General features: G+C 45.8%; 3 protein-coding genes across 7 annotated transcripts in view; all 3 read left to right on the top strand.

The window, feature by feature from the left end:
* CFAP52 (cilia and flagella associated protein 52) overlaps nucleotides 1–8,826 on the top strand; it is a 22,800-nt gene extending 13,974 nt beyond the window's left edge. The window contains exons 7-14 of the mRNA XM_079966053.1: nucleotides 506–606; nucleotides 1,914–2,084; nucleotides 5,143–5,291; nucleotides 5,797–5,942; nucleotides 6,340–6,491; nucleotides 6,778–6,880; nucleotides 7,042–7,153; nucleotides 8,313–8,826. Coding sequence (XP_079822179.1) covers nucleotides 506–606; nucleotides 1,914–2,084; nucleotides 5,143–5,291; nucleotides 5,797–5,942; nucleotides 6,340–6,491; nucleotides 6,778–6,880; nucleotides 7,042–7,153; nucleotides 8,313–8,488 — 1,110 coding nt within the window. The 3' untranslated portion in view covers nucleotides 8,489–8,826. The remainder of the gene's footprint in view (nucleotides 1–505; nucleotides 607–1,913; nucleotides 2,085–5,142; nucleotides 5,292–5,796; nucleotides 5,943–6,339; nucleotides 6,492–6,777; nucleotides 6,881–7,041; nucleotides 7,154–8,312) is intronic.
* A 24,726-nt stretch (nucleotides 8,827–33,552) lies between these two features.
* USP43 (ubiquitin specific peptidase 43) lies at nucleotides 33,553–124,228 on the top strand. Of its 2 annotated transcripts, XM_079965919.1 has the most exons (15): nucleotides 33,553–34,524; nucleotides 52,481–52,621; nucleotides 76,283–76,389; nucleotides 86,534–86,626; nucleotides 88,461–88,596; nucleotides 88,987–89,131; nucleotides 98,325–98,487; nucleotides 102,422–102,533; nucleotides 111,916–112,019; nucleotides 116,114–116,191; nucleotides 116,703–116,832; nucleotides 118,313–118,640; nucleotides 120,399–120,557; nucleotides 121,634–121,792; nucleotides 122,713–124,228. In XM_079965919.1, exons 1-15 carry the CDS (start codon nucleotides 33,901–33,903, stop codon nucleotides 123,750–123,752), a joined length of 3,519 nt encoding a protein of 1,172 aa, XP_079822045.1. In that variant the 5' UTR covers nucleotides 33,553–33,900; the 3' UTR covers nucleotides 123,753–124,228. The 2 variants fall into 2 exon arrangements, with proteins under 2 accessions (XP_079822045.1, XP_079822046.1); XM_079965920.1 differs by lacking the exon at nucleotides 52,481–52,621.
* An 879-nt stretch (nucleotides 124,229–125,107) lies between these two features.
* On the top strand, nucleotides 125,108–141,019 carry LOC307210381 (testis-expressed protein 47-like). 4 transcript variants are annotated; one of them, XM_079966251.1, is made up of 8 exons: nucleotides 126,696–127,371; nucleotides 130,086–130,158; nucleotides 131,063–131,169; nucleotides 132,958–133,019; nucleotides 134,743–134,947; nucleotides 135,685–135,841; nucleotides 139,055–139,114; nucleotides 140,633–141,019. In XM_079966251.1, the coding sequence occupies exons 1-7, from the start codon at nucleotides 127,216–127,218 to the stop codon at nucleotides 139,090–139,092; spliced, it is 798 nt and encodes a 265-aa protein (XP_079822377.1). In that variant the 5' UTR covers nucleotides 126,696–127,215; the 3' UTR covers nucleotides 139,093–139,114; nucleotides 140,633–141,019. The 4 variants fall into 4 exon arrangements, with proteins under 4 accessions (XP_079822378.1, XP_079822377.1, XP_079822376.1 ...); XM_079966252.1 differs by lacking the exons at nucleotides 126,696–127,371; nucleotides 139,055–139,114 and adding an exon at nucleotides 125,108–125,830; XM_079966250.1 differs by lacking the exon at nucleotides 139,055–139,114.
* The last annotated feature ends 2,179 nt before the right edge of the window (nucleotides 141,020–143,198 follow it).

The following is a 143,198-nucleotide window of genomic DNA, read 5'->3' as shown; positions in this document are numbered from 1 at the left end:
CTTTAACTCTAAAAGGCACTTGACATTTTATGTGACTTCTCAGGAAAAGGCTGACCTAAGTGCATGCAGTGTGAAGGGGAGACACACACCACCACCACCTCCCAGAAAAAGATTCAGGAAGAGCCTGCTGAACCTGAACACTGTGAAGCTCCCACTTCCTGCAGATACACACTTTGTGTTGGGGAATACACATCATATTTTATGTGCTTACCACAAATACTAATGGACCACATAAAATGAATGTGCTTGTCTGTCCAGGGAGGTGGTGTTCAACCTGATATGAATAGAGTTGTAAAAGGTCTTTCTTTCCTTGGTTATTTTTACATTGCTGAATAACAACAACTTTCCCTCTTTTGATAAGTCAGCACTGGTAAAAGAGTAATCTTAATTGCATACACACCACCTTTGCAAGGCAAATACTCTGATCTGTCCAATCATTCTGCACAAATACAGTGATTTGGCTAGCATATAAGTGTCTTAATCCTGCTTTTTTTCCCCCCTACAGGGAGTGACATCTTTGCTATTACTGAAGACGGGAGACTTAGTCATTGGTACAGGAGCTGGAATTGTAGCTCTTTGTTCAGAATCGAACTATAAAGTAATAAAGTGAGTTTCTGAACATTCATTAGCAAGGATATTAGTGCACCCTGGTAGTTGCATTCAACATGGAAATAATGTGAAACATACATTGCACAAAATGGTACAGCAATTCACAGTTGTTTAGCATAAGCTTTAGTTAGATGGTGCTGGACTTCAGATCGGCTGAGTTCAATGGGACTTTCTTCCAATAGGACAGCAGGCTTAATGATCACAATTTAGAGGACAATGAACTAAATGTATGATTACATTATGCCAACTACTTTTTCCGTGGGGTGAAGTGAGTCAGTTTTGAATTTATTAAAACAAAATTTGAATTTTATTTTGAATGTCAAATACCGTATTTTTCGCTCTATAGGATGCACTTTTCCCCCTCCAAAAATGAAGGGGAAATGTGTGTGCGTCCTATGGAGCGAATGCAGGCTTTCACTGAAGCCTGGAGAGCCAGCCGACCCCTCTCGCTCTCCGGGCTTGAGGCAGCTATCCACAAGCCTTCGGAGCGCGGCGGGAGTTCCCGCTGCGCTCTCCAGGCTTGCAGATATCTGCCTGTTCTGGGGGCAGATATCCGGGAGCGGCGGCGAGGTTGCACGCAATCTTGCTGCTGCTCCTGGGCCAGGGGGTGTTATTTTTTTCCCTTTATTTCCCCCCCTAAAAACTAGGTGCGCCCTATGGTCCGGTGCGCCCTATGGTCCGGTGCGCCCTATGGAGCGAAAAATACAGTACATTTTGTTTCTACTTTGTAAGCAGAGAAACTAGAGAATAGAGTGTTGGTGCTCTTAGCTAGACCACTAGAAAAGAGAGCTTTTGACTGAAAAATGAAATTAGAAGTTCCATTTTGTCAAGAGAACTTCAGACCAAAATCACTAAATATGGATCTTCACACAAGAATTGCTAGCTTAATTTGATGGCTTTCAGTTCACAAAATCCAATGCGGAACTATAGATTTGTTAAAGTGTATTCTTGTCATCCAGTTGTGCTCAAAAATAAGCCAATTTTATTTTTCAGCCAATTTCAGTTAATAGATTATGGAAAATATCCACAGCTTTTTCTCGGAACATGATTTTAAAAAAATCACAAAGAAGCATTAATAACAACAACAGCAACAACAATTAATAGGAGAAACAGGAACATTAAATGCTTCCTAATCTCTCAATTTACAGACCGAGTACTGAAGCCAGGTCCTACCATGGGTTATTGGTGGAAGAAAGGATAACAATGCACAAAACAAACATTAACTTAGACAAGCAAGGCCTGGGTAGGATGAATGGTCTTTTAAAAAAGTCATTTTCAGTACTAAACTTTCTTTTGGCTTACAGAAAAGTTCAGTTGGAAGGTGCCGTCACATCCATCACGCCACGAGGGCAGGGGCACCAGTTTTTTGTGGGCACTGAGGAGGCACAGATTTATCGGTTCTCGTATTCGGACTTTAGGGATGAGCTCATAGCCACCTGCCACAATGAGGCCATTCATGATATCATTTTCCCATAGTAAGTATGATCCAAAGAATTTTGTTAATCCTGCATATATGTACAAGGTACAGTGAGTTTGGTAGGCAGCAATCTTAATCTTTTGGATGGTCCCGTATGTTCACTGGTTTGCAAAGGGGGGCACTTAGGGTTAACAAAACCAGCTAGTAAACTGTAGGCTCTAGCCTTCAGGAAATTCCAGGAAGCAGGACAGACAAGAAAGCAACGGAATGGGGTTGGAGGGTTGTAGTCTTAAACATCTGGTGTGCACCAGGTTGTGGTTTTACTATCTGATTCTTTGTAGGCTTTCTCTCTGCTTTATCTTCATGGTTACAATAGCTCTGCCTTGGAGCTTTGGATAAGGCGCCCTATGCTGACACTGCACAGAGACGTATCATAGCATTTCTGCTTATGTTATTTTCAAAGACATCGGCATGCAAACCAATGTCTTAAGATGCATGGCAAAACATAATGCACACATAAGTTTTCCCAGAAAAGATGTGAGCACACCCAGCAAAGAAATAATGTTGGAAGCAACCCTCAAGTTGGTGGTTCTTTCTAATAAGCCCAAGGTCTATTCAATCCAAGTGCTCTGGGTTTGGCATATTCTGGGGAAAAGAAGAGAATTTAGAGAATAGAATACTTTGGGCAAGGATGAATGGAAAGAAACAGCTGGATACTCACATAATAGGAGCTTGGCGGGGGGGGGGGGGGTTACACTCTCGCTAGTGCTGCTCTCCAATAAAATTTGCTTTGCTCATTGATGTTTCAGCAAATATGGCCCTCACATTCTCTTACCTTTCAGTGATGACTAGACACCTGCCAAATTCTGCACTGCAAGTAGATTTATACACAGATTTATATGCACAGTCTTCTTCATGTTCTTTCTGGGTCTCCAAGGCCTTTGGAGCATTTCTGTGAAAAGATTCCATTTCATTTCTAAGGTGTCCTTTACATGCAGCCCCAGCTTCATGGAAGCTATTTTTCCATGAAAAGTTCCCTTATAATTGGGGTTGTATGTAATTGATTCAGTCAGGTGTGCAGAATCACACTGATCCCATGAGAAAGACCCACTTCAATTGCCCCCACCATGTGGCCAATCTGTTCATGGAAATGTGGGAGCCACATTGGGAGAAATCTGATCCCAAGTAGCTGGGACATTCATCCATTCATTTTATTTGTATGCCACTTTCCCACCCAAAATTCATGCTGAAAGCAGCTTACAACAAAGAAACAGGGATGCATTGCAGCCAGTTGAATGGCATTTTATTTATTGTTGCAAGTCTCACTCCCCTCTTTTCCACCCCTAAAGTGCTGAATGTAAATTAATCCATGGCTAGCACTGCAGTAGCAATGTTGTGTTTCACAAGGTGTTTTGCTTGGTTAGATTCTGGGTGTGCCATATGCTGTGCTGTCTGTCCTAGCTCATCATCTGTTTGAATTCCCCTCATGAATAGGCAGGTGAATTCCCATTTGCTGTCAGTACTGAGACCGTGACCTTTCCTTCGAAATGATGGTTCAGTTGATGTCTCCTGCAAATGGAGCCTGGCAGTATGGGGCAGAAGGACACGGTGGGTTTTGTAGGCCACAGCTGTCTCCCTTGCCCTACCTTTCATGCAATGTCAAACATTTTGCTAAGTTACATCAAGATGAGTGCTGGGAACAATTGCAGGTCGCCCTTGTCATCGGAGTGCCAACAGACATATCTTCTGTTTAATGAGACAGCCCTGTGAGGTTTACAGTAATCTGATGCTTGTGTGTGATTCATGCCTCCTGTGTGAGAGCTGTTCAGATGAGTTTGATGGAATGGCTATTGTTTGCTTTCACTTGAATTACTCATCTCTTTTCTCTTTCTGAGCAGGATACAGTGCAACCTGTGAACTATTCTTTTCTGTCTTGACTTATTCTGAAATACTTCAAAGTGATTGTAGTATTCTACTGTTCTGTATACAGAGGATGGACTGCTTGACTCTAGTATGAGATTGACAGAATAATGTTATTTTAAGCAAAGATTATGAGGGGTTATTTATTTGTTTAAGGCATTTATATACTACTTGATCATTATTATTCTGCTGGAAGCCATCCAGAGTGGCTGGGGAAACCCAGCCAGATGGGTGGGCTATAAATATTATGATTATGATTATGATTATGATTATTTCTTCTAAGTGGAATGGAAGTAAAGAGATCATGGGAGTAACAAAACATGACTGGAAGCTAAGGTGTGATAGCCATGAAGGGCACTGAAATGCAGTGTCCTCAAAGCTGGGGCTTTAACATAATTAGCACATGCTTAGCACATTCTTAGCACATGTCTCTCTGTTGGGGAATTCGTGGGCCTACACATGTTGCTGCACTGCAACTCCCATCATCCCTGACCATTGGCCATGCTGGCTGTGGTTGATGGGAAGTGGAGCTCAACAACATTGGGAGGGCAAAAGGTTCTTCAACCCTGCTGTAAGGGCTTTCAGTCCATGTCCAGCATTAGGGAAAGGGTTTGCCCTACCCCAGATCCAGCAACTCCTTTGAGCAGTCAACCTGGAGGTTTTGAACATGTGGAGGGGAAAATATAACAAGTCCCTTACCTTTTTCTACTCACACCTGCTCCCTAGAGCTGCTGCTCTGGTTTCCATCAGAATTGCCCGGAACTAGTAATACACCAGTAGCACCAGTCAAAGTGGCAAGTAATAAGCTCACCCATTGATTCATGGTATTCTACATGCTTCATATCTATTATCTTCTCTCACTGGGCAAATCACCAGATCTGTGACATTCAAGCTCTCATCCATTTCTGAATTACCTTGAGAGCCAGTTTGAAAGTGGCTAGATCTTATTCTCCATTATGGTCATTTAATTATCACTGTGTGGATTTGCTATAATGTGATTATAACATTCACTTTTGAGCTGGACTTGGACACGTCAAGTTTCTTCTCAAAAGACTATGTTGGGTGTTCTGAATGAGAAAGGCCTACAGGTGAATATGGTCCAGTGGCTCAGCTCTGGCATTTTAATACTGCGGTTATTGAGAGTTAGCAGCAATTCTGTTTGAATCTTCCTAAGCCAGCTTCTCTGCCTCCCATAGTGGTACATCTGACTTGTTTGCCACCTGCTCCAAGAATGATATCCGTGTGTGGTATACACCTGAAAACAGGGAGCTGCTACGAATAACAGTCCCCAACATGACCTGCCATGCCATAGATTTTATGAGGGATGGCAAGAGCATCATTTCAGGTAAATACATTTTGCATGTTCCAGTTTATTGTAGAATTGTATCCACAGCCAGTTGCCCTCTGTTGTAAATTGTCCTTCTGTCATTAGCCTAATGACCCTTCTGTCTAATTAGAGTCTGCCCAGTGCTTTCTAAGGTCTCTGTAGAACAACTGCTGTTGCATTATGGGTAATTGAGCTACAATTGTCCACTGCATAATTTGGAATCATGGAACGGAGAGAGAGTAGTTTTGTTGAATCCCCACAGACCTAAATTCTGTGGCTGCGGCTTCTTACATAGAAATCACCCGCTGAAGAGTGATGCTGTAAGTGCCATATCTTTTCCTTAGCATTTTCCTTGGTGAGAGCAGGTCATCAAAGCCATGTGATCTGGACATTGGCAAGCTCTGTAGGAGAACTGTGCGTTTTCTTGCTGCTTTCAGCCATAATGACTGTGAAAGTAGCAAAACACCAGGTGAAGGAAGGAAAAGTAGAAGAGATTTAGCAAAATCTTTCTATATTATTTTAGCATGGAATGATGGGAAGATCCGTGCCTTCACCCCAGAAACTGGGCGGCTAATGTACGTGATCGAACATGCTCATAGCATGGGTGTGACGGCTGTGGCTACCACAAGTGACGGCAAAAGAATCATCAGTGGTGGAGGCGAAGGCCAGGTAATGAGCCCTCAAAAGTCTTTGGGTCTCCTTTGCAGATTTTACCAACTTTTGTACTGATTGATTCCTACCTACAACACATTTCTTTTTAATGAGACACATGGCCAGTTGTGCGCCATTGCATGCTGAATAACTGTGTGGTGTATATATCCTGTGGCAGAGCAGACCCAAGAGCCTATGAAGCTCAAGCCCCACATTGAAATTTCATTTCAACCATGAATGCTTTTTCCCAAGTAGCCTTAAGCAGACCAATTCCTCAACTATAGTCCACATTACAACAGGGGATAATGATACTGGCCCCAAAATATACGGGATATTTATAGATTGCCAAGATAAAGCACTTAGAGAAAGACACTATATAAATGCATTTTCTGAAGATTCCGCGCTTGGGTTACAGGTGAGAGTATGGGAGGTTGGCAAGGAGACGCGCAAACTGGAAGAGGTCATGAAAGAGCACATCTCTTCTATTTCATGCATCAAGATCAAGAAAAATAACCAGGAGTGTGTCACGGCCAGTATCGACGGAACATGCATTATCTGGGATCTTGTGTAAGGCCATTCTTGCTTGGAATCGTGGCTGTCTTCAGCCACAGTATTGTGCTAATTTCTTCTTTCAACTAAGAGGGTTATCTCGAAGAGACAAAAAAGAAAAAAAAGCAGGGTGGACTCCAGGGACTTCAGTGCATGCCTCTGCAGCTGAAGGGGGCTAGGCTATTTAATAAATCACAGATCAGTAGATCAGGGTCTGAAAAGTAAGAGTTATTGGTGGAGGGCTCTGCTTAAACCTAACAATACGTAACCTTAGAAACACTGGGTGTTTTTTCCCCACCCCCAGTCGCTTCATGAGGCGTCAGATGATCTTGGCCAACACCTTGTTCAAATGTGTGTGTTACCATCCTGATGAGCACCAGCTTATTACAAGTGGCACAGACCGGAAGGTGAGTAAAGGGAACACTGAGACATGAGCCCAGCAAGACGGGCTACTGCCTAAATACCCAGCTGCATGTCTCAGACATCTCTTGGAGTAAATGTATGAAATAGGTTACTTGTTGCTGCACAGAGGAAGGCTCTCTCACACAGGTTTTCTTCTGGTTTCTAGATTGGTTACTGGGAGGTGTTTGACGGGTCCCCAATCAGAGACCTGGAGGGCTCCCTGTCTGGTTCTATCAATGGGATGGATATTACATCAGATGGAATCTTCTTTGTCACTGGTAAGTTGAATTTTTAAAAATGAACCTTCTGCAGAGATACTTGCTCCTTTTCTCATTCATTCCTGACAAGATCTTGTGCTATTGAGAACTGAAACTAAAGAAATCAGATATACTCTGTAAAGGCCAGAAAGAAAATGAGATTTGACTTTGAAAAATGTGGTGGTGGGCAACTTCTGAAAGGCTGCAATCCTATACTCATTTACCTGGGAATAAGCTCAGTTGAACTCAGTGGTGCTTAATTTTGAGTAGACTTGTATAGGCTTCAATGATAATCATTATCGTGAATGACTGCGCTCTGAGGTCCCTGTTGAAATCCATTGTTGGATTAGGGAGTTGCTCCCCATAGTCTTCATTCATGTAGCATACTCATGGCTCCCTTCCTCCATTCATGTTGCACAACTTACGCTTCTGACTACCATTTTCCAGCCCATTTTAGCCCCAAAATTCATTCTATATATACTCTTTCTGTGAGTATGGATCCTTTTGTTTCCAAAATGGCACCACCCACACACAAAACAAAGGTATCAGCAGCCTTGGGGGAAGTCAAAGGTTTGCATAGCTACAATAACTCTTTGGAAAATATCCCCAGGAGAGAGGAAACCCAAAGCAACTCACTGAGGGCTGAGTAGACTTAACTGGCTCAGAGTGCTGACTGTTAGAGGGGACAAAGTGGTGCAGATGACTTAATGATGGTGCAGATGGTTCTCCAACCTTTTGGGGCCCGGGAGTAAGTTGGGAAAGCTAAGAACCTGAGCCTGCACCACAAAATAAATGATCACGCAGACGAAAGACGCAATGCTCAGAATCACCTCCTCCCCCCAAAACCCAGGCAAAACATCCATGTCCTCCCAAAACAAAAACATGAACAAGGAAAGCAATTCCTCCCAACAAAATTCCCCCAACCTTTTTAAAATAAAAATAAAAATTGGGAGAGCCTTGGTAAGCATGAAGGGTTGTGTGTTGTTGAGGACACGTTGGTGCTGATGGATTAGGGACTCCTGAAATACATTGCCATGGGCAGGCTGCCTGGAACCTTGAGCAGGAGCTCTCTAAACGGCATGCATTTTGTTGCAGCTGCCCCTTTTCTTTGCTTATTCCTTCAGTGGATTGCTGGCAGTCTTTCACAAAGTCTAACCTTCCTTCCTTCTCTCCCCTTCAGGAGGTGATGACCACCTAGTGAAAGTGTGGGATTACAACGAGGGTGAAGTGACGTTTGTTGGGGTTGGCCACAGTGGCAGCATCACCCGCCTGAAGATCTGCCCTAACAACAGATACATTGTGAGCGTGAGCGCTGATGGTGCCATCCTTCGCTGGAAGTACCCCCATGCCCACTAACGCCTAACAGCAGCTGCTGCTAGACAAAGATTCCAGTTCTGAACTGATCTTTTTTAAGTTGATGTGCTTTTCAAAGCTTAGAAGCCCTTGCTGCTCCTAAGGGAGATAATAGTTCATTTTGTTTGAAATAGTCAGACCTTCCCGTAGTATTATTGTCCATAGATCCAAGTGCCTATTGTCTGCATTGGTTTCAGTTGGTGCTTAGTCACATGGCGCTGTGAACCCCAGGCCTGGCACATTTGTATTTATGTTTGTGATGTATTCTGTTTGAAATTTCAGTTCAGAAAACTGTGTCATGTCCCCCTCCTTCACAATGTATTCTGTGTTGTGCAACTCTACCGCTCTGTGTGCATCTTTAATTCGCCTCTGCTAAAAAGACAAAAAGCTTAGAATCATAGCAGCAATTCCACATTTGGAAAGGCTCTCGAAAGCTATTGTGTTCAAGGATGCAGTGATGCATTGGGATGCTAACCCCAGCAGTCCCTGGCAAGATCAGAGTGTAGGAATCTGCCTTATGTGGAGACAGAAGATCGGTCCCTCCAGCTCAGGAGTGTCTACATGGACAAGCATCACCTCTCCAGGTTGCAGATAGGAATTCTTCCTGGCCTTGCTTGCAAGCTTCTGCATGTGCTCCAACACCACTGGCGGACCTCCATTTTTGGGGCCCTGAAGCTTGGGCAAATCACAACCCCTTTACAACATCTGTGCTACTGACTCTCAAACTTTGGGATTGTTGAAATATATACAACAACAAAAATAATCACTTTCAGTTGTGTGACTCAAACTGGGTCTACTAAACCCCAAACTTTTAAGCAGTGTGGACTAAAGTTTCTTCTGAGGCCCCTCCAGAATTAAGGGGCCCTGAAGCTTAAGCTTCATTAGTTCATAGTAGATGTGCCCCTGTCTACCACTAAGCTACAGTCCTTCCTCTTCGTTAAGATACTTGTCTCCTCTTGAGATTTTGCAGAGAGGGCTAAGTCCTTCAGAAATTTATTTCATTTACCAGTTACTACTGAGTTTGTTTATAATCCAGAACAATTATGATTAGGAAGCTTTTCCTAATACTATCTTCGTAAAACTATCCCACTTAATTTTTCATATGTTTGAATTCAGAAACCCAACTGGATAGGAAAGGGGACTGGAACAACACACCCTGCTGTTGCTCAGAGTGCTTGAGATGCATCTGGTTTGGCACGTAATAGTGCAGTCTTTTTTGTGTCTGCTCAGCAGGAAGCCCCATTGTGTTCAATGGGACTTACTCTCAAATTAGTTTGACTTACAGCCTCTGTCTCCTTGAATATGCCAAGCTGCATGTGATCCTGGAAGTCTTTACTTGCCGTTTTGAATGGGACTTATTATTGTGACATATTGTGCATGCATCACTTAAGGTATCCTAAAAGCCATTAGGTGTTCACTTTAGATCAGCAATGAGGAACCTGTGGCCTTCCAAATGTTGGAGTCAAGCTCTTGCCAGTCCTAGTAGTTGGGGGTGGTGGGGGTTCCAGGGTTCCCACCCCTGTTTTCCACCAAACAACTCTTTCTGAGCATTTTTTTCTACCTCCTATGGAGTCGTGAAATGACCAACAATCCTGGTGTGATAGGAATCGGCAGCAAGTTACAGTGGTACCTCGCAAGACGAATGCCTCGCAAGACAAAAAACGCGCAAGACGAAAGAGTTTTCCATTTTTTGAGTCGTTCCGCAAGACGTATTTCCCTATGGGCTTGCTTCGCAAGACGAAACGTCTTGCGAGTTCTTGCGAGTTTGTTTCCTTTTTCTTAAAGCCGCTAAGCCGTTAATAGCCGCTAAGCCATTAATAGGCACTAAGCCGCTAATAGTCGTGCTTCGCAAGACGAAAAAACCGCAAGACGAAGAGACTCGCGGAACGGATTAATTTCGTCTTGCGAGGCACCACTGTACTTTCCTGTGACCTGTAAGCTAAGCTCCAGCTATAGGCATGAAAAAACTGAGAAGCTGGCTTCTCAGGACCTGAGAAACTCTTTTCTCTGAGGAAGTACAGAATCAACATCTCGCCTGTTCTACCAGCGTTTTGGTTCTGTTGTCCCTGCAGTATTGGAACTGCTTTACAATGGTTGTCACTCCTGCTCACTGTACTGGGAGATTAGCTCCGTGAACAATCTAGCTTCTGGCACAGACCTGAATGAGGAATAAAATTGCAGAGTGTGCTTGTACTACTGCTAATCCACCCCTCCGGGCGGAGTGTGTGTGTGTGTGTGTGTGTGTGTGTGTGTGTGTGTGTGAATAGAAGGAGACCATGCAAGACAAATGCTGGGGCATGGCGCCAAATGACGGCATGTGATTATTTTTGAACATGAGGGGTATTGGGAATTATTCCTACTCATGTCAAGTATCCTCTCATAAGAGACAGCAGATGCCCTAATGGATGTGGATTTGCTGCATCCTATAGCAAAGGTCCGGTAGGGACGCTGGTGGCGCTGTGGGTTAAACCACAGAGCCTAGGACTTGCCGATCAGAAGGTCGGCGGTTTGAATCCCTGCGGCGGGGTGAGCTCCCGTTGCTCGGTCCCTGCTCCTGCCAACCTAGCAGTTTGAAAGCACATCAAAGTGCAAGGAGATACCACTCCTGCGGGAAGGTAAATGGCGTTTCCGTGCGCTGCTCCTAGTCATGCTGGCCACATGACCCGGAAGCTGTACGCTGGCTCCCTTGGCCAGTAAAGCGAGATGAGCGCCACAACCCCAGAGTCGGTCACGACTGGACCTAATGGTCAGGGGTCCCCTTTACCCTTTTATAGCAAAGGTGAGGAGCCTTAGGCCTGGGGTCCAAATTGGTCCTGACCCTCAGGACTCTGCCCAGGCCACATCCCCTGCCTAGCAAAACACTCTTTCATTGGGCCATACCCCTCACTAACCCTGCCTTGCGTTTCCCTTGGGCATGTTTGCCTGCCTGCAACGTTCCTGGACTCAAGGGTGGGGGAGGTGAGTGTGTGCAGAAACTAGTCTGGTGTACAAAGGCAAAGTTTGCATTAGTTGCTCTGCTTTCTTTTGCCGCTGCCCCTTGCTACCACCGCCATGTGCTCCCCAGAGGGGAGGTACCTCAGGCTAAAATTCCCCCCATCCCTGATCTACAGTATCTTTTCCCTCCTGTGGAATAAAGTCAGAGCCTATAAAAGCAGCTGAACCCATTTCACAAACTCCAGCTTTGTCAGTTCAGTGGATTTGTCTCTCAACGGTAAGATTAATCCAACAAAATTCCTGGAAAAGTCTTACTCTGTTTCAGGCCTGCTGTGAGGCTGCTCCTTTTAACATATATGGTGATCATGGAATAATCCCTGCTTGCTGCCCATTTCCCCAATTATGAATGCTCATCCATCTCATTGCAGCGTGCTTCTGAATAGTTCCGACATGGGGACTGCCTTCCTGTACACATTAACCACAGTGGGGACTGTTTTGCCATTTGGTTTTTAACAGCAGGTCAGCAACTTTGACTGAGTTGGAGACAGATAATGAAGAGATTTCCTTATGCCCCAGTAACAAATCTGGGCCGCATCACTTAAGGCTGCAATGTGGAGATTTGAATGCTTTCCCCTGCATGTAGAAAACTAATTGTTGGGGGAAAGGGGCCTTGCTTTGTCATCACCCTGGCATGCTATTTTCCACTTGTCAAAGTGTTTTCTAGCCAGCAGAATGTAGTGCAGAGTAGGCTGCAGTTGGGTGGGGCATTTCTGAAATCCAGCAAGATTTGGGGATACGGCCTTTGCATTCACCTGCAGTTAGGGTCAACACACAAAGCAGTCTACTTTGTATAACTTTCATTTCTGTGTCACATTTTAAAAAACAAGTTCCAGGCATGTGTATGTTGGTGATTTTGGTTCTTATGCTTCAGGTGCTAAACTATTTTAAGCTGGATTTCCTCACAAATAGCATCTGCACTAACTGATTCGCAGTATTGCCTGAAGGTGAGAGGGTGAGTTTACCCACCTGTGTTCATAACTTTGGGGCCATAGCATCACATGGTTTCCATGTACAAAACGGGTTCTCCATCAAGCACATGGATGCAACCTTCATGCAATCTCACATCACTTCCAACAAAATTTCAGTGGAGGCTGTTCTCACAAGCTTGCTGCTTTGGTGAATCAGCCCCAGTGTCCTTATTTTTTGTGCTATGCTGGTCCCTTATCTCAGAACCTCTGCCTTCCTTTTCCTAATCCACCTTCCTCCACATGCCTCACATCACAGCATCATCTCTGGAGCAAATGGGATTGACTTGCGCTTCTTGACTCGCAGACCTGACACACGGGAGGGGGCGTAAAATGATTTCCAGTCAATGTTCTTCCTCGCTAGCTCAAGGTTCCCTTGAGCTCCAATCTGAGGCAAAACTGTGGTTTTATTGAAGCTGGTGGCTAAAAGCTTCCATTATCCTAAAAGACCCCAAGCTTTTGCTACCAACCACTCAGCAGGAAAATGTGTGTGATTGAAGGTGGGGCAGGAAAGAAGGATTTGGGCAATTTGATCACATGACCTAACAAGAAGCATAGATTCCTCCCACTGCAGCTCAGTTCTCTTTGCTGCCTCTTCAGTCATCATAATCTTGAGTGGGAAAGCACATTTTTTGTAAATCCAGTTGTGTAACTGCACCCTGTAACAATGAAAGGTGTACAGGGGTACTGTTATTCATTGTACCTGCCAAAGTATCCGCTAGAGGGCACCCAAATACTTTTCTACACCGCCTGGGAAAAGTTCAGGTTTGGATTTTTACATATTAAATTTATTTTATAACAGCTGCTTTGTAAAATCAATTCTGCTGTGGGAGATGGCTGGGAGAAATTTTTGTGTGTGTTATAAGCCAGACTGCCACTTCGCCTCTTCAGGCCTTCTCTGGATTGGGTTTAATAAGGTTTTTATTATTAGGAATCCTTCCATTTCTGGTCTGAAAAGTTATTTACACTCTCTGCCACCATGCACACAACTGGTCGGTCATTACTATTATCAGTCCTGTTTAACAGATAAGGAACAGAGGCTGACAGTTCGTTGGGAGTTCAGAGTCTCTAGGATTTGGTATTAAACTTAGATTTGTATGTATGTCTGTATCCAGTATTTCCATGGCATATTCATATCTATAGAGACCTATGAAAACCGATTCTCTTAAGTGTGAGATGGGTTTCCCTACTGTTGTGCAAATGATTCCAAAGGGATGCATTATTTGCTATGTAACTGATTTATTATAGGCATATAATAAATATTCTCCATCTGTTAAACATTCCCAAGGCAGGTTGCAAAGTTTCAAGATCCAAATTGCCTCTTCACGTCCCTAACTCCTCCTGGATCTATTTTCCCTTTCTGAATGCCTTGACCTGAATACCTTGATCTTCCACCAGCCACCCATTCCTCTTGGTACAATGTGAGCACTTTTTGTTCCATTCACTGCTGGCCAGTGAAACGTTTTCTATTTTAGGTGCGCTTTTGTTTCCTCTGGGCAGGACTCACCTGGAGAACCTCAACTCATGTCTTTATCTATCCTTCTCCTATTGATCTAATTCACGTCATTCATAGAACTAGAGTAGACTCTGCCTGGCAAGCTTGGTTTTGACTTGTTAAAGAGTATTTTTATACCATCCTTCCAGCATATTCCCAGGACATTTTACAAAACGGACAACACCACTAGATATGAAAATTAGTAAGATAAATCCATAAAATTATTTGAAAAAACAGCATAAAGCAGTCAGTCTAGGGTGAGTGGAAGCAAAGGGGAACATTACTTTTGCACTGTTGCCATCTGGGTAGAAGAAACTTTGGCAGGTGCATTTTCCATGCAGAGGAGAGAGGAAGCCAAGTGTGTCCAAAACACTCTTTTCTACCTAATTGTTAATAGGACAGTGACCCTACCCACATTGCTTCTAGACAGCTTCATCCAGATGCAAAGTTTCCTTGATCATGGATGGTCTTTTGCAGAAAATAAGCAAAGTGGGCAATCTTGCAAAAAATGGGGATTGTGGTTTGGAGTTGTTTCTGAAACCATTTTTTATGCAGGCACATAGCATGGCCCCTGCTAGGCAGATTGCATTGCTTAGTTTGGTTGTCCCCATGGTGTAGTCTGGTGAGGACAGCAGGCAGGGGACCAGCAGGAGAGGGAGCAACCAGGATGTATAGCTGTGAGCTTTTGATGTACAATGAAGGTAAATCCATTGTCCTTTGGAGTACTAATGGGGATGGCATGTTTAGCCATCATTGGAGAGGTTGAAACAGTTGAGAGAGGAGGGCTTTAACTGGGTATCCCCTGCATTTGATTGTTTTTATCTGTGCACTGTAGCACTTTGCTTCCTGCAAAGATCCTAGATTTTTCCTTCTGAAGGGGTGAGCAGAACTAAGCTGGGAAATACAAGCTCTGTGGAGCTGAACAGCTGGCTCCCATGCATATTCATCACTGAAACCGCCGCAAACATAGTGCATAAGTTACCACAGCAGAAGGGTAACTGAGCTAGCAGCTGACCTTTCATGTTGAAAATCAATGAAGCATGTCTATGGCTGTTCCTCAGGTTGATAAGAGCTCCCAGGGAAAGCAGCCCTCACCTGTCTCACTGCCATTCATACCTGCCCCACCTCCATCTTTTAATACCAGCTAAACTTGCTTTGTTATGTATAATTTAACTCCGGCAGGAAGCTTTAAGATAAAGGAGACCTTTGCAGGCATCACTTTTAATTTCAGGAGATTCTTCCTCGCTCAAAGATGTGACTGAATTATTAGCAGGTTGCAGCAAGCTGTACTACTTGCCTTTGGGCCAACAACTCTCTTAAGAATGCACCAAATATAGAAAGTCTTAACATTCCATTTGCACATACAAGTAATTCAGAATGTAATGCTAATGTGGCTATTCCAGACATTAACTAATCCACACAGTTCCCTCCCCCCCCATTTGCTGGCCTGAACAAAGGCACAGAGGTTAATCCTTTTAGAGATGGGTGCTTTCAGAGATGACATTCTCTGCTCACCTGCATAGTGAAGTGGGAAATCCCATTCAGCTGGAGGGCAATCAAGAAGCAGCTGGAACATCTTTGACTGAAACTGAATGGCCACAGGCTGGCACACCCATTGTAAGAGTACTGTCAACGGGACACAAAGAGTAACTTTATTCACTACCAAGCAGAAATTCAGTGTGTGTGCGCTCAGGTGAGAATTAAATGGGGCCTGGGCCAATTTTCAAAGAGTTCAAGATGGTTTAACATCTGTCAGCCCTGATCTAAGTCAATTTTGTGATGTAACTTCTGCTGTCTGCTACCTAGGTCCATGTGCTTTGTTTACATTTTAATATTCCAGGATGTGATTTTAAGGTTCACAAGTAGACATGGAACCTGTTGATATCCTGGCTCTGTTCTTTGGACAGGACACTGGCCACACCTTCAGAAAGAAGACAAGGGGCCCCTGAATCTTCAGGGGAAACTGGCAACTTTGGTTGGGAACTGCATGATCAATAGAATGATCAAGATTACTAGATTCGTACATTCCAACTTTTTCCTACACAAAACTGGGACGTGAGTCATGTGACCTGTGCCTCGCTCTCACTTTTTCAGCTTTTTTCCTGGGGCAAGAGCACAGGGCAAGAGCTCGTAAGATCACAGCATCCAAAATGGCTGTCGAGATCTTGTGCCAAAAAAGGAATGTCCTGTTTGTTTCGGTGTGCTTAGAAGGTATGTATCTTTAGGACAGCACTAGTACTGTACGTTGAATGTAATTTGAGTGCAAAGTCACAAATCAGCAAATAGGATTTAGAGGGAGTGAAATTCAGGTTGCAGCTATGCAGTCAATACTTTACACATCTTCTCAGAAGTAAATGCTACTGGGATCAATGGGATTTACACAGGAAAAAGTGTGTTTAGGATTGTAGCCCGAGTCCTGAATATTGCATCTGCTGGAAATAATCCGAGAGCAGTCAAAGCTGCTCCATATTTATAACACTGAATTGGAATATTTATCTTAATCTTTCACAAAATTGGGCTCCTGCTGACCTTTGAAAATAGTTAAGCAAAATATAATGTTTAGAGTTTATGCATTTTGTGGGTGGTGGGGAGGGAATGGAATGAAAATCCTATTTTAATATCATTCTAAGCAGCACATTTTAAAATTTGAATTGGTTTTTTCCAAAGTTAAATGTTTCGCATTCTAACAAATTTAAGGGATATCAGTATTTCTAGGCTGGTTTTTATACATATTTAATGAAAATGCTTCTATTGCTTTTGATATGCCTGAATTATGGACCCATACCTTAGAAAAGAGAGACCTAGATGTTTGTGTGCATCTGTTAGAAATCTCCAGAGGAAATGGAAATAATTCAGTTTTTTATATATAAAATCCGTATATTCCACATGCTGACAAATCAAGTCTGAGTCTTAAGTAACTCACTAGCTGGCTTTGTTCCCACAAGCATAGAGACAGGCATTGTCAAGGTAGAAATCTGGGTGCTGCTTTTAGGAGCTGGTTGGCTTATCTGACTATCCTGAACATTAAAAATACACATCTTGGGACTCAGTACCCTTGGATGGGATTCATTAAATTCCATTTAATTTTGGCATTTCCACTAAGAAATGCAAACTAATGTGGAAAACCGAATGTTAGATTTAGGGTTGCCATACAGCTGCAATTTCCTGGACATATCTGGAATACTGCAGTCAGCAGCAGTGTCTGGGCAGAAAAGCTCAACTTATCTGTGCGGATTTTTCCAACCCTATTGAAAAAATGAGAAACTGAGAGCAATAGAAACCGACCGGTTCACCCTTCCCTACTTGGAATAAAGGACATTGAGAGAAAACTATCTGACCGTCCCATCTCTGTTAAATACTTTACACGTTGTTCTCTGATATTTTGTCAATATTAGCTATGCACAAGTACAGTGGTACCTCGGGTTAAGTACTTAATTTGTTCCAGAGGTCCGTTCTTAACCTGAAACTGTTCTTAACCTGAAGCACCACTTTAGCTAATGGGGCCTCCTGCTGCCGCCGCACCGCCGGAGCACAATTTCTGTTCTCATCCTGAAGCAAAGTTCTTAACCTGAAGCACTATTTCTGGTTTAACAGAGTGTGTAACCTGAAGCGTATGTAACCCGAGGTACCACTGTAGTGCATTCTGTAAGATACTAGCTGGAAAATGGTAACATAATAGTGCAATCCTAATAATGTATAAGTCCTATTGAATTCAATGGAGCAGCTTACTTCCCAGGTAAGTAGGATTAAGACTGCGGTCAGAGACTGTGTATACTCTGTGTACGCACTATACCTTTGAAGCACATTCAAAGTAATCCTGCCATATAAAAAAAAATTCTGTGAATTGTAGTTTGCCCCTTACAGAGCTACAATTCCCAGCGCCTTTAATCTTCAGTGCTGAGGATTCTTTGATGGGGGAAGTGTTCTTTAAAGATATACTGGTAGTATGTGTGTGGCCGTCAACAGCTTAAAACGCAGCAGGCCACATTTTTTCTCCATTTAGATTGAACTCACATGTGTCATGTGAACCTGAGTAACAGCTCTTCTTAGTCATTGAATCTGTGGAGGTTAAAGATATCATTAATATTGTTGCCTGAAACATGAGGGTGAGGGAGCTAAGCATTCCCCAAAGAATTAAAGTTACATCAAAAGAAGTCCTTGAAGCTCAACATTGCTGGGAACAAACTGGAAATGTTGAGCGCTGCGTACGTGTGTGTTTAGAAGTAAAAATGCTGTAAGACTTGTTCTTAAACAGAAACCCAAGTTCACATTTGCACCGCCCACCTTTGCAGCATTTACACGAAGTCATGGTTTTATTTTAACTCTCCTTTAACAAAGGGCCCTTTTAGTCATCGAATTCCAGTCATGTTTGGTTTCTCTGGCTATCCTTCCTTTCCCCATTCAACTTCCTTCTCTGGTTTCTAGGCCTTGTTGATTGCCAAGGGGGGGTGTGTGTGTGGAAGCGGGGCATCTTCTACCTGCTTTCAGCAATGTGAGACACAAATCCCAGAAAAAAAAAAACATTTCTCAGACTTCTCCTCTCCCCCCCCTGTTTAATCTGCATTTGCTTGAGTAATGGGAAATATCTATCTCAAAATCTATCCATCCCAATAATTGCTTAAAGGTAAAGGTAAATGGACCCCTGATCATTAGGTCCAGTCGTGGCCGACTCTGGGGTTGCGGCACTCATCTTGCTTTATTCGCCGAGGGAGCTGGCGTACAGCTTCCAGGTCATGTGGCCAGCATGACTAAGCCGCTTCTGGCGAACCAGAGCAGCACACAGAAATGCAGTTTACCTTCCCGCCGGAGTGGTACCTATTTATCTACTTGCACTTTGACGTGCTTTCGAACTTATAGGTTGGCAGGAGCAGGGACCGAGCAATGGGAGCTCACCCCGTCGCGGGGATTCAAACCGCTGAACTTCTGATCGGCAAGTCCTAAGCTCTGTGGTTTAACCCACAGCGCCACCCACGCCTCAGAATAATTGCTTAGTAGTTACATTACTTTCATGGACCTGGAGAATAACAGATGGCCTTGCTGTCACTTTCCCCATGTGATGTTGAAGTCGTACTTCTCGTCCAGGCAATAAAAGGCTGGTGACATCAGAAGGCTTTCTGACTGATGAAAAGGCACAGGGTGGTGGTGGTTAGCCTTCCCTCCCTTTACAATGCCATGCCTGGCCACCACACTCAGGTAAGTTAGCCCCACAAGTGATGACAGCAGCAGGAAACACAGGTCTCACACTAGTGTTTCCTGCAGGAAGAACCTAAACTATGGCTGTCCTACAGATCGTTAAAGGTCCACGGGTTCATGCACCTGGGAACCCTAACTGGCACAGGGTCGACAATGTATGATGCCCATATTTTACAAGTATGTTGCAGACAACACCACCTGTATTACCCCTAAGTTCTTTGCATACCCTCCAACATTTGTCTGATGAAAAGAGGGCTGTCCTATTTAATCATCATCATCATCATTATTATTTATACTCTGCCCATTTAACTGGGTTGTCCCACCCACTCTGGGCAGCTTCCAACATATATAAAACATAAAAAACATAAAAAAACCTTCCCCTGTACAGGGCTGCCTTCAGATGTCTTCTAAAGGTTCGGGGGGTCGCATAACTCCATTCCCATATTTCTCTGATGAAAGTAGGGACATCCTAAGGAAAAGCAGGACATTCCAGGATCAAATCAGAAACTGGGACGGCTTCTGTAAATCTGGGACTGTCCATTGAAAATAGGTACACTTGGAAGGGTGAAATACAAATGGAAAGACCCTCCCCTTCCAGCTTTTTGTCATTGCAGAAAGAGCCTTAAACGGGACAAGGGAGATCTGTGGTCAGGTCTCGAAAGATACCCCCCCCCCAGTTAAAAAGCAGTAACACCCATCCTCTCTTCAGATTTGGATTGAAGATTCAGTGCTGGGGCTGGGCAGGAATAGGAAGCAGCAGGCTTGGGAGCTAAATGTGGTCCTCCATGGGTTTCTATCTGGTCCTCATGGTTCTCCCTATAGCAGTCCTCTTCCCTAGGCCACGCCTATCACGAGTCTGGCACCATGCCCTCCTGGAGCGATGCTGTCTGGGCGGAATGTGTCTTTGATCTGTGTGTTTCCTCTTCCTTCCTTTTTTTTTTTTAATAATATTTATTAAAATTTTTCCAGAATAAAAAGGAAAGATAGCAAGAAAGAAAGAAAAAACAAATATGATTTACAATTGGTTTCAGTGGCATCTTTCCCGGACTTCCCCCCCTCCCCCTCTTGTATTCCATTTCCCTTAAATTGATTCCACAGATTCTTACCCCAAATTTTAAAACCTTATTTGTAATTTTAAATAACCCATTTATTCCAAATTAATTTATCTTATTTATCTTAATGAACCATTTCTCCTTATATTTTATATAATTCCCTAAGATCGACCCCATTTCCCTTCCACGAATTCCCCTATTTTCAAACAACAAACATGAAAAAAGAAAAGAAAGAAATAATATGTAATTTTACAGCCTTTGGATTCCAAATCTCTCCCCCCCCCCCCCATTCCCCGGTTCCAATCCCCAAAGTTCATCCATTGTCTACTGCCAGCCTGGTGTATCCACGTCTATATCTCAACTCCACTTTGCCGTCTTTTGATAGCTTTTAATTTCAGAAAGTCCAATCTCGAAAAAACTCTCAGAAAAAGTCATTGTTCTTCCATCCAGACCTCTATGTTTAAGAGTCTAACTTAAATTCTATTTCTTGGTCCTTTTAAAGTCTGGATGTTCCAAATACTCCGGCTTCAAATTTGGTCCAGCTCTTATTCCTCAGGTTGCTTTTTCCTGTTCTGCTGCAGAAACCTTCTAATTCAGAAACTTCTTGTTCTCCACAGAGGCTTTTGTTATTCAGGAACATAACTTGCGTCAAGTCCCTTCCTTTCTTCAATAGATAAATCCATTGTCTCCTTTAGTATAGAAACCTCTGTAGACAAAATAATGCTTCGTTTTTGCAGCTTTCCCAAGAGATAACAGATCCTGCTCAAATTCATAGTATTTTTCCACTTGCTGCTACTGTTGCAATGTCCCAGCCTCCCTCTAGAGGGAATATGGTAACTTAATTTCTTTCAAAATCAGACCCAAAAGTCAAATAACTTGTTGCCTTTATTTCCAATAATTTATGTCCAAATTGTAACAAATCTAACCAGCAAAGCCATCGTAACAAAGTTCTCTTTTATTTTCCTGCTTTGACAGCTACTTTGACAGCTGTCAAAGTTTCTGTGTCTCTTCACCAGTCTCTCATAGCGGATCGTTCCCGGTTCCCGGGGGGGTTGCATTTTAGTTCCCACAAATCAGTCTTCTCCTCCAGCACAATTATTGTAATTTCCCTTCGTGAAGTTAAAATTTTTTTTCAGGTAAACAAGTTCATCTCTCGATCTTAGTTGTCAAATCCTTGCGTTGAGCCATCTACAACGGGGGGGGGGGCGGACTTCCTTTTTGCACTCCCCCCGCTCGCTCCAAATTCAAAGATCAAATTTCCCTTTTAAGTCCAATCAATTTACTCACGGGTTGTTCCTTTTAGTCCAAATCCGAAATTTTCAAAGAAGAAGTTGTTGCTCTCCGCCGAATGGCATGCGGCTTCGCTGGGCAGGGGAAGCATTGGACTCACAGCACCACACCCCCCCCGTCACCCGCTCCGCAGCCTTTAAAAAGGCTCCTTCGTGGGTCGGGGGGGTGCAAACGGTGCCCGCCGAGTCACCAAGTCCATGGGCATCTCCGCCCATGGTTTTTGAGGGTCCCCGCGTCGCCGGCACGGCAGGACCCGACCCCTACCCAGCCGACTCCCTCCAGAGCTCGGAGGGAGTCCACCATTCGGCGATGGCGCCGACCTGTTTCCTCTTCCTTCCTTGAACAGAGCTTTAAGAGTGGGCAGAAACCTCTGATGGTAGGAGTCACAACACTTACTCTGCTCACTTTTGCCTCTGGCCCCACCCACAATTAGCACGCACCAAAGGTTGTTCACTAGGGACCGGTGGCTTTCAGGCTAAAAGAGGTTCACTGCTTCTGGGGTTAACCCCTTTTTCTTTGTGCCATTACTTTAGTGGTCCTGAGACTGCTATTAGCTGCAGAGGGGAGCAAATAACAGGTACCGGGCAGGTTAGCGGTTCTCAGACCTGAATTCCTTGTTTGTTTCTGTAAAGCCATCCCATGCTGCGTCTCTTAAAAATTCATGTGAAGCAGTTTCTAACGTTTGCACGATTCCACAAAAGCAAATCCAAACACAGCAAACTTAATTCAATGTCGGTCTCAAATCCTGCTTTGAAGCCAGCTTTACTCGGAATAATTCACAAAGTTTGGAGCGCAGGGGGTGTACAAAGGCTCTTTGAAAAGGGAAATATTTAATTGCTGTCAACCCTAGTCTGTCTTGACCAGAATCCCTAAGGCAGGTATAAAAATCCACCACAATATTCATGGTGGGGTTTCTCTCCCATAGACAAAAAGGGGAGAGGCTGTCACTGTTCATTTGCATACTTTTTTTGTTTTAATTTATGCATTCTTTTTCCTTTTTCTTTATTTTTTCCTGAATTTTCCAATACATATATTGGCCAATAAATGTAAGCCAAATGTCAACTGCTGGGGGGGGATGGAACAGAGATGGAAAGTGAGATAAATGTTTGTGTTTCATATAATCTTAATTCACCAAGTTTCCTATGCTTGAGAATTTGTATTGTTTTCTCCAGTGCTTAAGTAACTGACCTGGCGTGTATTTGTATTTGATTGACTGATCTCTCCATGCTTAATTTCTGCACTGTGCCCCTGCAGACCCTCCAAGTGTCCCTATTTCCCAGGAATGTCCCTGATTTTGAGAAGCCATCCTGGTTTCTGATTTGATCCCAGAATGTCCTGCTTTTCCTAGGACATCCCTATTTTCATTGGAGAAATGTTGGAGGGTTTGGAGTTATCCAACCCCCAAGCTGTCCGAAGGCAATCCTGTATAGGGAAGTTTTTTTAAAAAAAATGTTTAATGTTTTATTACTTTTTTAATATGTTGTAAGGTGCCCAGAGTGGTTGGGGCAACCCAGTAAGAAGTGTGGGGTATAAACAGTAAAATTATCATTATGGAATGGGACGTCCCTATTTTCACCGGAGAAATGTTGGAGGCTATGCCAGTGTGGTGTAGTGGTTAAGAGCAGTAGTCTCGTAATCTGGTGAAGCGGGTTCGCGTCTCCGCTCCTCCACATGCAGCTGCTGGGTGACCTTCGGCTAGTCACACTTCTTTCAAGTCTCTCAGCCCCACTCACCTCACAGAGTGTTTGTTGTGGGGGAGGAAGGGAAAGGAGATTGTTAGCCACTTTGAGACTCCTTAGGGTAGGGATAAAGCGGGATATCAAATCCAAGCTCCTCATCCTCCTCTTCTTCTCCTTCTCCTTCTCCTTCTTCTGAGCATTTTGCTTTGCTCACTTTCTTGAACAATCTGCGCTCTTCTTTCTTCATATTCTACCATGGATTCACTGTCCCCCCATTGGGTAAAATGATTTTTAGAAACTTCAAACCCTTGACTATATCATTATTATAACTCAGAAAGGTTACCTAGGCCATGTACTGCAGATCAAAATGCACATATGCATTATAGCATAATATGTGTGTGACTTGACCTGTGTGTGACCTGGCTCATTCTCTTAAGCTACCTGCTCTGCATATTCTTTTATTTTCTGTGCTGTTTGTGACACAATTGTAGAGGCCACAGCTAGTTGGTAGAGCAGATACACGTTCCGGGCATCTCAAGGTACAGCTGGGAAATACCCCTTTCTCAAATCCTGGAGAGCTGCTACCAGTAAGTACAGACAACACTGGGTGAGATGTGGGGGCCTGGTATCGTTTGCGGATGGTACCACTTGGTAGCAGGGGACTTGTGTTGTTGTTGTTTAGTCGTTTAGTCATGTCTGACTCTTCATGACCTCATGGACCAGAGCATGCCAGGCACTCCTGTCTTCCACTGCCTCCCGCAGTTTGGTCAAACTCATGTTCATAGCTTTGAGAACACTATACAACCATCTCATCCTCGGTTGTCCCCTTCTCCTTGTGCCCTCCATCTTTCCCAACATCAGGGTCTTTTCCAGGGAGTCTTCTCTTATCATGAGGTGGCCAAAGTATTGGAGCCTCAGCTTCACAATCTGTCCTTCCAGTGAGCACTCAGGGCTGATTTCCTTCAGAATGGATAGGTTTGATCTTCTTGCAGTCCATGGGACTCTCAAGAGTCTCCTCCAGCACCATAATTCAAAAGCATCAGTTCTTCAGTGATCAGCTTTCTTTATGGTCCAGCTCTCACTTCCATACAACACTATTGGGAAAACCATGGCTTTAACTATACGGACCTTTGTTGGCAAGGTGATGTCTCTGCTTTTTAAGATGCTATCTAGGTTTGTCATTGCTTTTCTCCCAAGAAGCAGGCATCTTTAATTTCGTGACTGCTGTCACCATCTGCAGTGATCATGGAGCCCAAGAAAGTAAAATCTCATAGGCAAAAGCTCCACACCATGGCTGTAGCCAGGATTTTTGTTAGGGGGGCAGAACCTCAGTTAGCTACATATTTTTATTGATTTTGGGGGGGCAGCTTCCCCTCCTTGCACCCCCTGGCTATGCCCATGCTCTACACAGAACATCAACAGTACCCTGTGGCTCCACCTGTATGAGTTCCCAGCTTCATCCTGTGCTGTTCCTTGATCCTTTGTATTTCAAGAGCTGGCAAGGCTAGAATAGGATTGTTTAATGACCTGCAGACATATAGGTATGTAGGGCAAAGACACTGTCCTTCTCTGTGTATGTGCAACTCCCCCCTCCCATTCCTTGCAATCAAAGACATTCAGGTGTAGCAAATAAGGTGTAGCATAGAGTTATATGTGCCTTGCTTTAAACTGTATCTGCCTGGCAAGGCGACTTGGTTTTGTTGGGGTATTTTTAATCCCTCCTCCTTCACCCCCACTTGCTTATCTTCAAAGTATCAGCCTTATTCTCCCCAAACCAGAATGCAGTTGACGTTCTATGGTGGTTCTGCCTGGTCCCCGTGGATTTCCTCTGCGGGTGGTTGATTTGACACAGGCAGCTTCTTTCCTACGTCATGATGGAAGATAGCTTCTTTTCAACTAAAATGCTTTTTGTAACAATTCCTAATTGAATGGCATTTTTCTTCTGAATCTCGGCAAAGATCAAGATGCAGAAAGTTAATTATCTAAGAAGAAATACATTTTCAAAGGTAATAGAATTTGGATTTCTTTTTTCTTTTTTTCCCCTTGCAGAAAAAAATCCCCACACAGATAAGATGCGGGAGGACTGTTTCAGTGCATTGACTTTTATGACATAATCCTGTAATCATTTCCATGGAATCCATTGTTAATCTCTGCCACTGGATACTTAATTTATTTACATCTTTAGCTTGCCTAGTACCAGAGGCATGAATCAGTAAGCAATATATTTTAAAACATATGAAATTGTCACATTAAAATGAAACAGATCAAGATTAAACATTGTCAAGCTCCCCCCCCCCCCCCCCCCCGCAGGATCTGGTGCCTTTATCAGCTATGTGTGTGACAAGCGAAGATTCTGCATGCAGATTTCTCCTTATTCAACTGGTTTAATACCACAGAAATCCCATCAGAAAAAAGAGTCAGCAGTAACTCTTCTTAATTTCCTTCCTAAACCGGCATTAAGCACTGACACCAAACACCAGTGTGTGTAAAAGGTCTTACAGCAAAAGGTGTGGATTGGGTTGCCTGACAGGTGCCCAAACTGCACCTTTGACACGCTCCTTTCCCTGACAGGAGGTTGCCATATCTGATGAGGGATGTGTTTGAAAGTGCAGCTGAGAGTGGCTATTGCTGGCCCAATCATGCTTAAAAGCTCTGCTCAGGTGGGAGAAGTGAGGGTTTCTGTTATGTGTGTATTGTCCCCAACCCTGTCTTAAAGTTTCTGGAAGATGCTTAGGCTCTGGCCTCTCTCTCTATGGCATAGGTGTCAACTTTTCCCTTTTTTAAAAGGGAAATTCCATTATTCCAAATAGGATTCCTTGCAAGAAAAGGGAAAAGTTGACATCTATGCTCTATGGGCCAGATTTTTTGGGGGGGGGAGGAGGGGCAGACACCAGGAATGCCTTTGTGTGTCTGCAATGTTGGTAGTCACAAGGATTCTTTCAGGATGGAGCATGACCTGTCAGACTGTATAGAGGGATCAGATTATGCCTTTCAGCACCATGGATGATACTGCAGTATCATTTTAGCAACCAGAAAAACGACGACGAAAATGCCCCATTCTTCACTGCAAGAAGCACAGACAATGAAAATAGCCAGAAATGGCAGCTGGCTGATTTTCTTGCTGGTTTTAAATCACACTATGTACATCAGGGATGGGGAACCTCAGGCCTGGTAGCTGAATTTGACCCTCAAGGCCTCTCTATATGCCCTTTCAAATGCTTCCCAGGCCAGTATTTCTGCCTGGCTGGAATGTGGCCTTGAATTCTGGCAATGCCTCTTGCTTGTCTGGCTGGTAGTCAGAGAGAAGTGTGTGTGTGTGTGTATGTGTGTGTGCGCGCGTGTAGAAACTAGTCTACTGTACAAAAGCTAAAAATTACATTTATTGCTCTACCCACCTTTGGCTCTGGCACGTGGGCCCTGGAAGACTGCCCAGAATGAGAGAATGAAGCCCTCAGGCTGAAAAAGGTTTCTTCACCCCTGACACACTTGAACTTATTTTTCCAGCTCCGTGTGCTAGTAGATGACGACAAAAGCCAGGAATTCCATTTGGACAATGGAAGCCTGCTGCCCAGTCCAAAAAAGTCCGGTGTCTGGTAAGAGTTTTGGGTTTGGATGTGGAGGACCTTGGCACAAAGGGAGAGAAAACCAAGTGTTCCAGGCAGGCATGAGTCACAGCACCTCCCTGATTCTAGAAGCAATTGCTGCTTGGGGCATCTCCTGTTTTGACCGGAAACTACAATGGCCCCACTTTTCACCCCCCAGGGATGTTATGGGAACGAACATAGTAAGGAATGTGCATTATTAATTGACAAACAAGCACAACAACAACAATTATACAGCAGTGGATAATAACAGTAGGAAAAATAATACTACAGCACCACAACGATAATAATCACAGGCAGTGGCATGTTTGTTACTCAAGGAAGTTTGAACCCCTTTGGTGGCATTTTAGGATTAACTCTGTGACTAATTGCCACTTTAGATCCTGGAGAGTCTTCTGCAGGGGGCTTGCCTGAGCAGCCTACCAGGTGTCTTTTAACTCAGCTTCTGGGAAATCTTAGTTTGAATTATGATGTGGACACCATATATTATGTAGCCATCAGCATGCATCACGAGACCTTGAGTTTTGTAAGTTGTGCAAACAGCCCCAAGCCAGCACATTGTATAATGATGTTCCCAAGGCCTTTTTTATGACACCCAGGATCACTGAATGTTTTTTCCTAGACCAGAGTTGACCTAACTTCTATCAATCAGCCGGAAACATTCCTAAAACATCAATCGTGCAGCAGGGTAGTGTCTTAAGAGAGCGAGTACAGGGTGTCTGCAGGACACCCTCATTATAGTAAACAGTAAGGTAGTCTCATTAAAGGGTGAGTTAAACAGCAGCAAACAATACATTTCTCTGCTTGGGAATTAAGCCAGATCCTAAGCAGTCCTCCATTAATCTCTTGTGCTGACCACCTCTTGTTAAGCTAGGCCCTGAAAAACACCAGGTGAGCCTAATAGCATTTTAAAAGTCTAAGTAAGCCTCATCCTTGGATCTTTCCCTGACGTTTCCTTAACGATGAAAGTAGCTGGCTCTCTCCATCTTTCTTTCACAGCTATTACTTTCTGCATTATATTTGAACATCCACATGATGTAAAAGTCACTACTTGAAAACTAGTGGAACACAGAACATGTTTAGTGTTCAACTCTGTGCTATTTGATTTCAGAGAAAAAACATACCAATTTGCCTAGAAAATTAACCCAGAAAATTGTGGGAATAAAGTGATGAAATTTGGATATACCAGCATACAGTTCTTTCCTGCTGGTTTTTTTTTTTTTTTTGTGGGGGAATCATCGAGAAACAGAAACGCATGTGCAGAGAGGGTGGGGGAGTAGCATCATTGTCCGATGATGTTCACTGTGTCACACCATGCCCACTGGTGTGGATGAAATTTATTGTGGCATGCCAATATCATCACTCAAAAAGGCACAGTTCCATAATGCAACAGGTTACTGCAGTGTGACTGGAACATTAGAAAACAGGGCAGGATGATAGAATTGTAGAGTTGCAAGGAATATGAAAACAATTATAATCAGGAAAACAAACACACTATTCCACATGTCTGAATGCACCTTTAATCTGGCTGCAATGAGTCTTTGCAAGATTAGGCCCTAGAACAGCTATATTTGACAGGTACGCTGACTGACCCATTTGTTAGGGGAAGGATTGATTGAAGAGAGGCGCTGGCTCCATGCCCAGAGAGAATCTCTTCTCCTCACAGCATTGCTACAATAAGGATGACATGCCTATTATGGAAGGTGGCCTCTTCCGCCTTTCTAAGCTGTACATCCTGACTCAAATCGGTGTGCTACATTATGGTCTGTAGCTTCTAACTATAAAGTTAGAAGAGGGACTCTCTGTCCATCTGAGAGACATCAGCATTTCCCTGACAACCAGATCCAGGTTGCCGTGCTTCTCTCACACTCACACACCTGTCAGTCACTCTGCACCTGACTTGACAGCAAAGAAACCCAGTGCCTCTGAGCAGCCTGGAGCTGACACCAGGTAACAAGCTCTTCTCTGAGGCCTGACCTTGTGCCCAAGCAAGTGATGAGGCTGCCTGGGTCTTATGCAGAACAGGCACCGAGTCATATAGGCCACACTTGATACCTGCTATGAACATTTTATCTCTCTAGCTCACTGGGAGCTTAGAAGACCAAAGCGGGAAGAAAGCTTGCTTTTACTGGTAAACGAAATAAAGCCTAATGTGTGCCACTGTGACATTGCTAGAATGCTTAAGATTACATGCTATTCCCCCCCCCCCCAATTCTGCTGTTGAAAGACAATGGGTAGCTTAGCAATGCAGAGATGTGTTTAGTTTCTGTGCAAGTTTTGCTCTCGCACCAGAATTCCAGTTGGCTATCATTTGAGACTTTCTTATGCCCCTGTTTTTCAGTTCGGCAACTAGGCTAAAAATATTCTGGGTCACTAGTTGAGAGGTTCCCCCCACCCCATGCTTTTAAAAACTGCCATTGCTATTGCTTGTGCTGTGAAAATCACAAAAGCCAATGTTTTTCTTCTAAAGCGACAAAGCCACAGAAGACTGCACGTGTCACACCTCATCTTGTTCCTCAGCTTGTTTCTCCCCCCATCTTCCTCCCCACCTGCTCCATATGGAAGGTGGCTGGCTGGAGGGAGCTGTGGAGAAGCTGACCTGGATGGGGTCGTGCTCTTCTTGCTGGTTCCCTGGGTCAGGTACTGGCAAGTAAACAAAGATCAAGACTCATGAGCAAGAAATGGCAATAGGGGCAGGAACTGGTAATGGTAGGAAGAAGGTGGAAGCTGAGTAAAGGCCACCTAGTCTCCTTCTGGTTTCTTCAGCTCCTTTTATGGGAGATCGCCTATTCTCTGCAACCATAAAGGCTAGAAATACCAGATTTTCTTTGGAAGAGGGTTGTGGAACTGAGGGCCAAATGTGCTCCTCCAGGACTCTCTCTGGCTCTTCAAACTCTCCCCTGGCCACACCTTTCACCACATCTGCTTAGCACCCCCTTGGGTGTTTTTGCCTGGCTAAAACATGATCATGCTTCTTGTTTGCCTAGATGAACAAGAGAGGAGTGTGAAAGCTCACATTTGTTGCTCTGACCACTTTTGCTTTTGGCCACACCCACCAAAAGGTTGCCTGGGAGGAAAAGTGGTCCCCGGGCTAAAAAATGTTCCCCAGCCCTGCCTTAGAATAAAACAGAAACTTTCTCAGAGCTCTTCAGAAATGACCTGCTTCGAAGTCCCCCCCCCCCCCCCCGCATTTTGCAATGTAATGGGACAAAGCATTTTGGGGGGACATTGTGACTTGCCCAAAGCAGAGCTGGGATTTGACTTCTGCCTCACCTCCAATATTTATATCAAACACGCTTATTTGATGGTCGCTCTAATTGTCAGAGCAATATCTTGCTAATGGAACACATCTGTGCTGGTGAGAAGGATGCTGCCTTTGAGGAAATCTTCCTTTTGTTTGGTGCACTTTTTTCATCCACACACATTGACCAAACCACTTCCGGCAAGGGAAAGAGAGAGAGGCTGTCAAAGGCAAGCAGGGGCTTCGTCCATCTACAGCACGGATGTTCTTGATATGCTGCTGCCAAGTGATGCTCTACTCTGAAATGAGGTAAGGCTTCTTTCCTTTGGCCCTGAAAAGCCATACTAAGGGGTTCTGCCCTTGAGTTGAGGACTTGGCTTTTTGCAAATGCGAAGGGATAGCAGCTGGAGCTGGAAGTGCAAAGGCTGAATGCTTTCCTTCTACTGCCACCAGATTTTATGTCTGTTGTAAAAGTTCCAGAGGATGGTCAGCGTGCAAGTTTCCAATGAAAGTGAATGGGGGTGGGGGAATCTGGACTGGGGCCAGTCTTTGCTATATCCATTAAACAAAGTGCCATTAGGTTCTGGTAAAGCAGCAGATTAAAATAATAATAATGGGGTGATGATGGCTCTTCATAGAACGTGGCCACTTGTATACCACGCAGAAAGAGGGCAATTTGCATAAGCTAATAGGTGTGTGTGTGAATACAAAAATTTAGAAATGCTTTTTACAATAGACTGTGACCAAGTGACCTGGATCCGTCTCTGCTCAGTCTGCTGCCCAGGTGCTCACTGTTGACCAGCAACTTCAAGGCCCTCCTTGCTCCCCCTTTTTAGGGTTCCTTTTCCAGCTTGCGGCCAGGCAGCCCTTTCAAACAGAGGGCTTCTCCTCTGTAATTTACCTACATAGGTTTGCTTTTACCTTTGCTGAAAGTGTTGGGGCTGTCCACTCCTTTTGGGGCCGTTTTTCTTTTCATTTAATACAAGCAGTGCAAGAAGAAATGGAAGGTGAAAGCCAACACAAGCTGTTCCTAATACAGGAAGGTATCAATAGGAGCAGGAAACCGTCAGCTGTATCTGTGTGTCAGGAGTAGGAGTCAGGTGTAGGTCAGCGGTAAAAAACATGGTGTCAGCGAAGTTAACTTTTTATTCAAAGAAACCGAAACAGTGCAGGCCTAGTAGTAGTAGTAGTAGAAGAAGACGTTTGGATTATCAGTACCCTAAGGAGTCTCCTTTCCTTCCCTCCCCCACAACAAACACTCTGTGAAGTGAGTGAGGCTGAGAGACTTCAGAGAAGTGTGACTAGCCCAAGGTCACCCAGGAGCTGCATGTGGAGAAGCGGGAAAGCGAACCCGGTTCACCAGATTACGAGTCAATTGCTCTTAACCCAACAACTTTTCCCAGTAGGTCTTGCCCTGATGAGGCAGTTGTGAGGACTGTGGGTCCCTGCCTTCCCACAGCTGCCTAAGTTGCCTCCTTTCCTTTCTGCTCATTTCAGAAGACCTTGCAGAAGAGGAACTCTTGATTGATTTTGCACTAGATTGTGAAAGGGATCCATGGCACTGCAGCCATGGATATTGTGCGGAGCCACTGTCTAGTTTATTTCTTATAACTATTGGTTTCTTCAGGTCACACAGTTTGGGAATGAATGACCACACTATAGTATTCCCATTGCCTAACTGCTTAGGAATTAACCTTCCTTCAGTTTTCAGCCCTAGATCATCCCCTCCCCCAACAAATTCACATAATGTTCAAGGTCCTCTTGAATTCTTAAAGAACTCAAGGGGAACTGAGAGATCCTGGTTTTCAAAGTGAGATTGTCTCTCTAAGGAGGATCCATAAGGGCAGTTTCCCAACTTAAAAAGTGATCTTGTTTATAGTGCAGGACTCAAGAGGCAAGTCCACTTGAGTTCAGTAAGACTTCTAGCCACCTTAAAACACTCTCGTGCATCCCCATCTTATGAACAATATAACTTGTGTTCATATGGAAGGGTTTCAGGCCCTCAGCAGCCAAAGCTTTCAAACACAATTGGATTAAGAGCTGAAGCCAGCTCAGCCCTCACTGATCATAGGCATGGAGCCAATGTGGACAGTGATGGCAAGCAACTGCTGCACTCTAATCTGTGCAGGCAAATTGCAGATGGTTTATGTTTTATGCAGGTGATGACTAGCAAAGTAGTTGTTTGACTACTGCGTGCCCATCTTGCAACTTAACCAACCAACATTTAATGGGTTACTAATGTGGATGAACCACTAACATACATATTATGCCTGACCTGTGTGGCAATTAGACACACATCCTTGCCGTATGCTGAACTAATCCATGTAACCTATATCTCCAAATGAAGTTCTTACTGAGCTGAGCAGTTCTCCTATCAGGAATCTGCACAACAAGCCTGTGTTGTAGGCCAATGTCCCCATCAGGCAAATAATGGCCAAGGCTGGTAGTGGCTTGCCTAAGGCATCCTATGACTTCATGGCAGAGGTGCGGCTTGAACTGAAAACTGCATGGATTCACTGACATTGCTGTCCCCATATGTCTACTACTTGTGTGCATTTTATAATCTACAGGGTGAGTCATATATGTAAAGGATTCATGGGGGTTGCCTGAAATCCTTGTGTGCACTAACCCTTTGCCTGTATGCAGCTGCTACCACCCACAGGCTTATTTCTGGCATACTCTTGTAAACCACCAGCTCTTCCACCCGCGGAGCAGTGTAATATTTGAAGCAGGGGAACTCACAGGGGTGGAGCTAGCATGCTTACTTTTTAAAGAATGCCCACATCAATATCACCCCAACTCTTCTGTGGTGGGGCAACATTGGCATGGGAACTGATCCCCACTAACTCCTCTCACAAGGTCTGCCAACCTGGTCCAAATGGAGCAGTGCGGGATACATGGATCTGGTAGGAAATGGCCCTTCACATGCCCTTCTCCTTTATGAATGGACTCGTACCACCATAACCCTGTGCACAGTCATTGGGACCAGTAGGATCACTCTGCACCTGTGAGTTTGTGGTGGTGTGCAAAAACACAGACCTGCTCTGTCTCCAGTTGGCAATGATGGCCTAGGGTAGGAACCACAAACCCGAGGCTACGGTAGGGTACCGGTATGTTGTCCTTGGAATGTTGACATCTTTCCTGAGCTGGAAAGAGATGCCCACCTCCGCCTGGCACAGGCGAAGGTGGCGAGGCTGGCTTCTCCAGGATTCCCGGTGGCCCGCAGCCGCACGCAGCCGCAAGCTAGCTCGCTCTCCCCGCCTCCCTAGCCGCTCCAGTCATCTGCCACTGACTGTGGAGCACCTGAGCAAAGGAGGAAGAGGGACGAGCAGGTAGTGCCGCCGCCGCCACTACCCTCGCTGGCAACACCTGCCTGCCTGCCGCCCTCCCTTCCCCACCCAGCCTGCCTGGTCCAGGCGATCCTGCTCCGTGCGCCTGGCGGGCTCCAGCGGACGCCACTTCTTAGCGGCAGCAGAAGCAGCAGCAGTAACGCCTCGCTTGCGAGAACCGCCGCCTCCCCGCGGTTGAACCAGGCGGGCGAGCTCCCAGCAGAGGGAGGCGCTTGGCGCCGCACCTCCAAACTCAGCGCGCGCGATCCACCCCCTCCGCCGAGTTTACTTCCCCTGTTCCCCAGGCTCTGCCGATCCGCGGGCGGCGACCCGAGGAGGCGGGGAAAGCGCCGTGCCTTGGGCGGAGGGGCGCAGCAAGATGCCCGCCTGCCCCCGGCCATGAGCCCGGCCCGCTCGCCTTCCCCGCCTCTCTGCCCTGCCCAGCCGGCAAGCGCGGAGGGAGGGCGGAGAGGCTCGGAGCGCGCAGGTAGCCGACGACAACAACGGGGAGAAGAAGGCAGCAAGCGCCGGCAGGCGGCGGCGGCGGAGCGGGTGGCCGTACCCTCCTGGCGCCGATGGGCGCGCAAGAGGCGGGCGAGAAGCCCGGGCCGGGCGCGCCCGGCCCCCCAAACGGGGTGGCCGGCGGAGAGCGCCCCCACGCTGGGGCCGGGCGGCGACGCCGAGGAGCCGTGCGCGCCCTGAGCAGGCTGGCGCGGCGCCTCTTGCAAACTTTGCGCGGCGCCCGGCAGCAGCAGCAGCAGCAGCAGCAGGCGCGGCGGCGAGAAGGCGCCGAGCCCGAGGACGACGAGGGCGGCTTCAAGCGCCCGCCCGGGCCCGAGCGCGAGAGAGGCCAAGCCAGCGGCGGCGGGAGCGGCGGCAGCGCCCGGCTGTCGTGGGGCGCGCAGAGTCCCCTGCCGGCGGCCGTTCCCGGGGACCCCCGGCCGCTCACGCCGGGCGCGCAGGGGCTGAAGAACCACGGCAACACGTGCTTCCTGAACGCCGTGGTGCAGTGCCTGAGTCACACGGAGCTGCTGGCCGCCTTCCTCCTGCTGGCGCTGCCCGACCAGCAAGGGCCACCCGGACCTGGAGCCGGAGCCGGAGCCGGAGCCGCCTCCGGGGAAGTCACCCAGCACTTGGCGGCGCTCGTACGCGCGCTCTGGACCCTCGAGTATACGCCGCAGCTCTCCGCGGACTTCAAGGTAGGGGGCGCACTTTTGCGCGGGATCTGCCCCTCTCTCCGGGGGCCACCACGGGAAAGAGGCTCCGCGTCTAACGCCGGAGTCCATCTCAGCCACCTGTAGGCAGTCTTCGACGCTGCCTATTTCCACCCCCCCATCCCCAGTGTGACCTGCTGCTCCGGATCTGGCTCCGGCGAGCGCCCTTGAGCGGTCTGACCTCAACTCTGCCAGGCGCTGCGGGGACGCTGGACGGCTCACAGGTGGATTGCTAACCGTCACGCAGCTTCTGCACTTCGAGATGTGCTCCTTGGTGGCAAACGGCTCCACTGGGCAGAGTTAGAAGGATTCCTTCACTCTCTCTCTCTCACACACTCTTCTCTCTTCCTCTTTTCTCCAGCCACCTGTTTAGTCACACCGCACGCTTTAAAGCAAGCTACTGTGCTGCAGGCGGATTTGGCAATGGGGCCAGGTTGACTGCCTAGGCAGGTGGAGGAGTTGGAGGGCATTGCTAACAGATGGGCACGTGGTGCCACATCAGGGAGGCTAACCAGGATTTTTAAAAAGTAAAGTGGGAGAATAAAATGCTCTTATGTGTTTTTTGTGAGGAACTTCCAGATTGTTTGTGATCTCACCCTGCTCCAAGTTCATACTTCCAGCAGCCGAGCTCTTCCTGTTCTATGTAAACATAGTGTTTGCAGGTGTTGTGACAACTTGGTCAGGTCCTTGCCCATTGCCAGAGGTGGGGAAAATGCTACTTTTTATCTTGAGGATTTTTAATTTAATAAATAAATAAATTTCTGGGAGGGTAGTAAGAGAAACATTTGTGTGTCTGATAGAGCCTTTCATAAAGAATCTCACTGCTGCTTGGCTCCACCAGACACACAAATGCTTCCATTATCACCCTCCCAGAACCTCCCCCCCCCTTTAAAAAAAAACCTCATTCCCTTTCTCTTTTTTCTGGGCAAAGGCACTGGAGGTAGGGATGTGCTGGAGACGGTTTTGCTTGCAAACGTTGCACACCTGGGAAGCTCTCCTGAAGTCTGTGGTGCTGCTGAACAATTGTACGGTGCTCAGCATTTGTGAGCTTTGAAGTTGGAAATGAAATATCATTACTGAGCAATTGCTGTGGGACTGCCTCCCTCCCTCCTCCTCTTCCGGAAACCCCATTTTTCTATTGTGAAGGTCATGAAGCTGAATGGGTCACCCTAACTGGATGTCTCTGCTGCTGGAAGTTCAGAACTGTTCTGGTGACCATTCTGGGTTTCCCACCCCAACCAGTTCTTGTGATCCCCCAGCTAGGTTCACAGCACTTTGGGAACAGTCAGGCATGATACTCTGCACTCTGTGTCAGCACTGCCTGCTTGCCTTTAGGTGGGTTCACACTCTGAGGGTTGAGGAGCAATTAATCTGGGGAAGCAGACTTGATTCTAGAACTGCTTAGAAACACCAGCTGGAAGGGAAGAGATTGTCAAGTCCACAATTTCCTTGCCTGGCACAGGGCATGGTTGCCCGTCTATCAGCCGCAAACTGACTGGCAAGAAATAATAACGACGATAACAGCAATACTATATTGTTATTTATATGCCACCCATCTGTCTGAGTTGCCCCAGCCACTCTGGGTGGCTTCCAACAAATTAAAACATCAAACACAGTAAAACATCAAACATGAAAAACTTCCCTATTCCAGGCTGCCCTCAGATGTCTTCTAAACGTCAGATAGTTATTTATTTCCTTGACATCTGATGGAAAGGCATTCCACAGAGTGGGCATGGCAATGAGGGAACCGCCAGAAGGTCCTTGGAGCTGGATCTCGGTGTCTGGAATGGGGGTGGAGATGCTCCTTCAGGTATATAGGGGTGAAGCATTTATTTTTGGGTGGGTGGGAGTCCCAGGTGTTGCTTGCAAGTGGACTTCCACCCATCTCCTAATCAAGCGATGCATAGACTATTCAGCCACTTCATTAGTGGGCTGAGCATGGTCCTGTGTGCAGAGCCAGTGATTTGCCCTGGTGGCTTGCTTAAGTGCCCGTAGTTTACTGAAGAAAAGACAGATGAGTGTGCACTGTGGAGGGTTTGAGTAGCAATGGTGAAAGATAGGCCTCTCTTCCATGGGTGGAAGGGAGAGGAATTGCCATTGGAATTTTTTGTTTTGTTTTGAGAATTCCTTCCCTAGAATAGTGGACCTAGGTAGCTAGGATCAGGAGGTTCTGTGCGGTTGAGGGATTCTGATTTATTTTTGTTGCTTTGAAGCTACTATCTGGTCACTTTTGTTGACAGATTGTATTTCTTCAGAGGTGAGCCTTTTCTCCTTCTCTGATGCTCACATTTGGCTGCTGGCTGTCAGAGGCTTCTTTGAAGCAAATGCCTGAGCTGTAGCTTTGGCAAATCTTGTGTTACTAATTCAGCTCCTTGACAGTCCTGCTGACACTAGAGTGGAGTGTGTGTGTTTCTTTCCCTGTTGATGCAGCAAGCCACTGTCAAAGGTGAAATCATTTCAGCGTCATCTGGTTGTTATTATTTTTATACCATGCACAGGGTCTGTATGCTAAGAAGGAACCCCAGGTGGATACTGAATTATAGGCAAGGCGTCTGAATCTTTCAGCACTTTGCATTTTGTGGCGGTTTCTGGAAACATAGATTTCAAATTCTATTTGGAGAAAATTCTCAGAGTGGAATGTGAGACAAAAATGTCTCAACACCGAACCTTAAAATGGGGCATGCGGTGGTATAAGGAAGGGGCTAGATTCAGCCCCTGATTCAGCCCCTGAAGATGATGACACACTCTCACCAGACTTACGGTAATTCCAAATTAATCATACTCAGGTTCATTTAAAATTCCTGTTTCATGTTGGATGCAAAACAGCTTTGGGTAAGGAGAATGGTGGTGGAAAGATGATGTGCTGGGCAATGTTGGGTAGTGGGTTTGAGCCCCACATCGGGCAAAATATTCCTGGATTGCAGGGCTTTAGACTAGCTGACCCTCACGGTCCTTTCCAATTCTACAATTCTGTCGTTCCGTGGTAAGAAGCTGGGGCAGCCACGTCCTCACTCAATGATGACAGCATCAAGACAGTTGCTTACTTACATCTTGAACTGCCACCATATATCTAACACCACAAAAAAAACCAAAAAACAAAAAACAGAAAGGCACACTTTTGTGGTGCCTCAAATGCAACTTGGTGGCGCCTCGAATGCATCACTTTGGTGTCTCTTCACACACATGTATCAATGGGCCTTCTCAGTGTTGACTCCACACTAACAGAATGCTCTCCCCAGGGAGGCACCCCAGTTCCATCATCACATATCTTTGTGTGCCAGGCCAAAACATTAATATTCTACCAGGCCTTTGGCTTTTAATTATCTGTGGCCTCCTTCAAGTGTGTGTGTGTGTGTGTGTTTAACTCTTCCTTTTAAAAATATAAATGAGTTTTGGATTTTACTCTGTCTCAGTTTTATGCTATTTACTTTTCTAGTTGTAAGTTGCTTTGAGTTACTTTTTGCAAAAAAGTTTCTAGTAAGTTTAAATAATAAAGATACTAAATGTTTAGTAATCAAACAGTGTTACTAGACAGAGTGTGCAGGTCTACAGTTGGCAGATGCTCTGCATACTTTCAAAAGGAGAACTTCTCAAGTTCCTCCTTATGTCATCAACATCTGTACAAAGCATAGTAGTGGAAATGCAAATTTCTAAAACTAGTTGATTCTCCATATTGTTTTCACTGCACTCTTGTTACAAGTTGGTAGCATCATGCCACTCAGGCTGCAGAAGGAAATTTGAATTCTCTGTGGAAAGCCGTGAGCTTCCTGTTTGTAACTACAGTCAATCATCATGATACCATTGAAATATCAGGTATTTCTTGTGCACACATACCTGACACTCTAATAGCCTCTGGTGAGGCAGGTATCATGTTGCCTCAGATTCTCAGTATGGCACTTTAGGGCAGGTATGTTCAATTTTTGACCTTGCAAAAGCTGTTGGACTATATTTAGTTCACATCCTCCCTGACCATTAGCCATTCTGCCCAGGGCAAAAGTTTGAGTCCAACATCACCTGGATGGCCACAAGTTCTCCACCTTTGCTTTTAACATAAACTTTACAAATGGGCCATAGGTTGTGGAATTGGCGATGCTTTCGAATGGTTGTAGAGAGTGGCTTGGGATGTGGAACTTGAAACATGGCATGATCGTTCATATCTCACCTCTGCCATGACTTTCCCAGGGGCTCTGAGTGCAGCATCTGTGATATGGTGATGACTTACCTGAGATTATCAAGGACAAAGGTGTCAGTATCTCCTGTTGATGACAACAGGTGGTGGGAATGATGATTGGTTTGCACTGTTTAACAGACATGGGTTTTTTGTGATGAAGGCTCCCATGCTCTGCAATATTATTATGGTTGTACACTACCCTACTCTCCATCTGTACATGATTCCAGGTGCTTACCTAGGGTTGGTGTTTCCTTTTGAAATGAGGCAGTGGAGACTGTGGTGTCTTTCTGATATATGGCTTTTTTTACACACATATATACAACCTGAGCCTGTGACGGAGGGGTTCCCAGCATTAGCACCTTCAGAGGGCCTTGCTCCCCCTGAAGCTGTGGCCTTGGATCCAAACAGATATCAAACATTGCTCTGTCTCTCTCAGTTCCTAGTTTGATTGCTTCTAACCCTCATCATGCCAGCTCTCTGCTCTCAACTCTGGCTTTGTCCTTCTAACTATCTGCAGGCTGAGGGAGGGGCCCCACCTATTTGCCATCTCACACAGAGCCCTTTTCCTTTTTTCCCCTTAATGGCCCATCACCCAGGCTATCGCCTTTTCAGGAAGCTAGCCTGGCTGATCTTTTAACACTTGCTGGATCCAGGGGTTAGGAGGGTCTTGGGCATACAGCCCATTCCCCCCTCCAAATCATAACATTATTATCCTTTTACTTGGGGAGGGAGTGACTTCCATTGAACACAGTAGGGCTTTCTTTTGTGTAAGCCTCCATAGGCTCCTTTTACAATTGCTGATACACACACACACATATTTGTGACTGGATCGTCACAGATCTAGCTAACATTGCAGAAATAAATAAGAACTTCCACATTGCCCAGTGTCACCTCACATGCAGGTTTTCCTTGGCATCAGCCCACGCATTCATCTGCCAGCTCTTGAGAATTGGGTAATCAAAATGATGTATATATGTTCGTGAGCCAATTCTACTCCCTGCTGGCTGTCAGTCTGGGAACCCACCAGCTTCTCATATATGCCAGGCGGATGTGGTCTCTCTTACTTGAATGGGAGCTGGGAACCAAGCCGTGCAGAGGGAGGATTTCCCCTGAGGGGCCTGGTATAAAATGGGAACATAAAACTTAGGACCTCCAGACAACACTTCACATTTCTGAAATGTACCAGCCAGACATACTTTATGTGGTATTTTTTAGCTGAGGGTTTGAGTTTGGGGGATTAAAATCGGATCTCCATCTCCAAAAGCTGAAAGAAGAATGCCCTTGTTCAACCTCAGTCCATGTACGACAGTTGTAGCTGATGGTGGGTGGGAAGGCACTTTAGCGCGTACACACCCTCTGTTTATTTATTGTGAGGCTGAGTAGTGATGTGTTTGTGACGGGCTCTGTTTCTAGGAAACAGCAAGGCAAAGGACTCCGGGAAGGAGACTGTGCAGGGAAAAGACGGCGAGCGTAGAGAGGCCTGTTGAGAAAATTCCTCTTGTGCCTGTGCCATCACAGACAATTTTCGCATTCCCGCAGAACAGAATCTGCCCTTTTCCAGTTCCACTTGAGTCTGCCTAGCACACTTCTGGTTTACAAAAGGACTTGGGAGTGTAGGGGCCTCATTGAGTCTCTCTCACAAATCCCCCTGTTGTCTGGTCACTTGGGAACCGATTGCTACAAGGAGCCTCTTTAGTAATCTTACCCTGGGAACACCCGAGAATATCTTTTTTCATTCAGCTCTGTTCCTGATGATCAGGTGGAGAGGAGGGAGGCTTCGGGCTGCTGGCAGACAGGCAGGGGACCTCTGGCTGCTTGGATTGAACTGTGTTGCTCCTGTAACAGCCTTTTTAAACACCCAAGCGCAGATGCTGAGTTTGAAGCCCTCTTCAGTATCCAGGGCTCTCATTCTGTAGCAGCATTTTTAACCTCAGGGCATTTCAAGAGTGAGAGCAGAATCTTTATCCATCACCTCTGCTGCTCTTGAGCTGCCCTAGATCATCCCTGGGCCACTTTGCACTTTCCACATAAGTTTGCCTCAGCTATGCTTAGTCCCCATGATACAGTGGAAGTGGGTGGGGTGCAGCTGTAACCAAGTGGTTACAGACTTCAGGTTACAGACTCTGCTAACCCATAAATAGTACCTCGGGTTAAGAACTTTGCTTCAGGATGAGAACAGAAATTGCACAGCGGCAGCAGGAGGCCCCATTAGCTAAAGTGGTACCTCAGGTTAAGAACAGTTTCAGGTTAAGAACGGACCTCCAGAACAAATTAAGTTCTTAACCCGAGGTACCACTGTACTTTCTTTTCTATGAAATCATCAGCCAGAGATCCTCCGGGCTACCTGGGTGCAGAACATCCCAATTTATCCTCATAATAGCAACAGCCCTATGAGGTAGGCTAGGGTCCGACAGTGACTGAGGTCCAACTACGGTCACACACTGAATTTCATGGCCGATCAGAGTTATGAAGCCAGATGGACTCCTCAGCCCAAATGCTAACCTGGTGGGAGGGGACCTTTTTTGGCCCAGAAGGCCACATCTTTCTCTGTCTTCACCCCTGTGGGTGAACATTGACAGATGGGCAGTGCCTTCAACCTTGCTTTCTGCAGGGATCACCTGAGTGATCGGGTTCTCCATGAGGAACTCAGCTGCACAGCTGACCCAGCTGCGTCTCTTCCTGGCCCATACCTGAGGTGACATATGATATCAGGTGGTGGGACAGGTGGGCCTGGTTTGTGGTTCACCCTTTGCGAACTGATCATTCTATGACTATCAGCTGATCCTAACAAGACTGAGTAATACGGTGTGTACTATCACTCTTTGGGTGTATACAGTAAACTAGCACAGCTATCTTCATTCTTGGACTCTCCTGGAGAACAAGGCTATAGACTCTCCTTAGGGGTGCAGCTGTGGAGGCCATCACAACAAACTCCTGCCATTCAAAATTTACAACTACACCACTGCTTAGACTGAGAAGCCCACATTCCAGTTGTGCATTCCACTGTGCTGTATGAGTAAAAAAGGTAAAAGACCCCTGACAGTTAAGTCCAGTTGTGAATGACTGTGGGGTTGTGATACTTCTCGCTTTACTGGCCGAGGGAACTGGCGTTTGTCTGCAGACAGTTTTTCCGGGTCATATGGCCAGCATGACTAAGCTGCTTCTGGCGCAACGGAACACCAAAACCAGAGCAGTGCATGGAAACGCCGTTTACCTTCCCACCGGAGCAGTACCTATTTATCTACTTGCACTTTGATATGCCTTCGAACTGCTAGGTTGGCAGGAGCAGGGACCAAGCGATGGGAGCTCAGCCCATTGCAGGGATTTGAACCGCCAACCTTCTGATCGGCAAGCCCTAGCTAGGTTCAGTGGTTTAGACCTCAGCGCCACCCACATCCCCTGTATGAGTACCAGAAGGTTAATCCAGTACTGTTTCTTTTTTAAAAAAAGGTTTGAAGAGCAACAAGGGTAAACACATCCTATGTATACGCTGCAGTTTCAGGAGTGTTTTGAAAAAAATAGCACAGCTTCCTGGCTGTGCAGCCTCCTGTTGAGAACACAATACCCCTGAAGGGCAAAAAAATCCCTCCATCATTGCCAGAGTGCAGGTTCTGGAATAACCCTTGAAAGGGCTAAGTATCACTTTCTGCCCCACTGCTTCTTTGTGGAAATATGTCCTTTCGAAGATCTGCTTTTCTTTAGAAAACCCAGCTACCAGGGCAATATATTTATATCCCACCTTTCTAGTTTATTTAATAAATGCATGTCCAGCTTTTCCAAGTTATCCATGGCAGCATTCATGGGTAATGAAACCCATAGAACCCATAGGCAGTTCTAGACCACCTCCCGTAACAAGGTCGCCATGATGCAAGAATGGCAAGCTAGCAATAAAATTCCATCAGGGAAGACATGGGGTTTACCTGGCTCCTTAAAGAAAACAGGGCAGGTGCCAGGCACACTGTTTTGGAGCAGGTATCCTACTAACAAGGTGTCACAACTTAAAAGTCCCTGTCTCCAGCATCTTCCCACCTAAGCTCCATTGGTGGAGATACCTGGAGTAGTATTTCTGATGATGATTACAATGGATGGGCCAGTTTCAGTGGGATAAGGTAGTCGGGTAACATGTGGTTTGCACCTCAGACAGTAGAGTTATTGGGGCCAGAAGGATCCAAGACCTGATTCTCACAGACCTCCATTGGAAAATAGAGACAAAGGAGCAATACTTTTCTTGGGTTTCTGAAATGCTGTTTCCACATTTGACTAATAATTTGCCTATGGGTGTTAGGAACCTCTGTTCTCATTCTTGGGTGTTGTGAGGTGAGGGACATGCAAATAAGGGTTGTGTAGATGATCTTCTCTCCTCCAGCTCCAAACTGTGTGGAGCCATTCCCCTTCTTTCAGTGGCTTCTGTGAATAGTTGGTGAATCCTGTTTGGCATACTCTGTCCTGTGCTGAAAATGGTACACGTTGTCCTAGCAATTCAGCTGGGACAATCAGACAGGGCTAGAGGACTGGCTGGCTCTTCCTTGCTCAGCCCAGATGCCTGTCAGTTTGGTCTGCTCTGAGATGGTTTGGCTCATGTTTATTTATTGCCCATGTTTCTGCTGAGCCCATACCAGTAATATCATACTTTTCATCGCAATGCTGCCACTACCACACCACTGACCTTCCTTTTCATTCTTCGGCACATACTTGATCAGCAATAAATGAGGTGTGTGGGGGAATTAAACAAAGCCCACAGCAGGCATTCAGATCCCAGACTTCAAGAGATGAAAGCAACTCATTTCGGAAATCGGTTAACCAGGAGTACCTGAATTTGAGGCTGTTTACTCCCACGCACGAACATGACTAAAATCCACATTCCCTCACTTAAGTCACTGGGATATAAGAGCAGCTGAAAGGAATGGTTCATATACAGCGACAAAGAGAAGCTTATGCCTTAATAAAATGGTTAGCCTTTAAGGGGCCACAAAACTCTTCTAGTGTTTATGCTGCAGTAGACTAACACAATTATCTTTCTGGGAATCACTAATGTGAGTTGCCACTCACCATTTGTTCTGCAGTTATATATTCATGAGTTGGAGATGCAATGTATAGTGTTCTGCATAATTTTGGTATTGTTGTGACACAAGAGTGGGCAGTTTGGGTGTGTTATTGTCTCCAGAATGCTGGCCTCCAGCTGCAGGCCCAGGACTCACTTCTGCAGGGATAAGGAATCAAGCCTTCTAGGTAGGCCTCTCTTATCTGGCCCTTGGGACTCTTCCCAGGTCACATCCCACCACCGGGAGTGCCCCACACCACTCCAATGTTGTTATTTCCTAGAGTGCTTTTGCCTGGCTTGAATGTGTTCTTGAATTGTAGACATGCTTCTTGTTTGCTGGTAAGGAGGTGTGTGTGAGAGAGAAAGAGAGAAAGAGAGAAAGAGAGAAAGAGAGAGAGAGAGAGAGAGAGAAAGAAAGAAAGAAAGAAAGAAAGAAAAAGAAAGAAAGAAAGAAAGAAAGAAAGAAAGAAAGAAAGAAAGAAAGAGGGTGTCTGTGTGTCACCAGTTGAGTGGGGATTGGAACCCTGGTCTCCCAGGTCCAACCAGTACACCATTGCATCTGCCAACATCCCTTCTTCCGGGTGTCCAGAAAATAATTGATAGAAAGTCTTTAGGTTGGAAGCTTTTGAGTGCATGTGTGTGTGTAAGTAGTGCCTACTTTAGAGCAGTACTTTTGCCAGAATTCAACAATTAAGGTTGCATAAATTTTCTCTGGAGAAACAGTTTTACTCTTCCCCCCTTTCCAGCTCAGACTGAAATACTTCAGCAGCTCACCGTTTGGCCATGCCCACATTGAATTAGCAGTCAGTTTTCATCAGCCACATCTCCATACTGCCCCTTCAGAGATCGGGAAAACCGGTGACCAATCTTGATGCAGGGGAATTTAACCCCCATCATTCTATCTGAAAGTGGGAGGGAGACAAAATGGTGATGGAATAACCAGACGTGCTTAATTTGACTTCTACATTTCTTGCCTTTCTTAATGTGGGGGTGGGGGGAACTGCCCTAGGTTAATATCTGCATCTCAGGCAGGGGCAGTGCTTTTTTCCCTGGGGGTACGCATACTGCTAAACATTTTGTGAATCTAAGTTTGGCCTCATTGAGGGGCAATATTTCAATATGAGTAGGAAAATGAAAGTACCCCTTAACATTTTTTTAAAAAAAGCACTGGGTAGGGGCACAGGTATAGGAAGAGTTCAAAAAGTTGGCAAGCCTAAGTTTTTTAAAAAGCCCAGACACTTCATCACCAGAAATTTCTCATAAATTTCCCCTGCCTCCTGTTTTCCCAAATTAAATGTTAATTTGCACAGACACAGTAGCCTCTGCGTGTAGCATGAAGCAGAGTAACTGACCTGCCTTTTTGTGGGTTGTGCAGCGCAGCAATTTCTGATGATTGCTGCCCACTCCTTCATGATGTATAGGCTCGCCAAGGGAGGCTGCTGAGAACAATGTTTTGTTATAGTAATATTTCCCTTGCAAGTCTGGGTTTAATTTCTGTTTAATAGGATGGTTATTATGCAGCCACAAGGCTTCAGCGATGAGCTACCTGCTGAGGTTTCACTACATGTTACAGATAAGTATCTGGAGGGCAGATCTGTTAACACTCAATTGGTTATATAGTTCCGTTAATAATCAAGGGCTTGTTAGCGTTTAATTGCTCTTCACTACCCAAAGAGCACAGGAAAGAGCCTTGCTTGAGGAGGAAGCAGGTATGAACTGCTTCCACAGCCTGCCCTCTAGGCTTTTGGACTGTGTGTGGCAAGATGGCTGCTGATGGATCTGGTCTCCTAGAGCAGAGACCAGTCGCCTGTGGTCCTCCAGCATTTCTTGGACTCCCAACTTCCACCAGCCACAGCCAGCATGGCCAGTGGTCTAGAATGGTTGGAGATGGAGTCCAGCAACACCTGGAGAAACGAAAGGTAGAGGATGCTGGCGATGTCTCACATCTGACCTCACCTGTTAGAGGGACCCTCAGGCATTCTAGTCTCACTGGGTAACGTGTTACATCAGCAGAAGCTCTGGGCTTCTTCTGGCACAACTGGGCTCCCCTCTTCTCCTCCCCCTGCACACCCAAAAACTGGCTCAGAGGGGTGTTTTTGGAGAACACCCAGAACACTTGGGGGCAGTCTAGGAAGCTGCAATGCTTGACAAGGACGTTCAGCAGAGTACAACAAGGACTCCTTGAAGGGAACTTTCCAATTTTACCTCAGGCACGACTTTTGTTCCAGCAAGTGAGTCCTGTCACATAATATCACTGCAGGGGTACAGGGTGCAAGACATTATACTGCCTGAGGTGGGAAAATCAAATGGTGTTCTTTCCCCCTTCTCCCGTCCCCAAATCTCACTGTCCATAATAAACATACACACAATAAACATAGACACCTTTGCCACAGGAGCTGTGCACACAATAAACATAGACACCTTCACCACAGGAGCTGTGCAGAGGTCAAGCCAGGATCTGGATATGAAAGGGGTAAGCTGTTGGTAATGCACCCAGACCAGTCCTAGCTGAAATATGAAGCCGTCTATAGCTCTGCCAATGACCAGCCTGGGAGAGTGGTGCCAGTCCACAGCCTGAGATTACAAAGATGCTCCAAACTGCAGTTTTGATGGCTGTCCTCATGGGCAGCCATGCACATCACTGGTGGCTCCTGATAATGTCAAGTTTAGGCTGAACATCAAATGCTGATTGAATCCCTTTCCTTTGGAGTTGGCGTGTGCCATGATAATTTTACACTTCTTAGCCCTTCAGCTGAGAAGGGCTGCACCTTCTCCCCACCCTCACAATGCTCTTCAGAAGCTTTCACCTCCCTGCTGTTCCTGGCTAGTACCAAAATCCTATGGGGAGTGAGAGAGTCTCACCTGCCTGATTTTAGCCCAGCCCATTTCACTGAAGCTCAGGTGTGGTGTGGGCAGCCCTGTAACTAGTGCTGCTTTGTACACCTGCATTCCAGCACAGCCTGGCACAATGCCCCGTGCTTGGCACACATTCTTTCTGTGCACGCTTTTTGCTGCATATTTCCAGGCTCTTAGTATTCCCGTCTCGGCATACTGAATGTCACACTTAAACAAGCATAGCAGTATTTAGGGAGCAGCTTGCTCTTGAAATAGAGCGTGTGGGAGACGTTAGTGTGGAGAGATGGGGGAGTAAGGGGGAAAAGACCTTTTGGAGCACAGGAGATAGGCATGGAAGTGCCCTGGATTGCACAGGAAAGGGTGGTGGTGGGGAGGCAGCCTAATTCTGATCACCAGATGTTGAGAAGAAACAAGGAGTGGCCATCACATTCATACCTTGCTTGCATGTGGTGGCCAGAGGCATTTGGCTGCCTGCCAGAGAAGTGATAATGTGGGACTAGATGCACCTCTTCCTCCTCCTTCTGATTTAGAAACAGAGTGTTTATTTACATTCTTAAAAAGGTCATCCCTTCCGCAATTATGGCATCGGGGTAGGCTTGGAGACTTAGGCTGTCACATTAGAGTATCATAATCTCTAGCAGGCTAGTGCTTTAGGTTTCCTCTGGCATTGCAGTTCTGGTTTTTCAGTACCTAGCTTGGGGACAGAACTGAAGGGGGGAAACCCATGCAACTCTTGGCCATCGTGCACAAAGAGAGCTCTGCCTTGTGTAGCGGTTGCATCTGATGGTTGCAAGTAGGGTTGATACTGCCGCCCTCCCAGTAGGGCACCTGTGGCTTTAAGGGAGGGGTGGGAACTGTGGGTCCTCTATTTATTTATTTTTGCTGGACTACAGCCAGAGCCATCTTTCCCATAGGGCTTAGTGGTGCATCGCGCCAGGGCGCCGGCCTCTCAGGGGCGCCCCAGCAAGTGGGGGAGTGCTGGGGCTTTGCCGGCGGCTTCCACTTTCCCTGCATGCCCGCCAGCAGTGCCCCACCAACCATAAGGCTGGTGGGCATGCAGCTTCCCTCCCAAGCCTCCTCGGGAGGAGAGTGATCCCCGCAGAGGCTTAGGATGGAAGCTGTGCCCTGCCAACCATACAGCTGGCTTCCCTCCCAACCCTCCCAAGCCTCTGCGGGGATCGCTCTCCTGCAGCGGCATAGGGGAGAGTTGTGCGCCCCCCCAATGGCTGGTAGTGTGCAGCTACGGCCACCCCAACACTATCTGTGGTAATTTGAGGGTGCTGGGTGGATATTCGCACCCCAGCGCTGCATCTGCTAAAGACGGCCCTGACTACAGCACCCATCACTCCTGACTAGTGCTGTAGCGTGGGTTGCCAGTGCCTGGGGCCGTGAGGAGGGGTGGGTGGGAGAGAGGGAAATGGATGGAGTACACATGCCTAACAGTGTGTTGTCACCCAGGAGATCGTGGCTGCAGAGATAAGAAAAGAAGAGTCCTTCCATTGTCTGGAGAAGCCATTTCCTGGTTTGCATGGAGAAGCCGTTTCAGTGGAGCACAAAAATTGAAGTACACAGCTGTACTGAGGCAGCACTGGGTATTGATAATTAGTGCCTCCTGGGCTACCACCCCTGCCCCCCACGCTACACCACTGCTGGGGTAGATGGGAGTCATAGTGCTGAAGCATCTGTTAGGCCACCACTGCTTACCAGCTTCATGAAAGACAGACCACTGCTTTTCCCAGCATAGATGGGGGGGGGGGCAGTTCTCCTTGCGAGTTTGTGCCCATCCCACAGCTCTTAAAGGCACAGGCACCTTGCCAGAACAAAGTGTGTGGGGTGGCTTCATGGGTACCTGGGACAAGCTCCTAGTGAGTGGCTTTGGGCACAGGAATGGTGTGTCAGAGGAAGGTTTTCCAGTTTTTGTTAAGCTGGGCAAGGTGATGTTCAGAGCTGCAACTGACTAGACACCTCTTCATAGCAGAGAGAATTGGCTCGTTCGAAATGTCCCCTTGTCAGCAAAGCACAGCAGGAAGTGGCTGGTTTTGCTTTGTGATCTAGGAGGACTTCTTTGCCCAGGAGCTGTAGGTAGGGCATCAAGGTGTAGCCTCCCAGAGGAAAGAGCAAAGTGGCCCTGACAGGCAAAAGGGAGAAAGATCCTGAACTCTTCTTGTCTTCGCCCTCCTGGGTTCCCAACAGTGTAGCTTTGGTTGTCATGGTAACTGTTGGGCAACTCAGAGGCAAGCAGAGAGCCTGTGTTTGTCTCCTGTAGATCCGACATTGGGGATCAATTTAGCATCCTCTTCTATTGCTGCAGGGATAAACCGTGTCGTCCCAACTCTTTCCTTGTGAAATATAAGCAGGGGTCAAACTGCAGAGGGGCATGATTTAGGAACTGGGTAGGTCTGGGGATTATTATTATGATATTTGAAATGTGGAGTGAGCAATTCTGGTTTTGGTAAGTCAGGTGAAGATCACTTGCACAAAATTGACATGGTAATGATGTTGAGGATGATGCCACACATTGTGGGATAAGCTTTTCTAGGGCACGAGCATGGTGTAGCTGTTAAAAAGCCAGTGTGTTTTAGTGGTTGTCCTAGACTAGGAAGACCTAGGCTCAAATCCCTGCTCAGCCATGCAACTCAGCCTAACCTACCTTACAAGGTAGTTGTAAGGATAAAATGGGCAGGGGGGAAGCTGTGGATGCCACCTTGTGCTTCCTGTGGAAAAGGTGGGTGAGAAACCTAATAAATAAATTGAAAACTTTAGCTAGATTATCTGCAAGAATTGGACCTTTTTTTCAGCAGGGGAGAAATACAGTGGTACCTCAGGTTACATACGCTTCAGGTTACAGACGCTTCAGGTTACAGACTCCGCTAACCCAGAAATAATGCTTCAGGTTAAGAACTTTGTTTCAGGATGAGAACAGAAATCGTGCTCCGGCGGCGCAGCGGCAGCAGGAGGCCCCATTAGTTAAAGTGGTGCTTCAGGTTAAGAACAGTTTCAGGTTAATAATGGACCTCCGGAACGAATTAAGTTCTTAACACGAGGTACCACTATAGTCTTCTTTGTAGCTTCAAGAGCAAAAAAAGAAAGAATACGGACTTGTGTCATTATGTAAAGAAACCTACTGCATTAGGTGTAGAAATAGGTTTGATGTGTATTGCATGGCTCAACACGATTCTGCCTTGGAGAAGTTCCTGCTTTGTTAAGTTAAAAAGTGAAGAGGAAATGTCAAACTGAAGAGTAGTTCAGCTGCAGAGTTTCTTTTTTGCAACTCCATTGTATTGACCAGATTTACAACTATTCAAACTTATTACACCCAGACGCTACAGTGAGTGAAATAAATATTTGGTCCCCTATCAACCAGCCAGATGTCAGGCTACCTGGTTTCTTTACTGTATGTAACAAGCTGAGATTAGAAGCACCTGCTGTAAGGGAGAGGTCTTACCTGTAATCCCAGATCGTTACAATACCTGTACAAAAGACACCTGTCGACAGAAGCAATCAATCCAGCAGATTCCAAACTAGCCACCATGACAAAGACCAAAGAGCTGTCCAAGGATGTCAGGGAGAAGATTGTAGATCTGCACAAGGCTGGACTGGGCTACAAGACTATTGTCAAGCAGCTTGGTGAGAATGTGACAACAGTTGGTGCAATAATTTGCAAATGGAAGAAACACAAAATAACTGTCAACCTCCCTCGGTCTGGGGCTCCATGCAAGATCTCATCTCGTGGAGTTGCAATGATCAGGAGAGTGGTGATGAAGCAGCCCAGAACTACATGGGCAGCTGGGACCATAGTCACTGTGAAAACAGTTGGTACCACACTACGCCGTGAAGGACTGAGATCTTGCAGAGCCCGCAAGGTCCCTTGCTCAAGACAGCACATGTACAGGCCCGCCTGCAGTTTGCCAATGCACATCTGAATGACCCAGAGGAGAACTGGGTGAAAGTGTTGTGGTCAGATGAGACCAAAATCGAGCTCTTTGGCATCAACTCAACTCGCCGTGTTTAGAGGAGGAGAATGCTGCCTACGACCCCAAGAAAACCATCCCCACTGACAAACATGGAGGGGGACATATTATGCTTTGGGGGTGTTTTTCAGCTAAGGGGACAGGACACCTTCACTGCATCAAAGGGACGATGGATGGGACCATGTAGTGTCCATCCTTGGGTGTGCACCTCCTTCCCTCAGCCAGGGCATTGAAAATGGGTCGAGGATGGGTATTCCAGCATGACAATGACCCAAAACACCCAGCCAAGGTAACAAAGGATTGGCTCAAGAAGAAGCACATTAAGGTCCTGGAGTGGCCTAGCCAGTCTCCAGACCTTAATCCCATCAAAAATCTGTGGAGGAAGCTGAAGGTTTGAGTAGCTCACATCAGCCTCGAAATCTTACTGACTTGGAGAAGATCTACAAAGAGGAGTGGGACAAAATACCTCCTGAGATGTGTGCAAACCTGGTGGCCACCTACAAGAAACGTATGATCCCTGTAATTGCCAGCAAGGGTTTTGCCACCAAGTACTAAGTCATCTTTTGCAAAGGGATCAAATGTAGTGGTACCTCAGGTTAAGTACTTAATTTATTCCGAAGGTCCGTACTTAACCTGAAACTGTTCTTAACCTGAAGCACCACTTAGGTAATGGGGCCTCCTGCTGTTGCTGCGCCACTGGAGCACGATTTCTGTTCTCATCCTGAAGCAAAGTTCTTAACCTGAAGCACTATTTCTGAGTTAGCGGAGTCTGTAACTTGAAGCGTATGCAACCTGAAGCGTATGTAACCCGAGGTACCACTGTACTAATTTCACTCATTATAATGCACATCAATCTCTGACTTTTGTCTTCTGGGTTTCTGGGGTTTTTCCTGTTGTTGTTCTGTCTCTCATAGCTACAATAAACCTACTATTAAAATTATGGACTGGTCATTTCTTTGTCAGAGGGCAAACGGGCAAATTTAGCAGGAGATCAAATACTCTCCCCCCCCTCACTGTACCTGTAGATCTGGTCCAACAAATGTTCTACATTTTTTTCCTCTTTTATGTCAGGAGTAGGCCTTGTGCGAGTTTTGTGGCTGCCTTTGCCTAGCTGAGGCTACCTAGATACATATAGGGCAGTAGAATGGGAAAAGTTTTGAATCCATGGGGTACCATCCCACATATTTCTCTGCCCCGCTTCTATGGCTACTTCTTCCTGTGTCCCTTCCCTTTAAAATTTCCTCCATGTCCTTGCCTACCGCTGTTGCTGACCTTGCTACAAATAACACCATGTTCTTTGAATCCTGCCATCTTGGAGCCGGTCCAGATTATACAGCAGAAGTCATGCAAATGTGCTCTGCATAATTCAGGCTGAGCTCTCGCTTAGATGACAAGCCTACATCTGGGCTGTGCCCTTTCTCTTATTTCAGTCAAGTGAATGAGTGACTTTTCCAGGGTTACTCAGTGTGACTCTTAGGGCTTGTTCTCACTCAGGTGGTAAACCTTTGTTTGGACTGTACCACTTTGACTGCAGTTGGGGACCTCCCTTGATGGACTGCTTCACCATATCAAACAGTTCCATCCCCACAGAAAGTGGGTGTGTCTGGGAGGACACTTCTGGCTTACCTTCACTCTGATGTGCCAGGCCCCACTTGCACTCTGAAATGGTACAGTCCAGACATCTTGTTTTGATGAGGCCTTATTATTATTATTATTATTATTATTAATGTGATTCTTCTGCTCTTGGCTCTTTTTGATTACCCGCAACTTAGCCCAAGCAGAGGGAAAATGTCAGGGAGGATCATGGCATATGAATATCTTTTACCCTTCCATGGCTAGGGGCCCTTTCCTACACCATACAAAATATTAACTCTGAACTCTTGTGTTTTTTTTAAACTGCAGAATGTCGTATCTAAGTATGGCGCACAGTTCCGTGGAAACTCACAGCACGATGCCCTGGAGTTCTTACTGTGGCTGTTGGATCGTATGCATGAAGACTTGTGTTCGGTGTCTCTTAATCAAAAACTCAAGGTATCTGGAAAGGTCAGTGCCTGGCAGGGGATACCCTGAAAGCTCTCTGACTTTACACATCAGAGTGTAGGAATGTGCATAGAGTAGCTTTCACAACTTATTTCTCCTTCATTTGAGGGGCGTTCCCTCAATGTGCAAATAGTTCCCAGGTGACAATGTGACCAGCTGCTAATGTCACAAAAGCACTGGTGTATTGACTGTTTTTTAAGCTTTGATTTTATTTACGTTCTACTGATTTTCACTTTTGTGAACTACCAGGAGGTTGTGTTTAATTGGGTGGAATTTAAATGCCAAACAGTTAATGATGGCTTCACTAAAACAGGGGGAAGTAGTTACATTTCCCCAGTTCCTTAGAGACATAGCGGGTGCTCATTCCCAGGTGAAAGGCTGCAAGTTTCCCAAATGCAGTCTGTTATCTTCCCCTCCTGCTCAGCTTTCAGACTTTTCCTCTCCCTTCCACACTGGGAAGTGGTTCAAGAGGCGGTGGTAGACTGACAGACTGAAATTCCATTATCCCAGGAGCTATCTGTGTGCCAATGCAATTTGGTATCTGTAGATATGTGTCTGTTGGTTTCTGCGTCACAGTGCTTTACACACTTCAAGTGCTTGGGTCAAACTTATTTCCTGCATTGTGACTTACAGCACACACATTCTCTCTTGCACACTGCTATGCTGTGTCTGAGTAAGAACATGACGGATACCCATCAACACGAGCCTCTGGCAAAACACATATTTTTTTCTTCCTCTACCTGACTCTTGCCTTAATTATGGGGCTGGTACAGGGAAAAGCTGACTGAGGTGGGACACGTCATCCTGACTTAAAACTGGGACAGGTTTCTGATGGACTTAAATGTAATAACCTTTCCTTTGGCTTGTTTACCTCCTTAGGGCCTACAGGAAGGAGGCTGTACCAGGTTTGATCTTTGGTTGTACAAGGTTTTACCAGATGTGGACATCTAAATCAGTGATTGAATAAAAAAGGACATAGAGTCAGTGTTTTCTTCCCCTGGTGTGAATGTGGGCCTGCAGGTGTTAGGTGGGGGTGGGGGCTTAAGGTGGAACTACCCTGGCTTTGATTATCAGTATATTACCAAGTGAGAGCTGTGGCAGTGCCAGGCTGTTCCAAAGTAGCCCCCTCTCCCTCTTTTTTGCTCCATTCCTCACTTTTCATCCTAAGGATCTAGGCTCTGGCTCTCCATCTTAGCTACTTGCTCTTATTAGTGGCATAGGGACACGGGTGGCACTGTGGTCTAAACCACTGAGCCTCTTGGGCTTGCCAATCAGAAGGTCAGTGGTTCAAATCCCTGTGACGGGGTGAGCTCCCATTGCTCTGTTCCAGCTTCTGCCAACCTAGCAGTTCAAAACTGGTACTTGCATACCAGTGCAAGTAGATAAATAGGTACCACAATTGCAGAAAGGTAAACAGTGTTTCTGTGCGCTCTGGTTTCCGTCATGGTGTCCCGTTGCACCAGAAGCGGTTTAGTCATGCTGGCCACATGACCCAGAAAGCTGTCTGTGGACAAACGCCGGCTCCCTCAGCCTATAGAGAGATGAGCGCCGCACCCCACAGTTGCCTTTGACTGGACTTAAACCATCCAGGGGTCCTTTACCTTTCCCTTATTAGTGGCATGTGCAGAATCTTGAACTGCCTTTCTGCACCTGGCATCCATTTCCTGGATACATTTTGGTTCCTTTCTGGCTGGAGATGGGTGTGTGGCTGAGAACAAAATCTCCTCCAAGATTACTAAATGTGCCACCCAGGAAAGTGATGCCAAAGTATTAAAATTCGGATTGCAAACTTCAGTCAATATGTTAATTGACCTGTGGCTTTCTAGATGTTCTTGGACTCCAGCTCTCAACAGCCCTGGCCAGCATGGTCCAATGGTCAGGGATGATGAGAGTCAGGGATGCTGGAGAGCCATGGCTTCCTCAGCCCTGATCTGAAGCAGCAATGGGGAGCCTGAGACCCTCCAGATGTTTCTGGACTACAGTTCCCATCATCCCTGATTACTGACCATGCTGGCAGGGCCTGATAGAAGTTAGCATCCATCAAAATCTGCAGGGCCTCAGGTTCCCCCAGATCAGGTTTTGATCTGTATGGTTGGAAGTTATGAGCTTGTTCAAATTTCTGAGTTGGTTTTGGTTCTGCTCAAAAGCTTGCTCCATGTTTTGTGGCATTTTTGTTGGTCCTAATAAGGATATTTGTCACTTTTGGATGTTTCTCCCTGCCAGCTATTTACACTTTTGGATACTACTTGGTTAAGACCAAGCTAGATATGACATATGGAATGTGTGCTCAGATCTCTGGCCACCTTTTTCTTTGGTTAAAATCATGAAATGTGTGTTTGTGTGTGTGTGTGTGTGTGTGTGTGTGTGTGTGTGTCAATATTTCTATCTCTATCCATGGTATCTATCTATTCTATGAGTCAACTACATAACTTGCACATCCAAACTCTCTCAATAGTTAGTGTGCTTCCCCTTAGGCTGTTTCCTTCTAATCGTCCCACAAGCGTACATATTATATACTAAGTACTGTAATCAGTGCATTTTCACTCCCTTAATTAATGATCTTGTTAATGTATGTTCTTATGTTTGTTGCCTGTATTTTAAACTTTATTTCAAAATAAAATCCCATAAGTGGGATTCAACTAATGAGTCCCACCAGTGGAAATGCTACACAAGGACTTCTGTTTGTCCAGCAGCACTTCTTCCCCTCTTCCCCCAGTGTTCCCCGTGATTGGTTCTGGGGTGGGATGGGATAACCCCCCTGGAACAGTGCACTGGGGGAGGTGAAGGAGGATTGTTCCGTCTGGTAAGCTGAAATCCTTGTCCTGGAGGAATGATAGCCTTAGCACAACACTGAATTCCTCCCCATGTTGTTGTTGCTTAAATCTGTGCCAGGCTGCTGGTGATACTTTGGTAAGGGATGTGGGGCTGATGGAAGGATGATTAACCATTTGGTGCTATGCCATATCCCTAACTTAAACCTTCCCCTCACCTGCTGTTAGCCATGGAGGTGAAAAAGGCAGGTCCATTATGTACCTGACCTTGAGACCCCTCCGAAGTTAGGAACAGCTTTGGTGTCAGCATTGAAACCATGGAGGAAAGAGGGGGGAAGCATGGAGGAAAGGCTTCAGTCCTTCTCTTCTAGTGTGATGGCCCTGATCCAGTGTCCTCTGGTGGCTTTTAACCTACTTATAAAAAATATTTATTTTGTTTTATTTCCAAACCCAACAAACAGTATATGTATTTTCTGACAGAATTTTTTCCTTTTTTATTATAAAAAAATATATTAATTTCAGGTAACAAAGCATAGCCACACATTTCCTCTTTAGGTATATATGCAAAATCCATTTAAGATATTTCTAAATGATCTTCGTCCAATATACTTTGCAGCAGTGTTCTATTCTTGTCCTGTGGCAGAGCCCACAGAGCAAGGCAGATCTGTCATTTCAGCACCAAGGAGAGCTCCTAGTGATCAACTTGTTCCCACAAGGTTTTGAAGTGAAGCAAGGCCTTGTGCGCCTCTGCCTGTAAGTCCACCTCTGCTAAGCTTAGCGCCTTTGGGGAGAGCTAGAGTCTTTTAAAGCAGCCTTTCTCAACCTTGGGTTCCCAGATGTTGTTGGACTCCCAACTCTCATCAGCCCCAGCCAACATGGCCGGTGGGTTCAGAAATTATTGTCCAACAACACCTGGCGGCTTTCAAGTCACTTGATGTAACGTTCAAAGGCAGTGGAAGAGATATTGTTTTAATTGGAGCTGTTCAGAATTGGGGGAAGAAGTTGAGTCCAGTGTTACTAAGCGAAATCCATAGAGGAGGCCTTCCATGAATACATATCTACCATTAGGGGGCTTCATTTTTGTACTCTATAGAGTCAGGTTGTGGGTATTGGGGCACAGGGACTCTTAAATTTTTAGTTTCAAGTAACCAATTAAAAGCCAGGTAGTCCATCAGCTGATAATTATTTGATATATGGACGGCCCTAACTGAAACAACAAGACAAATACAGCCGTACCTTGGTTTTTGAACAGCTTAGTTCTCGAACGTTTTGGCTCCCGAACGCCACAAACCCGGAAGTGAGTGTTCTGATTCGTGAACTATTTTTGGAAGCCGAACATATAATGGGGCTTCCGCGACTTCCAGTTGGCTATGGGAGCTTCCGGCAGCCAATCAGAAGCCACACTTTGGTTTCCGAATGTTTTGGAACAGTTTGGAACGGTTTGGATGTCCTTCTGTTCAACTTCTGAGGTACGACTGTAGTTTTTATCAGTGGAATCCTCAGGCTTCAGTTAATAGTTCACGTGGTGACAGATGACAGACTTGCTGACAGATGTATCTCTAAACAAGTTCTGGACTTAATAACAAGCTCTTTGAAAGCTGAGGAGAATTGCCTACGAAAAACAGTACACCAAGGACTGCACCATCTTGCCCAAGCAATGGCTCAACAAATCCATTTCATGGAAAACTCTGCAAAGGCCCGGCTAACCACTTTGACCTTCCACTTTGACTTGGCCACTTCCAGATGGATCATAGAGTTAAGCCGAGTAGATGAAGGAAGTCTTTCTCTGCCTCTCTCCTCATTGTGTGAACCCCCATCAGAATCCCACTACTAATCTGCCACTAATTACACTTTCGGCAGCTTTCTGGAATGGAGTGGCAGCTGCTTTGCTGCTGGCCAAAATAGTACTTATTTATTTATTTATTTATTTTTAAAAGCAAGCTACAGAATGTGCCTCTCTGTCTGCGGCTAGTGCACACTGAGCTGGAGTTAGGGGTATTTCTTCAGATAGTGCAGAGACTATACTTTTGAGCGAACGGCTCCTGTGTGTTGTGTTTTGCTGAGGACAACTGTTTGAATAAATGTTCAAACAGTCCACACCCTCTCTGTTGAGAGAGAGATCAGGGAGAGAGTATTAGAGCCCATCAGTCAAAAGACTTGTTTTGCTGTATACGATGGGAGCCTCCCACCTGTCCTGTGAGGCAGACCAGATTGAGATGTCCTTCTTTGTCCTATTATGCAGTAGCTGCCCTCACTCTCTGCTTTCTTAGTCTCAAGTTGGTTGAATCTTAGGACTTAAGGGATTTCTTCTGGGGCGTGAATGCTCTTATGTTTAAAACTTTCAAAGGCAACGTGCATTTGGCACGGGGGCAGGCCATCTCCCCTCACCCTGTAAGGCGCAGCATGGAATTATGTACAGCCACTTAACGGAGGGATTTTCAAAGGCATTCTTAACCTGTGTGGTGCCACACAGCACTTATCTCAAAGCGACTGTAGGACTATATAAAAAAACCAAACCTTGGGCTTTCCCATGGATGATGGAGCAAGTTTGTTTTCTGCTGCTCTGGAGCGTAGGACCTGAACCAATGGATTCAAATGACAAGAAAGGAGACTAAACATTAGGAAGAACTTTCTGTTTGACAATGGAATGGACTGCTTCCGAATGGGGTGGACTCCCCTTCACTGGAGGTGTTTTTTTTTTTAGATTTTTTTTTAGGATTTTCTTGTTTTACATAAGTGTATTGCCTCGTATTTTTTTTTCCATGTAACATTTTTACAAATCCATTTCATTTGTTGAGGCATTAGGGGGAGAAGAAAAAAAAAAGGAAAAAGAAAGGGGGTGGAGGGAGGGTAGATGGATGGGGGTGGGGTCAGGTGGCGGTGTTTCTATTATGCTTAATGTATGTAGAGTTTGGTGTCAGCGTTGTTTGTGTTGTTCACTTGTGTTCCTTTGGAGGTGAGAGAGTTTGGGGTTGGCCTAGGGTGTGATTGTTTGTTTGTGACTGGCTGTGGTGATCTTTGTTTTCGTGTGTGAGTGGGGTGGGTGGGTGTTTTGGATCAGGTTAGCCATATTGATTTGTATGCTGTTGGTGGATTATTGTCATTGTCTTGTTGGGCTGTGTATGTGATAAAGGGGAGCCATATCGGGGTAAGGTGTCTTCTTCTGTTTGTCCCCGTGTCAGTTTCAGTTTATTAGTTAATTTTTCCAGTAGGGCTGTTTCCCATACTATTTGGTACCATTGGTCCATGCTTACTCCTGACAGGTCTCTCCAGTGTCTGGTTATGGTGTTTCTGGCTGCTGAAAGTAGGTGGGTTATGAGTTCTTTGTGGTGTAAATGGGCGTTGTTGTCTTGGAAGATGTTTAGTAGGGCCAATTCTGGGGTGATATCTAATACTTGTTTAGTTATTTTACATATTTCTCGTATGGCTGTTGCCCAGAATAGTTGGATTTTGGGACACTCCCACCACATGTGGAGGTATGTGCCTGTGGAGGTGCACCCTCTCCAGCATTTTGGTGAGGTTCCTGGGCGTATTAGCGCTAGTTTCCTTGGTGTTAGGTACCACCTGTAGGTGAGTTTCAGTGTGAGATCTTTTCTTTTCGTTGATATGGATTTAAAGGGAGGTTTAGACCACATTCTGGTCCATTGCGTGGGGTTAATCTCATAGCCTATGTCATTCTCCCATTGTTTTTTGATTGCGTCTAGGGGGTTTGTGGGATTTTGGAGTAGTATTTTGTATATTGCGGATACCGTCCCTTTACTGTTTCCCTTTGTTGTTAGGAGGAGGTTTTCGAAGGTTGTCAGGGGCCTATTTGCTGCTAATTTTACTGTTGGGTTGTTTAAAAGGGCATGTAGTTGGTGTTGTGTTAACCAGGGCATTTGGGTGTCTTCTAGTTTGTCTTGTATTTCTTGTGTTGACAAAGGTTTGTTATTTTTATAAAAGTCTATTAGGCGATATAAGCCTTTGGTTCGCCAGGTTTTTATCTGGAGGTTTTGTGCTGCATGGTGGAATAATGGGTAGTACGCCAGGGGGATTAGTGGGGATGGGGTTGGGGATAGTTTGCCTATTTGTGTTTTCCATGCTTTGAGCATGGTCTGTGTGTACCTGTTGAGTGTTGTGGGAATTTTCTTTAGTTTGTTTGGGAGGAGTGGGTATGCTGTGGTGCAGGTATTTTCAATTGTGTCCCTCTCTAGGTGTACCCATTGTTTTGTCTCATCTTTGAGTATATATGGGATTATATGTCGTATTTGGTTGGCAATGTAATATGCTTCTATGTTGGGGATTCCCCATCCTCCTTCTGAGGTGGGGAGGTTCACTGGAGGTTTTTAAACAGAGGTTGGATAGCTGTCGGTCAGGGGTTCTTCATTGTAGAGGGTTGGACTAGATGACCCCAGGGGTCCCTTCCAACTCTACAATTCTATGATCCTATGACCACCAGACCCTGCAGAAATGTGAACTACTCCACATATTTGTGTGTGTGTGTGTGTGTGTGTGTGTGTGTGTGTTCAATCCAAGCACTGCTCCAGGTGGTGCAAATCAGATAAGTTTGCTCCAAAATGCAGAGTGAATCTCTTAGCAGCAGCTAGCCTAGTTAAGCCAGTCAAGAGCTGGTTCAGAGGGTTTGGTGTGAAACTTAGTATTCTGTAGTGCCTTGGAAAGCGTCCATTTAGGGGACTGTACTGGTTACTTGTCAATAAAGGGAAGAGAAGTGAGAAATGGTTTCATTTCTCATTGGCCAGAAATAGGCAGATTTTCCACTTGGAACCTTGATATTTATATTTTCAGGAAAGTGTAGGATGTGCATGCTTTGCTCACTTCCCTGTAATGTAGGAAGGAGTATTTAGGACAGAGATAGGAGTACCTAAATGTTGCACACAGAAGGGCTGGCTATTTCCCCTACATGGTATGGTTTTGCTGTACATTTATTCTGTGTACATTCCAGGATTTGCTGATAGTGGCAAAATGGGGATGTAGACTGCACTTAGACAACACTCCCCAGAGTGTTCTACATGATGGAGATAATAGCAGTGTCCTACCTTACAGGGTTATTGTAAAAATTACTGAGATAAGGGATGTAGAGTTAAATGGACATTCAAAAATCCACCATGTCAATGCCAAGTAGTTCTACCAAGCGCCACTATTACTGCAAGACTATTTGCCTGGTGGCAGTTTCTACAGCTAAGTGATACATCTGTGAGCTTGGAAGAACCAGAACTTCAGAGCTGGGTGGAGGAGCAAGAAATATGCATGAACGTAGCCAGGATTTTTTTTTGGGGGGGCAGGGCTTTTGTTAGGGGAGCAGAATCGATGTGATTGGTCAGCTAGTTAAGTATTTCTATTGTTTTACTTGATCCTGGGGAGGGGGCAGCTGCTCCCCCTGGCTAGGCCCATGGTCCTAAGGTTCTCTCCTGCTGCTGGAAGGGGATGTTGCAGATGTTTGGGAGACTAGTACCAAGCTGCCGTTGCTGATGCAGATGTCTCTAACAATCATTCTTTAAATTTTCCATGCCTGTAAATTGAATGAAAGACACACATATGCACATATAGTCTCTCTTTTGCTTTTTAAAAAAATATTACTTCAACAGCATTCCAGAGTGACACATTCCAGGCTAAAAAGAGAGTGTTCTTGACATCAGGTTATCTTCTCTTGACTTTTTCAAGTATGCAGTTGAATTTTTTAAGCACATCATATAAATTATACTGTAATGAGGAGTATATTTGGCTGGTTCTCAGTTTATAGCATGTCCTTGCAACTCTTACCCCCTTATCTGATCTCCACATAAACAGCTTGTTCTCAGTACCAGTGTTCTAATACTACCCTTTTTCCATGTGCGTCCTGGAATCTCCAAAGGATCTCCATAGAGCAGCTCTGTTGCCTGCCCCAGCACTAAACACCACAGCGCTGTGATCAGAGGTGAGCCCTTTGCCTGCTGCCTGTGAGTAAAAGGGCAGCTGTGGAATGAGGGTGAGGAAGAAGGCTGTCTTTTACTTTAAAGAGCAGATGGAGGGGCTTATCTCCAGTCTCAGCACTGTGCTGCTTGGCACTAAGAAGGGAAGTAAATGATCCCTCTGGCTGCTCTTCAGAGAACTCAGGGAGTGGCAGAGGGATTCTATCTCTTGATCTCAGCACTGAGACTGGGAGATAAAGGACTCATATCTTCTGACCAGATTGGGAGATGAAGCTGCGAGACTGGTAGGCTACTTCCCGCATGTCATTGTGGGCCAGATCTCGTCTGCGGATTAGCCACCCCTGACCTAGCACTATATCATATTTTCAGTTGGGGCTATTAGGGATACTACAGAAAGAGGGAAAGAAATAATCAGATCAACCTTTATCACATAACACCCTTCACAAATATATTTATCCATCCTTGTTTTAATGCTAATCAGATGCATTTGTCTAGACGGCTTGTCTGCATTTGTGACAGGTGTCAAAGTGTGATTGGCAGCTACCCCTAGGCAAGGATGAGAAACCACCAAAAAAGCACAAGCTTTTTCTTTCTTCTCCCCCTGGCAGGTGGCTTAGAACCTGCACCCCAGCTAGGTGAGGCTCCCCTTGGAATCTGCTAAGTGTGCCAGCAGGCCTGTTGCCGAGAGTCACTGCACACCAGGGTAGACAAATCAATAACCATAGACACTAACTGCACAAAACCTAGCTTGAAAATATGCAGCAAGAAACCAAGCATTGTAGTGGATGCTTCTCGGCTGCATTGGGCTGAGTGTGTGATGATGCCGTTCTTCTTGCATTATGTGATGCAACACAGTGAAACAGTGGAAGTTGGAGCAATGTACTATTAGCAAAGCAGATTTAATCTGTTCAGACTGCAGATCTCTATGCAGGAGTAAGCTCCGCTGAACACAGTGGGGTTTACTTCTGAGTAGACATGTACAGGAATGCACTATTGTTTGCTTTTCTGGGACCTGCTCAAATTGTGATTTCCACTGGTATTTGGATGGGAGGTGTAGGAGATGAGCACCAACTACTTGTCAAGGGGAGAATATAATAATAATAATAATAATAATAATAATAATAATAATAATAATAATAATAATAATAACAACAACAATAATAATAGGTAGTTCATACCCCGCCCCTCTGGCTGGTTTTCCCCTGCCACTCTGGGCAGCTCCCAACAGAATATTAAAAACACAATAAAACACCAATCCTTTAAAATCTCCCTATACAGGGCTGCCTTCAGATGGCTTCTAAAAGTCAGGTAGCTGTTTATTTCCTTGACATCTGATGGGAGGGTGTTCCACAGGGCGGCCGCCACTACCGAGAAGGCCCTCTGCCTAGCTCTGAATGTTTCCCATGTTTTCCATGGCAGATGCCTCTTGCACTGGAGGTAGGGGTCCCATACTGATCTGGGTTTTTTTCTTTTTAAATGGAAAGGCTTATGTGCCCTCATTTTAAGTAGAAATTGGGACTTGAAACAGACTCGGTATCCCTCATCCCCTGTGTTCAGCAAGGAGGCTTAGTTGGTGCTTACCTGTGACAGGGCCTTCTTAGTGGCAGTTCCTCATCTGTGGAGTGCCCTGAGTCTGTCTCCTTCATTATTAACATTCATGAGGTTAAAAAGCTTTCCTGTTTACTCAGGCATTTGTTAGCTGTAATATACTGTTCCTAGCAATAATTATTAGCTGTCACAGTATGTTTTTAGATGTTCTCAATGTTTTTTAAAATACCTTTTATTTATTTATATTTTATTTTCAATTCTGTTATTTTGCTACTTGGCTGTTTGCCACCCTTTGGGTGGAAGGGCAGGAAACAGATTTTTTAAACCAACCAAGGAACAAAACACACTTCTGGACTCTTCAACAGCACTTGTGCTCATGCCAACTGCTGCTACCAGACATGAGCTTTCCTCAGATATATTTCATTTAACTTTAATTTATTTCATATTTATCCTACCCATCATCAAACAAGTGATCCAGGGTGTGGGGCACATCAGATATATAAAACCAAACTAACAATAATATAGCAATTATTGTTACATTAAAAGAACAGTAAAAACAATTGTAATAAAAGTACAAGAACAATAAGAAATCAATGGGGACAGTCTGTACAACTACAGATGGGTCCAGCTCCTGGATTTTCAAGTGAAAGGGTCTCAGGTATGAAAGTCCTCTGCCCCATGACCCTGATTAGCTGTTACCAGTTAGTGTAAATAACACTGGGCAATTCCTTTGACTCCCATGAGCAATGGTATAGCCATTTTTAAATGTAAGCATTCTTAGCTGACTCTTGAAAACTGGTTTTCCTGTTAAAGGCATCTGTTGGCAAACAAAACTGTCTTTTTGCTTGCTTGCTTGCTTTATTTATTCAATCTATCTATCCTTCGGGACGCAGGTGGTGCTGTGGGTTAAAGCCTCAGCGCCTAGGGCTTGCCGATCGAAAGGTCGGCGGTTCGAATCCCTGCGGCGGGGTGCACTCCCGCTGCTCGGTCCCAGCGCCTGCCAACCTAGCAGTTCGAAAGCACCTCCGGGTGCAAGTAGATAAATAAAGTGAGATGGGCGCACAACCCCAGAGTCTGTCAAGACTGGCCCGTACGGGCAGGGGTACCTTTACCTTTACCTTTATCTATCCTTCAGTTGTGAGTCTAGAAATGATGGAGAAAGGGGGCTGACTTTTCAAACAATTCAAATTCAAACAATTTTCTGTATGGGCATTGAAAATATGAGAGAATGAGAGAGAGAGAGAGAGAGAGAGAGAGAGAGAGAGAGAGAGAGAGTGTTACAGAGGAGGTGGGAGGATAACTGCTACCACACATTGCCACAATAGCACTTCAGGGAGGGAATTGTATTATGAGCAAACTCTACATTCTCTAGGAAGCTGCTGATTTTTTCCTTAAGAAAAAGGCATCTTCTGTGAGTTGCTACAGCCTCCCAGTGATGATAGGCTTGGCTTTGATGCAGTTTCCCCACAGAGAAGCGTCTCTCTGTTAGGAAAACAATAATATCAGAAGAGGTGCTGAAGAACAAATCTGGTTTGGGCAGTGAGCCAGAAACAAGAGGAAGGGGCAGTTGCCATCCTCCCCTAACGAGCTCCCATCGTGTAATAAGCCTGGATCTTGGCAGTTGGTTTACATCTCCAACAAGATCCCATATCTCTGTGCTTTGCTTTTGCTAGCAATGTCAGGCTGGGCACATTGCACCTTCCGAGGCTGAACGCACTGTAATCCTACATGCTGAGATAAATGTTTGATTGTGCAGCCCTTATCTCTTGCTCTGCTGCTGGCTGTGATTTGCTCAGGTTGTTCCTTGGGGAAGACAGGAGCGTGTGCTTCCTGGAGCACTGCAGGCATGTGCGTGAACTCTCTCTCTCTCTCTCTCTCTCTCTCTCTCTCTCTCTCTCTCTCTCTGCTCTCCTCCCACCTTAAATAGAGTGGCTTCTCAGCTGTGACAGAGCTCAGGCTTTGGAGTGGCCTTTGAAGCACCTGTGGACACTCTTCTGCTTACTAGGTCTTTCCAGCTCAGGCTCTCACAATCCCATCACATTGTGGTCTGATGGGCGGAGGTGGAATCCAAGGAACTCCTTTAGATCCCCTGTATTGGGTTATTTTAATTTCAGGAAGAATGCTTAACCTTAGCCACTGTAGATACCTACAATCTGGCATGTTTCCACTTCCCTTTCATGGGACGAAGAGTATATAGCTGTAACTAACAGAAACTCACAGGTTTTTGTCTGTTGCCCATTGAGGTACTCGTCACACGTGAGGCATTCCCCCCCCCAAAAAAAATCATTTTATTAACTCATAGTAAAGATAGATGAGTAGATCAAATGCAGCCATCAAAAGAATGTAATTCTCTGCCAAGCCAGAGCTGTACTGACTATGTCATGTGCCTTCTTAGCCTATGCGCTCTCTCCCACATACATTTTCCCCCTGCATGTGTTCACACCTCTCTCTGTCTCCTTGCCATACATAGATGCGCTCTCTCTCTCTCTCACACACACACACACACGGTACCCTACCAAGAGGAAATCACCTGCTTTTGTGCAAGATACACGAGGCTGCCTAGCAGCTGAAGCGAAAATTAATTGGCACTTATCTCAGTTTGAAAATGTGCCTTTTGTCAGAGCATGCGGCGAGCACTGAACTCCTCCTGCACAAAGCACTGTGTTTCCCTAATTGCCACTGGAGACATCAGCCTCGGGGGAAGAAGCTCTTAGAACCTGACTTTACCACAAGTGGAGGGTTTTTGGGGGTGGGTGGGAAAGCTGGAGGGCAAATAGACATGAGGTCAATTTGAAGATTCCTGCAACAGGCAAATCTTAACAGTGGGACACCAGCCCTTAGCGTATATTCCAGAGCAATAATTGGGATGGGGAAAGGTATTGTTACCATAGCTGTCAACTTTTCCCTTTTCTTGCAAGGAATCGTATTCAGAATAAGGGAATTTCCCTTAAAAAAAGGGAAAAGTTGACAGCTATGATTGTTACACGCCACCCCAGTGACCACAGTGGTGGAAGATTCCAGGCACTTACCCAGGGTTTGTGTTTCCTTTGGAACTGAGGCACAGCAGAGACCATGATGTCTTTATGATCTGTGGTTTATTTTCGCACATTTACAGCCTAAGGCTGCGATGGAGGGGCTCACAGCATTAACACTCCAAGAGGGTCTTTGCGTCTCCCATGGCCACAGTCTTGGGTGCCAGCAGAAATCAGCCATGGCCCTCTGTCCCTCTGCTTGCTGCATTTAACAGACTGCAACTTCTTCCTCACACCCCAGCCAAATGCAATTCTAAATACAGCTCCTCTCCTTCCAACTCTAAAGCTCTACTTCAAATGCTCTTGTGTTTCTAACTAATTCTGAGTTGAGGGAGGGGCCTTGCCATATGCCCTCTGGCACAGAGCCACTCCTTTTGTCCCCCTAAGGCAGTGTTTCTCAAACTTGTGTCTCCAGCTGTTGTTGGACTACATCTCCCAACATTCCTGCTAACTAGGGCTGATGGCAGTTGTAGTCCAGCAACATCTGGAGACCCAAGTTTGAGAAACACTAAAGGAAGACACCCATCACCACATTGTCAGAACCCAGAAACATGGCAAGCCCCATGCTCTGTTCACACGTTTTGTGTCTCCTTCTCTCATGCCAACTGCATGCCTACTTCTCTGGCCACACCCTGGGTTCAGAAAGCACAGCTGCCCCAGCTGCATTCCCAGGAGAACTGCATTCAGTGCTGGCCCACCCACGAGGCAAGGAGAGGCAACTGCCTCAGGTGGCAGGATCCACAAGGGCAGCAGATTTAGATCTTTATTCCCATCTTGTTCCTGATGTAGATCTTCACTCACCTCCTCTTCTGTGGTGGCGAGGGGGGGGCACCATTTTGCTATTCATCTCAGGTGCCAAAATGCATTGGCCTGGCCCCCACCACATCATTCTTTCACATCCTTTAAATAGCCACCTCTACCCTGGGCAGATGGTAGAATTCATTAGCCATCACTGATCCTTCCCTTGGCCTGATTGCATTGGCACTCTCACAATGCACGGCTTATGCAGGGCTTCCTTCCCAAGCTGCTAATTCAGTCTCGGAGGAAGAAAGGGGGGTGGGGTAGATACTTTCGCACCCACGTGGATTCTTCAATTGTAGAGTGGGAGCTCTGATTCCATGCAGTCACTCAGCAAGAGCTCCAGGGCTGGAGGAACCTTGAGATAAGCCTTTTAGACAGAGAGAGAGAGAGAGAGAGAGAGAGAGAGAGAGAGAGAGTAAAAGCAGATGTGCTCAGCCTTTAAAAAGAAGCGGGGAGTGCTTGCGACTCTGAGGCCAACAGCTTAGGTAGTGAAACCACTGCAGGTTAATTTCTGCTCTCCTACAAAAGTGACCACCACACAGCCTTACCCCCCAAAAAGCTTCCCCATCTGTTGGTAGCTTCACTACTCCAGTTACCATCTCAGCCTTTTTATTTGGCTCCTTTTTATTGGGTCTCTTCCAATCCTACCTGGAGATGCTAGGGACTGAACCTGGCGCTGTCCCCACGGATGGACCACACCAGGCAGAAGAACTGCTTGGAGAAGGTGGTACATCTGATGGTGATGATGGGCATAAGGTACCATGAATAGGTTGTTTATTTTATTTATTTATTTTTAAAAATAAGTATAGGCCAGATCTCAGTGTTTGTGTCTAATGGAGGGGGAGTTCAGAGTATGTACCAACCTAAGCCTCTAAAAGGTACCTTTCGATAGATACATGGACTGGAGAACCAACCATGGAATCTAGAGCATCTGGGCTGCTAGGTGTGACCCACAGCTCAGGACTGACTATAATTCTGCTGTAATGAATAACATCATTTATAAAGAGTGATATTAAAGACTTGACACAGCTTAGGTTCTTTAGACTGGAGGCAGCTTAGCAATGTTGGTGGTCATTAAAGCAGCCCCCCTGAGCCATTTCCAGGACTCGGATGGTCCGCCTACCTGTTCAGCAACTCTGAACAAAAGTAGTTATATCTAATAACTCTGCATCTGTTTCTTTGTACAACAGGGAAACAAGTTTGCGAGTTGTTGTTCTTTTAGCCAGCCAAACTTAAAAGACACCAAGTCTTGAACTAAACCTCCTGCTTAAACTTTCACTTAATATTTATTCTGTGTGCTTCTGCCCCTCTCTTTGAGCGGATTCCTATCTTGTTCTCTTGAAGCATGGTTTTTACTCTCAATGGCTCTTCATTTCTCTGAGAGCGGGGATCCTGGGCTGGCCACCTAGATTCTCTTAGAGTAGGCGTGAAAAACCTCATGTTGTTGGACTCGATGACTCCCCATCCAGCAATGAGGGATGATGGGAACTGTAGTCCAGCAACACTAGGGAATGCTCCAGGCTCTTCCTAGAGCTGTTTGTTCTAGATTCTGATGGCTGAGAAGAAGCCATTGGGTCTTCCACTTAAAAGTGACCAGATTAAGACTGGGCATGTTCTCTCTGTGTGGAAAATCTCTGCTTTTCCAGACACTGTCCATTGTGCACTGTGACCTTCCTGATTCCACTGGCTCTGACAAGGCCTTTATCTTGAGGGAAGTTCCCTGAATGGTATTGTGAAACCCATGACTGCACTTGTTCCACACACCTTTCTTTCTGGCTAGCACACAGCTTTCACAGTTTAGTGGGTGCTTGGAAATGTGCGTAGCCCTTACATGCTTTTTTGTGGAGCCTTGGTGTGTTGTGTGCTAGGCTCTTGGTGTGTGAAGGGAAGCTTTTAGTGTGTGATGTCGTATTGTGCTTTTACTATTTTTTTGTTGGGAGCTGCCCAGAGTGGCTGGGGCAACCCAGTTAGATGGGTAGCATATACATTTTTATTATTACCTGGAACCTGAGAGAAAGGAGCTGTGGAAAAAGACCTGACTACTCAAGTGAGGTGGGTGGGGTTGCCCTGAACGCGCTGGGACATATGCGTACTCTTAGGTATTTGCACCCAGGAAATGAGCCCTGAGTGATGGTGCATAGTGGTAGCTATCATGTCAGATTAAAAAGTTGAGAGAATCTGGCTAAAGACCACCTTAAAGTTCATTTTCAGTAAGAGTTGTCATTCCAGGCCAGTAATCCCATGCAGACGCCAGCTATCATCAGCCCCGCAACCTCGCTCCCACTGTGTGTGTATGCACAAGCTCACATACGCATGTAAAATGCAGGCAGGTGGGGGTGTTTGTGTTCAGCTGCAATGTGCCCAAATTACCTCTTGCTGTGTAGTAATTAGCTAGTATAACTGGCGTTATCAGCCTGGTTGTTAAAACGTGGATGGGCTGTAATTTGGTAAGCTGACTAATGCATCTTGCTGGCAGCAGCTGACATGCTGTTTGCGCACATACTTTGCATTTATATTTATTTATTTGTATTCGAATGTAGAAGCCATTGTTTGGCCAAAGCAGCTCCCAAAGCAGCATGTGACAATTGCAAAGTACAATATGTGCGTATTTGTGTGATGTATTGGTAAAACAGTAAATATAATAAAATCGAGCAGCATAAAATTGAGAGGCAGAAGCAGTTGGCATCAGCAATAACCAACAATATGGGCAAGGTAGCAAATCAGCCCATGATGCAGGCCTGTTAAAACAGGATGATCTCCACCAGTTTCTTGAAAATTGACAGAGAAGAAGCTCCCAAGGGCTGGTTGCTACAACTAAGAAGGCCCTGTCCTGCGTATGCAACTCCTGAGGACCTCCATGGGCAGGCGTAATCATATGGGAACAAGCAACAGGGCCTGGGGAACCAGTAGCCCTCCAGATGTCACTGGACTCCAACTCCCATCAGCCCCAGTCAGCATGGTCGATGGCCAAAGATGATGGGAGTTGTAGTCCAACAGCATATGGAAGGCCATAGGTAAGGCACCTCTGTTTTAGAGCTTTAAAAGTGATAAGCAGCACTTTGGATGTGCTCAGAAACAAACTGGCAGCCAGTGCTGGCCCCCAGTAGTGGCCTGCTAACAGCATTCTGCACCATCTCCAGTATCCAAATGCCTTTCAAAGGCGGCAGCCACGTGTAAAAGTGTATAACGATAGACTCCAAGGAACAGAATGATAATTGAAAGGCAAGGGGATAAACAATGTGTTGTTGTGCGGAGTAGTAAGCCCCAAGGGCAGGGAGTTGCACAGGAAAGATGGTATCCTGATACCACACCTCACTTTGATGGGAACTAGCACACGGAGCTGTAGTAAAGATCCAGACCGAAGATACATACCTTCAGTTCTTTTTCCTGGAGGACTTTGACCATTTCAGGCAACAGCTTGTGGTGTACTAATGGATACTTGTCTCTCCACTCAGCCTGTGCCATCTGTTTCATCATTATAACAAATATACTGCTTATTAGGGCTGGGTGATAACTGGTTTTCAATATTGTGATATACCACCAGCTAAACATTGCAATATATTGACATATCACGATATCTGAAATAAGGAAGGCACCACTCAGAGGTCAACAGGACAATGTCCTGGCAAATGCTACTATGTAAGGGTATAAAAGTGATAACTGATGATATTATTAACCACCTCGAGGACACTATCAGCAGCACGCAAGCCCAAATGCATCCCAATAGGACTTTTGGCTTTGGGCTTGGCTACCAAATGGTGGTATTCAGGGCAAGCCAGCGTATGGTGGTGAGTCATAGTGAATACAAATAATCTGGGACTGCCAGACTGCCAACAGACCTGCTAGGCGACAGAAGCAGTAGCAGCCTGGTAACGGCAGAATCAACAATGGCAGGGAAAGGGCAGAAGCAGCGGCAGCAGCCTGGCAGCAGTGGCACAATAATCAGCAGCCTGTGAAGCCTCGCCACAGGAGTGGGCAGCAGCAGAAGTCGCAGCCGCCTGCGAAGCCTTGTCGTGGTGGTGATTCTGCCACTGCCATGAGGCCTTGCAGGTTGTTGCTGCTACTGCCGACACATACCGCGGTCATGGTAAGCTGTTTCTGCCACTGCTGCTTCTCCACCCCCATCCCAGGTTCCTGATCTGGATTGGTCCACCATGCTGGCTCTTGGTGGAAGAAAACTCTTGTGAGCCTTGCACTCAAGGGCAAACCATGTGATTGAAAGGTGTTATGTAGTTTGGCTCTTACTGTGACAGAGTAAACACAATAGGGAGTGAGCAAGCCCCAGCCAAAGGAGCCTTGGGACCAAGATTTTGTTGACATCTATTAGTTAAGAAACCCAAACAGGTAGACAGTCCTGGAGACCCATTGGGGTCTGAGAAGGCTAGGCATCCCTTGTCTCTTAGTGGGTGCATTTGTATTTTCAAACCTTTAATATTTAGGATCACCATAGCATGCAAAGCTGGTGGTTAAGTTTCTAAGATTGGGGCCATGCCCCATGAATCAGCAGGCAAGATCAGGAGTAATTTTATTAAAGCAGGGATGAAACTAGGCTCATTTTCACCCTGGTCAAAGACCCAGTTTTGCTCCCCCCCAAGTGTATTTGCATACACACAGACTGGTGCCCCTTTGGAGGCGTCACCCAGGGCAAAAAACCTGGACACCCCCCCCCCCGAAGCTACAGCTCTGATTAGAGGCTGTTTATTTGGAAGTGGAATGACAAACAGGCAAGATGAAATAAGTACCGTAATCGCAAAGTCAGAGGTGTACCTAGGGGTTGGCAAAACCAGCCCCTACCAGGGATGCCGGCCCAGGGGGTGGGGCACAAAAACCACCTGTCAGGTATTGGAGTCGTCTCATGACATCTGGAGTGCCACCACTGGCTCAGAAACCCAGTTGCTGCTTTGCCCACAGAAGGAATCTCCAGCAGGAAAAGCTGCTGCTGCTGCAGGAGGAACGGAAAGTGACCATTGGAGTGGCTTGCAGGCAGAGAGGCATTTTCCTCCTGTCCAGGCAACCTTGCCTGCTTCTTAGATTTTCCCTCCGGGGGTCTGTGTCCCACCAATATAGCTCCTTGCTGAGGGTGCAAGGGACCCTAGGTACACCTCTGCACAAAGTATTAGAGCTGACTTAAACTGCCTTAAGCTAAAGGTGTTATGCAATTTCAAGAAGGAAAGGACACTCCGTCTTGTTTCAGGAATGGAACAATTGTTATGGGCCTGTGGCCAGGCAGTAACCCAACCCCTTCTCACCTACGCACCTGTAGCTCGGTTGCGTTGGATGTGGGTTAAGCTGACGGGAAGACAGAAAGTCCCCTTTGAAAGGGAGCAAACACAAAGTGGCATTCAGCAGTGACCTCCCATAATTGTGCAATTTTGGGCTAATCTTGGCTAAACTCCCAAAAGTTGTTTTGGAGATTGTATCTCCAGGCAAAGCTTTGTTAAGCATACAAAAGTCAGTTTCATAAGTTGTCACCAGCCACTGTATTCTTGCAACCCAAAGTTGTATTTAAGCAGTAAAATGAAGCAAGACATAACTGCCCTGTGGTATAAGGGGCATCCATGAGACTTAATTCAACAGGGGCTATATTTAAGGGTCTCAGTAAGTGACAGGAGCGAGCCAGCAGGAAACTATATCGAGCAAATTTGAGTTAACTCTTAATAGAAAAAAAGAAATAAATAAAAGCATTTGCACAGGATGTCAAGCCTCTGAGCAAAGCAACTCTTCTCTGGCAGGTTTTGTCCCCATGAAGCAGTTGCAGAGACTGAAGGTCCCCAGCTCCCCACAACTGCCTAAGTCCCCTTCTCTCCAGGGTTTCCCCCAAGCAATCTGACACTGTGCCTGCATGAAGCTAACTTCTCCTCTGCCCTCGTTATGCCTCTTCTGGTTCTGGGAGACCATGGGGGAGGGGAGCTTGTTGCAGCAGGAGAGGGAGACACCTGTGTATCTTCAACAGCCAGATTCATCTCTGCCTCTTGGCCTCCCTCCTCTCCTATTTGAGCTGTTGCCTCTGATTCTGGACTTCTCTTTGCAACAGTCTCTCCACCTCCTCCCTCACTAATCCCTGTTACCTCTTCAGCTTCAGACATTTTCTCCCCATCTTCACCCTCTGACCACTCATCGCTATCCCACCACCAGTCCCCTGGCTCTGGGCCTTCTTCCCTTGAGGGTTTCCCAGCTGGTTCCTCCAGCCAGTCTATGACAGCAAGTGTCTATTCCCTGCTCATAAGGGAACATTTGAAGGTACGGAAACCCTCCGCATTCAGTTGTGTTAGCTCCTAATTTGCAGTCTGGAGTGGTACACCCTGGCTTGACATAGTCAGAACTCGGAAAAAATGTATCAAATACAGATGCAAAATTGAAGCCATGTCCAGATATTGTGAAGTTCCAGATCCGGCCAGATAAGTACTGTATTATGTATTAAACACTGACTCAGTATGAGGCAGTTTCCTATGTTCCTGTGAATGGGGAGGGAGGAGGAAAAAATAATCTCAGGCAGCAGTATTTTAAATTATAGTTCTTATAATGACCAGGTGGGGTGGAAACAATTCAGGAAGTCTGCAGGAACAGCTGCTGTTAGGAAACAGCTGACAGAGAGCTAAAGCCAACTGATCTCTCAACGGAAGTGACATAGCTCCTCTCTGTGCTTACCTACCTAGACCTTAAAAAAGTTGGACATGATTTGCTTTCTGTTCAGGTGCCAGGGTGTTCCTGTTTTTGAGTCATCCCTGGACTGGTTCAAGTGACAGCACTCTCTGGTTCTGAGGTTACCGGTGTAGAAGACGTCTCTTGGGTAGATGTCGGTGTGACTTGCCTCTCTGCAGCGTAAGGTCTTCTGCATGCTGTAGTGACTCAGGTGGTGGTGGATCTGCCATCTGTACGCTGGCATTGCTGCATCTTAGCTGGATGGGGCAGGATGGCGGTGGGGTTGGGAGTGTGGGTGGGCACGTGGGCTCCGTTGGCACCTCTGCAGAGCTCCAAATGTGCTCCACCCAAATAAGCATTAAGCAGTTGGGAGGGTGGCTGCACCCACCCTGTATAGCTAGTGGGCATTGCCTCCTGTGGCTGCCATACTCAGCCAAGTTTCATCTCTTGAATTCTCCCTTAGGAGAAAGTTCTTCTTACGCAATGTGGGCCATGCAGAAAGGCTAAACTCTTCTGTGACCCTTTAAGGAGTTCTGGTGGTCAGATGCAAGAGAGGACATGCATCTTGGTGTTCTAGTGGAGAAGTGGGAATTGTCTACTATTAGAGGTGCAGGACCCATGTCCTCTTTTGCATCTGATGAAGTGAAGGTGGCTTTAGTTCTCTGCTGTTTGTGGCAGCTGTTTGATGGCTGAGGCTGTTTCCACAACACAGGAATGCCAAAGTTTAAGGACTTGATAAAATGGAGGGATGGAATAGCCATCTTCACCCCTCCCCACCTTAAAAAATGACAGTCCAGGAAAAAATGTAATGGAGAAGCAAGGAGAATCTTAAAGGATCTTGGTGCATAACAACACCCTTAAGAGTATGGCACCTTGCACATTAATTTTCCTGATAGTCCTTTGGAATAAGTCCCCTCTACTCAGGTCTCATGAGAACCAATATTAGGTCAACAGTGTTCTACCAACCTTCTGAGAAGCCTTACCACAGTGAGATGCATCTACAGCAGCGGTTCTCAACCTGTGGGTCCCCAGATGTTGTTGGACTAAAACTCCCATCATCCCTGAGCTCTGGTCTTGCAAGCTATGGGTGATGGGAGTTGTAGTTCAACAACATCTGGGATCTCACAGGTTGAGAAAGGCTGATCTAGAGGGACCCTTTGCATTGCAGAAAGTGTGAGATGCAGTCCAGAATCATACTGTTCTCATGGGCCTCATTGTTTAATTGCATGAATTTTACTCTGCAGCACACCCAACACCCTCTTCTGCTTCTTTGCATGGTAAGCGGGACTTGATAGGAGCAAGAGATCTTTCAAATACATTGTCCAGAATTGTGAACTTTTGCTTGGAGGATCCCCTAATAATAATATTCCAAAGAACATAACCATTAGGTTTTTCTTTAATTTTAAAAAATGTTTACTTCACTTTATCAATAATAAAAAAACTCATATTGTGTGGCTAACAGCATGATTTGAAAGATGGCAAAGCATTCATTAAAATACAGAATAGATAACTGAGTTCTTGCACTTCTCTTTGAGCCAATGTGTCACCATGTTAGGAGATCAACTCCCATTTTAGGGAAATCTCCTTGCTTCCTAGAGTCTGGGCACTATTACCCTCCTATTCTGTTGTTCTTCCTTGCGTATCAAGAGAAATTCTCTCCTTTGCTTTCATGGGGGGGGGGGACACTTTTCCAGACAGGGCAAATGGTTTGATTAATAGCATCATGAATTCTTTTCCTTCCATCCTGCTACGTTTGAGAAATCCATTAAAATGTTAAATCTCCTTTGTCTTAATAGGAGGGGGCAGGTGCGGGCAGCCTTGCTTCCTGAGCCGTGAGGTCACTGAGGCCCAATTCAGATTACTATTACAGTCCAGCAGCGGCTGCTGAAAAAGCCTGCTTGCATGCTCAGAGCACCGTGTCACAGCAAGCGGCAGCCGCGCAGATCTCCCAGATTGTACAGTGACTTCCCATGCTGGTAGCACTTAGATTAGTGTGTTTGTGTAAGCCCCAGGCAGAAGTGTCACTGGCATATGCTTCCATTGCAAAATGGAGCCTTGGCTATGCAGAAACAGTTTGTGGGAAACAGTAGCCGAAGAGCAATGGTAATGTAGCAAGGGTGGGGGACCCACTCTTCCATAAGCCAGTGGCCAATGGTTGGTGGGAATGTTGGTCCATCCGCATGGAAGGCTATAATATAGGATTCCACTGACTGGTCCTGGACTCAGGTGGCAAAAGTTGCTTGCATGCTTCGGCTTAGTATACATTCTACTAAGAATAGGCCTTGACCAGGTGTCCTTTTCTAGTCCCTAGGGAGACCAACCTGCCTGCTTTATTTGCAGATTTTTTTTTTTATTCCTTTGTTGTCACACTGCGTGCAACAAAATGTGTTTGTCCTGTTCTGGGACTAGCAGGTGCTGGCTCAGCCTGCTTCTCCCTGATTTAATGAGGAGAGAGTGAAAGATTCCCAAACACCTTGAAGCTGGTAATTGAGCTTTTGCACCCTCTTCTCTCATCCAAACAACTTCACAGAGCAGGACAAAAAATATGTGTATGTTTATGAAAACCCATCAAAACAGAACCCTGCCAGAATTCTTTTTTTTTTTTAATGCCTGTTAGCAAACATGGTCACCTAAACAACTCTCTCTATTCCCCCTTTTAGACGTGATTTTGCTGCTGAAAGGGAGTGGGAGATGTGAAAAAGTGAGAGAAATGTGGTGGTGATGGAAGGGCAGGGAAAGAAGGTGGGAGGAAAGCAGGGACAACGAGCTGGAAGAACCCACATTTTAAAATGGTGTTAAGAAGGCAGAACTATGATGGCGAGTTTGGCTGAGTGTCCATTGGGAGAATGTTTGTTTTGGGAGGTGTTTTCAGTGGCAGGTGGAATGTCCAACAAGATCTGGAGGGGGAGTGCAGGCTCCCCTGTCCTGTAACTCAACCTTGCTCTCTTATTTTCTCTGCAGCTTCCATCTGGGCAGGAAGAGGGCTCCACCAATGCAAGTGCTCAGCCAACCGCCCAGCCACTAAAAGGCCAGAGCTTTGTGCAGAACCACTTCCAGGCACAATACAGGTAAAAAGGAACCAAGTGCTACTCAAAATGCATTCCGGCATTTTGTTACTTCCAAAAATGGCCAAGAATTGTGTGCAAATCCATGTTTCAGAGCACCTCCAAGGCAGAACATGTGGGAGATGCTGCAGGCAGGCCAAAGTCCTGGAGGATCTGAGTTTAAGCAAAGGAGCATAATAGCTGACTAGCAGAAAGTGCAGGGTGAGCGAGAAACAGTGATTTAGCTTGGACATACCAGATCTGACTTGCCTCCTTCTCAGCTGCTTGCAACAGCAACTGTGACAGTGTAGCACTCACAAATACTGCATCAGTGGGTTAGGTTTGTAGATAACCAGGTGACTGATTCTGAACTCCCTGCACCACTGTGGTATTACTCTCTTCCTTTCTCCGTCTGGGCTGCGCAAAAAATTGTAGGGACATGATTGGACTGCAAGTGCACCTTTGCACCCATGCAACTGCATGCACCCCTGCTGCAGGTCATGACTTCAACAGCAAGTGTCCCCCTTTCAGAAGAAGTGTCCCCCTTTCCTTGCGTCACCCCAGTGCAGACGGAGAGGCTGGTGAAGCGTGGAATGGAACAGAATGTGGCACGGCTCTGTCCCCCTTTGCGTGGCCGGGGTGACTCGCCTTAGCACAGTCTTGCAAGCCTAGCAGCTCCCAACTCTTTCAGCCACCCTGAGCTGGATGCAGGCCGAGGGAAGCATCGCAGCCGTGCTTTCCTTAGAATGCACGCACATGCATGAGGCTCCTGCTGCTGACACTGCTGTTTTGCGTCTCTGGCGGTGGGATGAAAGAGCTGGGAGCAGAGTGAAGTTTGAAGCTCTTGGTGTGAGGCTGCTCTCGAAGATAAGGCATTAATGACTAGCGCTTGCCAGAGCTTTCCATTGTAAGTCTCTCTCCCCCCACCCCACTGTGCAATGAATAGGGTGAGCCCTTGCTCTAGGCCCCAGCAGGAGCAGGGACACAGCAGCCAAGCAAGCGGACGAGGCTCCCACATTTGTCTTCCAATCATCAGAATTTAGTGGAAGCCAGTGCTGGACTTGCCTCCACCTTTCCCAACATCTCAAGGGCATTGGCATCTCTTTCCCAAAGAAGGGTTGTGCGAACGGAAAGAGAACATGTGGATGTGTTAGCTGAGCATGCTGCCATCCAGACTTATCACTTGTGTTTTGATTCTTTTGTTGAAGTAACAGGTGTCACTCAATTCCAAAACTTAGCACATCTGTAGGGGTTTCTTCCCATTTCACTTGCTCAGTCCCTTCCTCTGGGTTCTGTGCAGCAGCCGTCCTGTGGGCAACTTCCACATCAGTGCTTCCCCCTACAACTAGCCAGCCAAAAGGGCATTGTTGTAGTTGGGATGGGGAGTGGGGCACACACGCTGCTTCTTATATGGGTGGCTAAAAGGAGCCAGGATTTGCGATCAAGTATTTTTTTCTCCTGACCTGTGAATAAAATCTGAGCTTTTCCTTTGAGGAATGCAGTGCCCCATCCTTTCCCCCATGTGGTCTTTCCATCTTCTTCTTGAGAAGGGATGGCAAGGAACCTGAAGGCACAGGGCTTCTGGATCACTTCTAGAGGATTAGAGGTCTTTGGCACGTTTGCACTTGTTAATCCTTAAGGCACCACAACACCCATTGTAGTTGCTTCTGCTGTTTCTACTCTGAATGGCAGAGTAGAAAACAAAACTCCAAGCCCTGGAATCTGGAATTCTAGCCAACTCAGCCAACTGTGAACTTGACTTGCTTCAAAAACTTGGGCTCAAATTGAATTAGCTATATTATTCCCACTGCTGTGGCCCAGATGCCCAGTCAGGCCAGCAGAGGTCCTGCAAGCAAGAAACGTATCTGTGAATTTACAAAATATCCAGGAGCAGGTTCTGAATTTCTGAGTGTTTATTAAGAAATTTGGAGACACTGTTGCAACAGACATTTCAGTCACACTCATGCTTTATCGTGTGGCTGCTGAACATGCATAGGTTTGGAGATAACAAATTCTGCCCCTGATCTACATGCATTCATTCAAGGAGAGCCCTGTCTATATTGCTTCTTCTGATCTGTGCACATTCTGCAGCCATGGAGCCTTGAACAGGTATATTGTGGTGGGCTCCAAATGTGATAATTGCTAAATCTGAATTCGACTTTGCCCTGTTACAAACTACAGGCGGAAATAAGCATTGTGCTAATATGATCATTCCATCAGTGTGAGCATTTCTGCTTGTCCAATGGAATGATTTCACAAACACACACACACATACACACACCTGTGTTGCTCTTAATCCCCCAGAGTGGATTTTGGGTGGAGAGGAGGAATCCACATTGTACTAGTGGGTGTCTTTGCACTGGTTTCTGCCCCTATGTTTTTCTGGGTAGTATTCAGAAAAGCAAAAGTGCACATAAAAGTGTTGAATAAGTCAAGACAGAACAGAGATATGAAGATGTTTTGCTGCTTTTCCTCTAAGCTGCTGAGTCGGTTTTCCATAAGAGGAACTGAGCTAAATCAGACCAAAGGTTCATCTACTCTAGTAACCTACTTTTCACAATGATGAACGAGATGCCTCTGGGATGCGCACCAGTTGGACATTGTTCTCACCTGCTTCTGGTCCCTAGCAATTGCCATTCAGTGATACCCTGTCTCTGAATGCAAACGTTCCACAAAACTATTATTGCTCCTATCCACTGATAATTATTGAATTCATTCATGGATTCATTTAATTTTTAAAGGCCATCTACAAGATGAATAGAGAACCCAGTGCCCTCTAGATGTTTCATAGAATCGTGGAGTTGGAAGGGACCCTGAGGATCATCTAGTCCAACCCAAATATGCAGCTGTCCCATATGGGGATCGAACCTGCAGCCTTGACGTTATCAGCACCATGCCCTCACCAACTGAGCCATCCAGGTGTTTTTGTTGGACTCCAACTCACATCAACCCCAGCCCTCCTGTCCAGTGGTCCAGTGATGGAAGCTGTAGTCTAACAATATCTGGAGGGCTACAGGTTCCCCATCCCTGATCTAGCCTGTTGCACTCACCAGTAGCATGGCCACACATTCTTTAATTATTTTTGCATCGTGTGAAGAAGCACTTTCACTTGTGTTTCCTGGTTATCTTTTATGCTTTTCTGTGTTTGCTTGTTAAGCCTATTTGTTCTGCCGCACATAGAATTCTATGTGTTTGGATATTTTCTTGCCAACAAAATCCCATTGTTTCCTGGAGAATTGGACATACACATCCAGCCTTTATTTGGAGAGACTCCAGTCTTTACCAATAAGGTAGGAAGAGAAACAGCTATGATGCTGTTATCTAGTACCTGTGATAGGATCAACAGCTGCTATCACAGCATGACCAAAACTGGAGCAGCTGCTGTTAGCTAGCACCACAGATCTTCAGGCCAGTATTTTCCTTTGAGTATTGTGCAGTGCTGCCAGAGCTTGTGTGAAAATATGGAAACATATCCTGGCTTGGCTCCAGTTTTATGAGTTTTGAAGTGCATCAGCTGGGCTTTTTGGTCCATAGAATAAGGCTTGGTCATCCCTATTCCCGAATCACATCTGCATTGCTTTGTTATATTTGGAGAACAGGTGCCTTGAAACAACCAGCAAGCAGAAAGTGGGTTTTGGAAAGGTTAAGAGCCCTTTGAGATGAGCTGTTCTTAGAATATAAGGAAATCTCAGATGCTGGCAAAACCTTCATGGAATTAGATTGATGACACCTGGACTTGTCCTCTGTGCGGCATGCAAGCTGGTGGAGCCAGTGACACTTGTGGAGCCAGAATGAAGCTGACAGCTGTTAACCAAAAAGGCTGCTGCATTAAGGGGCCGGAGTGTGTCAAACAGGCTTTAGTAGAGTAAAGTGGCTTAGAGATTGCAAAGTTAAATTTATTCCAGTGCATGTGGACCTCTACAGCTTGTGCTTAGAGGACCTTATGTAGGGAGAGAACTAAATGAAGCAAGTTTTCTCAGTGGTGCATTCTGGAGGGTGGCCTCAGTTGAACTCCACGCCGTATGCCAAAAAAACCTTGGAAATTTGTGTCGACAGCAATGGGTGCCACTTCAGGGGCAAAAGCAATCAATGTGGGAGATCTCCCCCTGCCAATGGAACTGGAGCAAAGTCAGAAGCTCCATCTGTCTGAGTGGCCCATCCATTGTTGCTGGTTCTACCTGTCACTTAGTCGGCAAATCGCCCATCACCAGCTCTGCAGAATGCCTTGTGTTAGTTGGGGCCACAGATTGTGCTGTCTAAGGTGGTTTCCGTTAAAGAAATTGGAGTTCTTGTTGGAAGTGGAAGGTGGTTTCCGTTGCATTTTAAAATCTGGGCAAGTGTCATCTGGCAGAGGATAAAGTGTGTCACATTTGAACACGTGACTTGTGTTAAAACTCTCGTTCAGTGGTGGACGACCCAAGAGTGATCTTCCTCATAAAGATAATTCAGGGGGAAGGAAATGAAGGCTACATCTGTTGTGTGTTGCCTGCTCAAGACATCCAGTTCTGCGTACAGTGTTGGGTTGAGTGGAAGAGCTCATCTCATAACACACTAAACAGTTCTTGGGTGTGTGAGTGATTGTGTGGCCCACTGTAATGTGTGCTCTGTATTTTTGCCTAGTTGGCGAGTGACTTATATTTATGTAAATATTATAATCTGCCCCTTCGTAAAATATATCACACAAAAATATAAAATCCATAGAAGTATGCGTGAAACATAATCCAAAGCATGAATAGATATTGGTTGGTTAAAAAGAGAAATGCAGATTGTGAAGGACTGTCTAAATAATACAGTTTTCATGTTTCAGGAATGGCTCTTGCCAAACCTCTACTGCTAAGGAGCTCCACAGAGTAGACATCTGTATTCCCCCACAGATCCTGGCAATACACAAACCTTCCCTCCCTTCCCTCATAATGACAGATATTTTGCTAATAAACAGATAATAACTAGTTCACTTGTCACACCCTCAGCCCAACAGAGGTGTTCCCAGGGCCGTTGACACCCTGCTACAGTGGCGCCTTGCAGCTATTGCTTCCTATGAGGTGGGGAATTTGCATTAACCCCATTCCCCATTCTGGAGGAGCAGAGGAGGGAGATAGGAGAGGCCAGCCCCCCAATCCCCCATGTTCATTCCCAAGTCTCAGACTTGCACTGCTTTGCTCCACCGTGTGACATTGCAGCCATCTCCATGGCAACCCGTTGTAGTGTTTGAAAGGGTGGCTGGCGTGGTGGTAGCTAGGCAAACGCTGCCGCAGGGGCACACACTAGGCTCCAGGAAGCCACTTTTTCAGCACCTTACTTTCCCCAGCTGATATCCATGCAAGCAAGCATTTCCACCTGGAAACGCGCTCAGAGAAAAAGGCACCCTCACCCCACCCTGCGTTGCTTTGCATGTCACACGCCACTTCCCAGCTTGCATCCTGTGAACAAAAACAGCCTTTCCAGCAGGAAATTGAAATGGCCCCGTGTGACAGAACTGGCCCCTTCCTGAGCTCTGGAGAAGTTTAATTTGGCGGGCTTTATTTCCTAGCATGAGCCATCACAAAAACTAATAGAAGTGCAGGGCAGTTGCTCTACGTGGGGTTCTGCCTGTGCTGTGTGTATATATACACCATGGTTTTGTGTGTGCTCTGCAAGGAGCATTAAATTTAGTAGCCTGAGATTTGCAGAGGGTGGGGGGGGGGCAGGTCTGTAGCCCTTATGGCAATGAAGGTGAGTTTAATTATTTTTGTGGGCAATGGTTGGTGTAATCTCAGAAGCCAGGGAGGCAGGTTGGTGTGCGAGGGAAGGACAGGCAGCTAGGAAGCAACAGGGTGTCATTACTCTTTATATCTCCATGCCCTTCCATGTGCCTAGTGGAGCTGAACAATTATTGCGGAAGAGAAATGAACAAATGCACACATTTTATTGGTTTCCAAAATTGAAAGAAGTTTAGGTTTTCATTAAAAATAAAAAGGAGCGCCCAGGACTTCTTAAATAGTCAACACAATTGCACCCTCGGTTAGCAGAGGCTCTGTAGTTTTGCTCCAGACCACATCATAAAAAATTGCTGCAAATCTGTTCTCCGATAGCGCCTACATGTGGTGGTTGCAATTTCCATGGTATCTGAGGCAGTTTTAAGATTCCATCCACCTTCTGCAGTGAAGCAGAAGAGCTTTAGATCTCTCCTCACTGAGCCAGCCGCCCCCACCCCCAGCCTAACCCCATGTGCCCCCCAAAGGCCCCCTTTCCCATCCTGCTGGTTGGCAGAGAGGGACACGCCAGGCATGCCAAGCAGCTCTCCTCTCCCCAATTAATCCCTTTCCCATTAATGCTTATTAAAAAGGGCTGCTTTCATTTTCAGCCTGCCAACTTCAGATCTGTGCGTCAAAGCCTGTCTATATGCAAACGATCTATTAACGGTGCAGTGCTGCTCCGCTCTGAGCTGGCTGGTGAAGGAATGGAAAAAGTAGGGCTTGGAGTTTGGCTTGACTTTAATTTAGGACGCGAATGTGTGTGTGCGTTTGGGGGTGGGGGAGGACATGAGAGCGAGAGCTCGGGAGGTGAACTGGCTATTTCCATTAAATATATATAATATCCCTGTGGAGCTTGGATAGAGCACTTCTTCAAAACTTGGTACCTGAGCGGGAATGGCGGCAAGTGGGAGATTGAGTTTGCCAGTGTTTCTTGCTCATGCATGGTCTTTGGGTGGGGGTGTGGGGAGCCGCCACAGTGCCATTGATAGCCATTCTTGTATTCTGGCACTGTGATCAGGGAAGGTAAAGAGAGCCCCGCTGGATCACTCCAAAGTTCCTCCTAGCACAGAATCTTCTTTCCCACAGTGCTCAGCCAGATGCTTCTGCGCAGCCCAGATACAAAGGGAACAACCCTCTTCTGTTCTTTGACCTCCCTCCCCACCCCGCCGCCCGCCCAGCAACTGCCTCTGAGCTTGGGGTTGAGCTATTACGGTCAATAGTCACTGACAGACCGATTCCCCCTCTGCGAATTTGTCTAATCCTCTTTGGAAGACATCTAAGGTAGCGCCCGTCTCCACATCTTTCTGGTGGCAAATTCCATTAGCTGTGTGAAAACAGTACTTTCTTTTGTCCCTCCTGAATCTACCCCTTCATCAGAATCGTTGTGTGATCGCAAGTTCTACTATTACGGCAGAAGGGGGGGGGGGAGATGGATCTCTCTCTTTCCGTGCATAATTTTGTAAACCTCAGTGCCATTCCCCCCTTCAGGCATTTTCTAAACGAATCCCTCCCCCAATGCTTCAGCCTTTCTTGCGTGGGAAATGTGCTCTGGCTCCCCTATATTGAGGCCTTTCCTTAAATGTGTGTGTGAGAGAGAACTTGGAGTCCTACTGCAATCAGAGACATCCATTTTCCCCTTTGATCTTATCCGCTAGGGCTCTTCTTACAGTTAAGCTATGGAATTTGCTATCACACGGTGTAATGATGGCTGCTGCCTTTGACAGCATTAAAAGGGGATTAAGCACATTCATTGGGATAAGGCTATTTTGATGGTTATGTGTTAACTCCAGGATCAGAGACACCATGCCTCTGACATGCTGGGAATCGCAAGTGAGGAAAGTGCTATCGCACGCAGGTTCTGCTTCTAAGCTTCCCATAGGAATCTGGTAGGCCACTGTTGAGAACATTAGTGGACCAGATGGGCCTTTGGGGCTTTCCTTATAGAATCATAGAATTGCAGAGTTGGCAGGGACCACAAAGCCCATCTAGTCCAACCCTTTGCAATGCAGGAATCTCCTCCTCCAGCGTGGGCTTGAACCCATGACCCTGAGATTATGATTATCTACTGACTGAGCTGTGTTCCTCATTAATTAAATGATGATGTGGTGATGATGATGATTTGGAGGCCAAATAGTGCACCAGATTCTGGAGAGAGGGGAGCTGGTCTGCTTCTTCTGAAGGTTTCACCTTGGCAATGTCAGACTGCTAGTGCATGCAGTGTGGTTGTGTGAAAGTGAGTGGGAGCAAAAGAATGCAGATAAAAATAGGACTCGGTGTCTTTTAAAATAAGGGTTTCAAGGGTAGCTGCAAAGAAGGAGATAGGGCAAGCTTTAAGTACTGAGCAAAGCGGCTCCTGCTACACGATACCTGACTCCCCACCCCTCCATAACAAATACCAGCTTCCTAGAGGGCAAATTTAAATGTAAATGATGGCAGTAGTGGGGGGTTAGACTGTCTCCCAGTGCTGTGCCCTTGATCCAAATCTTTCCTTCTCCCCTGCAACACCTTAAAACAAAGAAAAATCCATTGGCCAATCTGATCTCCTGTCACATTTAGTTTGGCCATTAGTCTCGAGATGTTGGCTGCAGTTTCTCAATGGGGGGAGGCCAAGCATTCAAACACCTTCTCCATTTTTGTTCCTTCACAGGTACAAGAGCTGAGCCTTGTACATGTATCTGCTAGAACTCTGTTTGGTGCAATGGATTGGTCTAACTGAATGTGGCTACCATGCCAAATCCTATGTTGTGTAATGCACGTTGCTTCCATGCCTACAAATGCATGTCCAAAGGGGTTGTTTTGGGTCATTTCTAGTACACATTTAGCAAAACTGTGCTACAGAAAAGCAGATGCAGTAGTGCTTTTGGGTGGCATGATATGATGAAGGGTGTTACCTGTGTCCTTCTGAAAGCGCACCAGTATATTTAAGTGAGACTGCACCACTGATGAAAAAGGGACTTACCTGAAGTATCCAGGTAGGTGAAGATAACTTTCTATTATTAGGGAGTAGCTGATTGTTTTCCTTTCTAGAATGGATTCAGCCCTTCATGTTGAGTCTAACCCTCACTTCTTCCTTTTGGGAAATCTTTTATTTTTAAGTCACATACTGGAGCCTGAACTCCCAGGTAATCTTGTTAGGTGCAATCCCATTAACTGGCTAGGACTTGCACCACTGAGCCAATCTTATTAAAAGCTGGTCTCACTTCTGATGATCGGCTCTGTTCATTGCTGAGGAAATAAGTCCGCTTCTGGTGGAATGGGCTAGCCCTGCTAGGTGGAGGGCTACTTGTGGAAAACCCACTCCTTACTGCTGAACTGGAGCAAACAACACGAATTGCCGTTTGTTCTGATTCAGCCTTAAAGAGCAGTTTTCTTGGGGAAAGCAGTGGGGCAAAAAATAACCACTCTGACTTGGAGCTTTAAAGGGTGGACCTGTGTCTAGAAAGAGCAGGGATAAGCCCTGCTTGCAGTATTGTGGCTTTGGTCTTTCATCTGTTCTTTGAAACCAAGGGTATGTATTGATATGCATCAAGGGGATTGCTTCAGTCAGCCACAAATCATCTTGGTGAAGCACAGAATGTCTCCATCACAAAAACGGATCTGGCGCTATGAGGCTACAAACAAGTGTCAGGAAGAGACACTATGCTGGATGAACAAAATGTGATTTGGTTATTACAGTGAACTCAGTGTTGGATGTGAGCTGAGGGGTCAGCTTTGTTTTTCAGCATGTGTGTAAAACATGTTCCCACCCCAGGGCAACTATGGGAGAGAAAAGTTTCATTCAGCGATAAGAGCTTCGAAATATTTTGTAGTATCCACCCTGTAGATAAAAGAATCGCCAGTTGTGGCATGGAACTGGTCACAGTGACATAGAGGATGAGCATGAGTGTAGTAACCAAAAATGTTGTTGCCTGGGGGACAGGGAAGAGTGTATTCATTTATGGCAAGTCAATTTACAGGGATACAAATTTAGAACTATTAACTGTCTGATCTTAAGCTCCTCAAAGTGACTTCAGTATCATGCTGCTTTTGATAATACTCATAGACTGGGTGCAGATCTTCCTTGTGGTCATTCTTCTGTGGGGAGTCTACTGACTCAACCCTCTTTTTGTAGAACAAGGGGGCCCCTGAACAGCCCTTTGGCTGGAGCAATGCAACTGTACCTGTGAGATTAAAATGGTAAATCTAAACAAATTTACTGGGAAGCAAGTCTCATGGACCTCAGCAGTGTTTATTTCCAAATTGTTAATTTGACAAGGGGTGACCTCCGAGGACCTTAGTTATTCTGCATTCCACAAGTTCTCCTTTCAAGCCTTGAGGCCAGATATGAGCTTCAGACTCCTAGAATACAAAATGTGAGGTCAGCCCTACATTTTCACTGGTGTAGTTATCCCTTGACATGGGATCTGACAATGTTTCTCTCCCTCCCTTTCTAGGTCCTCCTTGACTTGCCCTCACTGCCTAAAGCAGAGCAACACCTTTGATCCCTTCCTGTGCATCTCATTGCCCATCCCTTTGCGCCAGACCAGGTATGTGAACCAAGTACTCACAATTTCTCTCCCAGATCCTAACTAGGGAAATGGTGAATCATTCTAATCAGGTCTGTGTCTCTTCTGCATGCATTGACCCATAACTCCCTTGCACCCCACTTCTGCGTGAATCTATGATTTCAAAGAAAAGCTACATGAAAATTCACATTTTAATATTCATTTTAAAATGTATTTTGAAATTTATTTTCTTTCAAAATGTGCATGCATTTTGATATGTTCTTGATCCGCAAACTCCCTTTGAGTTCAGTGGGGTTTACTCCCATGGAAGTGAGTCCAGGACTACAGCCTGAGTTCCGATTCATACATTAGTCTGGGAGGGGGAGGATTATCAGGTCAGCTCCTAGTGAAATTAGCAAAAACAGAATTGCTCAGGCATCCCTGGTCCAGCCTCTCTGAGTAGTGCCTAGTAGTAAAGATCAGTGAAGTGGCCTGCTATTCCCCCCAGGCAGATTTCTTCATCAGCCCCATTTCAGGTGCTGAAAAGCCTGCATATTCTTAGTTTTCCTCCAGGAGAAAGCAGACTGTCTTTTTGTCCAACCAAAGCAGGACCTTTCCCCTCTCAGAATCAGTGCAAACAGGCTCCTCTGCACATCTGTTGGGAGTTGGCAAGGCAACTGCAATGGTCACCTACAGAGATAGCCCTGTTCACTTGCACTTTTGAGTCATTTCTGAGGGTTCACCCCTCACTCCCGCCCAGCAAAACGGTGTCTCTCTCTGTACATGTTGGCTCAGCAAACACACACACACACACACACACACCAGCCAACAACAGACAAGCAGTAACTAGTCCATGCTGTCCATTTATCGGCATGGTTCTACTAAAGCAAGCATTAAAACCAGGAAAGTTTTTTTAAAGCCTTTAAAAATGCTCCCAAGATGTAAGCCATCACCATAACCTGTAAGTCCTGGGGGAAAAAAAAGATATTTTCCTCCATTTACTTGGTAACTTTACAAGGATGTTGTGTTGAGTGGGAATGAGGAAATGCGCCCCCCCCCCCCAAATAGGTACATGGGGCAGCCATCTTTATATCTGTATACTATCCCAGGAAGAGACTTCACTTTATGATGTTTGGGTGCTTACCAGGAGTGTTGGATTGTGTTCATAAATTCTATAGACCCACCCACCTGCTTAATCTTCACTCGCCCTCTGTAGATTAATCCACATTATTCACATTTATCTGTTTTTGATCCACAGATGGGTCTGTTGCTCCTCCACCCCAGTGGGTAGTTTCACTCCCAAATGCGGAGCTAACTAGACTCCTCTGACATCTCTTTTCTGATGGTGCAGGAGTACATGCAGAGTCTGCCCTGTGCAGACTGCAGATGAGCCAGTAATGACTTTCCCCTCCAGCTAAAAACTTGCAGTCACAGCCAGTCACCAACTTCCAGCAACGGCGCTCCCAGTTCTGCTTGCCGTGGCTGATGCTTGGTGCATCTTTTCTTTAATAGCTAGAGGGCTTACCCAGGCCTCTGCTAGGCAGCTCCCGTTTGTCAGCTGTTGCTGGAGCAAAGGAAGACAGAGGGTTGCATGCAGGAGAGAAGAGACGAGTGTATCTAAAGCAGGCATGGGCAGATCTACAGGCTTGTAGGATCTACTTTGCTGTTAGGCTTTTTTGACGTTTGTTTACTAGAACCCTGAGAAGTTTGGGAAGCCCAAACATTAAAAAACTTCACTGTTCAGGGCTGCCTTCAGAACTAACAATAATTTTATAATTTATATGGGTCCCAGGGCTCTGGATGCATCCTGTTTCTCACCAGGGTGGGGCAGGGCTGCCATTTTTGCTGCACCATTCTAAGTTCCCTCTCCCTCCAGGCCTTTGAACGTCACCCTTGTCTTCCAATCCAAGAGCCAGCGATTTGTGCGTGTGGGCCTGGCTGTGCCTCTCCTCAGCACCGTGGCAAAGCTGAGGGAAATGGTGGCAGAGGAAGGCAAGATTTCACCCGACCAGGTAAGCCAGACTTGTTCCTGCCCCCATGCTCTGGGTGCCCTTGTTCCCTGCAAACTGCATACAGTGGTACCTCTGGTTAAGAACTTAATTCGTTCTGGAGGTCCGTTCTTAACCTGAAACTGTTCTTAACCTGAAGCACCACTTTAGCTAATGGGGCCTCCCGCTGCCGATGTGCTACTGCCGCCCGATTTATTTTCTTATGCTGAAGCAAAGTTCTTAACCCGAGGTACTATTTCTGGGTTAGCAGAGTCTGTAACCTGAAGCAATTGTAACCTGAAGTGACTGTAACCCGAGGTACCACTGTATAAGCCAAGGAGGTTTTCCTTTCTCATATACTGCCTATGTCCTCAAGCCTTGCAAGGCCCTGACCATTTCACTCTGCCGCTGCAGGTGATCCTGGCTGAGCTGGGCCAGTCAGGATTCCGGTGCTCCTTCTCAGACGATGAGGACCTGAACACCATCGCAGAGGGTGACAACGTCTACGCTTTCCAGGCTCCTCTCTCCTTCAGCAGGGCCAACTCTTCCCGCCTCTCAGGTGTGTCCTGCTGTGGCTGCTGGAATGCATTCTGAATGTCCCTCCAAAAATGCCTGTCAAATAAGCTCTGGAGAGGAGGCCAAGTTCTTCTCCATCCCCAGGACCCTGGGCCCCTGCTCTTGTCCAGCTGGCTTCTCTCTTCCCCCTCTCCACATGGAGGTGTCTGGCACTCAGAGCTTTAGGTACTTTTGTATCAAATGGTGAAAAGTTGAAGAAAATAATAATTCCCTCCACTGAGTATTTATCCCCCGTGCCAATTCCATATTGTGCTCAGCCTGAGGGCCAAACCAAATATCAACATCAACAAAGCTGTGTTCTTAAATCCAGATTGCTGCAATAACATACCTGCCAATTGCCCTGTTTTATGTGGGATGGCCCCATTGGCTTTGAAGGTGCCCCGGCCTCTGCCTTCGCTCCAGGGTTCATGTGGATTCATGTGGCTGGTGGGCAGGTGGGCAAGGGTGAGCAGAGAGCAGGTGGACAAGGGCAAAGGTAAGTGGAGATTGGGTGGGCGAGGGTGGGTGGTTGTCTTGCTTTGCCCTCCCAGAATGTTGCAGGATATGCAATAATACAGGAAGCCTTTTGTGGAGGAGCCTAATTTAAGGGTCAAAAAGTGCTGTGTACAGCTAACCCCCACTTTCCTCAGCCTTTTTCCTTTCATCCCCCCAGCTTGCTGCCTTTCTCCCTGCTCGAGTCACTTCCAGTAGTGGGACCCTCCCAACTGGAAGACAAGGGGTAAGGAAGGGAGAGGGGCTGGGGGGTGTAAATTGAGAGAAGAGCTTCTCTCACCCACACATCAGTTTTATTCCTTAAACAGGGGCACCCATCTCTCTCTCTTCCCCCCCCCCGTGTTCTTGGCCATGGCAGCAGATCCAGGTTTAAACACACCAATCTGCTGATGCCCATATCTAGCATGGCCTTGAGAAAGCCAGGCAGCCGTGCGACAATCATGTGTGAGGGACAGGATGCTCCTTTATTCAGTGACCGAGCAAAGATACTGCTGCCAAAAGTAACAGCCTCAGAGCCGGGCAATTTACTCGGCACTTGTTAAGAACGTAGTACCTGTGCTGATGTTGTGAAGGTTGGGATGCTTTGCACAGTGGCACTCAGAAGCCAGCGTGAAGGAAAGGAGGAGGAGGAGGAGACGCCTGATGCAAGAGGAGAGAGTTTTCCTGGCTTGATGGGATCACAAGGAGGCCAGTAACTTTTAACTGAAGACTGGCTCTATCCATCAGCCTGTCCTTGCCTCCTCCAGCCAGCACAGATTAGCCACAGTCACAGCAAATAGCCTCAGAATGAGTGGGCTTTAGGGGCGCCGAGACTCTGTCACTTTAACGGCCTCTTATTAAGATCTATAGTCTTGTGATTGCATCATGAGGCCTCTGGGAAATACCTTTTCCCTGCAGAGTCAGAGGACCTTCTCCGCCTCCGCTGGCAGCTTTACTACCTAGCTGTGCAAAAGGCATTTTTCCTTGAGTCTGCTCTTTGTTTGGCTTTCGGCTGGCTCTGGCAGACTGTGAAGAGGTGATGCACCTGTAAGGCTGAGACGCAGTTGCCGGGACCAGGTCTGAACTGACAAAATGGGACAGCTGCTTCTGAGAAGAATTGGATGGATGCTGATGCATTGGTCAGCCCAGGAACCTCACCTGTGCCCTTGGTCCTGTTTCTCAGCCTCCTGGCCTGATTTCTTCTGAGAGGTTTCGAGTGGTTTAGTACTGAACACACAAGTGGGTGTTGTTGAAATCGATGCAGCGAAAGCTTTCCTGCTCCTGCTTTTCTGCAATAAGTGTGTTCTTCGGTTCCTTCTTTTTGAGGGTGTCTGGAGAGCCCATGTGGTATAGTCCTCGTCTGTTAGGGTCATCTCAGAGTTGTTTGAAAGCACCTCCTTTGCCAATTTGGGAAACTTTGTGCATCATGGAGGCTGCAAGGTTTCACCAGGAGGCATTAACCTTCTACATACAAGGCGAGTTTGATACATAGGTGCATTCACAAAGTAGCTCCACACATGCATTCAGAGGTGGCCCTGGGCCATTTGGGAAAGGTGATTTCTGAACAGTGAATTGCTCAAAGGATGCTTCCAGACCATTGCTGTTTTCAGGTGGGATTCGGATCATGTACCAGGAAATTCAGGTTGATTAATCAGGTTGATGAATGAATGAATGTTAATATGGTGCTCTTAAAGCAAACTGGCTTACTCCCCCAGATGGGACCTTTTTGTAATAAGTGGTAGAAAAATACACTGGGAAGTGTGGGATAAAAGTTGTATGGCATGTTGTCTAACTTCTCTGCAAACAAATAAGAAATGAATGCTCAGTAAATCAGTGACATCACGTAACCTCCTTGCAAACACTTGATAAACCTGTTAATTTTTCTGAGTGTTTCAATGCTGGGAGACACCACAGTTCACTAGAGCTTTTCTTTTCTCCCAGTGTTTGTTTGCTGCAGCTATTTCGCCCCCTCTCCACCCCCACTTCCCATCTGTTCTATTCTTTATGATTCCTTGTTGTGGCAAAAGATAAATAAAGTACAACAAGCTGATATTTTGCAATGAGTAACCGGTGCGTATTGTTCTGTATGCAGTTGGGTTTTCTTTTCTTTTCTTTTTCTTTTGCACCAAATATGCAAGGTCATATTTTATCAGAAAAAACTCTTACATTTTAGTATGCTTTGTTTCCCTAGTCCTAACTTGTTACCAATATGAATCACAGAATCATAGAATTGTAGAGTTGGAAGGGACCTTGAGGATCATCTAGTCAACCCCCCTGCAATGCAGGAATATATGGGGACCGAACCTGCAACCTTGGTGTTATCAGCTCCATGCTCTAGGAAGCACTATTTGGACTACAAAGCTATAATCCAGGTTAAAGGCAGCATTAGATTAGGAACACTTGTTAAAAAAAAAGAGAGAAAGTACTTAAAAAATTACGGTATAAAAGAAAACTTATTGGCAGAATCAGACTGAACCTTGCATTGTATGAATATAAGTTTGTAGGGAAGTTAACGGAAACCATATAAGAAATATGTAACTGTACGGTATAAGATAATCAACAGATAAAGTACAGCGAGACTAATTGGAAGTCATTTTTAATTTCTTGTTTTACAAGTTTTACAATCGTTCACATCATTGGGAGTACAAAGGATGTTAGTGATAAGAATTGTGCTGTTTCATATATTGCTTTGTTGTTGTTTAGTTGTTTAGTCGTGTCTGACTCTTCTTGACCCCATGGACCAGAGCACGCAAGGCACTCCTGTCTTCCACTGCCTCCAGCAGTTTGGTCAAACTCATGTTGGTAGCTTTGAGAACACTGTCCAACCATCTCGTCCTCTGTCGTCCCTTTCTCCTTGTGCCCTCCATCTTTCCCAACATCAGGGTCTTTTCCAGGGAGTCTTGAGGTGGCCAAAGTATTGGAGCCTCAGCTTCAGGATCTGTCCTTCCTGTGACCACTCAGGGCTGATTTCCTTAAGAATGGATAGGTTTGATATATTGCTACTGCCTGTCAATTCATAGTTTGTTTATTTGATTGTATATTTGTTTGTTGGTTTGTTTGCTTTCCTGGCAGAAATGTATCTATTTTAAAATGATTATATATATTATATATATATATATATATATATATATATATATATATATATATATATAAATAATATGTATAAAAGATTAGGAACACTTGTTACAGGATAGGTACAGACCAACTTTCTCAACCTGGGATCCTCCAGATACCTCCCCCCCCCTCCAGCATGGCCATTTGGAGAGCACCAGGTTGGGGGAAGCTGCTATCTGCCCCTAAGCCTGCTTTACTATGGTGTTCTGCCTCTGCCTTTCAGGCATTTGGGGAATGTTATGCTATGAACTAGTTCATGATGTACAGCAGGAAAAGATATGCCCATACCCTCTCCTGCACAGCATTCCAAGGTTTCTCAGTTTAAGCTTGAAACACTGAAAATGGTTTAGGTTTGTAGTGATAATGCAGCTATATCGAACCATTCAGGGGGGAAAAGCCCATGGGAAAAATGTCTCCCCTAACGTAGCTGAAATGGAAACAGACGTGATTTGGCTGTTTGCAATTGCTTTCATTCCAGTTATTAGCAGGCAGATGAAAGAGAGGTGGCAGGCCTAAGATGGGACTGAGAATGATGTTGGACTCCACCTCCCATTGGCAGGTGTCTCAAATAAGGTGAAAAGCCCTAGAGTTCCACCTCCACTTTCAGAAGTTGCCTGCTCCCATACAGTACCAGTTGTTGGGAATTGCAGGTGTTTGTGCATTCATCTCCAGCTTGCAGTCTTCCCATAAGCACCTGTCTGGTCAGCAGGCTCTTCTTACCTTCTTCTAGTTCCATGGCTACTGTGCAAGCTCAGGCAGGTGTACCTGGGAAAAACAACAACAAGGAGACAGATCCCCTCCTGGAAACACATGAATTGCAAAATTCTGTTTTATCACAGGTAGTGAGTGAGTCTGTAGAGCAGGTATAGGCAAACTCGGCCCTCCAGATGTTTAGGGACTACAACTCCCACCATCCCTGACCACTGGCCCTGTTAGCTAGGGATGATGGGAGTTGTAGTCCCAAAACATCTGGAGGGCCGAGTTTGCCTATGTCTGCTGTAGAGCAACAACATGAAGCATCTCCAAACACACACACAGACACAAAAACCCGCAGTCCCTGGAAGATACCCCTAGGCATTGGAAGGTGGTGGCAGCATGAACCCACCTGTACCAGCTCAGCCAAACTCTATGGCAAGGGTCTTGTTGGATTACAACTCCCATCATTCCTGACCGCTGGCTGGGGTTGATGGGAGGGTCACTGGATCTCTAGAGTTTGACTGAAATATCACAGGTGGACTCATGCCGCTGTGTGCTTTGGGTACCTTTTGGGGACAATGATTTTTGGGAACTCCTGATGTTGTTGCTCTAGAGCAGCGGTTCTCAACCTGTGGGTCCCCAGATGTTGTTGGACTACAACTCCCATCATCCCTGAGTTCTGGCCTTGCTAGCTAGAGGTGATGGGAGTTGTAGTCCAACAACATCTGGGGACCCACAGGTTGAGAAAGGCTGCTCTAGAGACTCACTTGGATTGTAGAATTGTAGCATTGGAAGGGACCAGAGGGTCATATGGTCCAGCCCCCTGCAATGCAAGGATCTCAACTAGATCAGCCTAGATCACAGAAGGCCACCCATCCTCTGCTTAAAAACCTCCAAGGAAAGAGACTCCACCACCTCTGTCCATTGTCGAACAGCTCTTACTGTCAGTAAGTTCTTCCTGATGTTTAGTTGTAATCTCCTTCCTTGTAACTTTGAATCCATTGGTTTGGGCCCTAGCCTCTGGAGCAGGAGAAAACAAGCTTGCTCCATCCTCCACATGGCAGACCTGTGATCAATACAGTTTTATAATTAGTGTGTTGCCAAAAGGGGGCCCATCTCTGTTTTGTGACTAATACAAGAAGTTATTTTTAGCCTCCCATGGACCTGGCAGGCAGCCAAGCCATCCGTGCTTCAAAAGGTCAGGCTCTGAATCAAGATAAATTGGTTTTACAGTCTGTAAAATGCCACTAGAGATCCAAAGAGCTCTGAAATATACTCAGAGTCACAAAGTGATTTCATGCTCTTATTCAGCTCATAGTGGTGAGGAGGAATGAATGCATGCCCCCTCGAAGTATCTGCTTTATATACATTATTTACACAATGGGCTGCACATGATTGGCTAATTCTGGAATTCTACTGTAAGCCAATCAGGTTGTGGATTCACTTATATCTGGAGCATGATTGGGTGTTTCCTGCCAACCAATCATACTGCTGCATTGTTCTAGGACCAATCAGACTGCTGCATTCTGAATCCTATTGTTCTAGGACCAATCAGACTGCTGCAATTTGGATCCTATTGTTCTAGGACCAATCAGACTGCTGCAGTTTGGATCCTATTCAACTCAGTACATAACAAGCTCCAAGTCAGGGAGCTGGGAGGTGTTGTGAATCCTGGAGTGGCAGGAGGGTGTAGTGAGGCTAAAAGCCTGCAAAGAACAAGAAAAGAAAAGAGAGGCAAAGGGGAACGATGGTGCCTCTTCTAAAGAAACCCAGAAGTTTTTTTGGGAAACAATAATAAATATTCGACATGCTTCCACCTGCTCTGTGTAGAATCATAGAGTAATAGAATTGTAGAGTTGGAAAGGGGTCATCTAGTCAATCCCCTGCAACACAGGGATCTCAACTAGATCATATATTACAGGTGTTTGAGTCTGTTTCAGTGTGTGTGGCGGGGGTGGGGGGGAGAGGAAGCATTCAAACATGTAACCCCTGCCTTCAGCCTGAAGCGGAGCCACAGGCCGGAAAGCACATTACTGCTTCATTCTGATGATTTGATAAATGAGCCAAACGTGACTTCCAAGTTCATCCCAATTTTTTTTTAATGTATTTTTATTAAAAATTCTCTTGGTTTACAAAGGTATGTGTAATATCTCTCTCTCTCTCTCTCTCTCTCTCTCTCTCTCTCTCTCTCTCTCTCCAAGTAACATTTTTTTACAGATCAGTTTTGTTTGTTGAGACTTTAGGAAGAAAAAGGGGGGGGGAGAGGTGGAGAGGGGGAGGTGAGTGGGGGTGGGGTCAGGTCCGATTTGAGAATCCCGCAGCTGTGAATTTTGAGATACTTCCCTGGATGATGATAATAATAATAATAATAATAATAATAATAATAATAATAATTATTCACCATTTATACCCCGCCAATCTGGCTGAGCCTCCCCAGCCACTCTGGGCGGCTTCCAATCAAGTGTTAAAAACAATACAGCATTAAATATTAAAGACTTCCCTAAACAGGGCTGCCTTCAGATGTCTTTTAAAGATAAGATAGCTGTTTATTTCCTTCACATCTGAAGGGAGGGCGTTCCACAGGGCGGACACCACTACTGAGAAGGCCCTCTGCCTGGTTCTCTGTAACCTCACTTTTCGCAATGAGGGAACCGCCAGAAGGCCCTTGGCGCTGGATCTCAGTGTCCGGGCTGAATGATGGGGGTGTAGACGCTCCTTCAGGTATACAGGATATGGACTTTGCAAGGCTGAGGCTTCAAGAGGGCAGTTTGGTGGGGAAGAAGCCGGGTGCTGAGAGGAGAATGGGGATGAGCTGATCCTTGGCACTTATGGCTGCATTTTGGGATGGATTAGCTTTTATATGCAAAATGAGAAGGAAAACTGGAGACAAAGTGTCGTGGCAGTGATTTATTGCCTCTCCGGGCTAAACAAGAGGCCTTAATTGAAAAACATCAGAGGAGACAGCGCACGCAGATCCGGGAGATGAAGTTCATGGCAATCCTGCCTTTTGGACAGCCCTGTTGCCAGGTGGTTTTGATGAATTGCGCAGCCCAGATCTGGGGAGGTGGACAGATCTAGCTGAAAATTGGAGGTGCAGATTGGACTGATTATGCGTGAGCGTTTATTGCTGGTGATAATAGACACCAACTTGTTGAGAGTGTTAATATTTATTCTTCCTTGCAGAATCGCAGATCTGGAAGGGATTAATCTGAATCATTTTGTTAAACCTTTGTTCTAAGGCAATATGTCCTATATCTTATGAATTTCGGATGATCTGTGTCTAGATTTTCTATGAAAGTTCTGGAAATTGAGAGCCTGCAAATCTCGAGTCATCTTATTCCCTTGCTATCTATTATAATTAGGAAGCTTCCCCCCAACCCTGCAGCTCTCATGGGTTTTATTTACAATGGTATGGGGGTGGGAGGGAGCTGGGGGCACTGTTATTCAGTGGTTCCACTCCTTCCTCCTGGGCTTGTCCAGAAGGTGGTGTGTGGGGATGAGTGTTCAGACCCCTGAGTGCTCACTTCTGGGGTGGCTTGGGGCTCCATCCTCTCCCCAATTCTTTTCAACATCTATATGAAACCATTGGGGGGGGTCATCATCATCATCATCATCAGAAGAAGAAGAAGAGTTTGGATTTGATATCCCGCCTTTCACTCCCTTTTAAGGAGTCTCAAAGCGGATAACATTCTCCTTTCCCTTCAACCCCCACAACAAACACTCTGTGAGGTGAGTGGGGCTGAGGGACTTCAAAGAAGTGTGACTGGCCCAAGGTCACCCAGCAGCTGCATGTGGAGGAGCGGAGACGCAATCCCAGTTCCCCAGATTACGAGACTACCGCTCTTAACCACTACACCACACTGGCTCTCTCTCAGGGGGTTGGGCTTGAGTGTTCACCAATATGCAGGTGATACCCAGCTCTACCTGTCTTTTAAAGCAGAACCAGTGAAGGAAGTGAATGTCCTATGTGATTGTCTGGGGGTAGTTGGAGGATGAATGGGTGTTATTGGGTTGAGATAGAATCCTGATAAGTAAAAAGTACTGTTTCTGGGGGACAGGGGGCAGGCAAGTATGGGAGACTCCCTGGTCCTGAATGGGGTAACTAAAGGACCAGTCTGGGGGTCATTTTGGACTCACAACTGTTCTTAGAGGTGCAGGTTAATTCTGTGTCCAGGGCAGCTGTCTACCAGCTCCATCTGATACGCTGGCTGAAATCCTACCTACCGGCACACTGTCTCACCAGAGTAGTACACATACTCGGGTTATCTCCTGCTTGGACTACTGCAATGCGCTCTGCGTGGGGCTACCTTTGAAAGTGACTCGGAAACTGCAGCTAATCCACAATGCAGCAGCTAGACTGGTGACTGAGAGTAGCTGCCAGGACCACATAACACCTGTCCTAAAGGTTCTTCACTGGCTCCCAGCACATTTCTGAGCACAATTCAAAGTGTTGGTGCTGACGTTTAAATGGCCTCGGCTCAGTATACCTGAATGATATTAAAAGCTCATAGTTAAACTTTGGAACTCACTCCCCCAGGAGAAGCTGATCGCCACCAACTTTGATGGCTTTAAAAGAACATTGCACAAATTCATGGAAGGTTGGGTTATCCATGGATAGCAGCCATGATGGCTATGCCCTGTGTCCATGACTGAAGGCAGCTATGCTTCTGAGTACCAGTTCCTGGGAATCGCAGGTAGGCAGAGCGCAATTGTGTGCACGTCCTTCTTGCAGGCTTCCCAGATGCTGCTCTAGGATGCTGGGCTAGATGGACCATTGGCCTGATCCATCAGCTCTCCCTATGTTCTTTTTTAAGCCATTCCCAAAGTAGTTGTCCAGTAGAGGAGAGGGATGCCTTGGGGATTTACTCATGTGTGTTATTCTTTCCTTTTCCCAGGTTGTCCCCACAGCCTCCCATCCTCTCCCAACTCTTCTGAGCCTGAAGGCCAGCGCTTGGCTCATAACGGGGCCATTTCATCGGAGTTCCTGCACCATGGCGGAGGGGGCAGGATCCTGCTCCTTGTCTGTAATGTGGCTGGGGCAGGGCAGCAGGCCGTGCGGTAAGTCCTGCCCAGCAGGAAAGCTCTTGCTAGAACGGTTAAGAGTTCTGCCACTGTGTCTCAGTGGCAGAGCTTCAGCTTTGCATGCCAAAGATCCCAGGTTCAATTCCTAGCATCACCAGGTAGGGCTAGGAGAGACTCCCTGTCTGAAACCCTGGAGGACCACTGCCAGTCAGTGTGGACAATAACGGAGCTAGATGGACCAATGGTCTGACGCAGCATAACACAGTTTCTTAGGTGCCTTTCCTGAAATGGGCACTTGGCCATCCCCTGTTACTCTCAGGCTCACAGAGGCCTTTTCAGAGGGATGGGACTTCGAACTTGAGAGTTAGTTCGTTGCTTGTTTTTTTTGTCTTCTAGATCCCAGCTTGCTGATTAGCAGCTCAGAAAAAGCCGGAAGCAATCACAGAAGCAGCAGCTGGGCTTGTTAAGAGCAGTTTCCTTTGTGTCATTTGGCACAACATCTGGGCTGTGTAACATTAATGTTGAGCTCTGATAAAGCAAGCCTAGTGGCAAGTTAATTGTCTCCACTTGGTGACGAAGGGGCTTGGAATGGGAGCGCTGTCGCTTCAGCCAAATCAAGCTGTGCAGCAGGTCTGGAGAAACAACCACCGAGTGCCCTGAGCTGCGCTTTGGACCATTTGGCCTGCAGCAGTGTTCTGCCCGGTGTGCCACTTGTTCCTTCAAAAGCCCATTTCTTTCCCATGCTGGAGACGTGGATGGAGGTGGGGGGGAAGAGCTGCACTCGGTTTACCAGCCACTGATGGCTGCGAGGAGCTTGCGGGAGGGCGATTGGATGCAAATGCACTGTAGGCGGGTAATGAATTCACATTGCACATCCCAAATGTCATTAAGTAACGCTTTGCATGCTTGCAGTGGCTAATAAACCAGTCATCGGCTGGGAAACGGCTTGTAACATGCTGAGCTTTATGGAGGGCAATTTATCTAGCAATATTTCCGTGTTACTTAGGCATGGCTCCCTCCCCCCTCCTCCCAACCCAAGTGCTTTTGCAGGGACAAGAACTATATGGCTTGATTCCTAGAACTTTTGTCTGTCCTTTTTGTACCCCATTTATTCAGCCAAACAGCACACGCAGATTGCAGGGCTCAGGAAATGGGGTACTAATAGTTGTCAGAACAAGAAAAGAGCTTATAAGATGCATTAGAGGAGAAGGTACCAGGAACTTACTTGAATCTACACTTTTGGTTCTGTCATGTTGCCGCAAATGGGTGGTGATGGTAGCCATGTCTCCTATTTTTTCAGAGGACAGTCCTCTATATGGGGGGGGCGGTTTTCTCTTTGAAGGGTCATCTATTTTACAGGAACCTTAAGATGGGTCAGCAGAGGTCTTGAAGTTGCCCATCAACAGTTAGCAGCTGGATATCAGATTAAGCAGGCAAAGAGGTCACTTGTGCAAACGCCATACATTTAAAGCACATGTCTTCTCCCCAGAGAATCCTGGGAGTTGTTGTTTTCCACTCAGAGAGCTACAATTCCCAGCACCCCTACTGTAACTACAGTTACCAGAATTCTTTGGGGGGGGAAACATGAGCTTTGAGTACATTGTCATGCCCATTATGTTGCATTTCTGTTTAAATTAATGGTAATCATTTCTGAATTTGCATTTAGAAATGTAAATTTGTGTATGCAAACCTCTTCTGGAGATGCATTCCCCACCCCTTTTGTGGCAATGTGTGACTAGCCACCCTAAACTGGAACTGGAGGGTATATGTTTCCAATAGATCAAGTGGTTTGCTTGTTTTCCCACCTTATTTGATTTTGAAGGGAGAGAGGTTTTCCTGGCTTCTCTTCCTATCATTTCCATTAATTCTCTTTGTAGCTCTTAGGAGACTGAGTCTTTTGAGTTCTGCAAGCTGGCCAAAGGAGCCTGGAGTTCCAATCTGTCAAGTCTGGCTGAGAGTTACGCTGGCACCACCAGAGTTTTGAGTGCCCAGCTGTCAACTTTCAGCCTGGGGAACCTTTAAGAGCATGGGATCAAGCAGTTCAGATCAAAAAGTGCAGTCTCTTGAATCCCTAGGTCAAATATGTTTAGATTCATAAAGAAATAAATTATATACTTTCAAAACAAGCAAAATCGTTTTAGCATGGAAAATAAAGAAAGCAGAAAAACACACACAGTTTTTTCTGCTCCTGGGATGGATATATGAGACCAAGTTTCATTTGCCTTTAGTTACAGAACTAGTAAAGGGCTATGTGGAGGTTTTTTTGGGGTTTTTTAACCCAAAAAGAAAATATTTTGCCAAAGAAAGTTAGCCTTTACAGTAGAAGACTTGCCTGCCCCAAATCTTTCATGCAGACTATCTGGCCAGCCTAGGCTTTCCCTCAAACAATTATCTTGGCTTTGAAGTGGAAATAAGATTTAGCTTTCCATTTAGTCGATTTGCATAGTTCCTAAGCCCGCCTGCCCTCAGCCTAAATTTGTTCAACTCCTTCCCGCCCATTTCATAGTAGACTGTGGAGTACAAGATCTGATCACACCTGATGAGAATGATGAATCAGTGGAAAGTCCTGAGCAAATATCTGCCATAAAATACAAAATTTCCCAGACATGACATTTTGATTGGCAATAGATGACTTGAAGCATTTCCAGGTTATCCAGCCCACCTGTTTTTATATATCACAGGTGACTAGCATGCCAAGTTTGTAATCTGCTTTGGAAATGGCCAAACAAGATTTTCTAGAACACTGGGGAACTGGTCGAGTATTATGCCAGAGACCCACGCAAGATCATTTATTTGCATAGATTCCTCATAGTAGTTTACCTCTTAGTTTACCCCTCTTGCAAAACCGATCGAGTTATTTCAGAATTCTCTTAGTTTGTGCTTTCACGTCTCATCACGACATTGGATAATGCTTGGGGAGCTTTCTTGCACCCAGTAAAGCTGACTGATGCAGAGGACTGGCGAAACATACAACAGGGTGAGAGCACAGAGAGACCGTTTCCCTCAATCCTTTGCCTGCACTGCCTCCTGCTGGTCTTGCACCCTTCGTCTTGATGAACTTCCCTTTAGTCTACATAGAGAAAGCTGAGATTGGTAATGTAACCGCCACCACCACTGTCAGCCATTCAAGAAAACATGAATGCTCAACCAGTCACCCCTTAATCATTCTTCCCTTCTCAGGTAATATCAGTTGGGGAGAACTGGCTGAACAAACATAGGGAATATAGGAAGCTGCCTTAGAGCAAGTCAGACCACTGAATCCATCCTGCTCAGTATAGTTTGCACTAATGGGCAGTGACCCTCCAGGGTTTCAGACAGGGGTCGTCTCCAGCCTTTCCTGGAGTTGCTAGGGATTGAATCTGGGACCTTATACACAGAAGGTTATATTCTATCACTGAGCTATGGTCCTTCCCCAGGTCAAGAAGCACGTTGGTGTGAATGCTTTAAAAAGTGCAGGCATTTATATTAGTGGCTTGAGTGCAGGATGCTCTTTTCCTACCCAGGAACAGCAATGGGACTTTAGTTTTCTGGCTGCCCATTGTCTAGGGTCAGCAGAAGGTCCTGAATGGTAACATTCCAGTTGGGTAGCAGCCTGGGAAGAATATCATCCCAACCTCAGAGATGCTGCTCCGTTGTCCCCTGACATCTGAAATGTAGTTGCATTTTACGGAGAGCAATGGGCCTGAGCAAAATGATGGGTGATGGAGGAGGAGAAGTTGGAAATTTAGAGGATCTTTCTTTCTGAACTCTGGCAGTCGGCTATTCTGAAATAAGTCCCTGCTGGCATGATCAAATTAATGTGATGTTGAATTCCACCCTTCATTTCATTGGGAAGTAACTTTAAAATTTAGATACCTCTGCCAGGGAGTGAGTGATGTCTTGGCTTCTTTTGTATCACTAAGTGAGCAAAAGGCACCCGAAGGCTAGTTTCTTTGCACAACCTACAGCAATTCTCTAATGTGTTTTTCAGGTTTGGCCCACCTTTACTGATGCGGGAAGACAGAGCCATGTTGTGGGATCAGCTTCAGCAGTGCATCCTGGGCAAAATGCGCTATCTGATGAGAAGGGAGGCCCAAGTACAGGTGAGTCCATCCTGCTGTCCAGGCACTGTTGCATCTGCCCTGTTTCTCCTGCTCCTGGCAGTAGGAGAGATGCAATGTTTGAAGGGTAGCAGCTTCTTACAGAACATACTGTACTCACAGCAAAAATTAAGCAGGAACAGAGTGCCAAGAGTCAGTAAGCATGCCAGGGAGCTCTTGGGTCATCCTAACCTCTGCCCCAAATCCCTTAGGAAGCAGCCATCGCTCTCCCAAGTCACAAATCATGATGGGGCAGGGGAAACTGCCTCCACTTACAGGCAATTATTGGCCTGTAGCTGTAGTTATTTGTATATTTCTTTTCCATTTCAAATTGTTTATTTGCTTAACTACCCTTCATCAGCAAGCATCGTGGGGCAGTGTGGAGAAATATCATTAAAACAATGAGTTCCGTCGTAGCACACAAAAACGTAGTAATGTAGAACAATAATCTGGCCTTCACCTTAATTAATGCAACCAAATCAATGCAGAACAGCATCAAAGTCTCCCAAAGACCCAAGTGAAGAGATGTGACTTATGACTGTCAGAAACTCAGTAAAGAGGGTGACAACCAAAACATCCTGGGTGGGGTCACTTTATGGGCAGGATGCCACCACTGAAAAGTCCCCGTCCTGCGTTTTGGGATCATGAGCAGTGCTCTGACCCCCGCCACCGGCAGCAGATCTCAGTACCTTGGCTGACAGGTACCAAGAGAGGCACTCCTTCAAAGTACTTGGGCTCAAAGTTGTTTAGGGTTTTTAGTGTTAACATCAGAACCTTAAATTGGCCCTGGCATTGGCAGCCAGTGAAGGTTGCACAGAATTGGTGTTACATGGTGCTTTACTCTATATAAGAGAGCAGGTCCCTGCCTCAAGAGGCTTACAAACTGGAATATAGATTGACAATAGCAAAGAAAGGACAGAGGAAAGGAAAGGAAGGCAGGGGAAAATGTGCTTTATTTCCATTACACATACTTGGACTTACTTACAACAAGGCACAGTGACAAAATTATAAACTTTTGATCTAGTTCTGAAGACACTAAATTCCTCATAGGGGAAAAATGATTTAGTTTAAGTGTCATATTTTTGTGTGTCTGTTACTTGCCTTTTGGAGTTGCTCTAAGTGGGTAGCGTTTTAATTAAATTACAGCTTATTAAATCATAATTGGTTGCCACAAGGGACCTAAAATTAAATTCCTGTGCAAAATGAAGATTGATTATTGCATCCAGATCCAGGGTAGTCACTTGTAGATGCTTGGCAGGTCTTTTTCCCTGGCATGATTGACACCGTGTAGTACTCTCGGAGGGGAGAGAATCCTGCTTCCGGCCTCCTAATCCCCTCTGTTTCTTCCAAACCGAACATTTGGAAATAAAAACTGCGGCAATAAACACTGCCTATTGCATGCAATGAGTGGAAAAAAGCATTCTCAGGGGTTGTATGTTTATAAATAGACATTTCCTCCCGTCTGTGTTCACGCTGAATGTTTGGCAAGGACTCATGTTTTCCCTTTTATGTTGGCTGGGACACCAGAAGCAGTGGTACCCTCCTGGCAACAGCGATGTGCTCACTGGGAACAGGGATGGGGTGAAGTGAGACGGTAGCTGCAAAGTTAGGGGAGGTATGGGGCAGCAGCAGTGACAGCCCCAGAGGAGTGTGTATAGGGCTGTTGTCCCAATGCTCCCTCAACCTCACCACTGCTGCATCGCGTCCTTTTGAGGAGCATCTCTGGGAGGATACCACTGTCTCTGCCACCCCACCCCTCCATGAGCCCCCACTGCTACACATGAGCTACCATTATGAGGGGTGGCAGGGACTCCTGCATGGTGTTTCTCTGTGCCTGTGTTGGTGGTGATAGTGGTAGTCCAGAAGTGCCGCACAGCAGTTTGTCTCTCTACTTTTTTCTCATAGGAGCGAATAGACACCATTCATTTATATGGGTGGAAGCAAAGCAATGTACTCAGGAAGGTAATTGGAAGGGATGACTAAGCTGGCCCCTTGTGAACACTGTGGCTGGGGGCACGCTCTCATCTTTTTGCTGAAGGCTTTGAGAGGGTAGCTGCAGAAGAACTGATGGCTACAGCAGGCATTTCCCAGTGTTTGATCCTGATGTGTGGCCCAGCTCTTGCCTGCCCCTCCTGTGCTTGCAGATAGCAAGTTGATGTGCTTCTTTGTGATCTGTGAAGTGTTGTGTGCCCCTGTCCGGAAGAAGATGTGCCAGGCATATAGTACTGCTATTTTTATTTTTATTTCAGCTTCTATAGCTAAATTACCTAGTCGAACACTGAAAACAGTAGGCTTTCTATCTGGAAGAGGTGCTCTCCAGATTCATCTCCAGAGCCCATCATTTCCAGTGTAATTTGTGACAAAAAGTGGAGGGTGGTGGTTTTGTGCTCATCAGCCCCAGGGGCCTCAGGGTAGCATGAACTGGGTGCCAAGACTCTCCTTGCCTCCTGCAAGCCATTTCAGCCATTGCTCCAAATGAGGGTGTTGCCGAAAATAATGTTCTATTTCATTAAGGGCCCAGAAACCAAGCCTTATGAGGAATGGTTCAAGGACCTGGGTATGTTTAGCCTAGGAAAGAGGAGACTGAGAGGATATATGATAGTCATCTTCAAGCAGCTTGTAACATGGAAGGTGGAACAAGCTTGTTTTCGTCTGCTCTGAAGGGTAGGACTTGAACCAATGGCTTTGAGTTACAAGAAAGGAGATTCTGACTAAACACCAGGAAGAACTTTGACAGTAAGAGCTGTTTGGAAGTGGAACAGATGCCCTTAGGAGGTGGTGGACCTTCATTGGAGGTTTTTAAGCAGAGGTTGGATGGCCGTCTGTCTTGGATGCTTTAATTGTGATTTCTGCTTTGAGGGGGTTGGACTTGATGACTCTATGATTCTGTGATCATTACAGCTACCTCAATGCCCAGGAAAGCACAGCATCCCAAAGTCTTTATGGGAAGTCCAGTTGTTCATTTATATACATTTGGGACCTCGGTTCTCTCTGGAAAACCACTCCCATAATGGCTTGTTGACCCACCCTAGTGGTGCTTATGGGGTGTCTGTGCTTACACAGCAGTGAGTGAAAAACACTCTGTCCACGCTCAGTGGCATTCTGTTATCACTTCATGTATTTCGGGATTAAGGGGCTCCCGGACTCAACCCATGAAGTGGCATGCTTCAAAGTAAGAAAGATGGGGCAATGAGAGAGAATTCTAAATGTAGAGAGATGATTTCCAGGACATTCTGTTTTCCCCTAAGACCCACAAAACCCCAGAAATTCCAGGTACATTTTATAAATGAAGGTGAGCAGCCTGCGGTGTATCATTCATTCTCCTCCATTGGTTATCTTTTGGAAGAGCAGAAAGAAATATATTGCTATTGCAGACTGTAGCATTTCCCATTGATCTGTGCAAGTCCATTGTCTGGTGGCCCATAGTAATGAACTGTTCAGAAGAAAATAATGCCCCTACTTAACGTGCCTGGTCAGTGAATCAGGGCATGGGGACAAATTCATCCTTCCTGAGCCCAGCAGCTGCCTTAAAACACGCCATTAGCATGTGCACAGTTTATGCTGTTTCAAGTTACCTTCATTCCACCAGTCTAACTAAAACTTGGCTACCTTCATTCCTTCCAATGATGTGTCTCCTAGGATGGACTCGAAAGTCAAGCATTGCTTGGGACGGTTTGGCAAGGAAAGAGTGGGCTGAAAAATAAATAAAAGCAAACAAATAGCTACATGGCTGTCCTTTTAAATCTGACCACATGCAGAGTCCTTTATGTCGTGAGCCTGGTATGTGCAGCAGCTTAACAGGCCCCTTCAAGCCTATGAAATTTGCAGTAGACAGGGAAGATTGGATTTTAGACATGGTCAACCTTTCCATGGGAACAGCTTCCTGCATGGAGTAGTTATCCGCACAGATCCAAAACAATCAGGGTGGTTTCCATTGTTTTCATTTGGACCCACCCTATAAGATGGAAGGGCTGTAATTCAGGGGTGGAGTGTATGCTTTGCATGACCCAAGTTCAGTGCCTGCCATCTCCAGATAAAGGCTATAAAAGGTTACTACCTGAAATCCTGTAGAGCCACTGCCAGTCTGTTTACCAAACTAAACGGACTGATGGTCAGATTCAGTACAGCAGCTTCCTATGTTTCCATTCGTGATTCTGAATTTGGCTACAAGTGAATATTCACCAGATCTTCCTCAGATTGCTTTGCTTTGAGCATCTGACATCACTGGGGTACATGTAATAGACCTGTAACTGGCATTTTATTTCAGTAGTTAAATGTAATTACAAAAGCACCAAGCAAAAGTCACCAGCTGCAGGCTGGGTGTTTATAGCGAGCTGTCCTTTAATGGCAAGTGCCTGCACAAGTGAGAGCAACTGGGCATTTCTGCTGTGTGCGCTGCCTCCCCCCCCCTTCCCCTGTCAAGGCAGCAGCAGCAGCAGCAGCAGCTCATCTTGCAAAAGAGTCACGGAGAGTGGTGAGCCAGCAGCACGGTTCATCCGCAAGGGAGCCATCCCATAGCTGCTTGACATGAAATATTAAGATGGAGCTACCTAGCAAGACTGTGCCCCTTGCAGGAGGCGTTGAGAGCCAAGACGTTTTCCCTGCTGCGGTCCAGGCAGCGAGTGGAGGTTTGCGGTCCATGAAGTCTTAATGAATTGGCTTCATAATAACCAGCTTCAAAACGAGCAGGCCAACTGCTACACCTTGGCTTAAAGACTGCACAAGGGCTCGAGCAGGAAGGCTTCCCCGTGGCCGTCACCTTGAAATATGAAGGGTGAGAAGACTAACAGAGGCAGGCAAATGTTGCAACGCAAAGGCAGGCCGTTCTGCCAGCATGGAATTCACCATGTAAAAACTCCTTCTTCTGGAAAGGGAGCAGGTTGTGTCTGGTTTTTGTAGAAGCTTCCAGAACTTCGGTGGGCCGTGGGGCTTTCCTGTACTACTGATGGTAGGATTTTACTCCCTGTTGTGGAACAGAGCCTCTTCTCCTTCAAGGAGAAATCAATGGCCATAGCCCAAAGCCCACAAGAGCCAAAATCTCCTTGTAAAGCTCGCAGAGCATTGTGCAGTCCCCATAGGATTTGAAGGGAGGCTGTTCTAATTGCAAACAGACCTCACAGGTAAATAACAAGACCATGACAAGCTCCTGAGGGGCAAACTTGTGATTTTTAACATGTCATGATGAGAGCTCCTAGTAATTGTCAGTTGCATGAATGGGCTGCACATGCTTAAAAGTGCCTCATAGAATCATGGAGTTGTAGAATTGGGAGGGACAATAAGGCTCATCCAAACCCTGCAACTGAAACCTTTTACCCAACATGGGGCTCAAACCCACAACCCTGAGATCAACAGCCTCATGCTCTACCAACTGAACTATCCACAGGTCTGGCCTTCCATATCTCATTCAAATAGCTGTCATCTTCTTTCCTGATAATGTGGTGTTAAGAACTGAGAGTGTTCAGTGTCCAGGAAAATATTGAGGAGGCAAAAGATTTAATAAGGTGAAGAATCAGTCAGGGGGTTGGGCATATCTGTGGCAAAACAAGAAAAATGGACTTAGGCAACAGGTGTTGATTGATTGATTGATTGATTTTTTTAAGAGAATAGAAAAGGCAAATGGTGGAAAGCTCACTTGGAATGACCAAGGGAGAGACCTGGTCCGAATAGAGACATTGGATTCTTATCTCATTATGATAAAGCTATTTTTAGCCATCTCACCCCTTGCTTTTTCCTGTAAGACCAATTGCAGTCATTAACAGTCATCAGCAGGTTTACCACACCTATCAGTCAATCACCCATTCCCACCACCCTTCTGAGTAATACCCCTCCCCACCCTCTCACTATATATAAGGGTCTGATGACTTCTGTTTCAGTGTATCTGAAGAAGTGTGCATGCACACAAAAGCTCATACCAATAACAAACTTAGTTGGTCTCTAAGGTGCTACTGGAAAGAATTTTTTAATTTTGTTTCGACTATGGCAGACCAACACGGCTACCTACCTGTAACTAGAACTAGAACTCGTGGACATTCCATGAAACTGAATATGGATTAAGGACGTCCTTCTTTACATAGCACATGGTTAAACTGGAATTTGCACCCACCTGATGAAATGATGGCCACAAAATCAAATAACTTTAAAAGAGGATTAAGCATGTTCATCATAGGTAAAGCTGCCAATGGGTATTGGTCACAAAGTGACACTCACACACCATCCCCTTCCTGCTGTTAGGAGATGCTCCCTAGTTATACACCCCACACCCTGCCATCTTTTGCATGCTTCTGCTGAAAAGGAGGCCATCTACATCAGGAGCTAACAAGCCCCCTTGTAACTTAACACAGCTTGTTCTGGGTTCCTGGTTCCAAAGAGCTGTTTTCATTAAATTAGGTTTAATTAAAACATGCAGGTATTTAATTAACTCTGTGGCCCTCTGCTGCTTTCATGGCTGCCCCAGGGATATTTATAGAAGTGCAGGCAATGGAGCCAGCTGGCTTTTTGGAGGCAAGTAAGTGGGGGGCGGGGTGGGTGTGGCTCTGCTGCCCTGCAACTTTGAAGACCAGACATAAGAAAAGTGATGCATGAGCAGAGCAATTTTTCTTATCCTGTATATCTTTTTTAAAAAAATAATATTTATTAGCAGTTTAAAGATTACAAAAGAAAAGAAAAAGAATAAACAATACAATACAATACAATACAATACAATACAATACAATACAATACAATACAATACAATACAAATACAAAAACCAAAACACCACACAACCCAAACCCTAAAACATTGAATCAACCAAACAAAACGAAAACAATTAAAAACACATCCATTAATTTCGATATCATAACTTTCGTTCACTTGTTTCAGCGACCTCCTCACACCTCCCTTTTTGTATTCCACTTCAATTAACTGTTTCAGCAATTCCTTTCCATCTTCCTCTGTTTTCTGTCCTGTAATTTATCTTAACATATTCTAACCTTGTTTTTTCCCTTTAATACATTTACAATCTATCTGTACCTAATTCCTTTTAACATTTCTGCTACAGCCATATAACTTCATTCCATCATTTTTCTAGCCTTCATTAATTTTACAATAATTCTGTAAATAATCTTTAAACTTTTTCCAATCTTCTTCCACCGACTCTTCTCCCTGGTCTCGGATTCTGCCAGTCATTTCCGCCAGCTCCATATAATCCATCAACTTCATCTGCCATTCTGTATATCAAGGCTGGGAGTAAAAAAAGGGGGGATCCTTAAGCATGTCAGGAAAAGCGAGATAGATAAAGGCAGGGCTAAGGGCGTTTGATTTTCTGATTAAGAATGACCCTGCAAAATTTCTTATTGGGTTCCTCCTAAAAATGCCTGTCTGGAGTTTCTAGCTTGCATGGTTGCAAGGAGAGCAACGTGTCAGCAATATATTGTGCAATGTCTTAAATTGGGGTGGAGTAGTAGAGAGAAATTGATCAGGATTTCCAGTGGGCAAGATAATGGGGGCAGAGGGCATGCACCCTGCAGAACTATTTGGCTCTCTCCCTGGTTAACAAGCAAAGTCTTGCACAACGAAACTAACCAGTTTGCATAATGTATGTTTAGAAGTGACCAGGCACAACCTGTTGCTCAGTGCTGGTGGTGAGACCCAGTTGTGAAGTCTTGAACTTCTGGACAGGAGGAACAGGGAGTGCAGATACCCGGTTCCAATGAGGAGGTTGTCCTTTCCAGTCCCCTGTGTGTCCAGGGTCCTGTGTTTGTCATGTGGAGGAATGAGCTCGTGAACCTCTAGCTCTCAGTGGGAAGTCCTGTTTGTTTTACACTAGGGAAATGAGGAATCCTTTAAATACCAGCTGGCCTGGAACACACTGCCTCCTGGAACTGTGATGTTGATCAGTTGACCTTTGTCAAATATGTCCTCCATGTTTTTCTGGTATCCTGGAGCCTGCTTGCAAATGGTGGATAATTGGAGCTCTGTCGTTCTCACTCCAGAGACTCTGCCTATTTTCTCTGAGCTTTTTAGACTTCCAGTGTGGCATTCTCTTCATGGCAATGTACAGTTTTATTGGCTGATCTATAAACATTGGGTCTGCTGTTGCCTCCTCGGCTCCATGTGGATAGGAATGTAATAAGGCTAATTTTGAAGCGGACACCAACTCCTGCTGGCAGAAGCCAGGGATGAGGTGGGGAGGAGGTGCGGGAGGTCAGAGTTGCTGGCTACTCCCTGCTCCCACCCCCAATACAAGAGGTGCTGAGGTGGGGGGCACATCACTCTTTCTGACACCTGTCCAAGGGGAGGGTGGATTATAATCTGAACAGTGTCAAGATAATGGATTCATATTTGTCCCCTCATCAGGTCTCATTACAGTCTCTGTCAAGAAGACGAGGGAGCTGGACACAAAACATAATGAAATCTGGAATGTACTGGCTAATCATACTCTGGTTTTAATGACAAAACAGCATTATGGAGCGGGAGGGAGGAGTAAATGAGTCCATTTGTATGACAACAGGGAAATTGCAACTGGCACCAGGGGGGAAAGGTTGTGGAATGCTAGACAATTTTCGGATGGAGCGGGAGCCAAGTGAGATGGTTGTCGTCGTATAGGATCCATCTGCCTGTGTGAACATGCAATTTACTTTAAGTGCGTTATCAGACCCACACTCTTTGTGTTAGATTAATTAGTCCACAATACTGATCACCTCCTATTTCTGTTTGGAAATGGAAATGGAAATCACAGCTCCGCTCATAAGCAAGTACTGGAAAACTAGAGGAAGCTTTCTTTTGCCACTCTTTCTTCAACCCTCCCCCCTTGATAGTATGAACAAAAGGATGCTCTGAGTTTTATTGTCTACTAGCCACACACCTGACTTTAGGATGGGTGAGCCTAAGAAATAGATGTGAAGAGGATCTGTAGCCCTCCAGGTGTTATTTGCTTATAGCTCACACTGGTAGTCACACTGGCTGGAGCTGAGATACTATTGCATGGCGAACCGTTTGAGTCTTTGAGAAATGAGCTCCATAGTGAACTGTTTGAGTACTAGAGAAATGTGTACCTCAACAACTACAACAGATTTATCCAATCATCTCAGCATAGTCAGATTCAACACTCGTTTCCCCTGCAATTGCTAAAGAGGGGCAGCAGCCAACTTCCCTGCAGAAGAAACAGACTGTGTTAACCATTCCGTAGTAAGATACTCATTGAAAATCTGCTGGAGACACCTAGATTTACTCCCAAAGGATATGCGACACAAAAGATTAGCCACACAGCACTCTTCACACAGTGCAGCTGCCTCATTGTTTTTGCCCTTGTTTGCCCCACCCTGAGCCCCTGATTTATCCGAAGTCTTTTCCAGGGAGAGCAGATCCTTTGACTCCTTCTCTCTCCCCTTCCTTTGTCTTTTTCAGGCTACTCCGAGCCTGTTCCAGGTGCGAGTGGTTGGCGGCTCTGCGCTTTGCAGCTACCTCTCTCCCCAGGACAGCTGGCCTCTCTATCATCCAGCGGTGGACAGGTAAGAGATCAGACATAGAGATACTGCTAGAAATAAGTGACTGGAGGGATAAAAAGAGCAGAGGACTGAGGACCTGCCTATTCTGTTCTCTCACTAGTCATGGATCCTGTTTACTGAGCTTCTTCTTCCCTAACTTTATGCAGCAACCTCTATTCGTCTTCCTTCCTCTTGGGCTCCAAGAAGAGCTTCCTGTTGTAATAAGGGATTACAGTGGTACCTCTAGTTATGAACTTAATTCATTCCAGAGGTCCGTTCTTAACCTGAAACTGTTCTTAACTAGAGGCGTGCTTTCACTAATGGGGCCTCTTGCTGCTGCTGTGCCACCGGCACACAATTTCTGTTCTCATCCTGGGGCAAAGTTCTCAACTCGAGGTAACTCTTCCAGGTTAGCAGAGTTTGTAACCTGAAGCGATTGTAACTCGAGGTACCACTCTACTGCATTTCTTTAGATTCTTAAGCTTCCCTCTTCTCCGGGTGGGTATCAGTGTGCAGGTGCTTGATGGCACGTTCAAGTAAAACTTTTAACAGTTTTACGCAGGATGTAAAAACACCACACCTGATATGAAACATGATCCAGAATAAACAAGCTCCAAGAATGCTTCTGGATGATGCTCAGACACGTTTCAAAGGGTTTCTGTGGTTGTGGGACAACAACCAAAGTCGCCTCTCTAACATAAATTTGATCTAAACATGATGCATTGATGTTGGCCCCAAGACCTGTTTAGCCTAAGCTGTGTACACACTGTACCATTAAAACACATGGCGTTTCTTCTCTCTGTGCTCCTCCCAGCAGTCATTTCTCTCCTGGTCAATATTATGGAGACTGCTATTGGCTGTGTAAATGCGAGAACCTAGGAAGCTGCCATATACTGAGTCAGACCATTGCATCCATCTAGCTTAGTAGTTTCAGACAGGGAGTGTCTCCCAATCCCACATGGAGATGTTGTTGAGGATCGAACCTTCTGCCTGCAAGGCAGGTGTTGTGTCGCACAGAGCTATGTGTGGCCATTTCGTACTGGTTACCTTCCTTGACTTGACAAACCGGGCAGGTGGCCATTTTAACTGGGGTCCTGCTGGGTGGGTGCAGCTAAATAGATGGTGGGCATCTAATTTCCTTCCGTGGCATCTTCCCTGCTTTCAAACTCCTGGCACCAAGGCTGCGCACCAGGCCTGGCAGTCCTGAAGCAGCAGCATCCAGCCGGACGTGCATTGCTGTCGTTCCATTGCGGTGGGGCTGATGAATTATTAATGCCTTGCCGCTGCTAGCTGGATTCTAGTCAAAGATAATGTTAGCTGGATTTTGGGACACTCCCACCACATGTGGAGGTATGTGCCTGTGGAGGTGCACCCTCTCCAGCATTTTGGTGAGGTTCCTGGGTGTATTAGCGCTAGTTTCCTTGGTGTTAGGTACCACCTGTAGGTGAGTTTCAGTGTGAGTTCTTTTCTTTTCGTTGATATGGATTTAAAGGGGGGTTTAGACCACATTCTGGTCCATTGAGTGGGGTTAATCTCATAGCCTATGTCATTCTCCCATTGTTTTTTGATTGCGTCTAGGGGATTTGCGGGATTTTGGAGTAGTATTTTGTATATTGCGGATACCGTCCCTTTGGCCCTACTAAACATCTTCCAAGACAACAATGCCCATTTACTCCACAAAGAACTCATAACCCACCTACTTTCAGCAGCCAGAAACACCATAACCAGACACTGGAGAGACCTGTCAGGAGTAAGCATGGACCAATGGTACCAAATAGTATGGGAAACAGCCCTACTAGAAAAATTAACTAACAAACTGAAACTGACACGGGGACAAACAGAAGAAGACACCTTCACCCCGGTATGGCTCCCCTTTATCACATACACAGCCCAACAGGACAATGACAATAATCCACCAACAGCATACAAATCAATATGGCTAACTTGATCCAAAACACCCACCCACCTCACCCACACACGAAAACAAAGATCACCACAGCCAATCACAAACAAACAATCACATCCTAGGCCAACCCCAACCTCTCTCACCACCAAAGGAACACAAGTGAACAACACAAGCACGCTGACACCAAACTACATACATTAAGCATAATAGAAACACCGCTACCCCACCCCACCCCCATCCATCTCCCCTCCTTCCACCCTCCTTTCTTCTTTTTTTTTTCCTTTTCTTTTTTCTTCTCCCCCTAATGCCTCAACAAATGAAATGGATTTGTAAAAATGTTACACGGGGAAAAAAAAAAATACGAGGCATTACACTTACACTGTAAAACAAGAAAACCCTTAATAAAATATATTAAAAAAAGAAAAGAAAAAAAAAGATAATGTTAGCTCAGATAATGTCCCCAGGAAGCAGAGAAGTGAACCGGCTGCTGTCACCGTGCATGTGTATGTGCCACACCCTTGCTAATTGCATTGCTCACTGGCCCCCAGAGGCTTCTATGGCGATCCCCATTGGGGAGTTAGGGGCATGGAGTTTAAACGGAAAGAAACAAGAACCCAACCTAAGCATCTCTTCTGTGGGTATGGGCACACCACAGCACCAGGCTGGGGGCTGGGAGTTGCCTGTTGCAGGAAAGATAAAAGGTTAAACTTTGGCTCTGAATTGGAGCAATGAGCCTAGCCTGCCCCTATCCTTGCCCTTTAGGGCTGCAGGTACTTGAACCTATTGCTAGCTATGCAAGTAGGCCTCCTGCGCCTGGACTTCTTAAAGCAAAAATGGGGACATTGTGGCTGCTGTGGGGAAGAGCAGACCCACCAACGGGTCTCAGGGCTTTGCAATGAGGAAGTAGTCAGATGGCTAGAGGTGTACACTAGTGACACAATGGCACCTGATTCCTGCATTGCAAGGGGTTGAAATAGATGATCCTCAGGGTCCCTTCCAACTCTACAATTCTGTGATCTGTGTGTGATGGCAAAGAGGCTTTACTTCCCGTTGGTTAATCTGTAGAAAGAGATGTGCCCTGGTTTTGAAGCCTGCCAAGGAGTCGAGCAGCCATGATCCCTGATCTGGGGACCCTAGTTCTTCATTTCAGATTTGCAGTTATTGCCTGTGTGTTGTTGTTTTTTTCAATGGCACTTCGCACCTGATCAGAGATGAATTCTTCATTCTTACTTTAGCTCCTCCCGGGCTGAGCCCTAGCACTAAAGACATGCACAGAATTCCAAATACTTTGGGAGGGAGTCGGACAAATGGGAAAAGGCCATAGTTTACAACAACAACAAGAAGAAGAAGAAGAAGAAGAAGAAGAAGAAGAAGAAGAAGAAGAAGAAGAAGAAGAAGAACTTATTTATATCCCGCCCATTATTTATGCCCATAGCTCCCAACAGAATATTAGTAATAATAATAAAAAAGCAATAAAACACCAAACATTAAAAACTTTCTTAAACAGGGCTGCCTTCAGATGTCTTCTAAAAGTCAGATAGTTGTTTATTTCCTTGACATCTGATGGGAGGGCATTCCACAGGGCAGGTGCCACTACCAAGAAGACCCTCTGCCAAGTTCCCTGTAGCTTCATTTCTCACAGTGAGGAAACCACCAGAAGGCCCTCGGATTTGGACCTCATGCAAACTAGGGTCTGGCTCCATAATGCCCACACTGCAGCCCTTTGCACAAGCATGAACAATACAATATGAGGCTTTCGAGGAGGCAAACCTCCATAGCAGGATTCCAGAAGCAGGAGCTGATTAATTGCCAAACACTTCCGAAGCAGTTTGGAGTTGGGGATCTTCAGAAACAAGCTCCACAGGTCAAAGTGACATGGAATGTACGGCAGTAACAGAGGCTTCGATGCTTCCTGGTGCACTGTTCCCTTTCCCTGTTACAAGTGTCTCAGTAAGCAAAGGAACACCAGATGAAGCTTCTTTGAAACCATGGGTTTTATCCAACTAAGCTCATCTCATACCCATTGAAAGTAATGGACCTACGTTAGTACTGTTTGTTAATTTCAATGGATTTATTCTTTCTGAACCAAGATTCTCCAGGACTAACTGGACTCCCCATTTTTTTTCTGGGATACACTTGTCTGAATCATTCCATTCAAGGCTACTTGCATTGGAGCCTGCAGCATAAATCTAATGGCTCTGTCTTCCTGCAGAGCGCTTCAGTTTGGTGGTCCTGGTGGTCCCGCACATGTGAAGCTGGTGATCGAGTGGGATGTGAGCACCAAAGAATGGTGAGTGTGCATTGCAAGTACGTTGTGTTAAATCTCCCTAGCCGGCCATCATGGTGGGCACAAGTGTGGCTCCTTAAAGGACTTTCACTCTGCGCCCCCCCCCCGAAATTCAAATGGTGTTTGCACTGCACTGCATCTTCTTTGCCCCACATTGACAGATCGCTGAACTGGACTGAACGGGGCATTTGCCGCATCAGCACAATTTGCCAAATGCATTACCTTCTGTCCGTAGAGCCCCTCAACTATAATATCCATTTTTCACCAAGGGCGTGCACCCCCCCCCCATGCTCTTGCATTGAGACTGTGTTTTCACAAAGGGCAGATGCATGCCATTCACACAATTCTGGCCAACTGGGCAGAGATATTATGGATTAAAGCTCTGGATGGGAGTTGAAAAGAACAGGTGGTTGGCTTGGGCATGCGGGCATTATGTAGACCCATTTGCCTAACCATAGTAGAGTCACAATCAGGTCTGAGCCATTGCTGACCCCCTTCATCTGCATTTTTGCAGCTTGTTTGGCAATATCCAGGAAGAAGTGGTTGAGGATGCAGAAAGCGTGAGGCTGAAGCAGCAGCTCCACCAGCAGCAGCATAGTTGCACCCTGGACGAATGCTTCCAGCTCTACACCAAGGAGGAACAGGTATTCTCGCATGAATGCCAAGGACATGCTGGGATTCAGCTTGTTTATCATTCGTTTATTGCATTTATCTCTGAGGTGCGCAAGGTGGTGTACATAGTTCTCCCCATCCTCATTTAATCCTCCCAACAACCCTGTGACGTAGGTTGGGCTGAGAGGCAGCGACTGGCCCAAGGCCACCCAGTGAGCTTCATGGCTGAGTGGGGATTTGAACCCTGGCCTCCCAGGGTTTATCCTAAACCACATGGACATTCAGTTGTGATGGGAACAACTGAAGCAGGTCTCTCCCTATTGACTGGCAGATGGCAAACAACGCAGACCCTGTCATCATCATCTTCTTTATGTGGCTCCTCCATGAGAAGTTCAGAGTACGGCAACATGAGACGGGGCCTTTTCTGCAGTGGCTCTTTGCTTTTGCAATGCTCTCTCCAAGGAGGCACACCTGGCACCCCGTTACATATCCTTAGGCACCAGTCAAAAAGATTCCTCTTCTCCCAAGCCTTTGGCTAATTAAACTATATACAGTGGTACCTCGAGTTACAAATGCCTCAGGTTACAAATGCTTCAGGTTACAAACTCCGCTAATCTGGAAGAGTTACCTCAAGTTGAGAACTTTGCCCCAGGATGAGAATGGAAATCGTGTGCTGGTGGCACAGTGGCAGCAAGAGGCCCCATTAGCGAAAGCACGCCTCTAGTTAAGAACAGTTTCAGGTTAAGAATGGACCTCCGGAACGAATTAAGTTCGTAACTAAGAGGTACCACTGTATAGTCTTTTAAAGTGTAGGGGATGGGGATTGTTTTTGTTTGTTACTATGTTGTGCATATTGTAAACTGCCCTGTGATCCTCGGATGAAGAGCAGTATAGAAATTTAATTAACAGCAGCAGCATGAGCAATAGAGATGGGAGTGCTCATCTTGTTCTCCCAGACTCTGTTTGGTTCAGGGGTGTCCTAAATTTAACATGACTAATAAGGGTGCATAGAAGAGGACGCGGGTGGTGCTGTGGGTTAAACCACAGAGCCTAGGACTTGCCGATTAGAAGGTTAGTGGTTCGAATCCCCACCACGGGGTGAGCTCCCGTTGCTTGGTCCCTGCTCCTGCCAACCTAGCAGTTCGAAAGCATGTCAAAGTGCAAGTAGATAAATAGGTACTGCTCCGGCGGGAAGGTAAACGGCGTTTCTGTGCGCTGCTCTGGTTCTCCAGAAGCGGCTTAGTCATGCTGGCCACATGACCCAAAAGCTGTACACCGGCTCCCTTGGCCAATAAAGCGAGATGACCGCCACAACCCCAGAGTTGGGCACGACTGGATCTAACGGTCAGGGGTCCCTTTACCTTTACCTTTAGAATATGCCCATCAAGCAGTGTTGCCACCCACCCCTCTCATTCAAGTGATTGCTGAATCTGTGCTCCAGTGTCTAAACCTGACAAAGCCCTTGGTGTCTGTTTTCTGTTCTCTCTTTCTCTCCCCCCCCCCCATCCGCAGCTGGCCCCTGACGATGCCTGGCGCTGCCCTCACTGTCAGGTGCTCCAGCAGGGCATGGTGAAGCTCAGCCTATGGACGCTTCCCGATATCCTCATCATTCACCTGAAGCGCTTCCGGCAGGTGGGCGAGCAGCGCCACAAGCTCTCTACGCTGGTGCACTTCCCCCTCCGTGGGCTTGACATGGCTCCCCACGTGGCCAAGCGCAACCGCGGCAGCAAGTGGGGCTCCTGGAAACACCCCGCCCTGGAAAGCGGACAGTGCAACTTCCTCTACGACCTGTACGCCGTCTGCAATCACCACGGCAGCATGCAGGGCGGCCATTACACAGGTGAGTGCCCCACTGGTGGTGGGTGTTGGAAGTGCAGGCGTCCGTATAACTCTGGGCAACTGCTGCTGAAGGAGATTACCGGTAGTTTGCTGGGATTTTTGGGAGAAGTGAGATCAAAAAAATCCTGCTCCGAGGAATGGTGAATTCTGCAAAATGAATACAGGTATCCCCTTGCTCACGCGTGAATGCATAAACGTGCGGCGCTGGGAAATAAGTAAATAGTTCAATTCAAACCTGGAAATGGCAGGAGGAAGTTGGAGAGCCCTTGTGGCTCTCAAAGAGGCCCTCCCAGAGCCTAAAGAGGATGTCAGTGAGGGCGCAGGAAGCCACAAAGAGATCGGAGGCACAGTGAGGCATTGTTTACTATAGTTAAATGAATCTTCATTTAGATCTTTGCTCTGCATACCGTATTGGCCCGGATATAAGCCGCACCCAAATATAACCCACACCTTTAAAATTCGGGGGGGGGGGAGAAAAAAAGACAATACCCGAATATAAGCCGCTCCCTTAAAATTCCACAGGTACTCGTACCCGTAAATGGCAAATATAGAAGAAAATTCTACGGGTACTAGAGAGGACCTGCAAGTGGGTTAAACACCTGTTCGTAGCACCGTAAATGCAAATAAAAAAATCAATACTGCACTGTAAAATACGGGGAAAGCGATTAATGACATTTGAATTAATTGCACAACAGTCTCAAGCTCCCAAATTGGCAGTAAAACTTTTTCCCCTGTTTTACCATATGTCTGTTTAAGTAGCGATAACGTAAAAGCCAATTTTTCTAAGGTTGTGAATTGAAGCCGCACTTTAACTTTTCATGGTCGGAATTTGGAAAAAAAAGTGTGGTTTATATTTGGGCCAATACGGTATATTTCATTTTGTTTCTGCTAATTGCGGGGCAGGAGAAGGTGCTCAGATCTCACTCCCTGGAAGTACTTCTTATCTCATTTCTCACAGACGTGTTCAGGTTTATCTTCAGAGTTAGACAACTAGAAATCTCTTTTGAAAAAAAGAAAACCAGGGCTGTGGGAGGAATTCAATGTCATGCTAATTTAAAGCTGCTTAGCAGTGCACTAGTTTGCACAAGCAGATGCTAGTGCAAGAAAAGGCATAGAAAACCATCCCTGGTTGTGTAACAGATAACTACTGTAGTCCTGATACTTCCTGGTGCACAACAAGCTTCCACTTGCACAACTATTGCACTGCATTTTGAATTGCACAAGCTTTATATTAATCCTTACACTAGCAGAACAGCCCTTGTGCTGGTGGTTGAATCCAGGCCTGAGATTCTTAGGATGCTGAATACTATCCATGACAACAAATGTCTCTGTGTGAGACAATCACAGGCATGTGGATACAAGTATGTTTATCAAGCAGGAAATAAATGTGAAGCTCCAGTTCTGTTTACAGACTACCTGCTTGGCCTGATCACATGCTAGAAAATTATCCCACTGTCCAGCAACTTTTCCTCCCTCTAGTGATCCCTTTGGCCCTCCAGATATTGCTGAACTACAACTCCCAACCCCAGAAAACATGGCCAATCGTCAGGGATGACAGAAGTTGTAGTTCAGCAAAATCTAAAAAGGTCAACGGTTCCCCACTCCTGCAATAGATGCATTTGAAGCCCTCCATCTGAGAATAATCATTAGGATTGGTCTGGATCTCTCTCAGCAGCTTCAATATAAAGCACATGTTTGGAGGCAGTTCAGTCCCATCGGCCAGTGTCTCTGTTAATGTGGTTGTCTACTCTGTCCCCAGCCTACTGTCGCAACACCTTGGATGGTCATTGGTACAGCTATGATGACAGCACTGTGGAACCTGTCTTGGAGGATGAAGTCAGCACTCGTGGTGCTTATATCCTCTTCTACCAGAGACGCTGTGTGGTTCCAAGCTGGTGTGGTGGAAGCTCTGTTAGAGGTGCGTAAGCAGTGCTTAACCCATACAGTGACACTGTTCCGGGCATTTTATCTGTTCCATGTCTTTTACTGGTGGAATTGACAAACACACAGAATTCCAACAGACACGGTATTGAGTTTTAGAGCATGAGTCTTGAGACTCATGCTGGTGTAAGACAAAAATGTGGGCCTTATTCAGTCCAAAAGAAGTCACTGTAAACTTGCTTTACCTTGATGTGAGACCATTGCAGGACTCGTTGGGCAAGCCTCCACTGCCCAAGGGGTTTCAGACCTCCCCACCCCCCAGGAAAAAGGAGATGAACTTGAGAAAGAGCCAATCCATTTCTCTAAAACTCAGGAAACAGCTTGGCTGATTTCAGAGCTAGTCCCAGTTCAAATCCACTTCTTTGAACCTCCCTACCCACTAGGTTATTTTTTGCTCCCCCCCCAAATAGATTTTATTAAAGTTTGAAAAAATATACACAAAAGTTAATATCAAATACCCAGTATCTTTTTAGAATATCAAAGATAAAATAATCTAAATAAAAACACACAAAAAGAAAAGAAACAGAAAGAAAGAAAGAGAAAAAAAGAAAAGAAAAAGGTTATTTTTCTAACAGAAACGTTGCCATTTTGGAGTGCCATCAACACTTTTCACAATGTATATTGGGTGTGCTTGCTTTTGGTTTGTTGTTGAAGCACGATTCTCAAAGCAACACAAAAAGTCTCTGGACCTGAAAATGGACGTGAGATTTTGGTGGGTTCTCCCCCCAAAGCAATATTTTTAAAATTTCAATATGTCAGCCAGTAATTTTCTCCTTTCCACTGTCCCTCTTCATCTCTAGCTTTTTAGTTGCTTTTACGGGTTTGTAATGTTCAACAAATTCTTGGCTTACCTCACTCCAACCAACCCAGTCCTACATTCACAACATGGCAAGTTTTAGGTGACCAAGAGAAGGCCCATCTGGACCTCTGGTTGTGCAAAGCTTGCCGCTTCCCATAATCCCTGACTGACTTTGACAGCTGCACCTATTTTGGGGGAGTCCTTGGTGGAAGGCTCTCCCCAGAACACTTTAATTCTGTGGATTTCTCTTGCAGGTTCCACCAGTTCCTCTGTCTCGGAACACTGGCTGGCACGCCTCAGCGGAAATAGCAAGCGAGAGAGCCTGGTGTCCCGGAGCTCTGCTACCTGCCCATCTCTGACAAAAATGCCGGACTCGCCTACCCTCACCAATGCTAGCAGCTGCCCAGAGAAAGGTGCCTGATTCATGCTATGCTGCTGCTCACTATACACCTAGGTCCCTAGCCTTTGTCAGTGTTGACAAGGCTTGCAGGATGCTCCCTTTGCTGAATGGCTCTCAGTGGCAACCCATGGACTGTTCTGCTAGTGTAAGGATGAATATAAAGCTTGTGCAGTTCAAATTGCAGTGCTATAGTTGTGCTAGTGGAAGCTTGTTCTGCACCAGGAAGTATCAGGACTACAGTAGTCATCTGTTGCACAACCAGGGGTGGTTTTCTATGCCTTTGCTTGCACTAGCATCTGCTAGTGCAAACTAGCGCACTGCTAAGCGGCTTTAAATTGGCAAATTTGCCACAGTCCTTTTGAGCCAATCTCCAGCTCTGTGTTTGGTCCATCCATTTGCCCAGCTCATCCTGTATCCAGATAATGGGCAAGCTTCCCACCCCTCTGAATCCCAAATCAATTGGCTTGGAATGAAACCAAGCTGTTGCTTCTAGAATTGAGAAACAGCTTATTTGCAAGCCGGTCCACATTCAGACTGAGCTCCCCACTCTTTGGAACTCATCTCCCAACACGTTATCCAAGCCTCTTCCCCATCCCTCCCTCCTTCACTTACCTGGTTGGTGCTGATGTTTGCTAAAGTCAGGAGGGATATATCTACCTCCTAGTGCCTGGTGTACAGCAACCAGGATGTGTAATTTTCCCCAAGGGCTGTTATAATATCAGCAGCCAGATAAATAGGATTTTTTGGGGGGGAGGGATATTGGAGGATTAATGGGTGAGTAAAAAGGAGATGAATTTGCGAAAGGTCAGCTTTGATTAAAATCTGATCCTGAGAAGAATTCAGAAGTTCTAATGTCACTGAGGTCCAAGAATACAAGTCTGGGCAACGTCACTATTTTTCTAAACAAGCTTACACCTTAATTTTCTTTTCTAGGTGGTTTTGAGTCACGACCCCTGGTGCGCGGTGTTCAAGGCAGGAGTATCAGCCTGAAAGCTTCTCCCAGTAAGGCCAAACTGGGAGCCCCCAAGCCAGTGCCCCTGCGATGGTCCTTCATGTCCAAAGAATGGCCAGCAGAGCCTTCTGGGGAACTCGTGGAATACCTGGAGTCTGGCCGCAGACCACGGTTCACGAATGAGTCCATTGTCCCCCTCATGACCAAGGAAGGGGAGGACAGTGGGCCTTTGGTCGCCAAAGCAAAGCCCAATCCTCTGCTCGCAGGCGTGGGCACCACAGAGAGCGCTGGCAAAGTGCCCACCAGCTTGGAGAACACAAGCAGCATGAAAAGAGCTGGGAAGCCAAAGGAGGATGTAGGCGAGCAGCCCCGGACTCCAAAGAAACTGGTGCTCTCTCTCAGCACAGTACCTCCAATGAAAGATGAGGAGCCCATGGGCAAAGTGAACATCAATGGGACCTTGCGCACTGGGACAAACCTTCCCCCATCCAACTATCAGCCCAAGAGCAGAGGAGCCCAGGACCCAAAGCTCATGCCCTGTGTTGGGGAGAGGGACACTGAGGGCGAGAAGCAGCCAGAGGGGAAGCTGGCTGTCTTCAGAGTTGGCTTCCTGCGGAGGGACCCTAAGAGACACAGTGAGTCTGAGAGACATGGTGCTGCGCCACCAGCCATGGCATCCTCCCGGTCATCTCTCTCTAATGGTACATTGAGTTCCATCACTGGCAGCAGAGCAGTTGGCTCCACCCTGGGCCGCAGCTCCACGGAGGGGCTGCCCAACGGGCGGATCTGCCGTTCTGAGTTGGACATCAAACGTGCTCAAAGCTCCTGCAGCAGCAAGGGAAAGAGTGACTGGTTGCTGAGCAGGTCAGCCTCCTTTGGCAAGGCAAACAACAGTGTCTCCTTGCAGGGTTACACACCACCGCTAACTCTAGAGGGGGTTTCTTGTGGCACTTTCCAGCGGGCAAGATACCACACAGCATCTCTGGGCAGGAGACTAGCTGTACCCGAATCCAGCTTCTGAACTAGCCCATGATTTCATGTGGAAGTACTGAAAGAGTGCCAACCCTGGGTGCTCTGGAGGTGACAGGGCCTTTGGAAAGATCTGTAGATTGCTGGAAAGTTTCGCTGGTGCTTGGTGCTTGTTTCACGGGGAGTTTCTCAAGGGGTGCTGAGTGACACCATTGCCTTGCCTGGGAAGGAAGATGCAACAGGGATATTGTGAACCTTGGGGTTAGAAGGGGGGCGGGGAGAGGGGGATAGATCAGATGGGAGAATCTTAGAGTTAAAAGTATTTATTCTGTACCGAGAGATAGCTTTAATGATGTTAGTGAGAGGATGTGCTGTTTTGTGACGGCATTTATTTTGGTACCAGGTAATGGGGAAGAGAAAAATATGGGGAGAATCTAGACATTGCCCTATGCAATAATACCAGCTTTTCTATTTTCTGCAGGCCTTTGGGTTTTACAGATCTATTTGTTATTAAAAATGTCTCAAATGTGTGATGAGCCTCAATGGTTTGGGGGATCAGTGGTGGACCTGAGTGGGTTAATCCAGAGGTTGTCTGTTCACTCGGATGTTCTGGCAACGGGGAGGGGTAATTTCGGTTTTTGTGTTCCAATATGCTAGAAATGGGTTCTGAAGCATTCTTCTCAAAGCCTTTAAATGTATAAAGTACACAGTATAAAATGGACTCTGGGGGCAACTCTGTGCATTTCCTGGAGCTCCTTCCTACACACCAGAATGATCAAACTAGAGCTGTCTTAGATGTGAAATGTTTGATGTGGCTGCTGGAATCCGAGTTCCTGCTATTAAGTTGCCTTGCTTGTGGCTCCACTTCATATGGGATTCTTACCTCAAGCAACCAGATATGCCTGCATATTCTTGCCTCTGAAAGGGCCATTAACTTCTGGCTCTACTCTTAGTGTGAGACAATGATGAAATAATCAGACAGATAGTTAGCACTGTGGGGTGGAATGATGAGAGAAGGCTTTGGATTAGAGAGGTAGAGCTGGGAAGCCATCAGTATGGGGGTAATACTCAAAGCCATGTGATCTGATGGAGACTTCCAGGAGGCAGTGTGTAGAGAAATGATAGAGGCAATAATAATAATAATAATAATAATAATAATAATAATAATAATAATAGTAGTAGTAGTAGTAGTAGTAATAATAATTCAACCCCCCCCCCGCCAGGGACCCCAATGGAGGGGTGTGTGTGGAAGCAGAAAAACAAGCCACCCCATAGAAAGGTTGGGTGAATGTAGGCAGGAAAGAGCACAAGACAAGGCCAGTCACTGAAACCTAGGGCATGGGAGGAATTGAGTAGGAGTAGGTGATCCGCTGTCCACAAAGGGGTTAAGGAGAATTAGGACAGTGTCTAAGGTGGCTGGTGATTTTGGAGAGTTCCACTTCAATGGAGTGCAGAGAGCAGAACCCAGACTGCAAGGAGACGAGAGAGAGAGAGAGAGAGAGAGAGAGAGAGAGAGAGAGAGAGCGCGCAAAAGAGGGATGCGTCAGAAGTGTGTCATTATGGTGCTTGTGCAAGCAGTGCAGCCTGCGGAATTCAATTTATACTGCTGGTGTGGGGCCCTTGCTGCACAGTCCTTTCTAGAGCTACAAAGCAAGCTGCTGTGCAGATGTTCTTTCAGAGGGTGTTGGCATTCAGTCTTAGGCTTTCATTGCTTCTGCCTAGTGTGTTTCTATCTATCTATCCCCAACATCTGTGAAGAAAAAGCTGTACACCTGAATGACAGCCCTAGTTTCCCAGACTCCCTGGAAAATGTTCTTAAGCGTGCAGGAGAGCATGACTTTGGACTCATTAACTTGCTGGCACAACCGTGTCTCTGGCCGAATGTAAGCATCCCCTTACCAGGCTGCTGCAGGCTGAGCTTTGTTGACATGGGGGATGGAGTGAGCCATCTCCCACTCCCTGGGGGCTCTTTTGTTAAGCCATTGCCTAGCAACTTCAGCAGGAGCACAGTGAACTATGGCGTCCTCCCAGGCAGCCAGCAGCTTTTTATACCACACGGATGATTTCACCTTTGAAGAGAGGACTTCAATGTATCAGTTGCGGCTGGAGAGGCAGAGAGTGGACGGGAAGGTTTGTGCCTGGGATGAGCGGGAGAGATACTTCCAGGGTTCCTCCAGCCCCATATTCACCAAACTCCCTGTGGGAGCCTAAGGACATGTGAGGGAGCTTTAACATGTGAGGGAGCTTTAAATAGGGCTAGCTATAAAACCCTTTTGGCTGTTTGAAAAAAGGGGGAATTTAGACAAGTTTCTTTAACTGAAGTCAGCTCCTGGTCTTTTGTCCCTCTCAAATGTTATTTGTTGCACAGGCCCATTCTGCTTTAGTCACTTACTGCTGTCACTTACTGGAGATTTGTAAGTGAAAGTCATGGATGTTCTTAGATGATGGAATGTTCTGCACTTCCTCTTGATGCAGGAAGCAAATTCTTATGAAATCTTGGGTGCCAAACGTAGGTTTCACTATTTTCCAGCCCCAGAGCTGCATACACTGTCATGTAGCACCTCTGTTTTTCCAGCACCTACACTGGAAACCAGGTAAGTTTTGTGAGGCTTTGCAAATAAGTGCACACCCACTTTGGTCACAAAGTCCATAGTTTGTGAGCAGTCTCTGTAAGAAGTCATGGTTTCTTTGTTTTGTTTTGAAAAAAACCAACTTGTGTACATTGCTGAGTGAGCAAAAATTGGAGACATTTGGAGCAATTAAGCAAATATATATTTTGTTTGTTTATTAATTTTGGGGAAAACACTGTGAATGACCCTCAAATATTTTGATGGAGTACATCTAAAGATCTGTACTTTCTTGGGGGACAGTGACAGAAGGATGCTTATTTACACGTGTGAAAGACTCCTTAGCGCTTGAGTGTGTCTCTGGCCAGTGCATTGAAATGTGACTGTGTGTCATTAGAGAATCCCAACTTCTGACTGGCCAGCAGATTGGTTGCTTCATGTTACCATTTAGATTTGCATTTCTGTGCAAAAATAATTGGTACGTACATTATAATTCCATGGCTGAAATTTGCCACTGTTGGCACAAATATGTCTTCCCTCCCTGTTAATGCTGCTGTAGATGAACTTAGCAAAAAACGGATCTCAGGTAACAGCCCAACTTCTACTCCCAAAAGTGTAGCTCCTGCCTGCCCATAAGTTTTGAAATGTCACCACAAGGTTCAGATGTTATCGTTAGAGGTCAAGTGTTGCCTGAGCAACGGCTGCCCCATTCAGCTAGCCTGCCAATGCCAAATGCCAAAAGACAATGCACCTTTGAGAGAAAAACGTGCATGCCTGACACTGCTCCTAAGACACCAGGAGCCACGGTTGTCAACAAACAGCTTTGTTTGGCCAGAACTGCCTCATGGTTGATGCAGAGTGTAACATTATCTGGATAGATTTCTAAGATTTATTCAAAGCTCCCCAAGCTCCATCTCCCAGAATCAGGTTTTTAGAAGCCAGGCCACTATGTCAAGGTTTAAAGCAGGCGCCTCAGGAAAGGGGCATTATGAGAAGGAGACCGAGATGTGGGAGAAGCAGGAAGCATCACCATCTGAGGAAGAGAGAACAAACTTACTTGATCAGCTCCTCCATGAAAAAGTGCACAGTGGCACAAAGGAAACAGTGAGTACTCTAGATCAGGGATTCCATGTACCTGCTTAATTCCTCACTGTGGCTGAGGGTGTGTGTGAGTGTGTGTGTGTGAGAGAGAGCAGGGCTCGAGTGTGTGATATATTAGCTGTGAGCAATAGCTTGGGTGGAGTGAGGGGGGGGCGCGTGGGACTGATACCTGTGTCCAAAATGACACTGCTGAATGAACATTTTGTGGATACAGTTTGTAAGTGTGTGTCCGTTTTGCCCACTATGAGTTGTGTGGTGTAATATTAGACCTTAGAAAGCATCTTTTTGTACCCCTGATGAAAATGGGTCCTGGGCCACTAGAATCTGTTGCTCTTCCAGTCTGCTTCTTGGGACCCAGTTAGCCCTTGCTTGATATCAACACAGTCGCTGCCCTTGTTTTATCCCTCCTAGAAGCAGGTGAAAGTTGATAGTTTCGGGAGAGCACATCAAAACCTCCTGTTCGAGTGATGTTCACTGTTCACTTATTCATCCTCTACTTTTCTGAGATTGGAACAAAAAGGAATCACTTGGAGAAGTGGCAGAGGTTTACTTCTTGTGGCCCATGTCTTCTGTGAGACATCTACAGTGTATCCTCAGTGGTTCCAAGCAGAGTGACCTACCAGGAGAAAATCAAACCCTTTATGCTCACATATTCAAACACACATCTATGCCCCTCCTGTCAGTTTTGTAACATGCAGTCTGGCTGTTCCTATTACTGGTAAGTGAAGGGCCTATTTTCTTAGTAGGTGTCCTAATTCCAAGCATAGGCCTAAATATTCAAGCATTGCATCCAACTGAATTGCAGCAATATGGCTCAGCAGGCAGCCTTTTTGGAAGCCATAGCAATTGGAAGTGAACTTAGTGTGGAGCTCATCTTTTTTTTTAAAAAAGTTATGATATCTGAATGAAAAGTGTTCTGTACAGGGAATGCAATATTGATACTAAATGTTTCCAAATGGCAATAGTGAGGCAAGTGAGCCATGGATTAGTGGACATAACTTGCTCGCTGCTGCATTGTGACCAAATATTTTCTTATCTAAAACGTATCATTCTGTTTTCACCTGGTAAACGTTGGAGGGTAAGTTACATCATGGGCCATTTTCCTTTGATCTTTAGCATTCTACATTTCTGAGAACAAAACCAGCCACTTAAATTGCACTTATTGGTAGATTTAAATGTACACAAGAGGAAAATGGGCTATGTCCTGCTTGAACACATGAAATTGAAAAACACGAAGGCATTGCGATGCAGGGGTGGAGAACATCTGCCCTGTGGACCAACCTCAAGGGCAGTCCAGCCTTGAAGTTACGAATGCACGGACAGCTGTGGCCATGTGAGACTGAAGCAAGTTTAAGACGGCAATATAAATATCTACAGTACTTAGAAGTGATTCCTACTGAACTCAGTGGGGTTTATTTCCAAATAAGCTTGCTTAGGTTCAAATTGCAAGCACCTTTTCCGAGTTTATAAGTCCGCTTTCACCAACCAAGTGCCTCCAGATTTTAAATGGTTTTTATTGAAAGAGTTTCATAGACAACAAAGGCACATATAGCACCTCTGTTTTCAATTCACAGAGTCCTATCCACAGGTAGGTGTACATTTGGTGTGAGACGTTGCTATCATAGGCACTCTCAGGTTCTGGAGAGGGGGAAAGAGGTGGACGAAAGATGCTTTGGACTACAACTCCCCTCAGCCCCAACTAGTCAGGGCTGTCATAATGAATGCCTATTTAATTATAACACAAACACAGACTTCAGGCTACGCAGCAAGGCTTCATTCACAAGAGCTCATGCATGAGCATACTTAATCATGCAAGCAGAATAAGTATTTTGAGTGAAATGTCTTAGTTTACTCAAAGGAAGTCAAGCAGAAAATAGATTGCAGGGATGGGGAGGGAAATTAATTTTTTTTAGCACTAACTCTATTTCACCCTCTCTTAAACTAAGAAACAAAGTGCAAAATCTTAAATTAGAGCCAGTGTGGTGTAGTGGTTAAGAGTGGTAGTTTCGTAATCTGGTGAACTGGGTTCACATCTCTGCTCCTCCACATGCAGCTATTGGGTGACCTTGGGCTAGTCACACTTCTCTGAAGTCTTTCAGCCCCACTCACCTCACAGAGTGTTTGTTGTGGGGGAGGAAGGGAAAGGAGAATGTTAGCCGCTTTGAGACTCCTTTGGTAGTGATAAAGCGGGATATCAAATCCAAACTCTTCTTCTTAAATTACAGTTTGTGGTAATCTTACAATCTCATGCTATTGTCTGTCCCAAAACCTTTGTAGGAGCAAATGACATTAAAAGTGGGACCCCATAACCTCCCTAGTATCACCATAAGCACAAATAATAATTAGGAATGTGCAATAATAGATGTTTCAAAAAATGGCAGGGAGAACAAAGAGATTCTATTGGTCACAACCAGAGATTAATAACAGAAGAAAGGTACCGTATTTTTCCATCTATAAGATGCCCCCTATTTTGGGGGACTCCGATTTAAGAAAAAGAGGGGGGATATGGCCCCCATGTATAAGATGCCCCCAAATTTTGGACATTATTTTTTTAGGAAAAAAACCTAGTCTTATACACGGAAAAATATGGTTATTTTTATAACAATATCAAAAACAACATGTTTTAAATATTATCTCAAAATGTAACTCTTTACACAGCTGATAGTATGCCTTAGTTGGTAGCTTACAATAACAGATGCTTTCTGTTTGTCCTTTAGAAATCTCTTCTCCACCGGCTGATTTTCCTGGCCAAGATCTCACCAGAGCTGGCTGACAAAAGGGATTTAGCTGGTAAGGAAACATCCTCCTGCTGGCTGCTTCACCTTTCTAGATAACCTCACAAGAGGTTCTAGAATGGAGTGAGGCAAATGAATGAAATGGGCTGCCCATTGCCATCTTGTTAGCCATATTGGTGTCTGGGGCAAATATTAGAGGCCTTTGGGAGGCTGCCGGGGGTGGGGGGAGCACACGAGTTTGGAAACATAGGAGAAAGGACTGCATTAAACTAAGTTGCAGAAGCCAGCACAAGTATTCCCACTAGTGCAGTGGGACTTCCTCCCCTCTCCCCTTCCCCTCTCCCCTCCCCAAATCTGTTCCAGGAGGTTGGGAGAACCCCCAGGCTGGCAGGAGAAGGGAAGGCATTCTGTCGGACAAGACGAAATGTGTGTCTTTGAGTACAAACCAAAGTCAGCAAACTGTTTTTGCCTACCAAGCATAAATGAGATGCTCTTTTTTAGCTAAGGCAATTGAGGCAAGTTACACGCAGGTAAAGTGTTAACCTGCACAGCACTGAAATGAAAATAAGTAGGAAATTTTGTAGGGTCGGTCAAAGAGAGGCAATGCAGAATCCTCATAGGGCTGTCACTGAGTCATTGGGTTAAGTGTTGGGATACTTTCCATCTTTTAACATGAGCTTCAGATTCATAGGTTTTCTCAGATTAATAGAAAGAGGGGCTTTTTAAAGAAAATGCAGACATTAAGAAAGGATTGCAGGCATTGGGCCTCCTGCTCTACAAACCCACACCTTTCTTTCCTATTTCGCAAGCCTGATTTTAGTTTGGCTTTACAGCAAGGAAGGCAGGGGATGGGCGAGCCTGAGAGGCCAGGGGGGACAGGTGTCACCTGGCTGTTCCCACTGTATGGGGGTTGGCATGCTATTCCAAGAACGATTCAAGCCTGTCTTGCTTCTCCTCAGAGTACTGGGAACAACTGTTTGCGAGTCTTCAGCGCTCCTATTACCAGAGCGAGGGGGTCACAGGCCTACTGCTGCTCTATCCCGCATATGTTGTACACATACTGGAGGTAAGGTCTCTTGGTGAGGTGGTTTCACTGTTGAAAGATATGTTGGAATTACATGGGATAGCTCCATTGGTGGAGTGTGAGACTCTTTAGTCTCAGCGTTGTGGGTTTGAGCCCCACGTTGGGCAAAAGATTCTTGCATGGCAGTGAGTTGGCCTACATGGTCCTCATGGTCCTTTTCCAACTCTACGATTCTATGGTTATGCTCAAGGTTATGAGTGACTGCGTCACTCATGTCCTGAGTTTGCTGGATCAGTCCTTCGTGGATCAGTTTGCTGGATCAGTCCTTCGTGCCTATGGCCCGTCTATGAATTTACTCTTGTATTGACTCCTGCCCCAAATGACAGAACACACATAGGCATTAGCTGGGATCCAAGCATTATGACCCTGCTCTTTCACCTCTCTCACCGCCTCCCACTCCATCTTTTCCCCCAGCCAGAGCCCTCTCCCCACAAGTCCCTTTCCACCAGTGCCTGGAATGGTACCCTTTGCATTATTGAGATAAGGGCCATAGCAAGGAATGAGAAGGTGAGACGGTGGCTCTGGAAAAGCAGCTCCTCCATGTGCTCAGCAGCCTTACAAAGGAAATCATGAGAGGGCTTCCTTTTCCAGAATCTGTTGTGTTTGTTGGCTCCATTGGTGAGGTAGTCTCCTTGGCAGTACCTGCTTTTTTCTCGTTATCAGACACCCTTGGATGTTGTGAAGTCAGCCTCTCACTGTTCGTAACCACGGCAACGGACAGCCTAGGAGTCCTTAGCTGGAGTTGGCATCTGGACCAGTTTTAGATCAACGGTGCCAAAATGTGTTAGTTGTTGTGTCTTGCCCCTTCTTTCATTGTTTTGGAAACCTTACATCACAATTCTGCTCCTTCAATACACACAGCACAACTTGTTGCGCTTTCACTTCCATCTGAAAAGCCTGGGCTCGTCCACCCTTCAGTTTGTTCTGTGCCTAAAAAGCATGGCTCCCAGCAGTTTTCTGCTTCACCCATACTTTCTAGGCATGGGTCCAAGCAGTTTCCCCCTTGCCCCACTCCTTTCCCAGGGAAAACCTGCTCTTTAGTACTCAATCGGAGCAAGTGTCAATCTGTAGAAAACCACTTTGTTGTTTGCTCCAATTGAACACTAAAGAGCAGTTTTCCCGGGGGGGGGGGGGGTTGCATGCAAAATCAGGACTGGGTTAACCATTAAGCAAAATAAGCACGTGCTTAGGGCATCAAGGGAAGGGGGGCACCAGAGAAATTTTCCATTGCTGGGTTTTTATCATTAATAGTCACAAATTACTCAGCTGAGCGTTCATTTTCTGAGTTGAATTATATTAAAAATTCCAACAGAACAATTATGCAACAAGGCAAGCTGGGTGTCTTATCTCTACTAAGTATAGAAGCAGATGTGTTATGCAAGATTAGTTTTGAGGATCTGATCAAAGACTTTGAAATTAGAAAAAGCAGCAGAATTTTTTTTCAATTATAGATAAAGTGGAAGTATACAAAAATAAACATTATTTTCATCTTACTGTTGGTTTTGTTCCATTTAGAAAAATAAAACTTTTTTATGGTTTATTATTGTGTGTGTGTACACACACACATACACATGGATATTTAAAGATTCTAATATGATCCTGTGCAAAATGTATGCTCTGCCATTGAGCTTTAGCTCTTTCCCCTCAAACCATCCAAAAAACCCCAGGCTATTTGGAGCCTGTTGCACTTCTGCAAACTTGTTCAAGAAGAGTGCCCCTGCTTTATTGCTAGGTTGCATTTTTAACCAGATGTGTTGATTTTTCTTTCAGTCATCCAGTGATGTGCTTTATGCTGTCCTGCGAGACCTGAGGGATATGGAGCAGCAGCAGAGGTGAGCAGATGGTGGCAATTATGTGCCCTCTTCAAGCCTAGGGCTGGTTGTCAGGAGAGCAATTTTGATTAACAGGATTTGATCTGATATACTAGCAGTGCAATCCTCTCAGAAACACCATTAAGTTCAGCGAGGCTTACTCCTAGGCAAGTAGGCATGAGATCACAGTCTAAATATACCTTTTGATCTTGTAGGATGCAAGGACTGAACCCCTCAATGCTAATGTTTCTGTAGGCTTCACTAAAGGAACTGTTTCTTTCAGCTTCCAGCAATTCCTGATAGACTGCCATACTACATGACCTTGGACCTTGCATGGACTCTTGGCTTAGTCTATCATACAGGGGTGTTCTGAGGATGAATGAGGGAGGATGCCCCCAAACTTTTTGGAGGAGTAGTGGATAAAAACACCAATACTAATAACACATATTCTGGTACCGAGAGGCAGATGAGCAGTTGACATCTTTACTTCTCCCTGACTCAAGTATTGTGGTGCTTTTTATATGCGAATGAGCTTAACAGATTTCATATCACGTGAGGGAAGCAATACTTAACATTCAACATTTTGCCTAACTACACATTATATTTATGACATGATTAGCAATCATGTAGTGGGTTTAATTAAAAATAAAATACTAGGCATTTGTGGGGTGGTGGTGGTAGTGTATCAGCGTATCCTTTTCCAGCTGTGATTTAATAAAAACGGTAATCGGCATTAGGAGGGGGGAAAAGTTCCTATTGACATCAATGGGAAGTTTTCTCTTAGTACTAATTGCTACATAGGGTGAGTGTGCATGAGACCTTTATGGAGATTGCAGTTGGGAAGGGGGGGGGGTGTTAAGCCTCTCTTGACACTGTGGTGTCAATTACAACGTGATATTTAATTGTAAAAAACCACAATGTGATTATTAAACACATCATGAACCTGTAGTTTGGCCTGAGTTACTGAGTGGCAAGAGTTCATATTTGCATTTATGAACCTGCCCTTAGAAAACATCAGGCCTGGGGTGTCACAACCTTGCAGGAGCTCTCTGGTTCTGTGGATGTCACTGCGCTTGGCTCAGTTTCCAGCTTTTCATGTTTTGAAGCTTTTATTCTTTGAAGGAGCTTAAGGAATCCCTTAATGCCTATGAGAGGAAGGCTAGAGTTAGAACCTTTCATGGTGGTGATGTATTTGTTTAGCGCTTCCGACTCTGCTAAATGGCATTATGTGATACAGTGGTACCTCGGGTTACATACGCTTCGGGTTACAGACTCCGCTTACCCAGAAATAGTGCTTCAGGTTAAGAACTTTGCTTCAGGATGAAAACAGAAATCGGGCTCCGGCAGCGCGGCAGCAGCAGGAGGCCCCATTAGCTAAATTGGTGCTTCAGGTTAAGAACAGTTTCAGGTTAAGAACGGACCTGCAGAACGAATTAAGTACTTAACCCGAGGTACCACTGTAGTTTGAAATGTTTCTTCTCACCCAGACTGTAGTTTACCCCCATACAGCAACAAGCACCATTAAGCTACCAATTCACAGGATTCTTTGTGGATGGAGACATACTTTAAATGTATGCTGTGCATGCAGACTCAGGCCAAATCCTGCTGCTGGGTGGAGGGGGTTTGGTTGCCCCATTGCCTTTGTTTCTGTCCTGAGAGGTACCGCCCCCCCAATAGTTGTTTTTCTCTTGGTTTCAAAAGAAACTGCAAGCTCTGAGCTGTGATATCTTGGCCTCTGTTTCAGAGTGTTAGTCCTGGATGCCAAGATCCTTGTCATGTCCCACAATCTCCCTTCCCGACTCTTCCAGCAGTGGAACTACAAAGTGCTGAATGTGCCTGAGAGATACCAGGAGTACGATGCAGCCCGAGAAGAGCCAACGGAGGCTATCATCTGCGAGTGCCTCACCACGCTCCTGAAACTTGGCAGGCATCTGCAGAGGTACCCCAAGGTATGGGCCCTTGAGCCGTTGCCAGAATGGGTCTGACACTCTCCTAGCCTCTTCTACTATTGTTTTCGCTGTTTTGGTACCTGCAGAGCATCCATTATTAGTATGTCAGGCGCTGCACGCACAGAGACTGAAGACCGCCACCAGCCATTTGCAATGCAGCCTAGTAGTGCCTGATATGATGGAGGTCACGTAGAAGAGATGAGAGCTTTTTTTGGCCACGGAGGAGTGAGAGAAAGAGTGGCTGAAGGAGGCCTGGCAACAACTCTCCAAGTTGATGATGTTGGTGGCGATAGTAGTAATTTATATACTGCTTAATGCCAGATTAGGCTTCTGCTAGTATAAAAGCCAGTTGCACAGACTTTTAAACATAAATGCTCCCAATTAAAATACAACAGTAAAAAAAAATTCCTCTTAAAACATTAAAATATAAGCATCCATAATTAAAATATGCAACAAAACAATCCCATTCGAACAACAGCAAGCTACAACAGCATCTCTTCCTCAAATAGCTTGGGAAGCTGATGCCATGCCATCAAAAATTAAGGCTGGTTTAAGTTTCACCTCTAATGCAATGGTATTTTTCTTTTCATTGTCCCTTTCATTGCACTAACTGGTAAGTGACCCAAGCGTTATAAAACAGGACAGGTCAGCAAAATATTCCCACCAGCACAGTGTTCCTATCTTCATATAGACCATGGGATTCACCTGACGCTGAGTTCTTAAAACTTCTTCTCCAGAAGCCCAAGAACCTTGAAGATGCCATCCCGGAGAAGGTTCCAGAGCTCATTGTCCGCCAAGATACCATCTGCCACCTGCTGGAATGCCAAGAGTTACTGAGTGCAGCTCAGTACCTGCAACTTTATGACTCCCCTTTGAACATTCTGATGGATTCAGGTATGGACCAATCATGTAAGGCTAGGGAGGAAGGCTGTGGGTGGGCCCATAGCCCAACATTTTGTGGGACAGGGCCTAAGAGGCACAGGTAAGAGTCTCTAGGGGATGTAGAACACCTGCTTGGAAAATAGAAGATCAAGGGTATGGTCTGAAGGCACATGAGACTACCACCATGTTGCTGGAACTAAATGGGTTTGTTTCTGGCTGGTGCCTGGGTGACTACATGGAAACCACATGTATACTGCTTTGGGCTTCATGGTGAGAGAAAGGCCAGATTAGTCTGTTAGAAATCACACAAGCAAGGTCCTAGGTTTAATCCCCTGCATCTGCAGGTAGGCCTGGGAAGATCCCTACCTAGATCATGGAGAGCTGCTGCCAGTCAGTCTGATTTGGCAAAAGGTAGCTCCTTGTATTCATATTCATTGCAGAACTATCACAACATAAATACTGTAAGCCCAATACGTTTAGAGTGGTTTGATTTGATTAACTATTAATTTGATCACATTTACAAACAAGGGCTTAGAGTTTAGCTGTTATCCAAATACATTTGCGCTCATTCCCCAGAAAATTGGAAGGCAAGAGTACTTCTTAGGAGCAAATGGGTAGAATACGCTGCCCTCTTTTCTTATGATCTCCACCTGTGAACTGGCCATAGAGGCTGTGGGTATTCTTTAGGGGCCCCGGCAGCAATTATTTAAGGTCCCCAAAACAGATTTCCTCCAGTGTTCCTACTAGAGATACTTTAAGTGGATGCACCAAGGCATGAACCTGGGATTTTCTGCATGCAAATCATGTCTCTAATGCTTGGGCTAGCTGCCCAGCCGCTGTACTTACCTTAAAGGCAAGTGCCAAGACTGATCTTTTTGCTGCTGCCTTTTCCAGCTGCTGAGAGATGTCCTTGTGAAGCTGAGTGAATAATTTTTTTTTAAAAAAAACACCTTTACTTGGGCACCCAGGATGGGCAGCACCTGTGTACACAAAAGTACTTATAGCAGTACCTTACTGCTGTATTGCATGGACACTTTGGGAATAAACTTCAGCTGTACTGTGAACATCCATGTGAATGCAGCCTGCATCTGAACCTCAAATCTGTGAGCCTCAGGATATGCCGCAGGCACCCGGCTCATCAACCCACCAACATGTGCTGGCTAGAAATATAATAGGTTAGATTTTGAGAACAGTTGTTTAGCTTCTCAAAATCTAACCAATTATGTATCTTAGGAGAACAGACACTTAGGTGTCGCAGCATCCTATGGGTGCTTGCTGTGTTCAGTCGTCCTTTCCTCCAGGAAAGTGCACAAGAGATGACAGCCTTAGCTACCTCAAGCCCCTCTGCTGCAAAATGCCAGAGCAGAGTTCAAAGTTGAAATAGGTATTGCCTTGCCCAAGGCTCTCTACAAAACATTCAAGGCAAGGCTGGTGTACTTGCAAAAAGAAGGCGCTGAGCATCCTGCTGTAACATACCAAATTAAATGCAAAGCTCAGGAATCAGAGGACTCAGCTGGTCTCTAAATCTGCCTCCGCCCCTCTAAGGATATTTGCAGGTATCCTGGAGGATTCTTGATAGCAACAAGCTTATTGGCTTGCCTGGGTCTAATGGCAAAATACTAACTGCCCCATGTAGTTAGCGAAGCTACTAGAAGAGGGCAGATGAGGAAATTCCAAAGTGGCAAACTTGACCAAACTCTGGATTTCAGAGAGATTTGCACAGATTCTGGTTGTGGTTTGTTCGTGTGTCTTCCAGGAGAAATGTTTGGCCAAAGGACACAAGATACTGGAGAAAAGGTCTTAAATCTAGGTGATTTAATTTGCCATTTAAAACTGGTATTCTCATGGAAGGAGAAGACCTGTAAAGTAATAAAGGTAACCAAAAGATGACTGTCTTTTGAGATCAGCCCCTTGGTCCTTCCAGTTAGAATACTGTTGTGTTATTTTTTTTTGGGGGGGCGGGTTCCATCTGTTCTGCATATGGAGAGGTACAACGGATGGCTCCACAGAGATGGGACTCCTTGTGTGTTACGGCCTACTTTTCAATACAGTGGCAATTAAGTTATTTTTAACTTTCAGAGTAGTTATGCCTTTGCTCTCATCATGTAATATGTTATGTGCACCAGTGGATTTTGGTTCTGTGTGCCTCCAAGTCACTGCTTAGCAGTAGATTGGCAGCCAGGAGGTGAGCTGGGACTTCAATGGCCTAGCTAGCTTTTTGGGGGGTGGGGGGTAGAGTAAAAGACAAATGGAGTAAGGTTACCAGATTTTTTTCAATGAATCCAGGGACACTTTTCAACTTCAGTAGGAATGCTACGATTTTGTCAGGGGACTGATTTGTAAATCTGGGGACTGTCCCCGGGAAACGAGAACATCTGGTAACCTTAAAATAGAGTAACTGGATGCAGGCAGGGCAGAAGGCAGCAAATGAAACAGGAATAGCAACTATCCAGGCATTGCCAAGGAATCCTATGGGAAACCTTTTCCTGTGCTGCTGGGAGATCTGTGGACAGAAAGCTCACATGCTCTCAATTCTTGGTTGAGTTGTACATGCACACATCAATGAACATATGGATGGATCAAATGCCTATACTGTATCTAGATCCATGTCTTTTGCTATAGAGCAGACACCCCTATTCGTCTTCCAAGTTTTATGAGGCAAAACAGCAGCTATGGGGAAATGGTACCATGCTAAGTTAAATTTCCTCCCTCTCTCTGCTATGGTTCCTATGTGATTCTATGTCTAAACCTATGAACTAATTAAATCAATCTCCCAGATAATGTCCAATTGAATGAGCTGAGAGGCAATGGATCCTTCATTGCTATAGAAAGAAGCAACTCTGTAACCCAGATTCTCCCCCCACCCAACCCCTAAATCTTACGTTTATTTCAGGCAATGTGTATGTAAAAGAGATGGTAAGTTGAGCTTCTGGCTGCCATAGGAAGACTTTGCCCAAGCACCTTGCTATCTCTGTGCCCTCTACTAATGTCTATGTTTGGATTTAAACATGAGTCAATTCCACACACTAAGAAAGCATGTGGATTTATTTCACTGGTTATGGAGCAATACAGAGAAAATGCCCCTTCAAAATTTATTTGATATTCTCTCTCTCTCTCATCCCTTTTCACTTGCCAAGAGACACATAAAAGGGTTTTCACCTTTGGCAGGGTTTAATTTGAAATCAGTCAATGCTGCCATTTATATAGCCCTTGTTTTGGTTGAAGGGCTTGTGTTTCGAAGCGATGATCCCACATCAGTTTAAGTTCTTCATGCACAGCGTAAAGGTACAGTACAGCGAATTGTATGCTTCCCACTGCATGCAGGCACTTGCATGATGCTTCCCAGCGCATGAGTATAGTCACAGGCCACTTGTTGCTAGACCAGACTAACACCACTTGCTTCATACAGCAACAACTTTTAGTCACCTGTCACATTAACATGGCTACCTGCTGCTATAGAAGCAATTGCTTTTGAATTCCACTGCTCTGCATAGTATTAATCACATTGCAATAAGCACAGGTTTGTGTGAACATGCAACACTGTATGGTATAGATTCCTCTTCCAATCCCAAAACAAAGCTGCTAATCCACTTCTGTACCACAGTGGAGGAAAGCTATGGAGACAGCAGTTTGATTATGAAGATTAGCTTATTTTAGAGATGGGAACTCTTCCATTATGTGTTTCTCCTCCTCAGAAGGCCACAGTGCAATGCCAGAGAGCTCAAAAGCTTGCATACAGCTCACACTTTTTTTGACATCTTGGTTGGCCTAATACGAACTTTGGGATTTTTTCTTAACACCAACATCTTTAAGATTGCTTCAATAAATGAAGAAGGGGAAGTTGATCTCCAGCTATTGTTGGACTTCACCACCCCTTATCCCTGATCATTGGGCTAGCTGGGCCGGTAAGAGTTGGGAGGCAAATGGCACCTGGAGTTTCACAGCTTTTCCACCACTACACAAAATGCTGTGGATCAAATGTGGTTGTTAGTTAGCTGTCTTGCTAGAGGAACAGCAGAGAATCTCGAGCTCATAATGGTCCCTGGAAAAGGTCTGAAAGCAGCATTCATCAGAAGGTACGAGCTCTTGAAAAGCAGCTGGGTAAAATGGGAAGACAGACTAAGCTCTCTTGGCTATACAGGATGGTATCTCTGTTTTGTTTTTTTAAAAGCAAGGGACCTGACTCTTGCCATTAATTCTCTTACTCTGTTCACACAAACTGCTATTCTAGGGGCTAAGGTCACACTACATCACTCACTCTGCTTCAGATATACTGGGCCGAGGCCATTTAGGGCTTTAAAGGCCAGCACCAACACCAAAACAAGAACCACCAAGATGCATACCTGTTGTGCTCCAAGCGGCTGTACTTTGGGCAGCATCCCTGTGCTCCCGTCAAAGCTAGAGGATAATCTCGTATTGCAGCTTACACATTTGCATTCTTAAAACAAAGCATGGGACGGATGCAAGCTTACTCTGGGCTAGCGCCTACAGAAATGTCCAACACTGTTCCCTTTTGTATGTTAGGGCCATCTAAGTGCACCTGGCCTTTTCTGTTGAGTGCATTTGTGCATCAGCCACAAATACACCTTCCTATATGGCGGAACATTGCTTTTCTGTTTGCTTGAATTTGTAAACTGCTTTGAGCAGCACCTTTGTGAAGGGAACAAGTGACGCATAAGCCGGCGCTTGTTTTTTATTGAGTCATAACCCCGTCTTGCCAACCCTTGCCCCCAGTCTGTCTAGCATAAATCTACAGCACCTTGAGATGGTTCTAACACTCCACTTCTTCTGTCTCCGAAACAGAGACAACATGGCCTTTGGCAGAACGGTTAAAACTGCATCTTGAATGGGCTGCTGCAAAGGGAATCCACTTTCAATAAGGAAAAACGACTCGGGACGAAATGTAATGCATTTGGAGCAGAGTGGTAGTAGCAGGAAATCAAGACTGAATACCTTAAGATTTGATTGAGAATTCAACAGCAATGGAGGTGTTTTAAAGTGATCACTGGGAAGCATGAGTAGGATGAAAGGAGACACAGTTGAGCAATTTTTTCATCTCACTTGTTTTAGTTCACCGTTTGTGGAAAGTACTGAAAATCTCTAGCGTTGCTCTGAAAACTTAGGCATTCCTTCAATTCAGAACCAGCATCTAAATGGCAATGTTTTCAGAATAAAGCATGATCTCACTTACTAGAATTGATTGCAAGACAGTGTGGTGCAGTAGTTCGTAGTTTTGAACTAAGAAGCTGTGAGACCAGTGTTCACATCTCCACTGGCTGATATGGGACAAGTCACAATTTTTCAGCGTGAACTACTGTAAGGAGGATAAAATGAGTAGTGGAGGAGAGGCAGTTCATACTAGTGGGGTAGGAGAGCTGAAAACAATGCCAATATATTTCACATCTTGCAAACCAATGCAACACTTTGGTTTCAGATAGCCCATGAGTCTGAAAAGCCCAGGACACAAGTTCTCATGGCCCTCTAGCGGCTATGGTGTCTCATTTACCAGACGTAATGTATTTAGCATTCCACTCTGGAAGTGTATACTCGATTCTGACCAAGCTAAGCCTCCAAATTGTATGGAAACGCCAAAGGAACGCGGGGAGAGCTGCCATTGTCAGTGGCTATTCAGGGAGCCTGCCACAGGTGTCCTTAAGATGCAGAACAGATGGGACATGCAACAACTAATCATGCCACCTTATTAAGAGCGCAGATGCCTCTTGTGCCTAATGAGTTATTTGCTTTGGGCTTTGATCCTGGGTCCGTCTGAGATAGCAGGAACATTGGCACTTGGGATGGAGCACACACACAAACAAGGAAATCCCCATGGAGCGAGAGCAGATGCCTGCAATTGTGCTTGGCAGGCAGCAGATGAGTCCTGGGCTGCTGCCACTTCCAAGAGGAGGAAAAAAAGAAATAAGGCTTCTTCATGGGGCAGAGTTTGCTTCAATTGCCACCTGATCAGCAGCTCTGCTGAAATAACCCATTACTAATTGTCAGTCAGTCACACTTTGGGCGAAGTTTCCCCCCCTTTAAATGCTGAACATGCCAACTACAGCTTTTGTGGCTTGAATTTGCCCCATTACAGCCAACAAGGTTTCTGTGTATATCTGTGCCCCTGGGTATCCACAGTTGGTAACTTGAATAAAGGAGGAAATTGGGATGTAACTGTTTTTTTTTATAAAAAAGTTAAGATTTACACAGTGACCACACACTGGTGGCAGCCATTGGGGGGGTGAGAGGAAGCTGTTGGCTTTTAAGGAAGGAGAAAGAATCACTGAGCTCTCACCCTAAAATAGATACGGTGGCAGAACAGGGGCCCAGGGAGCAGGTCAGATATGAGAGGCACATTGCTTTCCCCACAGCTCCAGCAGTACAGAAGTTATTTAGGGATGCAGTGGTGAAATTGAAAACATCTCTCTGTGGCCCAGGATACATTAAGTGATTGCACATGTGGCACTCAGAGCACTATCGAGGCTCCTTGCACACATATGAAATACAGAAATCCATTTTTAAAATGTAATATGTTTTCTTAAAAAAGAAAAGAAAAAAACCCATAGACAGGGATTCAGGAAAGTAGCTTTGGCATTGCTGCATTTTGTATGGGTGAGTCACTTGTGACCTATATGCATTTGATCTGATGGGCATTTTTAACCAGCTCTCCACTCACCTTTTCAGGCTCTTCCTAGTGGTGGTGCATTAGGAAATCAATTTTTCCTACATTTCAAACCATATGTTTCTGTAGTACAATACCACTCCCATCATCCCTGACCACTGGTTATTCTGGTTGGGGCTGATAAAAGTCTTCTTCCACTAGGAAAGTAGTCCTTTGATCAGGATGAACAGGCCTGTCTCCCTTACTCAATTCATCTTCTCCTCAGGTGATCATCTGCTGCACATACACTTGCTTTTAGCTGCCCTTGTCCTAAAGCCATTTCCCACTCAACATGAGAAAGTTGGGGGAAAGCCTGGCCAACTTCACCAGCTCCCTATCCCCTCCTTGCACCTGCACTGGCATCATGAAATCATTAGCACAGTGGGTTAGACAGGGAATGCAGCAAGGAAAAAGTTAAGACTATCAGACCACCACTAACCATCTCTTCATCCAAGAGCAGCCTCAGGACAATACAGACCAGTAGCAGAGGCAGCCAGCTGCAGAAATACGTTTCTCCCATTCCATCTGGAGAAACAAGAAAACTGTAACTGATGAATGGTGAATATGAACACTACAAGCAACTCACCATTTATGCATGTTCAAGGCACACGTGCACCACTGCGAACCCGGAAGTGGCATGAAAAGAGGCAAAAATGGCCCTAAACGAGCACAAAAATTGGCAAAAGTGGTGCTAAAACAGCATCTAGCAATCCC

This window comes from Podarcis cretensis (genome assembly GCF_951804945.1).
Source record: "Podarcis cretensis genome assembly, chromosome: 2".
In the NCBI taxonomy this organism is placed as follows: Eukaryota; Metazoa; Chordata; class Lepidosauria; order Squamata; family Lacertidae; genus Podarcis; species Podarcis cretensis.
The sequence above is the reverse complement of the archived record's forward strand: the minus strand, read 5'-3'. Positions and strand labels throughout refer to the sequence as shown.

Bases quoted from the DNA above. Each gene is read 5' to 3' on its own strand.
- USP43 (XM_079965919.1), top strand. From the start codon at position 33,901: ATGGGCGCGCAAGAGGCGGGCGAGAAGCCCGGGCCGGGCGCGCCCGGC. The intron at 86,627-88,460 runs GTATGTGAACCA...CTCTCCCTCCAG, and splicing joins ATCCCTTTGCGCCAGACCAG to GCCTTTGAACGTCACCCTTG. The intron at 120,558-121,633 runs GTGCGTAAGCAG...TTTCTCTTGCAG, and splicing joins TGGTGGAAGCTCTGTTAGAG to GTTCCACCAGTTCCTCTGTC.
- LOC307210381 (XM_079966250.1), top strand. From the start codon at position 127,216: ATGTCAAGGTTTAAAGCAGGCGCCTCAGGAAAGGGGCATTATGAGAAG. The intron at 127,372-130,085 runs GTGAGTACTCTA...TTTGTCCTTTAG, and splicing joins ACAGTGGCACAAAGGAAACA to AAATCTCTTCTCCACCGGCT. The intron at 133,020-134,742 runs GTGAGCAGATGG...CCTCTGTTTCAG, and splicing joins GATATGGAGCAGCAGCAGAG to AGTGTTAGTCCTGGATGCCA.